General features: G+C 35.2%; 1 protein-coding gene across 2 annotated transcripts; it reads right to left on the bottom strand.

Moving 5' to 3' along the window:
• Nucleotides 1–15,295: 15,295 nt before the first annotated feature.
• LOC149773301 (uncharacterized) lies at nt 15,296–64,273 on the bottom strand. Of its 2 annotated transcripts, none has more exons than XM_089946496.1 (11): nt 63,624–64,273; nt 59,337–59,636; nt 49,117–49,416; nt 40,834–41,163; nt 33,638–33,961; nt 27,979–28,119; nt 23,603–23,639; nt 23,170–23,264; nt 19,803–19,839; nt 19,367–19,461; nt 15,296–18,339 (listed from the first exon to the last, which is right to left on the bottom strand). In XM_089946496.1, the coding sequence occupies exons 1-11, from the start codon at nt 64,042–64,044 to the stop codon at nt 18,311–18,313; spliced, it is 2,109 nt and encodes a 702-aa protein (XP_089802622.1). In that variant the 5' UTR covers nt 64,045–64,273; the 3' UTR covers nt 15,296–18,310. The 2 variants fall into 2 exon arrangements, with proteins under 2 accessions (XP_089802622.1, XP_089802621.1); XM_089946495.1 differs by having other exon boundaries at nt 15,296–18,329; nt 63,624–64,272.
• Nucleotides 64,274–121,896: the final 57,623 nt, after the last annotated feature.

Below are 121,896 nucleotides of genomic sequence, written 5' to 3'. Positions count from 1 at the left end.
GATTTATCGTTACATAAGTGTTTGTGTTTAATTATCTGATTTTTTGTAGTGATTATATTGCAGTCATATCAATAAATTTTATTGCGTACGGTTTGTATTACCTGGGGCTTATAGACAGGTATTATTTGTAAGATAAATAATAATAATAATAATAATAATAATAATAATAATAATAAAGACTTTATTTAGAGAAAGGTAACTCAGTTAGCTACGGAACTAATCTACCTTGAGGAATTCTACCTGTTATGTATAATATATATAGTATATACAACATGATGTGACATAATCTGTCCTGACACTAAATAATTAAGTGATTTAAAAAAAAAAACTATCAAGCCTGGAACATATGCACAGACCTCTGTGAACACATAAAATATAAAATATCATCCTACATTGAAAAATTCAACCGTGAAAATGATGCAAATTTACAGAAAAGCAGGCGGTAGTTATTGTACTAGAACTGTTCAATTGTCTAAAGATTTCATCCATTTGAAACATTGATTATGAAAAGAAGAAATTCTAGGAGCCTGCCTTATGTCAATGGGAATGTTATTTCATACCAGAGGACCAGTATATTGAAAACTGTTTTCGGCTTCTACATTCAATGGCCAATCCCGCCTGTAATCGTGATGAATGTGTGTTAGATACGTCTCTGATTGGTTACAAATATTGTTTTTTTTCTTCTCTTTTCTTCCAAGAACAAAACAACTATTAAACCAATCAGAAATGATTTTACTTTCATTTGAAATGAAAAGAAGAAATGATAGGAGCCTGCCTTATGTCACTGGGAAAGTTGTTCCATACCATAGGACCAGTATATTTAAAACCTTTTTTTAAACACAATTCCTTCTTTGGCCTTGGTATAATGTAATTTTTACTTTTTATGAACCTTAAATTTGGAGTACCATCAGCATCTCTTTGGTGAAAGATATTGCTTAGATAGACAGGAATGGCTTTTCTGGATATTTTATACATCAATTTGGCCTTTCTAATAAATATTCTTTCATGTATTGTTAAAAATTTTATATTATTCATTGCATCATGGAAATCGTCTTTAGGTTAATCTATAATTAAATGGCAAGCGCTCTTTTGGAGTCTTAAAAGTGTTGTTGTGTTTTAAATAGAGGTATTACACAAAATTACATTATAATAGTTCAGATATAACTTTCATTAAAAAAAATGGCACCATCTTGAAGAGGACAACCAGTACTTTGTAATGTAGAGAGAAAATATGCCATTCTTCATTACATCTATGACCTGATCATCATATTTCATTTCTTTTAAGAAAAAGCGAAATTCACCAGTGACAAAAATTGTTTTCGACGGTTAAACATGTATTTAACTCCTCAGAAATATTGCTCTCTCTCTCTCTCTCTCTCTCTCTCTCTCTCTCTTCAAAAGGTATACAATAACATTTATAATGCATAGTTTGCGATTATAATGCTGATCTTACAGAAAAATGCTAAATTAAAATTGTGTCATTTTGGCATTTGATATGCATTTCTTTTTCTAAAAAGAATAATCTGTTAGTGACAAAACATGCCCCATCATAGAAACTTTAGAATTTTGTGTCAATGTTGGAAATGATTGATTACTAATAATAACAATAATAATAATAATAATAATAATAATAAGAAGAAGAAGAAGAATACAGATATAGCATCATGATGAGTAACATTAATGATCCATCCATCCATCCATACATAATACATAATACATACATACATACATACATCAGGACGAGTAATAAGGATATATGCCGTTATATGGAGTATATCTGTCTGTCTGCCTGTCTCTCTCTCTCTCTTTATATATATATATATATATATATATATATATATATATATATATATATATATATATATATATATGAAAGAATTACGAGCGATCATAATAACGATACATGTATGATATATAATAATGAAACAAATATGAGAAATCGTCTACATATATTGCTCTAACACAATGGTATAATGGAGATAGCTAGCAGTTTTGTTTAAAATCATAATATTTCGGAACTGTGTCTGGATTCTCTTTTTCATGTTAGATCTGTAAAAGGTTTTCATGGTGTCGAGGAAAATCTGACGCCTCCAGCCCCCCCACCCCACCCCCGAAAAAGGAAAGGAAAAAGAAAGGTATCACACACCAAAGGAAATAAGACAGATCACGGCATAAAGTGTATGGAAATAGGACAGATCACGGGTACAGTGCATATAAATAAGACAGATCACGGCATCCAGCGCATGGAAATAAGACAGATCACGGCATAAAGTTTATGGAAATAAGACAGATCACGCGTGCAATATTTAGAAATATGACAGATCATGTGTACAGTTTATGAAAATAAGACAGATGATGCGTACACTGTAGTGAACTCACACCGTATTATGTACACTGATCACACAATTGTTACAGGTATATAAATTTCAATAGTCTAAATTCTTCGTTCATCACATTTCCTTCATTTGTTGTTGAAATTCCTTTTAAATAAAGATGCGCACAAATAACAAATATGTTTTTAATTTTACCTCCATCACCCCACAAAAAATGAATTCTATTTATCCTGTGTGGTACCATAATGTAACTTTCGTCAGACGTGCGGCTTTAGATTTAAATGAAAATTTCGACTGGATTAGTGTTGCAAATTTATAACAATAAAAGTTTTCACAATTGTTCTAAAAATTTTAACATGAGCAAATTCATAAACACGCAAGTAACGAAGGACAAGAAATAAGTAGCTATATAGACCATCATCGGTCTAAGGTAGATAACTCGAATATGTATACTTTCGTTAAACTGCAGTAGTATTCTGGCACCTATTTCAAGCGTAATTGCTGTTCAAATTAAGGACGTTTCTCACATTAATTTTTTTTTGCAACTAACAGTAACAGCTGGTCAGCTTCTAATCTCTATAAAGCAAACAGACATAAAGAAAAGAATAACAAATAGTAATTCTCATTAAATACAGTCGTTGGATAGCGACTATTCAAGAACTTGCCATGTATATCCTACTCTGTTTATATTAGTGAAACGCATATCTTCTGTCCTCTAGGATAAATTGATGAAGATACCCAGAACGACGCCAAAAAAATTCGTATACCCAAACAGGCTTTCTACAATTTACAAAAAGACACTGACTACAGCAGAAATGCGATCACATGGTGGATAACACAACACAGGCAGTCTATGCCGATAACACAACACAGGCAGTCTATGCTGAAGCATAGCAATGTGTGTTGCTAAAGCCAACAGCCACAACAAAAATTGTACGGTACGTTGAATAGAAACCAAATATACCTACTAATGAAGCACATAATAGGACTTTAGATATAAACACGAATATACACAGAAGCAAACAAAAGACTACTAAAACGTAGTTAGGATCCTGCATGTCACATAGAAGCGAATAAAAACTAATTCAGGTCTGTTTGCTGGGATGCATTGTTTTGTGCATCTCAGTGGCTTTTCTTTGCTCTCTCTTTGATTGTTTGGATCATTGTTGTTTGTTTGTTTAGCCCTTTGTGTTGCCTTCACTGTCAAGTCTCTGTCAAAGCCTTGGTTAGACAAAATGCTACACAACAAACCGCAATGACTACTAAAAGATACAAATAAAGAAAAGGTCGACCGGATACCATTTTATCCAGACAATCCTTAAAGACGTAAAATCATCAAGAAACACTGGTTCATCATGGAGAATGTTGTGACACGCTGAAGTGAATCCTCCCGAACAAACCAGTAGTAGCATGCCGCAGACCAAAAAAAATAAACCTCTCAAAGATATTCTAGTCACAGTTAAGCTAACGCCAATCACAAGCCAAGACCACCCTATTAAATCTGGTCCCTGTGGTAATAAAAGGTGCAAAACCTGTCAACATATGATTAAGACCAGTACACTGAACTTACATGGTCCAAAGAGAAAGTGCAAAACAGAGACTGTACTTTATCTCATAACATTGTAAGTCCCGTGGCCACCCAGTAGGTTGGAGAAGCTTAAAACCTACATAGATCTGATTGGATGACAAAGAAGCTTGACAGAAGTCCGATTGCAGAACACTTTTCTTTTCCCTGACCACACTTTCAGTGATGTAACACTTACTGCAATTGCTCACAACCCCAATATGGAGTTTCGAAACCAGGAAAGAAAAGGAATCTTACTGGGTACGCTGCCTTAAATCATTGAAACCAAGCGGCCGAAATCAAGCAAATTAGAAAAAGACAACCACGAGCAAATACAATCGTCATCGTTTACAACAAATAGGTTTACATTTAAATATTGGTTTTAAATTTTGCTAATTAGTCACTCACTCACCTATAATTACTATCATAACGATGAAATATAATGGATATAATTTACGGTTGCACGAATTTACTTTTAAACCCCAAAAAACAAACAAAAACAGATGATATGCATCCATTTGTAGGTCGAGATAAATAGACATACAGCATTTTCAGTCAACCTGAAGCCAGCTAGTGGAAACAAAACATTGTCAAGCTTTAATTCCAATAGAAACAGTTATGCAGACTTTAATAATTTCAACACGTTTTTGTGTTTATTATTTGTCTATTCTTGGTTTAGCCTCTGACGTTGACAAAGCCAGCTTCGACAGACTGGGAGGAAGAGATCAACTGAGTGATCCAACGGCCACGAAGGCGAATCTGCAAACGCTTTGTGGAGAACGCAGGGCATGACAAGGCACTACAGATGTGATTGCCATAAAATGCAGCCGAAGTAGTCCCCAGCCGTGAGGAATATTAGTACCAATGAGTTCCAACTACCAAGGCCGAGAGAGTGTGGCTGTCTCTCTGCAAAGGCTGTTTCACTTTAATCTCCTTCATGCACAGGTAATCTTGTGCAACTATCATTCGTCCTCATCATCACGCTCATCGTTCCTTACGTGCACCTACCAAAGTCCTACGGTGATGGCCTACTGGCGAAGCAATAGGTGGAGGTGACCACTGGGAGTTGTAGTCAGAGACCTGCACGTAGGAGGCCATTGCACAAGTTGTCGCTCTGCTCTGTACCCAGAGCAGAGGAACAGTTCGGCAGCATCCAGGGCGACTGAGCAGACCTTTTCAGGACAGCGCTGCTCACCATACATAGGGAGCGGCCTAGAAAAGGGGGCCAAAAATAACCTGCCCTTAAAAATCTGAACAGCTTTCCGCGGCTGGCAAGAACATCCATATCTGCGGTAGAAACTATAAAAGTAAAAACTTCTTCTTGGAGCATGATATAGCCGTATTCTCATGGACAAAAAGAACATAGCAAGAACTCACAGGAGAACAGCCCTAGTTGCTAAGGAGCTTTCACGCTGAAATATCGACATTGCAGCCTTGAGTGAAACCCGGTTCGCAGAGGATATTTTTCTGACTGAGGTAGCAAGCGGCTACACCTTCTTCTGGAAAGGAAAAGCCCAAAACGAGGACAGGATCCACGGAATCGGCGTGGCTATCAAATCAAGTCTTCTGAAGCAGCTTCCAGACCTGCCTGTTGGTATCAAGGAGAGGCTAATGAATTTGCGACTACCCATCAGCCACAAACACCACGTAACAATCACTAGCTCCTATGATGCCCAGGATGTCCTCATCACCAAGGCCATTCGAGGAGCTGATTGCTGCACATACCACAGCTTTGTCCAAACTCTCCTAATGCTGCGCATTCACCCACATCAACCAAGGCATCCTTAGCTTGTGTGCACAGCCTTCAACATTGTCAAAATTCAGCAGCCTTCCACCCAGCTCAATTTCCAGAAAAGCCAAGATGACAAGCTATCCACCAGTGGACCTATACGAGCAAATGCCTCAGAGAAATGGAACAGTCTCAGGTAAATCATAAGAGAAACAGCTATGGCGACTCTGGGCCACAAGAAGCGAACCCGCCAAAACTGGTTCGACGGAAAAAAACGGTGCCATTGAAGATCTGCTTGCCAGAAAGAACAAAGCAGTCATGGACTGGCCGAATGACACAAACTCCATCTCCCAGAAGACCGCTTCAATTCATATCAAGCTGAGGCTCAGAGAGAAATCCGCAAGATGCATGACCATTGGTGGAAAAGGAACATTGATGAAGTGCAACGCTATGCCGACACTAACAACTCCAAAGAATTCTACAATGTCATTAGGTCAATCTTCATCACTTCAAAGTCTGGCTCTGCACACTTGCTTGTTGCAGATGACAGTACACTAATAAAGGACAAGGCTGGCATTAAAGACAGATGGAAAGAACACGTTGGTCATCTCTTAAACCCGCCCTCATCGGTCAGCTAATCTGTTCTTGACCAAATACCCCAACAGCCAAGCACGACCAACTAGATGTTCCGCCAACGATAGAGGAGTTGAGGAGGGCCATTAAACAAATGAACTGTGGCAGGGCACCTGGAAAGGATGGTATCCCAGTGGAGGTGTACAAGGCTGTCAGTGAACAGACTCTGGAGGCATTCCACGATGTGCTAATCAGCATCTGGACGGAAGAGGAGATGCCATACGACCTCCGCGACGCATCAATTGTGACCCTCTGTTAGAATAATGGCACACATACGGACAGCAGTAACTACAGAGACATCTCGTTGCTCTCCATAGCTGGCAAAATACTTGCTCGCATCATTCTCAACAGGCTTATTGTCGCAGTGTCAGAAGATAACCTCCCCGAGTCTTAGTGTGGTTTTCGCCCAGACCGCATTACCGTTAACATGATCTTCGCAGTGAGACAAATAAAAGAAAAGTGCCTTCAACAGAACATGAATCTGTATTCCGTCTTCGTGGACTAGACAAAGGCTTTCGATACAATCAGCAGAGATTCACTGTGGGTCGTACTCAAAAAACTTGGTTGTCCTCAGAAGTTTACGAACCTCATCCGGCTCTTCCACGATGACATGACGGGAGAGATTCTCTCAGACGGTGAACCATCTGAGAAATTCCTCATATCTGTGTCAAACAGGGCTGTGTACTCGCTCCGGTACTCTTCAACCGCTTCTTCACACAGGTACTGCTCCATGCCATCCGTGACCTTGACCTTGGTATATACATTAGATATCGCCTGGATGGATCAGTGTTTGATCTCAGTCACCTAGCTGCAAAGACCAAGACGCAAGAAAGACTCATCACTGAAACACTCTTTGCGGATGACTGTGCCCTCATGGCCCATGAAGAGATTCACCTTCAGACAATTGTGGACAGGTCATTGGAAGCCTCCAACGTATTTTGGACTCCCATTTAGCCTAGGAAAGACATAAGTCCTCTTGCAACATATATATATATATGTAATGTATATTTGTAATTCCTGATACATGATTTTATCTAATTATTATTTTTATTTATGGTTGTAAAACTTGTTTCTGTTTATCTAAAGTTAGAATTTGCCTACGAGACCCAAGTATGTAAAGAGCATACAAATTACACAGATGCTTAGGTATATGTTGATGACGACTTTGGCTTAATATCTCATTGGCTGATGGGGTTCGAACGATTCTAAAAGAATTCAGTAACTTACCATTGGTTGGGTCAGGTCACAGAAATAGGCAGATTTCGTTAATGGATTAAATGATCTGTCACGAGGGGTATCTTGTGAGCATAGTCATAATAGAATTTTGATTCGTTCTTATTTCTTGTGTTATTGTTGAAAGTCTGCAGACGTGTTGTATGTTGTATTTGGGCATTATTCGAGAAGAAATACATATGTTTTGGACTGTTCAGTGGAAATAGAACGTGCTCATTGTTTGGATTATAATATTATTCTGGAACTATTGTGAAGTACTTGAAGGAGTTCTGGACAACGCCATTTTTACAGATTCACGATTCTTGGCGAACCAATACATTTCTGGTTTTGAAATTTATAGAAAACTTTTCATTTATTTAGGACTTTTATAGTACTTAATAAGAATTTTTTTTGGACTCACCTCATAATACTGTAAGTTCCTCTCATATTTTCATTTATAACTTTGATAATAAAATTCTTTATTAAGTTTACAAAACTTGTTGATATTGACGCTTACAGAACACAACGCTTTTTACATATAATCTGAAATCGCAATGGTTGTTATCATCAAGAGATGCACACGTCTAAATGAGTGTTACACAAGGAAATGTCTGCACATTCTTGTATCGGAAAACACTTTGCGCAGGTAATAACTCATTAGGAGTCACCTTTTACTATACAGTAAAACCTGTCTTGAAAGACCACTGCTATGCGAGACCACCTGTCTTGAGTGACCACATTCTCGGTGCACAAATGTATTGATTATATAGGATTGTGACATGTTATGGGAGACCACAATTCTTGATAGACCATAATTGTTTGGCAAAATAGGTGGTCTTTCAAGACAGGTTCTACTGTGCTACCATTTAGAGCTGTTTTTATTTGTGTTTGTATAAAGAGTATGACAATGAAGGGCAGATGATGAAAGATTATATAATGAACTTAAACAAATAATGGCAGATGATTAATGATTATGCAATGAATTTTGGCAAAATGATTGACAGCGTATACGAGTTAACTATTTTGCTTGCATTATATTTTATAATGACAAGAGCTATTTCCTTTGCTTGCATTTATTTTAAGGTGACACAAGTTACCTCCCTTGAATGCGTTCTTTGCACTCAAGATTTACTTTTCCAGCATGCATTCTAATTATAGCAAAACAAACTATGAAAAATTCGATAAACTTGGCTCTATAGTGTTACGACCCTATGGTCTTAAATTAAGTAATATAAACGAATGACTCAACAAATTCTGTAAAATGCAACAAATAATTTACTTCCCTAGAATACAAAGTGAAAAATTAAAAATAATTTAGTCCCAAAAGATCTATAACAAGCAAAAAATCTTTGAGTATTTCAAATGAATTCCAGTGGTATTCGAAATGACTTTTAATCTATTGTGATGATGTGCCAATAGTCTTGATATATCACAATGATATAATCCAAAATGTTTTTAAATGAATTCACAGTAATTTCAAAAGCTACTAAATTCTAAAGTCCGAGTCTGTGAATAATAGAAATAAGTTAAATCCCTCAACTGAATTGGATACAACTATTGGACTCCATTAAGACTGATGCTTATGCTAGGAATAACTAAAGTCCCAGGCAAGCATACTTTATAAGAAAATCTAAGACACAGTTTCAGAATCAGAAAGAGGTTCAAATAATCATTCTAACTGTAAACAAGGTAAGGTTCTTTAGCAGCTAACCAATCAGAACTTAGGTCAAATGTTTTCCAGTGGGTGGGGGAAATGAAATGATATTGTGCCATCAATTGTCAACAAAAAAAACTAAAACTTCCAAGGTCAAAAGGCCACAATAACATTTTTACCAAATGAAATGACCTAGTCTTAAAGTAGACATCCGCTATCTTGAAGCAATGTGCTGCATACTAAAAGACCCTCGCAATCTACAATCATGAATAAAACATGAAACACATAATATAGATATACATAACAATAGTATAGTACCTATTAATATATGACCTGAAATATCTGCATAGCTAGCTGTTGAAATGTATGGTGTCTCACGAAGTAGGTCACTCTAAATTGCATTTGTGCTTGAGTCCAGCTGGGATTCTGAAAGTTAGGGGGTATGGCCTGACTGACCAATGTGAACACAGCCCCAGTAGTCAATGTAGTTGGAAGGTTATAGGAAAACAATACATTTCAATTAAAGTTTGACATCTGTCTTCAAAACGTCATTCACAGTAGTGACTAGGTGCAGTACAATGGTGCCTTCTATTAAAAAATGTGTGGATATTAGCTTTCAGTTTGTCCCGAACTCCTAGTACAATATTTAATACCTATAAAGTCTTTGTTTACAGTATTTCAAGCTTAAAATCGGTGTCAATCACTTGTTGTTTTAGTTTCCAAGTTGGCTAGGGTCAGATGAAAGGTTCAACTTTAGTACAATACATAGTAGAAGGATGAATAAGAGAATTACATCATACAGATTGTAAAACAACCATACGGGTCAAACCATTAATTTTGGAGGATAATGGCCTGTTTTGGAGTTCTGAACTTCTGGTCATCGACCAGGGTTGCTTGCAGGATGGTATGTTGTCAATTGTCTGTTATTTGTCCATCTATTAGGACAGGTTCGTTATTGTTACTCTTACTAACCTACTCGGATGATTGTCATAAACGTTTACAAACACAATCTGTGATGTGTATGATTTTGATTTTTAACGTAGCTTTAACAATTTGTCAGTCATATCCCTACGATGTCTGCATTGTGGCAGTTTATAGTGATGTCTAGCATTGGAGCATCATGCCACATACATGTAGCATTACTCCTCCAAATCAAAATGGCATATCAACATGGCGTTTTCAGAAGACTTCCTACAATGTCATGTTGGTCCTAAATGATATTGTTGTTTCTGACGTTTACTATGGCAGTCATAACGGCCAACTTGAAAACCTTATTAAGGCCAAGCCTCTTAAACGGAAAGTCATTTTGACATGAGGTTTTCATCAGAAGAGTTCATACAGTGTCTAAAATAATGCAAACTGACTCTCAATTCCATCAACATGGTGGTTATCTGGAGAATATTGTCATCTTTATTCTTTCCAAATGCATGGCCATATCAACACAGGGGTTTCACCAAAAGAATTCTTATGATAACTGGTTGATACCTAATGACAATGGTGCCATTTGTACATCCAGTATGGCTGCCATGAAGGCCATCACCAACATCTCGACTTTTAATGATTTCTACTTAGTCCTAAATGAAAAGGTGTTAATTTGACATTTAATACAGTCATCACAGCAGGTAATTTTAAAATCTGGTATACTTCTTGAAGAATATGATACTTGCAACTAAAAATAAAAACCAAAAACAAAACTCAGCAGATAAAATTAAAAAAGAATCTCATCTTGAATTCCTGGAGATTCTTTTTGGCTACAGGTCTTTTGATTTAATCTTGCTTAAGATATCCCAGATGTGCTTGTTACCAAACCTTACTGTGATCAAATAAGCATTTTGACAGAAGCATAATTTACTTTAAAAATTACCTTTGTGCTAACTAACACACACAAAGCTAAATAGTTTAAAACCCTACTGGTCCTTAAGGGACCTACATGTACTTTTATTTAAGAAGGGAGAGTATTGTGTTAGGAAAGATGAATCAAAAGTTTGAATGTATGTGTGTCCCAGGAAGGGGAGGGTATAGAGATGATCACCAGAGAGTCAAGAACAAATGAACAATATTTAATGAATTGAAAGTTATAAACAAAAGCTGTAAATATTGTCCATAACTTTGTTTCATGTCATTCAGATACAGTCTGCTGGCAGGGAAGACGATGTATGGCTGCATCGTCTGTGTATTAATGCCTCACCGTAAGGCTAAATCTTCACATTGTGGAACATCTTTTCAGTGAGCAGCCTACTTAAAGGACTTGCACATCTTCAGCTGCAGAGGTATGTGATTTATTTATTAATTTCTTTGTGTATAACTATTGTACTACCATGTTTATTTTTGTATATTTTCTATGTTACTCTGGCTTGTGTAGCATAATGCAAATGTTTTCTATTCCTGTTTGTGACTTAGCAAAAAATTTATATTAGCAAAAAGATTGCATTTTATTAAGAAATGTTTAGTACCATAAGATTCTTGTTGGACACAGGTAGGTTCACTTGTGAACCTGTTTATTGCTTTGTTGTTGTTGTTGTTGTTGTATGGTTTAATGCCATTTTTCAGCACAAGATAGGCTATACATGGCGGCCAGTATTAATGGTGGAGGAAGAACCCAGGAAATCCCCAGAAAGAACCACCAACCCTTGAGAAGCTACTGGCAAGCTTTCTCACATACCCACATTGGCCGAATCTGAGACTCGATCCCATGCAGACAGAGGTGAGATGGCAGTGATCCGTAACGGAGAGCGCTTTAGACCACTCGGCCAGTCGGGGCCCCTTTTATTGCTTTGCAATGTCATGCTGATAATGTAATTTGTATAGCTTACCATATATAACATCATTATGTGTTAGCGTATCTGCCCATGTCATGCATAGTACACGGTGTTAGATTTAATTTCAGTTGATCAGAGTCAATGAGGTACCAGCAGTGGAGCTCACCATAGAAGTTGACAATAGCAGCTGTAAAGCTGATGGAACAGAGTGTTGCTTGTCATGTAACAGGTGATCCGTCATTGCTGACAGAATTGCTGATTGCTTCATAGGCTAAGGACTAATGGTGGTCGACACTACCTGAAATGCTGATTGTTTGATTGACAAGTGTGACTGGTAGCCAAGTGTGAATGTGACAGAGTGTTTTGTGTTACTCCATGGATGTAATCTTTGTAAGTGGGCTAATTTTGGGGTTAGTTATACCCTCTGTTTTGGAAGTGTAAAGATATTTTGTATGATATCTGTCCCTTTTGTTTTCACCATTTTACTATCTGAGTAAAATGCCTTATTTTTCACTATTTGAGTGAATACATTTTACTATGTAAGTAAAAGAACATAATATTTTACTATTTGAGTAAAACACATCCTTCTTTTCGTCGTGTGAAATTACTGTGAATCATTCATCTTAGTCCTTGTACTGTGTTTATTTGTATCTTCATTTGTTGCATTATTAGGTTCATGCAGATTGTGTTAATTTGTCTTATTATAAATTCACGTATTGATAACAATTCTTTTCTCATTCACGTAATTCATCATTGAACATTGTATTTGTATCACCATCAAAACTGTTCTGTTATAAATCCAAAATCCAGCCTGGTTATCTTGTTACACCATATTTATAACTTCCACATGAGACCACGTGATACAGATCAACCAATCACTGAAAGTATGGCAAACCATGTAATCAATCAGCACCCTGGTGATCTAAAGTGTATTGCATCATAAACAATAATATTGTATGACATACAATATCAACATTGTAAATACATAAAATACATAGGGTCAAACATAATACAGTGTCACTGTGCATATAGATCCACAAAAGTTTGAGTTTTAAAACAAATATTGGATTCAGAACCTTGCATGACTTCATGTAGTTCAAGTGTTCAAAATGGTACTATCTGCAGAACACAAGAGAAAAACACTGTGACAGCTACATTGTATAAAACAACGTCTTACATATACAGGGGCTGAACTGTTTCACATGGTTTGATGATATTATCTGTAAATGTGGACAGGATGAGAATACCCATGCTAAAGGCAGTTGTATGCTGACATCTACACCAGTAACTAGATGTAGTACCAAACATGAAACAGCTCCTAAAGTCTTTGACAGGTAATAACATTAACACCCCTCCAGAGTGTCAGACAATTACATGCTCCACAAATCATGACCATTACAGTGATGGCTTAAACCATAATGATTTCTTCATGTGTGTACATCAAAAAACAATTAGGAACTTGGAGGCCCACATTGAAAAACTAATTACATGCTATTAAGTCAGCTATTAAGTGTTTTCTCCTTCACATTTACAGGGGTTGTTTTTAAATAGTTTTTACATGTCTTCAATATAATTTTTAAGTAAAGTCTTGGAAAATAATGAAAAATAAATCATTTGTTCTAGTGGCACATTATTAAATTTTGTTACCTGCCATATTTCATGTAATTTTCCATACCTTTAAATTTTCATACACCGTCAACTCCTTACAATTTTCTGTTTATTAACAACTGGACAATGGCCTGTACAGTACACAATCCATAAACAATATCACTAACTGGACAATGGCCTGTACAGTACATAATCCCTAAACAATATTAACTGGACAATGACTTTTAGAGTACACAATCACTAAACAATATCATGAATGTGTGCTCTTTGCTGATTGGCCAATGTGACAATATTTTAAAAAGAGTTTAAAAGCCGTTTATGTTTTCTACTCCAGTATAAATTATATCTCTGTATATGCTAATGTGGAAACCATAGACCATTGGTCCAACTACAGACCAATGTTCAAACTAGAGACCACTGGTCCAACTACAGACCATTGGTCCAACTACAGACCATTGGTCGAACTACAGACCATTGGTCCAACTACAGACCATTGGCCCAACTACAGACCATTGGTTAAACTACAGACCATGGGTCAAATAGTCTTATTGTTTTAATATAGCAATGCAATAAAGGACTATACATTTATATCATAGATGCAGAAATCATTGACTCAGCAAATTAGATTCTATAATAACTTTTAACTGCTTTTACTGTTTTTTTGTTAAAGAAGCCTTCATTACTAAGATTTTTCAAAATGCTGCAAAGAGACCTTTGTTCTGCTGCCACCTACATGCACTAACCACCAAATATGGGGGCTGGGAAGTATAGAAAAGACAAGTGTAAACCCTCAATGGTCCATTCCTGCAGCTGCCAAAACTGCCATACATAAAGATGACTATGCTGAATGACATATGTGCAGTAAGTAAAGTCAATGTACCAAATACTGCTAACCAAACTAATCACATTTCATATTTAGACTGTTCCTGAGCCTGTAGTGAGTTTGCTGTACTACAGCAAAGATTTGAGATATTAACCAGTTACTGGAATTTCATTGCAATTAATAGCAAGCAGGACTACTGTATAAAAAAGTTCCACTGGAAAAGTCTCACAAAATGAAGCCAATAAATGGTTTGAGGGTTTTGAGCTGGGAGATTTGTAGAACTATTTAACAGTCAGAATAGTTCATGACATGGTTTATATACATAAATATATAAGTACTGACAGTCAAAAGCATTTACCATTCATATTTCATAATCATGTTTTTTCCATTTGTGGGCCTCTTACATCAAATCAGGGGCCCCAAGCGGCCTAAAGTGCTCACTGTTATGGATCACTGCCATCTCACCTCTGTCTGCATAGGTTAGAGTGTCAGGTTTGGCCAATGTGGGTATGTGAGAAAGTTTGCTAGTAGCTTCTTGTGGGTCAGTGGTTCTTTCCAGGGTTTTAATGGGTTCTTCCTCCACCATTTATACTGGCCACCTTTTATAGCTGAAAAATGGCATTAAACCCTATGACAACAAAAACAAGAACAACCCCAAATCAGCCTTAAATGTCATTATACAGACACTAAATGTTACAATAAAGTCCTTGATTTCAGCCCATAAACAATTTACAAGTGCCATTTACTAAGGATATCAAAGTTGCTGTTTACGAAAAGACCTCTTCAGAAACATTTTCAATGCCCATTTAGTAGCCTCATATCCCTACCAATAGCCTCTTGTGACAATGAATATCATGACAACAAGAAAAATGAGCTATTTATTAAGGTGTTAATTGACAATGTATGAATGTAAATAAGAAGACCACAGTCATCATGTGTTACGACTCGATGGTCGCAAACTTAAGTAATAGAAATGAAGGAAAACCAACAAGTTTTATAAAACTTAAGAAACAGTTTAATTATCAAAGTTATAAATGAAAAATGTGAGAGGGACTTACAGTATTATGAAGTCAATCCAAACTAGTCCTTACAAATGTTTATGAAAGTCCTAAATGAAAGAAAACTTCCTTGTAAGTTCCAATACCAGAAATGTACTGGTCCTCCAAGAACCATGACATTGTCAAGATGGCATTGTCCAGATTTCATTCAAACAATTTATAACAGTTCCAGAATAATATTATAGTCCAAATAATAAGCACTTTCTATTTCCACTGAACATGCCTAACATTATCATGTGAAATGCATGCTCAGCCCTTTAACAACATCACCATCAGCAAGGTGCAAAGCCTGCAGTCCACTGGGGAACTTTGTCAGTGGACAGTTGTTCACAACATGTGACATGGTCAGAAGAGTGTCACAGCAACAGGAAGAGTTACTGGCCTGGCCCCATTGGACAAGGTTGAGGAACACAATAAGTGAATGACTCCAAAAATCGGAATGAATCTGATTGCTTAATTTGCTTAGACCCCACCTAACAGTATACACTACTGATTTATCATCGAATTAATCATGTTCACATGATCTAGCACAACTGATGGGAAGCCACATAATTATTCCGGAAACATCAATATCCCATCAGTCACTGAGAAACTATGACATAAGCGCCATTTTAAATCGTATTATTAAGATTATTATTATTAACTGTCAACACATATGTAAACATCTATTTATAAATCCTCTGCAATATTGTACTCAAGTCACATCGGCCAGACTGAAGTAAAGACATTCTGTGTACATTACAGCAATGAATAAGAATTATAAAAATTAGATAAAATCATGTACCAGGATTTACAATAAAAGATATACACAACACTTGATAACCTCTCTCTCTCTCCAACAAATAAAAATGAAATATACACTGTCTTATAGACATAACACAATACCTGTTAACTTTTCAAAAGCCAAATGGGGAAACTGAATAAAAACATACAGAGATTGGGACCTAAAATAGGGAGGTTTTTATGCAGCATTTTTTAAGCACTGGTTTCATTAAATATTGACTAATCTTCCTAGTCCAATATGTGTGAAATTTTCCAAGGATGTGCCAGGAGCACCCTCAGAAACTTTTCTGGGAGTGTATGGGGCAAACATATGGTTGTCAGCCATTACATTTTACAGATATAGGCCTAAACATATTTAAGGTGAAATCGAGGGAGGGGACTAGTGTCCCCACCCTCTTGCCCCAATGTACAAGCTCATGGGACATTCTGTTTCTCCATGTGACATGCCTTACTTTCCCCCAGGACACTGCCCCTTTTCCTATTCTCATCAGCTGTGACTAAACTACACAATAGCTAAAGGTTAGAATTACGGACACAAGCAATAAAGCCAGTGTGACTAATTAACAGTTAATCCTTATCATTGCATTTATCTTGTGAAAAGGTCTGCCCTTTGGACATACTTTAAAGGAACCATGTTCGAGAGAGTGTGTATGTAAACACAAGCAATTGAGTGGCTAATAAATAATGTCCTACTATCGATGCCTATGACTTCATTTTAATAGTTTAAAACACCAATCACAAGTTACCATACATGTGACAGCTGTTTTTCCCATGTTTTATATCCATCCCTATTTCCTTAGGGTCAACTTGTAAGGCATGTAACACTGTTTACTATATAAAATATTTATTCTGAATTAGTGCCTTAGGGTCACATGTACTGCATGGTATATTTTTGTATTCCTTCTTTTTAATTTAATCACTGTAATTAAAGTTTATATATATGGTACAGGGATGCCAGGTGTTTACTGGTTAAGTTTTTTTGTGGGAATGCAGATATATGGCAATTAGGTTCAGAGACAAATATAAAAAAAAAATTATTTATTTTTTTACACTGTTATATTGCTGAGGATCATGCATCACAAAGACCTTGTTTGGTTCAAAAACCCAACATGCTTTGTACACCATAATTCAAAATAACAAAATAAATTTACATTTAATTCTTTGTACTCTGATATGAATTATGTTTTAAACATGGTATTATAAGAACTGCCATAATGTTATGTATCAATTAGAAATAATTACAATGTAATCTGGATCCTCTATCAGTCAGAAATAATTACAATGTATACTCTATCAGTCAGAAATAATTACAGAAATAATTACAATGTATACTCTATCAGTCAGAAATAATTACAATGTATACTCTATCAGTCAGAAATAATTACAATGTATACTCTATCAGTCAGAAATAATTACAATGTATACTCTATCAGTCAGAAATAATTACAATGTAGTCTAGATCTTCTATCAGTAAGAAATAATTACAATGTATACTCTATCAGTCAGAAATAATTATAATGTAATCCAGATCCTCTATCAGTCGGAAATATTTAAAATGTATTCCAGACCCCCTATTAGTTAAAAATAATTACCATGTAATCTTGATCCTCTATCAGTTAGAAATAATTACAATGTAGTCTAGATCCTCTATCAGTCAGAAATAATTACCATGTAGTCTAGGTCCTCTATCAGTTAGAAATAATTACAATTTAATTTAGATCCTCTTTCAGTTACAACAAATTACAATGCAATCTAGATCCTCTAGCAATTAGAAATAATTACAATGCAATCTAGATCCTCTAGCAGTTAGAAATAATTACAATGTATTCTAGATCCTCTGTCAGTTAGAAAAAATTACAATGTAGTCTACATCCTCTATCAGTCAGAAATAATTACAATGCAATCTACATCCTTTATCAGTTAGAAATAATTAAAATGTCATCTAGATCCTCTATCAGTCAGAAATAATTACAATGTAGTCTAGATCCTCTGTCAGAAATAATTACATTGTAATCTTGAATGGTACTGGTAAGGATCAGAAGTGTGTGGCTTGCAGTCCTGAATGGTACTGGAAAGGATCAGTTGTGTGTGTGGCTTGTAGTCCTGAATGGTCCTGGTAAGGATCAGCAGTATGTGGCTTGTAGTCATGTATTTTCATAATATTTTTGGTGATCTGTAAATAACTGAAAATGCTTAGAGACATACTTAAAAAAGGAAAACAAATTACAAAATGCTTTACATAAATACAATGCATGTTAATGATAATAAATAATTAAAAAGAAACTATCATAGCATCTCATTTTGAAAATGTATAAAAGAAAACAGATTGTTTGTTGTGAGATCTGTTAAAGTTCAAATCTGCCTGATTCAGTATAAATTTAAGTACTAAATATAATTTACTATGTAAGTTTATTCAAGGATCATGTAATTAACTCTGCCAGTCTATTTAAGGGACAAGTGATTTATTCTGTCAGTCTATTTAAGGGTCATGTATTTAACTTGGTCAGTCTATTCATGTAATTAACTTGGTCAGTCTATTTAAGGGACAAGTGATGTATTCTGTCAGTCTATTTAAGGGACAAGTGATGCATTCTGTCATTCTGTCAGTCTATTTAAGGGTCATGTAATTAATCTGGTCAGACTATTACAGGGACAAGTGATGTATTATGTCAGTCTATTTAAGGGTCATGTAATTAATTTTGTCAGTCTATTCATGTAATTAACTTGGTCAGTCTATTTAAGGGACAAGTGATATAATCTGTCAGTCTTTTTAAGGGACAAGTGATGCATTCTGTCAGTCTATTTAAGGGTCATGTAATTAACCTGGTTAGTCTATTTAAGGGTCATGTAATTTACTCTGTCAGTCCATTTAAGGGTCATGTAATTTACTGTCACTCTATTTAAGGGTCATGTAAAAGATCTGCAAATTCAAGACATGGACAAGATCACAATAAATATAAACTGGGATTGGCTTGTTTGATGGCACTTCCCAAAAATAATCCTCTATACATGGTTTCAAAAACAACATTGGATGATGATTTGGGATTACTTCCCATTAAAATGATCACATTAAGAGAAGAAAACAAGTGTATGATCGACAATCTTAATAAAGGATTAACACATTTATTTATTTATATATAATTAATAAAACATGTTAAATGTGAATCAAATGAAATATACTTTCATAAAATTGATCTAAACTGAGGCTACCTTTGGATGGTGTTTGTATGTTCAGTGAGTTATACATCTGGACATCACTGTTTGCATTGGAGTTCAATTTTTCATATAAATCACCATCTGTTGGCCTTAAAGTAGAAATTGAAATATTGTCATATATCATATCCAAATATTGTAAAATTTAACTGTTCAAAGCAAAAGTGTACATTTTCATTTAATTTTAACCATTTTCTGCATTAACATAGTCACGTTTAGAAAATGATTACTGTTTTCTTGTCAACAAATATTCCCATAGACCGTTATTTCATCTGGAACTAACAAGCAACGAAATAAAACAAAATAAACATCCTTAGTAGTTGCTTTGTGTTTTAACATCTTTTAGTTTTATAAAACTGTCTGTGGAGCAAAGTATATATATGTAAATGTAATATACGGGACTATATTCACTCTTCATATCAACTGCATTTACCTTACATTGGTATTTCTGTTGTTTTCCAATGTGATAACTGAAAAAAAGGAATAGTTTGTAGAGGAAGTGCTAACTTAGCTTATCATGATTTGAATTAAGTGTTAAAACACTTTGCTGTATATCATGGTTATAATAACTGTTGTATATCCTAGTTGTAATTAAGTATTAAAACACTTTGTTGTATATATTTATTTCAACAGCAAGAACAAACTTAAAGACCTAATAATGTTTCCTATCTGAAATATTCTCAGCATGGTTTCTTATTTTTTTAAATGTTTTTCTAATTTCATGTTGTTTGTTTTTGTAATAATATTATTGTTTCTTATCTTATAGGTGTTGTCTAAAGTTGCAAAGCACTTAGAGCTTCTTAAGATTAGGTGCGATACAAAGTCCTCATTATTATTATTATAATGATTGTAATTCTGTGTTAAAACACATTGCTGCACATACTTTTGGATGCTAAAACTAGATTTGTATATTTTTATAAATATCTATTTTCATATTAGTATATGGAACATGTATTAGAAATGTATCCCTGAATAGTTTAATTTATTATGATATACTTTTTTTTAATACAGTTGTAAATCCTGACATATAAACATAATAGTAATCTCAATGGTTGCAAAATCCTGGCACAAAATATAAACATAACAGTAATCTCACTGTTTGTAAGTCCAGGCATATAAACATAACAGTAATCTCACTGTTTGTAAATCCTGGCATATAAACATAACAATAATCTCAATGTTTGTTTGTAAATCCTGGCATATAAACATAACAGTAATTTCAACGTTTGTAAATCCTGGCATATAAACATAACAGTAATCTCAATGTTTGTAAATCCTGGCAAGAGTTCATACCTATCTAATCTAGTTGTAAGTATATGAAAATTCAAATTCTAATTGGGGCCAGCGGAGTTAAGAAATTGTAGTTAAATCATCCATGTTGTTATGGATTTAACATATAGTATCATTCCAAACAGCATATTCATCCTAATTGCTATATGTAAGTGTTACATAATTTTATATCAACAGCTTTTCTTATTAAACCAACAAAACAGCCTATGTCACTTATGTTTTCTAGGTTTCTAGGCTTCTTCACTGATTTGCTTGTACATGTCCAGCAGGCTGTTCTCATGCATGATGATCTACAGTGCATAATGGGAAGTCTCTATTAACCTTAAAGGTCTCCATGAACAGAGACCTGCATGTAATTTCTTGAAGGGCATCTAATGTCAGAACAGGGCCTCCTTTATAATGGGCTTTACACAGACTTAATACTAGTAACTGTAAAGGAAAGTTTTCTTGCAAGGAACTGTTATTCATTTGAACAAAGTACCTGATGTTCTACTGGTCAAAAAGAATTTCCAGGAATCCATGATAAGACCATTTCTTATAATGTTGGAGTACTATAACCGTATCTGATATTCTTCAGAAACTCCAACATACCCCCAAAATCTGGTAACAAAACTATTTTCTTATGTATGTTTTGACATATTCACATGACACCCATAAGTGCACCACAAAATTATTTATCTTAATAATAATGGTTATAAATAAATAAAAAATAATAAGAAACAATTATAGCATCTCATTTCAAAAATGTATTAAATAAGATACATGATTTATTGTGAGATCTGTTAAAATTCAAATCTGCCTGGATCAGTATAAATTCAAGCACTAAATAGAATTTACTATGTAAGCGTATTTAAGTGTCATGTAATTAATCTGGTCACTCAATTGAAGGGTCATGTAATTAACTTGGTCAGTCTATTTACGGGTCATGTAATTAACTTGGTCAGTCTATTTACGTGTCATGTAATTAATCTGGTCACTCAATTGAAGGGTCATGTAATTAACTTGGTCAGTCTATTTACGGGTCATGTAATTAACTTGGTCAGTCTATTTACGTGTCATGTAATTAATTTGGTCACTCAATTGAAGGGTCATGTAATTAACTTGGTCAGTCTATTTACGGGTCATGTAATTAACTTGGTCAGTCTATTTACGTGTCATGTAATTAATCTGGTCACTCAATTGAAGGGTCATGTAATTAACTTGGTCAGTCTATTTACGGGTCATGTAATTAACTTGGTCAGTCTATTTACGTGTCATGTAATTAATTTGGTCACTCAATTGAAGGGTCATGTAATTAACTTGGTCAGTCTATTTACGGGTCATGTAATTAACTTGGTCAGTCTATTTACGTGTCATGTAATTAATCTGGTCACTCAATTGAAGGGTCATGTAATTAACTTGGTCAGTCTATTTACGGGTCATGTAATTAACTTGGTCAGTCTATTTACATGTCATGTAATTAATTTGGTCACTCAATTGAAGGGTCATGTAATTAACTTGGTCAGTCTATTTACGGGTCATGTAATTAACTTGGTCAGTCTATTTACGTGTCATGTAATTAATCTGGTCACTCAATTGAAGGGTCATGTAATTAACTTGGTCAGTCTATTTACGGGTCATGTAATTAACTTGGTCAGTCTATTTACGTGTCATGTAATTAATTTGGTCACTCAATTGAAGGGTCATGTAATTAACTTGCTCAATCTATTTAAGGGTCATATACAAAGTTTGTAAATTCACGATAAGGACAGGATCACTAGAAATACAATTTGGGATAGGCTTGTTTGATGGCACATCCCAACAATAATCCTCTGCACATGAAAATGGTTTTCTAAAACACATTGGGTCATGCTTTTCGATTAGTTCCAATCAAAATGGTTTTCAAAGATACATAGGTTGATGCTTTGGGATTACTTCCCATCAAAATGGTTTTCGGAAACACATTGGGTCATGCTTTGGGATTATTTCCCATCAAAATGGTTTTCAGAAACACACTGGGTTCATGCTTTTTTATTAGTTGCAATCAAAATGGTTTTCAAAGATACATTGGGTGATGCTTTGGGATTACTTCCTATCAAAATGGTTTTCAGAGACACATTGGGTCATGCTTTGGAATTACTTCCCATCAAAATGGTTTTCAGAAACACATTGGGTCATGCTTTGGGATTACTTCCAATCATAATGGTTTTCAAAGATACATTGGGTCATGCTTTGAGATTATTTCTGATCAAAATGGTTTACAAAAATGATGTCTTGTGATTACTTCCTATCAAAATGATCACTTTAAGATAAGAAAACAAGCATCTGACTGACAATCTTTAGGACTCACAAAAAGTGACTAACACATTTATTTATTTATATATCATTAAATAAACCATGCTGGATGTGAGTCAAATGCTAAGATATAAAAGACAATCCTAGAAAATTTTGGCAATCAATAATTATGACGTAATAGTATCTTTAGCCTGTAGACAGTATAGTTTAATAAAATTGATCTAAACTGAGGATACCTTCGGATGGTGTTTGTAAGTTCAGTGAGCTATACATCTGGATATCACTGTTTGCATTGGAGTTCAATTTTTCATATAAATCACCATCTGTTGGTCTTAAAGTAGAAAAGGAAATATTATCATATATATATCCAAAATTTCTCAATTTTAACTTAAAAACAAAACATAAGTGAACATTTTCATTTAATCTTAACTGTTTGCTGCATTAAAAAATGTTTTGTTTAGCAACTGATTACTGTTGTCTTGTCAGCAATTGTTCCTCTCGACTGTTATTTCATCTGGGACTAAGAAGCAATGAAATAAAACAAAATAAACGTCCTTAATAGTTGTTAATATTTTAGATTTCCTATTTTTATAAAACTGCCCATACAGCAAAGTATACATATGTAAATATTCTTGAGTTTTATTCACTCTACATATCAACTAAATTTACCGTAAACTGGCATTTCTGTTGTTTTCCAATGTGATAACTGAAAAAAAAGGAATAGTTTGTACAGAAAGTGCTAGCTTTGCTTATCGTGATTTGAATTAAGTGTTAAAACACTTTCCTATATACACCTCTCCCTCGATAACTCACGCACAATGGGGTCCACAAACATAGACCACACTATAAGCGAGGCGCGAGTTACTGAGGGACCTCCAAAAATTGAGAAAAAAAATCGTTTTGACATTTAGAAAACCGGTTGGTGGGGGGCAGTGTTAGGGAACTGGGCTGTTTAATGACAAAATCCTCATTTTACAATAACGTCAATAATAATTTGTAATAATGCACTTTTTCTAATGAAGTTGTTCGTTATTCTGTTTAAATAACATTTTTTTTCCCTCAAAATATCCAACATATGAAAGATCATTCCAACTGGTTTGAACAACCATCATGTGTACGCGAAAAATCTGCATATTACGTTACTGCTTTTTGTTTTCTTGATGAGTCTGGTTCCCGTACTGATATTTAATGATATCTTGCCAAACCAGTAGTCCACAATTTGGGAACTAGGCTAATTGTTGATACACCACCAAATAAGATTCCTTTTTTTCTTCTTCAAAAACACGCGACATTTATTTTGTGACACATCAACATCGAAACTCAATTTTTATTGTTCAATTAGTACACTGTTAATGTCGTGATTTCATTGGAATTATTAATGAAACTTCTTATCATCCCTGAAGATATCTCTAATGAAAGTTCAAGAATTCTCTGAAACTCACTTGCCCACAATGGTCCGTATCTGTCAAATCAAGCTCTTTATTTTACAAAGTATTCATTTCGCTTTGCTGCCTTGTTATCTTTGATCACAGTTATGAAAGAGTCGGTTAATTTAAGGTAGTTTCTGTTACATACACAATAATGTTTATTACAGTGTTCGATTGATCAAATGAAGTGAGTTCACCCAACATATGACCGAGGCTGCTAGATTTTAAGTTAGTTTGAGTTTTTTGCTTTTAACTTTCTTTTATTCCACCTCCTTTCTTATTCAAAAGACATAATTAATGTGATAATATAAAAGAGGCCAGCTTTTAATTTAGTGCAACAATACAACAAATAATTCCACAAGTCAGTTATCAAAACACGGTTGGCAATTGATTAGGTTCTCAGAGAAATGCTCACGGACATAGCTGTTACGGTAGATTGACACATTTTACATTTAATTACAAGACGACACATTGCACTTATGATGATTACACTTAAAAGGAACTAAAAGATGGAACTAGAACACAAATTTCAACTGATAAAAAAATTATTCAATTTGTATTTATTTATTAAAGTACTACCTCCACTCGGCATAAGTGACATTTTCATTGATCGAAATTTCCTTACATATCATTAATTTTTATATTTGATGTTTCATAGTGTTGATTAAAATTTCCAGGTCCTATCTACCGTTTTCAACGATTAAACGAGCGATACATCAAAGTTTCCATTACCAATTGTGATTTTGATTTTCTTCAAGTTCAACAAATAGGGATACATTTTTTGGGGTATTTTTGGGTTTAACAAATGGGATCCATGCCTGACACTGCATTATATGCGGGTTTGCAAGTTATCAGGGCGTGAGTTATCGAGGGAGTGGTGTATCATGGTTGTAATTAAGTATTAAAACACTGCCATATATCATGTTGCAATTAAGTGTTAAACAATTTGCCATATATCACGGTTGTAATAATTGCCATATATCACGGTTGTAATAATTGCCATATATCATGGTGGTTGTCAAAGAATTAGGTAAAATAAAAATAACTTGGTTTTGCCTTAGAACTATCTGACTATTTCTCGTTGTACATGCGTACAACGTTACCTAGGGTGAATATGTGTTTTTTCAGGTAAGTGACTGTATTAACATGTAACTTGCCAGAAATTACTTGTGATGAAGGAACATTAATAACATGATATGCATGGGTGTTTTACCCTGACTTTTGCTCGCTCTCATATGGATTTAAGTAAGATCAATTTCTAAAACTGACACTGGTCATTTTGGATCATGTCAAGGAGTGTACGCTCTCCGTTGCTCTCCATCCATAGGGGTAAGTGTTAAATTTACATTTCATTTGATATGCGAAGCTTATTCAGTTTGTAATGTCTTATCGCGTAATAATGGATTTATTACAACATAGATGTGAACTTTGAATTACAAATCACTATTAGAGGTTAATGTATTAGCATATATCTAGAGATTTTACAGAAACTATTATTATGACAAGTTTGGTTTCATTGTAGCTGATTGTAACTGTCGCTGTGATTGTGACTGTGACTAAGACTAGAGCTGACTAGAGTTTACTAGAAATGTCTAGAGCTGTCTGAAGCTTTCTAAAGTTTTTAGAGATGTATGGGGTTTCCAGAGTATTTAAGGCTGCGTGCTGTTGATACGTATGTATGTATGTACGTATGTCTGTGCCATGGACGTAGACGTAGCAAATTCAAAAGGGTGCTGTATGCTGTCTATACATGTGTATACATACTGTACATGTGGTGGATCCATAACGGGTGCTAGCAGCCGATAAGAGTGTGGGCCAACCCAAGGAATCGTGCGACTGTACAAGGCGTCTAGAAGCATACGTGTGGTTCAATTATTGTTCCAATTGCATTTTTATGTTCATAAGATTATTTTGAATCTTAGTTGTGTTCATAAGATTATTTTGAATCTTAATAGAAGTTCATATTTGAGATTATGTGAATCTCTCTTGTAGTGTAGAATACTGTTTGAAACGTATTTGCAGTCCATGAAGTTTCTTGGATCTGTACTTCATATTAATTTAATATTTTTGGTTTATTTTCAATGAGTGAATGTTGTGTAGAGTGATTTGAGTCAATTGTATGTTGAGAGCATGAGAGAATCATTATATTTTTACATCATATATTTTTTTCTTTATTAATTTATTTCATAAATTTCCATCTTTCTCGCATTGTGTTTGTCTTATTCATTTAGTCCAAAAACCCACTCAGTTTCTATTCTGCGACAGTGGTAATTAGGCATTAAAACACTGTGCCATATATCATGTTGTAATTAAATGTTAAACACTGCCATATATCATTGTTGTAATAATTGCCATATATCATGGTTGTAATAACTGCCATATTGTCATGGTGGTAATTAGGCATTAAAACACTTTGCCATATATCATGGTTGTAATAATTGCCATATTGTCATGGTGGTAATCAGGCATTAAAACACTGTGCCAAATATCATGGTTGTAATGATTGCCATATATCATGGTGGTAATTAGGCATTAAAACACTATGCCACATATCATGGCTGTAATAATTGCCATATATCATGGTGGTAATTAAGTATTAATACACTGTGCCATATATCATGTTGTAATTAAGTGTTAAACACTTTGCCATATATCATGGTTGTAATAACTGCCATATATCATGGTGGTAATTAGGCATTAAAACACCCTGCCATATATCATTGTGGTAATTAGGCATTAAAACACTGTGCCATATATCATGGTTGTAACAACTGTCTTATATCATGGTGGTAATTCGGCATTAAAACACTTTGCCATATATCATGTTTATAATAATTGCCATATATCATGGTTGTAATTAGGCATTGAAACACTATGCCACATATCATGGCTGTAATAATTGCCATATATCATGGTGGTAATTAAGTATTAAAACACTGTGCCATATAGCATGTTGTAATTAAGTGTTAAACACTTTGCCATATATCATGTTTGTAAAAATTGCCATATTGTCATGGTGGTAATTTGGCATTAAAACACTTTGCTGTATATCATGGTTGTAATTCTGTTTTAAAATACCTTGCTGCACATACTTTTACATACTAAATCTAGATTTTATTATTTTTTATATTTTTTATAAATTCCATTTTCATATTATTATATGGAAAATGTATCTAAGTGCATCCCTGAACATTTTAATTTAGTTATGACATACTGTTTTGATACAGTTGAGCTGCAATTTTTTGATGCAATGAATGAGCATCAATGACTACCTTATGTTCTCTGGTATGTGGATATAGAACCAGAAAACTAAAGTCATAACAATTTTTGAGGCTTATAAAAGACACATTAAAAGGCAAACAGTGCTGGGCTGTGTTTTAGACCTTAGTATAAACTAACCTCTTCCATGGGATTAAATTTATTCTGCTTAGATTCAGTCCCAGCTTATAAAAAAGAAAGTAAAAGTAAGTTCAAATTTGGGATTCTTTGAGCGACAAAACTGAAAGGTTAGCACTTAAATAATTTTAAATATTAAAAAATGGTAATTAAAAAACTTTCTGTTTACTTTCCTCAACTTCTTTTAAAACTATATTTGCTATTCATCACAACACTTCTTACCTTGTTCTGTCACCTGTGGATGTCGATTTCTTTTCCAAAGAAATATTACTATGGTCACAATTAATATGACGACAAGTCCAGCACTTACACCTCCAGCAATTGCAGGAACTGGATTCATAATACTTTCATCAGTACTTTGTACTGCAAATATAATCATAACATTAATCTCAATGTTTGTAAATCCTGGCCTATAAATATAACAGTAATCTCAATGTTTGTAAATCCTGGCATATAAACATAACAGTAATCTCAATGTTTGTAAATCCTGGCATATAAACATAACAGTAATCTCAATGTTTGTAAATCCTGGCATATAAACATAACAGTAATCTCAATGTTTGTAAATCCTGGCATATAAACATAAACGTAATCTCAATGTTTGTAAATCCTGGCATATAAACATAACAGTAATCTCAATGTTTGTAAATCCTGGCATATAAACATAACAGCAATCTCAATGTTTGTAAATCCTGGCATATAAACATAACAGTAATCTCAATGTTTGTAAATCCTGGCATATAAACATAACAGTAATCTCAATGTTTGTAAATCCTGGCATATAAACATAACATTAATATCAGTGTTCGTAAATCATGGCCTATAAATATAACAGTAATCTCAATGTTTGTAAATCCTGGCATATAAACATAACAGTAATCTCAATGTTTGTAAATCCTGGCCTATAAACATAACAGTAATCTCAATGTTTGTAAATCCTGGCATATAAACATAACAGTAATCTCAATGTTTGTAAATCCTGGCATATAAACATAACAGTAATCTCAATGTTTGTAAATCCTGGCATATAAACATAACAGTAATCTCAATGTTTGTAAATCCTGGCATATAAACATAACAGTAATCCCACTGTTTGTAAGTCCAGGCATATAAACATAACAGTAATCCCACTGTTTGTAAGTCCAGGCATATAAACATAACAATAATCTCAATGTTTGTAAATCCTGGCATATAAACATAACAATAATCTCAATGTTTGTAAATCCTGGCATATAAACATAACAGTAATTTCAATGTTTGTAAATCCTGGCAACAGTTCATACATATCTAATCTAGTTGTAAGTATATGAAAATTCAAATTCTAATTGGGGCCAGCGAAGTTAAGAACTTGTAGCTAAATCATCCACTTGTTATGGATTTAATGTTTAGTAGAATTCCAAATAGCTTATTCATCCTAATTTCTACATGTAAGTGTTAGATAATTTTATATTAACAGCTATATTTATTAAACCAACAAAACAACAAATCTTGCTTATGTTTTCTAGGTTTCTTAACTGATTTTGTTTGTACATATTTTACAGGGTGGACTCATGGAGAATTTGATCTACAATGCCTCATGGGAAGTCTAGATTAACCTTTAAGGTCTCCGTGAACAGAGACTTGCATGTAATTTCTTGAATGGCATGTTATATCAGAACAGGGCCTCCTTTATAATGGATTTTGCACAGACTTAATACTAGTAACTGTAAAGGAAAGCTTTCTTGCAAGGAACTGTTATTTGTTTGAACAAAGGACCTGATGCTCTACTGGTCAAAAAGAATTTCCAGAAATCCATGATAAGACCATTTGCTTTAATGTCGGAGTACTATAACCATATCTGATATTCTTCAGAAACTCCAACATACCCCTACTTTGTGTGTAATTTCTGTTTATGACTGTAAATTGTAGTGATCATCAATAAACAAAGAATTACAATGCTAATTTTGCACATGGGTATGGATTTTATTTTAAGATATTTATAGTGCCTGTAGATTGCATAGGATCTGTAAATAGGTGTTCATGACCATTAATAATAACATTAGTAATAAACTGTTTACTAGTTTGGGGTTATTTTCCATTGGCTTGGTTCATTGGTTGGGGTCACAGAATACTATTGGATGGGTTGGTTAGATGAGTTACGGTCTGGGTAATGCGAAATGCCATGTAGTGAGTAGCAGGAATTACATTTTAGGACCTTGTACCTGTATTTGGCATTCATGGTACAGCCTTACTTTGGTTTTAGGACCTTGTGCATGTATATAAGGACCTTGTACATGTATATAATGAGATACACCTGAACAATTAATTTCATTCCTATTTTATATGTTATTGTTTTAACACAGTCTGAACAGGTGTTTAATGTTGTGTTTAGAGATAATTTGAGAGGAGAAATTTGTTTGGATAATTCATTGCAACTGCAAAGTGCTAATTTATTCTAAACTAAACAAGTTATTCTGGAACTGTAGAGAATTCATTTAAAAATGTTTTGGACTATGCAGTGTTAATAAATCAAGACTTGATATGTTTACACATTCGAGGACTTGTAATTCATTCAGAACATTCAATTCTTTTGGACTTGTGTAGAACTTGTTAGGATTATTTTGGAATTAATTCATAATACTGTAAGTTCCTCTTAAATCATCATTCTTACTTTAGATAATTAAATTATTTTTAAGTTTTACAAATCTGGTTGGTTATGTTATTTAGTAGGGCATACCATTTAAGAGAAGAAGCAATAACAAATTTTTTAAAATAGCTAATATGGTGGCCATATTAAATGTCAGATCAGCAACATTTTACTTCAGACAGAACTGGGTGTAATTAGTCTTTTAGTGAAAACGTTACTGATATGAACATACATTCATGAAAAGTAGCTATAACCAAGATTTGCAAGATGGCCACCAAACTGGATGCCATGGAAACATTTCATTCAGATTACCATCATTGTCATTCTAGACTAATTAGATGTCATCACAAATCCCATGCTAATGTACAGAGGAGTGCAAATTTTCATTAAAGACCAACTATAACTTCTGATGAATGTAAATGTTTATAGCAATCCTCTGAGTAGTTATGGATTAATATTAACTTGTGCTGTGGGATGTATTGATGATAGACAACAGGTCATCCAATATGCTTGTCTGGTGTAAGCCAAATAAACCATAAACTTATAATCTATTTCAACAAGCACACATTATATGCCCACCCTATGTTTAGATGGGTGGATGCAGAAAACAGGCCATCCCATAAGAACTTCTGATCTTAAAATAAACTTAATGTGCAGCATCCAATATTTTTCTACTAGAATTATCATGATCATGATATTTTACCTTAGACCTAAAACATTAGCCTAATTGCAATCCCTCACATATTTGTGTCAAGGTATGTGGTCTAGAAATAAAATTATTATTGAAAGCCCATTTGCTCATTTCAGCTAAAGGTAACATGAGTTTGACCTTTTGGCCATAAGATTAATAAACTTTTTACCCAATGTGTTGGTCACATACAAAACAGAGTGAAGGTACATGGTCGGTAATGAAATTATTGTGCAGAAGCATACAATTGTCTTATTTCAGTCACTGTAGCTTTGACCTTTAACCTTCTGACCCCAAATCAGTAGACCTGTTCCTTATACCAAGTACAAGTCATCCAAAACATTTATTACAGGTCTGTGATGTCAAACCAACATTATTGTGCAGCAAAATAATCTTTCAATGTGACCTTATCCTTTGACCTTTTGAAATCAAAATCAATAGGCTTTTCCTGGGCCACTTGTACAGGACATTCTCAAAGATTGTTAATTGCAGAAGGTGGTTGTTGGTGTTTTTATTGGTTTTACACCATTTCTCAGTATAAGGTAAGTTATACATAGCAGCCAGTAAGTGTATTAGGTGGAGAAAAAACCTAGAGAAAACCCTTGTAAGAACAACTGACCCAGCAACTGGCATCTTACTCAAATTCCCACATTAGCCAAGCCTAAGACTCGATTCCATGCAGACAGAGGTGAAATGACAATGATCTGTAAAGGCGAGAACTTTTGTGAATTTGGTCACCTGGAGCCCCTGTAGATGGTGGATACCTACAGGTATTGTAGTAATTCCATTTCTTATTTTAGTGACAGTCACTTTGTCCTTTGGATTCCAAATTTTATAGTGTTGTTCCTCACCCATGTGCAAGACAGCCACAACGCTTGGTAATTAAAGAGGGTGGATAAGACAAGCTATTGTGCAGAAATCATTTTTCTTCTTTCAGTTACAATGACCATGACCTTTGCCCTTTGAACACTAAAAGTGACAGGGTTCTTCCATTTCACCTCTAACAGAATCCCTGTAAAATGTGCATGCAATTAGGTTTGAAACTGAAACAAAATACACAGAATTGTCCTGTGTGACCAGCAACCATGACTTAGGCATACACAAAGCTTAAATACACAGAATCGTCCTGTGTGACCAGCAACCATGACTTAGGCATACACAAAGCTTAAATACGCAGAACTGTCCTGTGTGACCAACAACCATGACTTAGGCCTACACAAAGCTCAAATACACAGAATTGTCCTGTGTGACCAGCAACCATGACTTAGGCATACACAAAGCTTAAATACGCAGAACTGTCCTGTGTGACCAGCAACCATGACTTAGGCATACACAAAGCTTAAATACGCAGAACTGTCCTGTGTGACCAGCAACCATGACTTAGGCATACACAAAGCTTAAATATGCAGAACTGTCCTGTGTGACCAGCAACCATGACTTAGGCATACACAAAACTCAAATAGAACTGTTGTGTGTGACCAGCAGCCCTGACTTAGGCCTACACAAAGCTTAAATACGCAGAACTGTCCTGTGTGACCAGCAACCATGACTTAGGCCTACACAAAACTCAAATAGAACTGTTGTGTGTGACCAGCAGCCCTGACTTAGGCCTACACAAAGCTTAAATATGCAGAACTGTCCTGTGTGACCAGCAACCATGACTTAGGTCTACACAAAGCTCAAATGCACAGAACAGTCCTGTGTGACCAGCAACCATGACTTAGGTCTACACAAAGCTCAAATACACAGAATTGTCCTGTGTGACCAGCAACCATGACTTAGGTCTACACAAAGCTCAAATACACAGAACAGTCCTGTGTGACCAGCAACCATGACTTAGGCCTACACAAAACTCAAATAGAACTGTTGTGTGTGACCAGCAGCCCTGACTTAGGCCTACACAAAACTCAAATACACAGAACTGTCCTGTGTGGCCAGCAACCATGACTTAGGCCTAAACAAAACTCAAATACATGTACCCAGATTTGTCCCATGTGACCAGCATCTATGATTTAGGCCTACACAAAGCCTGACTTAAGTCCAACACAAAACATTAATTATGATTTCAAATAGTACTTTTTAAACTAATGAATAGTGTTTTATTTGTTAAAGTGAATTTGAGGAAAAGAATAACAGTAATAAATATTTACGAATGAGATTAAATATGCAAAAAATAAGGATTTCTCATTTGCAAACAGACAAATAATAACAAAGAGTTGGTACCAGACAGGATGAAAAAGAGAAGATCAATTTTTTTTCTGCAGCATAAAAAAAGAAGCTGCTCATAAGTTGGTCTATTTTCAGCAGCTTTTAAAAAATCATTTTTTGAGTACTTTGTCTATTTTTAATAAAGATGGTATCATTTGCAAACATAAAAATGGTTTCCAAGAGAGTATGCTCTCTTTAAAGTTGGCAAGTTGAAAATTACAATTTGTTTATGCTGATGTCTGATGCTAGACTCAAAAGATCTATTGTTCTAAATGAATTAATATACAGGAGTATACACACAAAAATATCATCTATTACTATACTTAGTTGTTGTTTAAATTTAAAATTCATACTATTACCTCTATGAATAATCACCATGATGCTGTCTGAAAATGGACTCCTGCCTTTCACATTCCATGAATACATCCTGTAAATGTAACTTCCAGGAGAAGGTGTTGTGACCTTGATAATAAAAGTTCCATTTGCAAGTCTGTACTGATTCTCTGTCTCCCTTATTTCTACAGCACTTGTGTTTTTCCAGACACTTCCCAAAGTGCCCTCTGACATGTATTCAATGACAAAAGTCTGCTCTGGACCGCCATTAAAACCTGCATCAAAGTGAAGCTCAATCAGGTCATCTATGAATCTGCTGAAGTAAAATCTTTGAACCTTGAGAGGAGGATCTGGAACGAAAGTAACTGATATGCATTGTATGGTATCATTCACATCAAACAGTATGAGTTTAGTGTGATTGATGGCAGTGACAGCTGACTTATTATATAATATTAAATTTAAAAAGCTTGTGTGCTAGAAGATATGTATTATGTATGTATATAATTTCATAGCACATCAACATAATTCTGGCAATATAATACCAATTACAAGAACTACCCTTGGTAAGTATTAAGTGTCCAAAATTCACCCACTGCCTGACATGCGACTAAAAATCAAATGTTGTTGTTGTTGTTGTTGTTGTAAGGTTTAATGCCATTTTGTTGCACAAGATAGGCTATACATGGCGGCCTGTATTAATGGTGGCGGAAGAACCCTTAAAGAACCACCGACCCATGAGAAGCTACTGGCAAGCTTTCTCACATACCCACATTGGCTGAATCCGAGACTCGAACCCACGCAGACAGAGGTGAGATGGCAGTGATCCGTAATGGAGAGCACTTTAGACCACTCGACACTCAGGGCCCCGAAAGCCAAATGTAAAGGTGCAGATGAAGTTTATTATGCTAATTTGTGCCTATGTGAACTTTTGTGATAACAAGTTCTTAGCAGGTTAACAATTTTAATTAGAAATGCATTTTCAAGTGGATTAAAACATTTACTAGGCTAAATGATTATTAAGTACAGTATCCCATGCATGCCTAAATGGAACAAAACATTGACCAGGATAAATGATTATTAAGTACAATATCCCATGCATGCCCAAATGGACTAAAACATTGACCAGGCTAAATGATTACTAAGTACAGTACCCCATGCATGCCTAGATGGACTAAAACATTGACCAGGCTAAATGATTATTAAGTACAGTATCCCATGCATGCCCAAATGGACTAAAACATTGACCAGGCTAAATGATTACTAAGTACAGTATCCCATGCATGCATAAATGGAACAAAACATTGACCAGGCTAAATGATTATTAAGTACAGTATCCCATGCATGCCCAAATGGACTAAAACATTGACCAGGCTAAATGATTACTAAGTACAGTATCCCATGCATGCATAAATGGAACAAAACATTGACCAGGCTAATGATTACTAAGTACAGTATCCCATGCATGCCTAAACGGAACAAAACATTGACCAGGCTAAACGATTATTAAGTACAGTATCCCATGCATGCCCAAATGGACTAAAACATTGACCAGGCTAAATGATTATTAAGTACAGTATCCCATGCATGCCCAAATGGACTAATGATAATAATAATAATAATAATAATAATAATAATGAGGACGTTGTATAGCGCCTAATCTTTCGAAGCTCTAAGCGCTTTACAACGTTAGACAACACCTATAAAATAAAAAACATATAATGATATGATTACAATATCAAACACCATGAAATTAGAAAACATAAAAAACCTGCTGAGAATATTTAATGTAGGAAACATTCTTAGGTCTTTAAGTTTGTTCTTGCTGTCAAAATAAGTGAGTTTTGAGAGCACTCTTGAATGTGATCACTGTGTCTTTGTGTCTAAGTTCAGTGGGCAATTTATTCCATGTTGCTGGGCCCTGGTATGCAAAAGAATGCTGTCCATATGACTTTGTTTTCATAGTTGGAATAATGAGTATACGATTGTCAGAAGAGGAGCGTAAGTATCTTACTAGTGTGTACACATGGGTGAGGTCGTATTGGTATGTTGGACTAGAGTCCGTCAGTGAAACATAACACAGAGAACAAATTTTGTGTTTGATTCTGGATCAAATGGATAGTCAGTGTAGGGTACAGAGCAGCGGGGAGGTGTGCTCTGATTGTGGTACTCTAAGTATGATCCGAGCAGCTGTGTTTTGAACTTTCTGAAGTTACTGGAGTAGATATCGAGATGAATCAGACAGAACTGAGTTACAGAAGTCCTGTCTTGAAAGTACTAATGAACACACAAGTGTTTTAGTGGCATCAACTGAAAGATATTTGCAAATGGAGCTGATGCATTTCAGCTCAAGATATGCAGCCTTGCATGTGTTCATGACATGTCGGTGCAATGTGAGAGTACTGTCCAGAGTAACACCTAGGTTTCATACTGATTGTATGAAATTAATGTTGGCGTTGCTTATATTTATTGTTTGAGGTAAAGGATGTAAATGAGAAAGTCTTTGTTTTGTGATCAGAATGGCCTCAGTTTTATCATCATTCATCTGCAGCTTGTTACATGTCCTCCATGATTTCACATCAGAAATGCACCTCTCTACACCTTGAATGGTAGCATCAACTTCAGCTGGGTAGCTAGATTTGTATATTTGGGTGTCATCAGCATACAACTGGTGAGACACTGGATGATGATCTATGACACCTGAGAGAGGCTGAGTGTATATAATGAAGAGAACAGGTCCAAGAACAGACCCCTGTAGAACACCACAACATAGATCAACTCGGCTGCTTGGCTGGAGTGTATTCCATCTGCATACACAATTTGTGTCCTGTTAACTAAGTAGGACTTGAACCACAGTAAGGCTGTATCATGAATGCCAAATACATGCTGGAGACGGTGAAGTAATATATCATGGTCTATTGTGTCAAATGCTGCAGACAACTCAAGGAGGGTGAGGACTGTAATCTTTCCGTTATCCAATGCAGAAAGAATGTCATTAACTACTTTTAGAAGAGTAGTTTCAGTACTGTGGCAAAGGCGATATGCAGATTGTACATTGCTAAAAAGACTGTTTGAATTCAGATGAGATACAAGCTGGAATAGAACAACCTTTTCTAAGATTTTTTATATGAATGGGAGATTAGAAACTGGGCAGTAGTTCTTTAAATCATTATGGTCTAGTGATGGTTTCTTCAGCAGAGGCTTTACAATAGCAGTTTTGAAAAATGATGGAAATTTCCCAGATGAGGGAGAGGTATTAATAACATCAGTTAGTGAAGGCAACACTGGATTTAAGCACTCAAGTAGCAGTGATGTTGGAATTGGATCAAGTTCACATGACTTTGGTGCACTCTTCATCAGGATTTTACATACGAAATCCATAGAGACAGGTACAAATGCTGCTAATAGTTGCTGCTCAAATTCTGTATCCCAACTGTATGGTGACAATGAATCAATTGAAATTGTGGTGTCAAGCTTATCTCTAATGGTTTGTACTTTGTCACGGAAGAAATTTGCAAATATGTCCGGAAGGTTGACTGGAGAGAAGGTAGTTGGAAGTGGTGTAGATTTGTTCCTTGACATTAGCTTGTTAGTAATCTTGAAGAGTTCTTTGCAGCTGGAACTTTATATGATCTTAGTAGTGTAGTGGGCTGATTTCGCTGCATGGACGATATTTGTGACATTCTTCTTAGCAGCTTCATAGATTTGCTTATGAATTGTGAGTCTGGTGGAAAGCCAAAGCCTCTCAACTTTACGGCAGTCTCTTTTAGCAGTGCAAAGCTGGACCCTAACACTGCTATACCATGGAGAACACTTCTGAATTGATACTCTGCACTTGGTAGCTGGGGCATGTTTGTTGTGCAATGAATGCAGGCAGTTATCAGGTTGTTCTGCTGTAGGAAACTGTTCCAAAAAGAGATTCAGTCAGCTTGTTTTTTCTACAAGGAGGAGGATGGTATAGGCAGAAAAAATGGACTGACCTTTGCACCAGTGTGAGTGTGGTTTGGACTAGTTGAAACAATGTGTGGTCGAAAATGAATGTTGTGGTGTGGTCAAGATATGGAGTTCTTTGTGATGACAACAATTCCACGTCCACGAGAGTTAGGGGGGAACGACTTGATGGAGTAACCAGTAGGTGTTAGATCCGCACACTTGGGCTCATTGCTTGATGTTTTTAGCCATGTTTCTATCAGGAAAAAGATGTCAATATTCTGGTCGTTGATAAAATTAAATATTTCTGTGTGATTTTCCGGTGGTTCTACTGATTGGGCATTGAATAAGGCAATACCCAGAGGTATCACTTGGAGAGTTGACACAAAGGTTGACAAATTAATAGAGATTTGAATTAGGTTATCTAAATTAACAGTCACATATTTACATTGCTGAGCCAGAAAGGGCATAAGGGAGATAACTGGAATTCTTATTCCTGTTCTACACCAGACAGCTTTGAAACAACATTGACCAGGCTAAATGATTATTAAGTACAGTATCCCATGCATGCCCAAATGGACTAAAACATTGACCAGGCTAAATGATTACTAAGTACAGTATCCCATGCATGCCTAAATGGAACAAAACATTGATCAGGCTAAATGATTACTAAGTACAGTATCCCATGCATGCCCAAATGGACAACAACATTAACAATAGTACAAGTTGACAATGGGAACCTGGGTACCATGATAACTGACCACTGATAATAACCAGGTAATAAAATGGGAAACCAGGTACCCTTTAAAAAAATTAAAAATTGCTTCCAAGTTCTGATCAAAGACATCAGGAGCTCGTGCTGTGTGACTATTGGCTGCTTCACATTTAATCATCGTTTGACCATCTAATTTCTTTATTTTCTATTTATAGTAACTGCACATGAAGCAGTTCCAAGAAAGCAGACAGGCTTATTGAATGTGAAGCCACGTGTCACAGATTCATTCTATTTTGATAATGTAGCGGATTAGTTTAAATATAAAAAATGGCACCAAATATCAAGAGAAACAGGCTTTATCGATGTGACTCATAGATGTTATATGACTGAAAATTGTTAGAGGAGAGGGATTTTGTTCAACTTAAAAGCACATTGCATCAGGAAAAGAACATATAAATAGCACTTTACAAATTTTAAAAGAGGAATTTAATGGTGATGTGATCCAGCATTTTTCATTGGTGGACTTAGGACCATTCAGCAAAAGTTAGACATTTATACTTGTTAAAGTGAGTTTGTTTTGTGTCTGTACTAATCCACACAGATTCAGCTGATTTATGACAAAATTTTAACAGCAGATCCATGTAGGTAGCAAATATAAATGTACATTTTTCATACAGTTTTTTTCCATAATTATGGTGTACAATATACAGATTGCTCATTTAAGGATCAGATTAAGCTTTTGCCACTTACATTAGTAATAATTACACTTATATCTCTCCTGCAGGTTGGCATGTATGAACCTACAACAAAGCAGTTAAAGTTCACATTTAATACAATTTTGATTTGAACAGGTACTTGGGTAACCAATTGTTAAGATTGAAGGGTATCAGGTAGAAGTTACCTAAATGTTTGACAGCTCTAACATTATAGGCTACATGATTAATAAGTACAGCACTCCTTAGGTCATCAATTAGGCAACCACCTTCATAGATATAACCAAAGGTCACCAATCTGGCTTGTGTTTATATAAACACTTGGGAACAGCAGCTATACTTGACAGTTGACTGGCATCATTGTATGAAAACTGGAAATGCTTTATACCAAATGGTTTGTCACATTTGGTCATGTTCTATGGAGTCAAATTTAATAAGTCATTTAAAGGCTTTTCTGTTTTTAGTAATGTTGAGCCTATTTGAAGACAGATAAACATCCTTTGTACAAAACTTGAAAAGCCTTTATGACAGTATGATGCTTTATGTCAAAATTGTTTATAATAATAGAAACTTGGCACCATTCTGCATCAAGTGGAAAGAAAATTAGCATCGTTTGTATCAAACAGAAAGACATTTATTCCAGGATGCATCAAATAGAATGACATTCATGCCAGTATGTTGTCAGCAAAATTCAGTACAATTCTGAGTTCTGTAGACAGTCTTTGCCAAGCTGTTAAAAGGTTTTTAATTTTTGTCTATATTTTGTGAGATGTCATTTCCTGCTTTTATTTTAATTTAGTAATTGGCCCATATTAGACTCCTAACTTGCATCATTGCATAATTTTAAACAATCTTCACGATAAATACTTTCTGTAAAGTTTGGTCAGATTCTATTCCATAATCATTTTGAGACTAGTTTTCTACTTTTTATAAAACTGCACGTTTAATAGCAGATCAGTGTCACTAATTCCATAGTCCAGGTTTCTACTAGCTAATGGACGATCAGTTTCATTTTTCACAGTCTGTTTTCTACTAGTTAATGCCAAATCAGTGTCATTTTGTATAGTCTGGTTTTCTACTATTTCAAGCCAGGTCAGTGCCATTTTCCACACTCTGTTTTCTACTAGTTAATGCCAAATCAGTGTCATTTTGTATGGTCTGGTTCTCTACTATTTCAAGCCAGGTCGTTGTCATTTTCCACAGTCTGTTTTCTACTAGTTAATGCCAAATCAGTGTAATTTTGTATAGTCTGGTTCTCTGCTATTTCAAGCCAGGTCAGTGTCATTTGAACAAATCTGAAAGTCTTCATACTAAAAAACACCCTCTCAAGTTTGGCTGAAATCTGTACAGTGGAATTTGTGATTAAATGGTTCAGAAATGAGCTTACAAAGTTATTAATAAGTGGATGTTTAAGTTAACATGCTTCTTCCATCATTAATATCTGCTGTTTGATAGATTCCAATTACATTATTAACACCTGCTGAAAGTACTGTATCCACCCAAACTATAATTCTGTCTTATATTCTTGGATTACCTTTACATATTTACAACTCTGTCCTCACTAGACAGTTTGCCTTGCAGTAGATATGAGATAGATATTAAACTAAAATAAAGAACTGACAACAGAAAGGAACAGACACTTACTATACATTTTTGTTTTCATATGATCCCCGCAATTACTGTATCCATACACATCTTAGATGCAAGCGAAAAGAAAGGATAAAGGGAAGATTAGGGTCATAAGGATGCTAGATGCATCTGTATCCTAACTGAGCAATTGTGCTCCTACCCTCATCAAATACATAATCATTATTATTAATATTATTATTATTCACATTAATAAAGATGTGTATCATACACAACTTACGAAATGGATCCAGATGGAACTGGAATGATGTGTTGCCAATTGAGTTTGAAAGCATAAGAGTAAAGTTGTCAAAATCTTCTCTTGTCACATTCAGAATCACACAATTTGCCTTCTGTGTATCCAGCTGGATTGTCTTGCCATAAAATTTATAATTTACACTGCCATTCGAAAGATAAGTCATGGTTCTGCTTGTGTTCATTACATTTCTTCCATTTGTCTGAATGATGAAGCTCTCGAGGGCGGGATCGCTATAGAATGGTATGGACATATTGACAGTGAGACCGATGTCTCCAAAAAATGTAGCATTATCAGCCAAAATAACTGCCTTTCCTGTAAAACAAAAGAAATATCTCTAAGACTGGAATTGTAGATTAAAAATTATCCAGGTTTAGATGGGATGAGTCTGGTGATAAGAAGTACTGATCAGAGCTGAGGACCAAAGTACCCCAAAAATGCCTCATTTAATTTTAAGAAAAACCAATATGCTACCACATACATAATAAAATATTTGAATTACAACATAAACCCAAGGTCAGTACCATATTTTGTTTCATCTTCTTAAACAAGAAACTACATAACACCACCATAATAAAATGTAAACTTGGTCTGAATGAATCCTAGCTTAAGCAACCACATTATATATAAAAAAATAAACACTAATACACCAGAACTAAGGTTGTAACACTTAGTGGGAGAAAAGTTATATTGCCACAGTGGTGATCACATTTGTAACCACTTTCTTTTTTCATTTAGGAAACATTTCTACCCTTATGTATGCTATTCGGATGCAATTTCCATAATTATGTCTTTTCCATTTTTTCTTCTTTTACTTCTCTCACCATCCCATCTTCTCTCCCTCCCATATCTTAAACTGTGTAAAGACTGTTGACCCTCTTGTATACATTCATATAATCAATCTGCAACCAAGAATCAGAATGTCTGAGACTGAAATATAATGTACGAAACTGAAATATAACTGCACAAGACTGAAATATAACTGTATAAGAATGAAATATAACTGCACAAGACTGAAATATAACTGTACAAGACTGAAATATAACTGAAGAAGAATGAAACAACTGTAAAAGAATGAAATATAACTGCACAAGACTGAAATATAACTGTACAAGACTGAAATATAACTGAAGAAGAATGAAACAACTGTAAAAGAATGAAATATAACTGTACAAGAATGAAAAATAACTGTACAAGACTGAAATATAGTTGTACAAGACTGAAATATAACTGTACAAGAATGAAATATAACTGTACAATAATGAAATATAACTGTACAAGAAGAATGCTGCACATCTATCTGCTTTATATAAACATTTAAATTATTTTATGTTTCAAAATATCTTGACAGTCTACATTACTTTTTGTATTTCATTTATCCATTTATCAGCCAGGTCAGTAATGATGTCTCTACACTACAAATGTACTCTCTAGATCGTATAATGCTGATCTGGCATGCATTAAAACGTTATGGCCTGTTTAGACCAAATTAAGCTTCTCTACATGAACTTGGCAATTTGACCTTGATTTATGAATGGAAATAGTACTACATAATACATGTACAATACTTCAGCCATTAATCACACTGACACAGAATGGACAAACAAATCCATGCAAACCTAATGCTTTTGCCTTAAAAACGTTTAATAAGGTGGAAATCTACATTTCTGAGTATCTATATATGGAAATATTTCACATGTGAAGTGGAAACATTTTGCATTGTCACTTGTGACAAAATGTTTCCATGTCACTCATTTAATATTTCCATATATCTGCTAATGAGATGTAGATTTCATCTATACATTACATTTACAATAACTCTTTTCCATGCAGGTCATTGCACATTTCTGATAAATACACTTTCAAATTTGACAATGATGATTCAGTGAACATATATAGAGCACACTGAAATTAATTTGTGGCAAAATGGAATAAACTTGGCATTATTCTTGGCAACATCAGCACATGGCATATCTTAATGGCAAGGCAGCATGACAGGCAACATCAGCACATGGCATATCTTAATGGCATGGCAGCATGATTGGCAACATCAGCATATGGCATATCTTAATGGCATGACAGCATGACTGGCAACATCTGAACAAGGCATACCTTAATGGCAAGGCAGCATGATTGGCAACATCTTAACAAGGCATACCTTAATGGCAAGGCAATATGATTGGCAACATCAGCACATGGCATATCTTAATGGCAAGGCATTATGACTGGTAACATCAGCACATGGCATATCTTAATGGCAAGGCAAAATGATTGGCAACATCTTAACAAGGCATACCTTAATGGCAAGGCAGCATGATTGGTAACATCCGAACAAGGCATATGGCATTTATCAGATAAAAAGGTGTGCCAGAATTAGTAAACATAATAAAATGGTTTTGCATTTATTTTCTGATATAAAATCTTTTGTGAGAATGCAAATAAAATTGCCTGATGCAAAAGATTTGAATCCAATAGACAATAATACCAAAGATAATAATAACATAGATCTAAAATGATTTGACATAATGCAATTAATTTTATATTTCTCCTATTACTAACTGGAGATATACAAATGAAAAACAATACTCAGTTGAAAGTGGTCCTAAAGAACATGATAATGTATATCACGGGTCCAGAAAACCAACACCGAAAATAATAGCAACACAAATATTTATAATTATGATGCTGGATTAACTGAATAGTTATGAAAATGTTCTGCTTTAGAAAGTAGTAAAAATGCTATTATTGGCAAACAAGTTTCATAAATTTAATGTTAAATCATTACTAGTTTGAGATTATGTTTATCAGTTTTTATTTTAATGGAAAGGTTAAGAGAAAGTGAAGAAATAATCAGGTTAATACTGGCTTAGATGCATTAATTGAATTAAAAACCAGTGCTATTAGAAAGCAGAATTTTGGGTTACAAATAATAATTCAAAGAGCAGCATTCCTTCCAAATCAATAGAACATTTGACACAGAAAACATAATTTTTCAACATTGATCTCTGTTGGAAATTCATGTGTGATAGCTGACTAAGGTTAGGTTAGATGAGTCATGTATATCAATTTTGATGAGAATATTCATAATGTTTTCACATAAAGGGTGTCAGCTCAACAACTAATCATTCCAGTTGTTGGATATTCATGTGATCACATGACTGGAAAAATTCTAAATTCAATGTATCCATGATTGTATGTTTGCATTAATTGATTTATGACAGTAGATGTAGACATACACATCAGAGTAGATGTAGACATACACATTACAGTAGATGTAGACATACACATTAGAGTAGATGTAGACGTACGCATTAGAGTAAATGTGGACATACACATTAGAGTAGATGTAAACATACAAATTAGAGTAGATGTGGACGTACACATTAGAGTAAATGTGGATGTACACATTAGAGTAATGTAGATGTACATATTAGAGGAGATGTAGACGTACACATTAGAGTAGATGTGGACGTACACATAGAGTAGATGTGGATGTACACATTAGAGTAGATGTGGATGTACACATTAGAGTAGATGTAGACATACACATTAGAGTAGATGTAAACATACAAATTAGAGTAGATGTGGACATAAACATTAGAGTAAATGTGGATGTACACATTAGAGTAATGTAGATGTACATATTAGAGTAGATGTAGACGTACACATTAGAGTAGATGTGGACGCACACATAGAGTAGATGTAGACGTACACATTAGAGTAGATGTGGACGTACACATAGAGTAGATGTGGACGTACACATAGAGTAGATGTGGATGTACACATTAGAGTAGATGTGGATGTACACATTAGAGTAGATGTAGATATACACATTAGAGTAGATGTGGACGTACACATTAGAGTAAATGTGGATGTACACATTAGAGCAATGTAGATGTACATATTAGAGTAGATGTAGACGTACACATTAGAGTAGATGTGGACGTACACATAGAGTAGATGTGGACGTACACATTAGAGAAGATGTGGATGTACACATTAGAGTAGATGTAGACATACACATTAGAGTAGATGTAGACATACACATTAGAGTAGATGTGGATGTACACATTAGAGTAGATGTAGACATACACATTAGAGTAGATTTAGATATACACATTAGAGTAGATGTGGATGTACACATTACAGTAGATGTAGACATACACATTAGAGTAAATGTGGACGTACACATTAGAGTAGATGTAGACATACACATTAGAGTAGATGTGGATGTACACATTAGAGTAGATGTAGACATACACATTAGAGTAGATGCAGATATACACATTAGAGTAGATGTGGATGTACACATTAGAGTAGATGTAGACATACACATTACAGTAGATGTAGACATACACATTAGAGTAAATGTGGACGTACACATTAGAGTAGATGTAGACATACACATTAGAGTAGATGGAGATATACACATTAGAGTAGATGTACACATACACATTAGAGTAGATGTAGATATACACATTAGAGTAGATGTAGACATATACATTACAGTAAATGTAGACATACACATTAGAGTAGATTTAGATATACACATTAGAGTAGATGTAGATATACACATTAGAGTAGATGTAGACGTACACATCAGAGTAGACATAGACATACAAATTAGAGTAGATGTAGGCATACACATTAGAGTAGATGTGGATGTACACATTAGAGTAGATGTAGACATACACATTAGAGTAGATGTGGATGTACACATTAGAGTAGATGTAGACATACACATTAGAGTAGATGTGGATGTACACATTAGAGTAGATGTAGACATACACATTAGAGTAGATGTAGGCATACACATTAGAGTAGATGTGGATGTACACATTAGAGTAGATGTAGACATACACATTACAGTAGATGTAGACATACACATTAGAGTAAATGTGGATGTACACATTAGAGTAGATGTTGACATACACATTAGAGTAGATGTAGATATACACATTAGAGTAGATGTACACATACACATTAGAGTAGATGTACACATACACATTAGAGTAGATGTAGATATACACATTAGAGTAGATGTAGACATATACATTACAGTAAATGTAGACATACACATTAGAGTAGATTTAGATATACACATTAGAGTAGATGTAGACATACACATTAGAGTAGATGTAGATATACACATTAGAGTAGATGTAGACATACACATCAGAGTAGACATAGACATACAAATTAGAGTAGATTTTAACATACACATTAGAGTAGACGTAGACATACACATTAAAGTAGATGTAGACATACACATTAGAGTCGATGTACACATACACATTAGAGTAGATGTGGACATACACATTAGATTAGATGTAGACATACACATTAGAGTAGATGTGGACATACACATTTGAGTAGATGTAGATATACACATTAGAGTAGATGTAGATATACACAGAGTAGATTTAGATATACACATTAGAGTAGATATAGACAAACATATTAGAGTAGATGTAGACGTACACATTAGAGTAGATGTAGACATACACATTAGAGTAGATGCAGACACATGTCAGATTAGATGTAGATATACACAGAGTAGATTTAGATATACACATTAGAGTAGATGTAGACATACATATTAGAGTAGATGTAGATATACACATTAGAGTAGATTTAGACATACACATTAGAGTATATGTAGACATACACATTAGAGTCAGACTTGCATCATATAATAAAAAACATTCAGAGACTTAACATTGCAAGCTGGCAGAACATAGAATCAATTATAACATCTTAAGTTCCAGAAACATCATTTATAATGGATATTATCATCCCCATTGTTATTGTTGTTAGTGACTTTGGCCATTAGTAGACATGATGGCCAATATAGATATATGTGAATGTGCAATAATGAGAATTACTTGATTTATTTTTCAATTTTTCCTGGTGAAAAAGCATGCCCAGGGTTGAAAAGTATTCCCAAGGGGCGTACATTTGTAAAGATATGGGGACACTGAACAGAAATAATTGAGGAAAACCTACAATCCCACTCTCAGGACACAGAATCAGGACTGCAAAGGGCACCGTAAATAGGAAGGACACTTACCTGAAACAGATGCAACCACACCCTGTAGGGAATACGATGGATCATACAGAAGGTGGGGTTAAAATCAGACCCCCTTCTCTAGCCTGGTGTGGGTGTACAGAGTAGCATGGTGAAAAGAGGGTCTTAATCTGAGCATTGTCCATGTACTGATGGGGCTCAAATGACATAGTGACTGGTACTCAAAGACCACTGCCCCAGTGTTTGATTACTGGTGACTGGGTGACTCAATGTTCTTGTCACCATGACAGGACCACAGGTATGGAGAGGTTATTGCTTCTCCCTCATGGTGAAAGGGTGTGTGATTCACTCTGCCCTAAAATTTACTCTCTTTTGAGGGACTCTGAAGTGAAGCGGCACTGGTAATGAAGTTGAATCAACTGTCTGGGGTCCAAAGCCTTATATTCCTCTGAAGATTCATCAGAACTATTGGTACATCAGTACGATTGTGAACATTATCCAGAATACTGCTGAAACTCATTTGGATTACTCTATACTTTTGGACATGGTAGAACAGTTTCAGATTCATTCACCATATTGTAAGCTTTTTTAGTTTTTCACTTTGTATTTTAGGGAAAGAAATGAAATTTACAATTTTGCAAAACTTGTTGGGTTTCAGACCATTTTGTTACTTAGTTTAAGTCATAACACAGGAAATGCAGATATGGTGTGCAACACAAGGAACTTCCCTATGCCTGCATTTACCCACATTCTCTCTGTACCCAAAAGTAAATTCCTAAACCTGCATTTAACTACACTCTGTATCGCAAAGGGATTTCCATTACCTGCATTTGCCTAAACTGTGTGTATCCCAAATGGCTCTCCTATGCCTGCAATTACCTACACTTTGTGTGTATCCCAAAAGGGCTCTCCTATGCAAACATTTACCTACACTTTGTGTGTATCCCAAAGGGCTCTCTTATGCAAACATTTACCTACACTCTGTGTGTATCCCAAAGGGTTCTCCTATGCCTGCAATTACCTACACTTTGTGTGTATCCCAAAGGGCTCTCCTATGCAAACATTTACCTACACTTTGTGTGTATCCCAAAGGGCTCTCCTATGCAAACATTTACCTACACTCTGTGTGTATCCCTATGGGCTTTCCTATGCCTGCATTTACCTACAATCTGTGTGTATCCCTATGGGCTTTCCTATGCCTGCATTTACCTACAATTTGTGTGTATCCCAAAGGGCTCCCCTATGCCTGCATTTACCTACAATTTGTGTGTATCCCAAAAGGGCTCTCCTATGCAAACATTTACCTACAATTTGTGTGTATCCCAAAAGGGCTCTCCTATGCAAACATTTACCTACACTCTGTGTGTATCCCTATGGGCTTTCCAATGCCTGCATTTACCTATACTGCTGCAGTTATTACTGCAAAAAAGGAACATTCTGAAACAAGAAAAAAAATCAAAATTGTTGAAAGAGGGATGAATGTTTTGAGACCTCAGTCAATTTACACTACCTGTCAATATTGTAGGGTGGGTGGGTGTTACATCAGCAAAGACACTCTAATGGTTAATAAAGATTGGTGTGCGACCACCAAAACTTACTATTAATGATAAAGACTGGTGTGCGACCACCAAAACTTACTATTAATGATAAAGACTGGTGTAAGAGATATATAATGATGATAATAAAAATGTCTTAAGTAACATTAGTCAGTGATCAAAGATACCAGTTATTTTCAAAATAAATGCAGACAAACAATGGATATCCTGAGAAAATCCAGATTTGAAGAGGAAAATGATTACTTATCCTAGAAGTCTAGAAACATCCAAAATTAGTGAATTAAAGATATAACCAGAATAGGATAGACTACCCTAACAATGAAGAAAAAGAATGAAAAGAGGGCACTGCTGATAAAAAGGAACAAAAACAAGAGTTTTTGATGGGACTAATGCTCTAATGGCTGGAAAAAATTTCCAGAAATTTAAAATAAGGTAATTTCTTCCTTTTTTCTGCTGAGTGTTGAGACCATCATCAAAATTATTCAGCAATAAGATTTTTTAGTTAGCTGCTGTCATATAAATACTAGATGTCAGCTCATTTGGGACCAGCAAGGCATCATGAGAAGTTTTCAGGTTAATATATAGCAAATAACAGTCCATCATGTAAGCTTTTAGTTCACCAAAGAATTGTGCAGTTCTAAATAATTTGAATTTCTGTCATTTGATTATGTTTTTTAATCTTACCTTTGACATGCAGGCTTCCTGAACCAGTCTGATTAAGTTTTCCACTGATTCCCATAATTCCATTGGAGGCAGTGCAGACATATGTCCCCATACTCTCCAGGGATAACCTGTCAAATATCAGTACACTGTGAGTGTAGTTATTCTTGCCCTGAAGACCCATTCTGATGAGTAAACCTTCCCATATGTGGACCCAAGGGTAAAATGTTGTCTCAGCTGGATCACCCCGTGCCTCACATGTCAGTATGGCTGTCTGATTCTGCATGGTAGAGCTGATCAGCATCACTATAATGTCAGGAGGATCTACAAGAAGAAAACAACCTCTAACAATGGCTATTCATTCTTTCTTTAAATATTTACTTTGGAAACAAAACTGCAATTTGTACTGTACAGCTCATATGCTTTTTGGGTTTTTTTTTCAATTGTATTGAATTGGGTGGAGTGAAACTGGAAGGAATTAAGATGAAACCCCTTTATTTATCTCCATAATGCCAACTCATCGAGTCATGATGTTTAAATAATGCACTGGTTTCAGAATGCCTGGAAAGGTGCAGATCACTACACATGCTCTAATAAAGTAGATTATTATTATTATTATTATTATTATTATTATAAAATATGCATATATGTTCTCTCTCATATTGATAATGCATTCTTATATCAATCCAATAAATTAAATCATCACTGACTTTAAATAATAACTGATCTAACTTTGTTTTGTGCACCATGACAAAACAATAATGACTGACAGCTTATATTTGACTGTAAAAGAGAGGAAAGACTCATTGGTCAACCAAACTGTACAAACTTTATTTAGAAACAGCTGTTCATCCTTTGAACATGCTATCTGGATAAGACAGCTGATCAACTCACCAAATATCAAAAGCCAATCAGTTTATGTGAAAAGCCTGTGATGAATTGGAAATCAAAAGAAGCTAGGTTACTGCTATTCTTTGATAAGCTGAAATAATAGGACTACCTTTTCCATCAATAAATTACTTTGACAGTCTGTCTTACACACTGACACTCTGTCTTACACACTGACACTCTGTCTAACACAATGACATGCTGTCTTACACACTGACACTCTGTCTTAGACAATGACATGCTGTATTACACACTGACACTCTGTCTTACACAATGACATGTTGTCTTACACACTGACACTGTCTTACACACTGACATTCTGTCTTGCACACTGACACTCTGTCTTACACAATGGCATGCTGTCATACACACTGCCACTCTGTCTTACACACTGACACTCTGTCTTACACAATGACATGCTGTCTTACACACTGATGCTGTCTTACACACTGACACAGCTGAGTTACATTCTGAACATGACTGGATTACTAGTATCACTGAGATAAGAAATGTTTGCACATTGACTCATATGATATTCCTATATCTAAACAATGTCTTCCTCATAAAGCAAATTTTAATTGTGTAGACTGACCAGTCAGTGTAGTTATGCTTTAGTGACTGCTTAAAGACAGGGAGAAATCATTGTTTGGTTAGGAAACACATGGGCATTGATGACAGAAAACAGGTGACATCATATACAAAATATTTATGCAGGAAGTTTACTTGGTGGTGCAGTGGGAATTAGAATGACTGTTGTAAACAGGTGACCCATGAGTAAAAGTGACCCTTTGGACAGGTTCAACAGATCACTGTAAGTGAAAGAATATTAATCCATGCTTCAAATACATTTGACTTTCATTTTCTGCTTTAATTTTTACTTCAAAATACAGTGTCAATGTTCAAGTCTTACCACAAAATACAGTCTTAATGTTCAAGGCTTACTGCAAAATACAGTCTTAATGTTTAAGTCTTACTACAAAATACAGTCTTAATGTTCAAGGCTTACTGCAAAATACAGTCTTAATGTTTAAGGCTCACTACAAAATACAGTCTTAATGTTTAAGGCTTACTGCAAAATACAGTCTTAATGTTTAAGGCTTACTACAAAATACAGTCTTAATGTTCAAGGCTTACTGCAAAATACAGTCTTAATGTTTAAGGCTTACTGCAAAATACAGTCTTAATGTTCAAGGCTTACTGCAAAATACAGTCTTAATGTTCAAAGCTTACTGCAAAATACAGTCTCAATGTTCAAGGCTTACCACAAGATACAGTCTTAATGTTTAAGGCTTACTACAAAATACAGTCTTAATGTTCAAGGCTTAATGCAAAATACAGTCTCAATGTTCAAGGCTTACCACAAAATACAGTCTTAATGTTCAAAGCTTACTGCATAATACAGTCTTAATGTTCAAGGCTTACCACAAAATACAGTCTCAATGTTCAAGGCTTACCACAAAATACAGTCTTAATGTTTAAGGCTTAATGCAAAATACAGTCTTAATGTTTAAGGCTTACTACAAAATACAGTCTTAATGTTTAAGGCTTAATGCAAAATACAGTCTTAATGTTCAAGGCTTATTGCAAAATACAGTCTTAATGTTTAAGGCTTAATGCAAAATACATACTGAATTTTTAAGGCTTACTATAAAATACAGTCTTAATGTTCAAGGCTTACTGCAAAATACAGTCTTAATGTTTAAGGCTTAATACACAATACAGTCTTAATGTTTAAGGCTTAATGCAAAATAAATGGAGATACTATGAATTTTTATAAAATACTGAAAACTTCATACCTGATTTATCAATTTAAATGAGTCATACTGGTATCAAAATAAAGATAATTTCAGCAATTGTGAATTTCAATTGCTTTAAGATTAAAAAGAACTTTGATGAACATCATTTGGTATTTTAATGAGAATAAAGCATCTTCTATGTGTAAACTGCAAAATGGGGAATGATATAACACACACATGTTGGGGACACTTTTTGAAATGGGGACATCCTTAATCTGTAGTAAAGACTAGCTGAACATGACTCTCTGGTCAACTTTACTATCATTGTTTTGTATTCTTACCTGTTTAGATGTTGTTTACAATTTGTCAATATTCTGATAAACTCATTTAAACATCTATCTCTTTCCAATTCAGTTGGAAAATGTTAATTTTCTGGAATGAGTCAACATTCAATTGCAAATACATTGCACAATTAAGATGTAAAGTTTGAAAACTCATCTGTCACACAGCAAATGAATTACAAATAGTTACACTGCATGTAAAGTTTGAAAACTCATCTGTCACACAGCAAATGAATTACAAATAGTTACACTGCATGTAAAGTTTGAAAACTCATCTGTCACACAGCAAATGAATTACAAATAGTTACACTGCATGTAAAGTTTGAAAACTCATCTGTCACACAGCAAATGAATTACAAATAGTTACACTGCATGTAAAGTTTGAAAACTCATCTGTCACACAGCAAATGAATTACAAATAGTTACACTGCATGTAAAGTTTGAAAACTCATCTGTCACACAGCAAATGGATTACAAATAGTTACATTGCATGTAAAGTTTGAAAACTCATCTGTCACACAGCAAATGAATTACAAATAGTTACACTGCATGTAAAGTTTGAAAACTCATCTGTCACACAGCAAATGAATTACAAATAGTTACACTGCATGTAAAGTTTGAAAACTCATCTGTCACACAGCAAATGAATTACAAATAGTTACACTGCATGTAAAGTTTGAAAACTCATCTGTCACACAGCAAATGGATTACAAATAGTTACATTGCATGTAAAGTTTGAAAACTCATCTGTCACACAGCAAATGGATTACAAATAGTTACACTGCATGAAAAGTTTTGAAAACTCATCTGTCACACAGCAAATGGATTACAAATAGTTACACTGCATGTAAAGTTTGAAAACTCATCTGTCACACAGCAAATGGATTACAAATAGTTACAAGGTAATGCAAAGTGTTTGAAAATATCACTTTAAGCAGATTCCTTTTTGCAATTTTGCTCAATTATTTTTCACACAGATACTTAGCCATTCAATATAATTCCATTTAAGTCAATTAGACTTAGCTATAGCAAACTAGCAAAGATTACTTAGCCATTCAATATAATTCCATTATTGCACACTAACAAACATTTGTGTTGGTTTACACTACAATCACTTTGAAAAGACCCACCCTGATATCAACATTCTGGATAGCATGCCATTATGAACCTTATGGCTACTCACTTTGATATCCACATTCATGGTAGTATGCCATTATGAACCTTATGGCTACTCACTTTGATATCCACATTCATGGTAGTATGCCATTATGAACCTTATGGCTACTCACTTTGATATCCACATTCATGGTAGTATGCCATTATGAACCATATGGCTACTCACTTTGATATCCACATTCATGGTAGTATGCCATTATGAACCATATGGCTACTCACTTTGATATCCACATTCATGGTAGTATGCCATTTTGAAACATATTGCCACCCAGACCTTTGTTAAAAATTCATCTTAGGACATATACCAAATATAAAATAATCTCCATCAATTTATTTAAACAAAAATATACCTTGCTTATTGCTAAACTAATTATGTAATAATTATCTGTAACAATTGCACTGTCTTTTTCCAGTTCACACTAATACACCCTCCTCCCATTAGTAATTGTAAGCCCTAAAATGAAAAGTACATGATACCAGTCTGATCCTTTGATTATACCCAACACAAATAGGAGGGAATCTTAGCAAGAGAAAATTATCCAAAGAAGACAGCAAGTGTGGGTGAATCATTTTCATAGCTGAACAGATAGTAATTTCATAATGCTGTGTGATATTCATTGTGCACATTTATGGATCTATTGTGTACCACTGAATATACAGTTCATTCATGAATGAAAAACAAATTATGTTGATGAATATATGCTTGTTAATCTCACTTCTTCTAGGTGCATAAAGTAGGATGATCCTTTTTGAAGTAAGATTCTCAAAAGAAATATCACTCTGGCTAAGATAATAAGGTATGAACACAAGGAATTAATGAGCAAGAAACTGGTTTTTCTCTGACAAGCAAGAGAAGACTATCTGCAACCATGTCAAAAAGAGGAATATCTGATGAAGACAATCCACAACTGAGATCAAAGTTAGGAATATCAGACCAAGACAATCCACAACTGAGATCAAAGCTAGGAATATCAGATGAAGACAATCCACAACTGAGATCAAAGTTAGGAATATCTGATGAAGACAATCCACAACTGAGATCAAAGTTAGGAATATCAGATGAAAATAATCCACAACTGAGGTCAATGAGAGGAATATCAGATCAATGCCATGATGGCTCCACCAACTACATAAGACTTTCCATTTAACATCATAAACTTTGGAAGTCAATGGCAGTCATGTGCCTACCTGTCTGAGAGATGCAGTCTGCAACCTTGCTTAAAAATTCACACTTGGCAGATAGATCATTTGATATAAGTCAGGCATGAAGATGGTGTATTTATGGAATACTGTACAGTAGGAAACCTTTCTGCTGAGACAGAAGATCCCTTCTCACTGACAAGTCCCTTGAGGTGTCCACTTGCTGGTCAAAATCATGAAACCACACTGTTGTTGCCAAAGGGATTATTAGGTGGAATCAAAACCACACTGTTGTTGCCAAAGGGATTATTAGGTGGAATCAAAACCACAAAGTCCTTATTGTGAAGAACCTGAGAGATGATTCTGATGGATGGAAACGCATGGTAATGAGAGATGATTCTGATGGATGGAAACGCATGGTAGTACAATTGATCACACTTCAACTCAAGGCATCCACAACCCATACTCTCTGATCTAGAGGTGAGGAGACATAATGTGATAGCTTGTTGTTTAACCTCCTTGCAAACAGGTCTACCAAGGGTTTTTCTGACACTTGAAACAAAGAATCTATAATGCCAGTTAGTACAAAAAGAAATGTAAATAACTGCCATGACAAACTATCCACTAGAATATTTAGCTTGCCAAGAATGTGACAGACACTGAGAGTGATCTTCTCCAAACCTGCCCATCCAAGGAATCTCCAGCCTTCTAGTCTAAGACAAGAGGCATAACTTCCTCACTACTGTCTCTGGTAAGCATCAACTGTTATGATGTCTGTGACAACCATAACACTGTTATGTCTTACAAGAATGATGCACCCCTATAATGTTAAAAAACATAATGCATTCATTTTCAAGGTTGTTGATATGCAGGGAAGAGTCCAGCACAGACCACTAGCCCCAAAGGACCACCCACTCTGCCTCTGTCTTTAAGTCAGCAAACCAGCCTGAATATGATGCATATGTGAACGCTTTGTACTAACCAATTTTCAAAATGCTGGATGACTGGAAGCCTTAACAATCTCAAGTAAGCTGCTTTGAGTTTCATCTCCATGGTAAAGATTCTCTACTGTCCCCTTCCTTAGAATGGCATAAGCCTCTTCAGAATCCCTTAAGGATTCCAGATTAGTTATGCATAAACATATGGAGAGTGCTTGAAAAGGGTTGAGGGTCAATGAAATAAAGCCTGTAACCCTCTTTTTTTATGGTTATATGTGCAGAAACAAGGCTGAAACAAACAGCCTGAAATTGGAATTCTCTTTCCCTTGACAAAAACACATGAATTTCATGTGAGCTGGGATGGGGTACCCCTTCTCTTCTCTAAGCAACAAAGGTAGAGGTGGTAGGGATAATCCATGGCATGTCCCATTACGTATGTGTGGAACCATGACAAAGTTATCCATAGTGTAATGATAAGGAAACGAAACATGGTCAACTCCATATACATCGATTTGGGGATGAACAGGAACATCAAGAAAGGAGGGATGTCAACCAGATCCTTTTTCCTAGATGGATAAATAATTCAAATCCCATTCCTAATAACTTCTGAACAGAAACAGAGAATGGGGGTGGGGTATTAGGGTTGTTAAACCAATATATTTCCCTTGGCCAGTGGTCAAAACCTAGTTCTAGTCTGAAAACTGGTCTCAATGACTGTCTCTTGGTGCTCAGTGACTAGAGACCAGAGATTGAAATCTCAAGATTAGTAATAATGTGTGGTGATCAGCATCAAGAGCACTGTGGATGGTATCATTGTTTAGATATAGGAATATCATGTGAATCAATGTGCAAACATTTCTTATCTCAGTGATACCAGTATCATGCGAAAAACACTTCAAGACTGTCAACTGGGACAATACCTGCCGGCCAGAACTAAATGCTCAGTGATGGACCACCTATGACACATTTTCTGGTGTAAGGTGCCATGTGTATGGTAATAGTGACTTGGTGCCCCATGCCCAGCAACAAACCCTGGATGAATATTACTTATGGTAACACTTTGCCCAGTGCCCAATACCCAAGCACATGGTACCAGTGACTGGTGAAAGACCCTCTTTGTCACTCAACACAAAACCTAGTGCTTGGTACCCTGGTCACCAAGCAATGACTAGCAAGTCAGAGGACTATACATGAACTGTCAGCACAGTGTAGTGAAATATCAAGTTCTATTATTGCTGACATGGAAAACATGCATTTAAAAAGTTCAGAAGTGTGATCTCATCCTGTAAAGGCAAACTATGTTTAATTAAAAACTTGTAAAGTATACTGTAACAACAATGACTTTCAATTCAATTTTAATGATTTGTTATGGAATTTTGAAATGATTTGAATAAAGCCCAGCTTTTGTGAACCTTGGCAAGCAAAACCTGGACTTTATTCAATGAGTTTCATAAATTTGATATTAAATCATTTGAAATTCTTATATATATAATCATTTGCAGACAGTATAATGAGGGTTTTACATTGATAATGAGTCCTGCCCTCTTTAAAGCAAAAGGAATTTTATTACATTTTAGGCTTAAGGTTAATAAGTCTGCTGGGAACTTGTGTATTGCATCAGCACTTCATTTTAACAATTTAGGATCTATACCATCTATCTCATTCCTGTGCATATTTGAGTATTATAATTACTATATGACTTCGCTGGTTATTTCCATTATTTCAAGTTATTTACAATGTAGTTCTGAACCCACATATTCCTGTTTTATACCCATGATCTTTGCATATACCATGTCTTTGCATATACCTGTTCTTTGTGTATACCTGTGTTCTTTGTGCATACCTGTGTTCTTTGTGTATACCTGTGTTCATTGTGTATACCTGTGTTCTTTATGTATACCTGTGTTCTTTGTGCATACCTGTGTTCATTGTGTATACCTGTGTTCTTTGTGTATACTTGTGTTCTTTGTGTATACTTGTGTTCTTTGTGTATACCTGTGTTCTTTGTGCATACCTGTTCATTGTGTATACCTGTGTTGTTTGTGTATACTTGTGTTGTTTGTGTATACTTGTGTTGTTTGTGTATACTTGTGTTGTTTGTGTATACCTGTGTTCTTTGTGTATACTTGTGTTCTTTGTGCATACCTGTGTTCATTGTGTATGCCTGTGTTTTTTGTGTATACTTGTGTTGTTTGTGTATACCTGTGTTCTTTATGTATACTTGTGTTCTTTGTGCATACCTGTGTTCATTGTGTATACCTGTGTTGTTTGTGTATACTTGTGTTGTTTGTGTATACCTGTGTTCTTTGTGTATACTTGTGTTCTTTGTGCATACCTGTGTTCTTTGTGCATACCTGTGTTCATTGTGTATACCTGTGTTGTTTGTGTATACTTATGTTGTTTGTGTATACCTGTGTTCTTTGTGTATACTTGTGTTGTTTGTGTATACTTGTATTCATTGTGTATACCTGTGTTCTTTGTGTATACTTGTGTTGTTTGTGCATACTTGTGTTGTTTGTGTATACTTGTGTTGTTTGTGTATACCTGTGTTCTTTGTGCATACCTGTGTTCTTTGTGCATACCTGTGTTCTTTGTGCATACTTGTGTTGTTTGTGTATACTTGTGTTGTTTGTGTATACCTGTGTTCTTTGTGTATACTTGTGTTCTTTGTGCATACCTGTGTTCTTTGTGCATGCCTGTGTTCATTGTGTATGCCTGTGTTTTTTGTGTATACTTGTGTTGTTTGTGTATACCTGTGTTCTTTGTGTATACTTGTGTTCTTTGTGCATACCTGTGTTCATTGTGTATACCTGTGTTGTTTGTGTATGCTTGTGTTGTTTGTGTATACCTGTGTTCTTTGTGTATACTTGTGTTCTTTGTGCATACCTGTGTTCATTGTGTATACCTGTGTTGTTTGTGTATACTTATGTTCTTTGTGTATACCTGTGTTCTTTGTGTATACTTGTGTTGTTTGTGTATACTTGTATTCATTGTGTATACCTGTGTTCTTTGTGTATACTTGTGTTGTTTGTGCATACTTGTGTTGTTTGTGTATACTTGTGTTGTTTGTGTATACCTGTGTTCTTTGTGCATACCTGTGTTCTTTGTGCATACCTGTGTTCATTGTGTATACCTGTGTTGTTTGTGTATACTTATGTTGTTTGTGTATACCTGTGTTCTTTGTGTATACTTGTGTTGTTTGTGTATACCTGTGTTCATTGTGTATACTTGTGTTCTTTCTGTATACTTGTGTTGTTTGTGTATACTTGTGTTGTTTGTGTATACCTGTGTTCTTTGTGTATACTTGTGTTGTTTGTGTATACCTGTGTTCATTGTGTATACTTGTGTTCTTTGTGTATACCTGTGTTCTTTGTGTATACCTGTGTTATTTGTGTATACTTGTATTCATTGTGTATACCTGTGTTCTTTGTGTATACTTGTGTTGTTTGTGTATACTTGTGTTCTTTGTGTATACCGGTGTACTTTGTGTATACTTGTGTTGTTTGTGTATACTTGTATTCATTGTGTATACCTGTGTTCTTTGTGTATACTTGTGTTGTTTGTGTATACTTGTGTTCTTTGTGTATACCGGTGTACTTTGTGTATACTTGTGTTCTTTGTGTATACTTGTATTCATTGTGTATACCTGTGTTCTTTGTGTATACTTGTGTTGTTTGTGTATACTTGTATTCATTGTGTATACCTGTGTTCTTTGTGTGTACCTGTGTTGTTTGTGTATACCTGTGTTGTTTGTGTATACTTGTGTTGTTTGTGTATACTTGTGTTGTTTGTGTATACCTGTGTTCTTTGTGTATACCTGTGTTCTTTGTGTATACTTGTGTTCTTTGTGTATACTTGTGTTCTTTGTGTATACTTGTGTTCTTTGTGTGTACCTGTCTTCTTTGATTGCTTCTAAAGCAAATGAAACATAAGTGGCATAAGGACTTCCATCAATTATGTTTGTGAAACTAACTTTAATTGATTTAGCATATTTGATACAGTTAACTGCAAGGTGATACACTTACACTGTACATTGAGATACAAGGGATTGGATGTTCCAGTGCCATATTCATTCCTGGCTGTACACCTGTACTCTCCAGCATCTGACTTCAGTACACTTGGAAGAATATAGGAAGAGGTCTGTCCTTGTATAATGGATGTACCGTGGAACCAGCTATAACTATTTGCCTGTGGCAGTGGGTTTGCCTCAATAATATTACAGATGAAAACAAAACTCTGCATGCCTTCTGTCACATTATATGTAGACTGGTATGCTGTCACATTATATATAGACTGGTATGTGGAAAGCTGAACAACTGGAGAATCTGAATAATAAAATAAAATTAATAAAATCATTCAAATCTACATCTCCCAGTTCAGTCATTTTAGTACATATTCCAGACATTCAAATCTACATGGCCCATATGAGTCATTTTAGTCTATGTTCCATTCATTCAATTCTATATGGCCCAGATGAGTCATTTTAGTATATAGTCCATGCATTCAAATCCACATGGCCCAGATGAGTCATTTTAGTGTATATTCCATGCATTCAATTCTATATGGCCCAGTTGAGTCATTTTAGTATATATTCCATGCATCAGTGCATCCCTTTATGCACATTTGTGCATCAGGGATGCACACTGGAGAAAACTGATGCACACATTTTGTTGCTGTGCGTTTTTTCGATGCAAGGGATTCGCATAATGAGATCAGGATTTTTTTAATATCCAATGCGTTGTATGAAGGGTGGCATCATATATACTTCAAGCATAGGCATTGACTGGTTCCCCGCTTTGTTTACTCCCTGTGTTGGGCTCCTCTATTTCTATAGCGGAGTGGAACGCAGGGAACATACGAAATAAGGAACCAGACTAGCATAGGCAATGTTATCATGGAGTAACTTCCCCTAATCTCGCGAGCTCTCACACGATTTCCATTGAGCTCAGCAAGATGTCATATTGATTTTTAACCTCAATACTTGTTGCACTAGAAAGTGATCTCCAGATTAAAAATTCGTGCACTAAAAATCATTAGCAAAGAAAGTGAAGGAAGCAGAACACAAAAGTAACGGTGGATCTAACTTTAATGCAAAATGGAGAAAATAATTCCCTTGACTGGAATATGGCACATCATTAGCGTGATTGCGAAGATGGCAAAAGTGAATAATCCTTTCATGACAGAGATCAAGAATTTTAACAAATCTGCCCTCTGTCGCCACAAGATATCTGGAGAACACACTATAACCCAAGACATTCTTTCACAACAAAGAAATTAGTAAACTTGCCGAGACAAATGCATTTATTTGGATTACACAGTCAGGGGGTCATTACAGATTTTGTTGGTTTTTAACTTTGCTGCAATAAAAGAAAGACCATAAAGTTCAAGTGTAACTTATTAGAAACAAGATGAATCATTAGCCTCCTTGATTTTTGCATAAATTTGTTCCAGGACAAAGTACAATGAAACCGATGATAGTACACATTTTATGACAGGCAGTAAAGTGACTGCCATCCAGTTAAAAATATTTATTAGGATTTTTGTATTGGCTTGTATGTAATATGTTGGTCTATAATACTGCTTCAAAAATATTATAAGGAGACTGTTAAAAGTACGATTTTAAAAGAAAAATGAACTAATAAAATTATTCTTTGAAGGGACAATACATTTGTTTGTTAATTGTGTATGTTGGTTTATTTGTATATTTAGAGAGAGAGAGTATGTTGTGCAAGTTGCAATATCCTATTTCAAGCTGAAAAAGTACGAGTCGGACGAAAATTTGTCAGTATATTTTTGACCCCCACATTTTTTATTTGACCCCCAGTTCTGACACCAAGAGTTTTTTTTAACCCTCAGTTTTACACCCCTGGGGGATACACTGATGCATTAAAATTTATATGGCTCAGTTGAGTCATTTTAGTGTATATTCCGTGCATTAAAATCTACATGGCCCAGTTGAGTCATTTTAGTGTATATTTCATGCATTCAAATCTATATGGCCCAAATGAGTCATTTTAGTGTATATTCCATGCATTCAAATATACATAGCCCAAATGAGTCATTTTAGTGTATATTCCATGCATTCAAATTTACATGGCCCAGATGAGTCATTTTAGTATATATTTCCATGCAAATGTGCTACACATCATGGTATCTTGGCAATAAACTGTTGATGTATGCATTAAAATCTACATGGCCCAGATGAGTCATTTTAGTGTTTATTCCATGCATTCAAATCTACATGGCCCAAATGAGTCATTTTAGTATATATTCCATGCAAATCTTGACAATAAACTGTTGATGAAGGTTCTTTATCATTGTGATTTTCTTCATCTAGTTATCTAGGAGAATTATTCCTAATATTTTAATAATTCCAAATATTTCAATAAAATAAATTCATATCACTTCATTTTAGATACTGAATTTTGCAAGAAGACGAATTATTCCAGTTAAAGTATGCATCAAATTTTGTAGCCATGTAGGTGCCTTAAAATATTAACTGTTGTTCTACAATTTCAAACTAATGTAATTTTAACAAAGTCTGTTCATTCCTATTTGTTGAGCAATCTGCACCTTATTTGTCATCACAAAATTTACAGACATTTTTAATTACTATGTTTAAATGATTATGGTCTTTAACAACAACAAACTGACAGCATGTTGGGTCTTTTACAACAGCAAACTGACAGCATGTTGGGTCTTTTACAACAGCAAACTGACAGCATGTTGGGTCTTTTACAATAGCAAACTGACAGCATGTTGGGTCTTTTACAATAGCAATCTGACAGCATGTTGGGTCTTTTACAATAGCAAACTGACAGCATGTTGGGTCTTTTACAATAGCAAACTGACAGCATGTTGAGTCTTTTACAACAGCAAACTGACAGCATGTTGGGTCTTTTACAATAGCAAACTGACAGCATGTTGGGTCTTTTACAATAGCAAACTGACAGCATGTTGGGTCTTTTACAATAGCAAACTGACAGCATGTTGGGTCTTTTACAATAGCAAACTGACAGCATGTTGGGTCAGAAAAATCAGAAATCTGGTCTAATTGTAAACTGGCAGCACAGAAAAGCAGACATCTGGTCTAGGGGCTTAACTGTAAACTGGCAGTAAAGAAAAGCACACATCTGGTCTAGGGGCTTAATTGTAAACTGGCAGTAAAGAAAAGCAGACATCTGGTCTAGGGGCTTAATTGTAAACTGGCAGTAAAGAAAAGCAGACATCTGGTCGAACAATGGGCTTTTACACTGGCAAACTGGCATTCTAGAAAAACAGACATTTAGTCTAAATATGGATTTTAACAACAGCAAACTGGCATTCTTGAAAAACAGACGTCTGGTCTAACTATGGGTTTTAACAATGGCAAACTGGCAGTGCTTTCAACAAAAGATGTCTAATAGTGTTGAGCTGGTCCTAAATGGAATTGGTATGATGTTGTCCAGTATGACCACCATGAGAGCCATCTTGAAAATCCCGTAAGAAACCTCTGAAATGGTCAACATGGAATTTTCACAAGAAGACTTGATATAATGTCTAGATTAAAAATGGCACTGATTTTACATCAAATGTTGCCACCATGGTGACCATCTTGAATGTTTCTGTATGGTGGTTTTGGTGGTCATAATGGACATCATTGTACCAATTCTATTTAGGACCAGCTAAACACTATAAGAAGCCTTTTGCTGAATGTTCAGTGTCAAATAACCAGCCATGCAGGAGAAATAAGGAGTTAATGAGATTTTCAGGTAGCCATATTGTATGTCTGAGCAGCAACATTTTCATTTCAGACCAACTTGACCAAAGGATAAATGTCGTGTAAAGTTTCATTGCAATCTTCAAAATAGTTTAGCAGGTACAGCAATAGCAGACTTATGCTAATGGACCAACAGATGACAGATGGATGATGGATGACAGACCATTCCATAGAAATGATACCTACTAATGAAACAGTAGGGACTAAATTCATGCACACCTGTGTGACTGATACATTAGGATTAAATAATATACTTCTTGATGCAACTTATCCAAACACAAGTGAATTGTAATGAACACACCATGCTGAGCCTTACCAGCTACAAGTAATTTCAGTCTTAGGTACTTATTAACAGAATATGAATACATTGATTTTAATGATACAGTGACAGTATAAATCAAAAGGATTATTGTTATTTCTACTAAAAGGATTATTGTTACTTCTACTGTCCTACTACTAAATTTATACTATTAAATTTATAACTGGCCATAATTACAAGTAATCTGTGTTTATTATGTCAACTACCAACACAATATTATAATTATGAACATACACACAATGTTGAGCTGTACTTCATCTGACTTTGTATAGTTCCCAGTGTTGGTCTCATCTTGAGCTTGACAGTATACATACACATCATGATATGATGCATTTCCTGTCAGTGTCCATGTACTGTAGGATATCAGCAAGTCTGACTCAGTCTGTCCCGGTACTGTTATTGGGTCTGGTGTTGTGGAAATAGACTGGTCCACAACTAGTACTGGGGACTGGTTTCCTTGCCTATAGTACCATTGGAATAATGCCCGAGGTCTGCTACCACTGGGAGCAGTGCTGCATCTGATACCAGTACTCTGTCCCCTGACAATATTTACTGATGAGGATAATGTTTGGCCTGAACCATTCATCAACCGAACAGTGGTTACAGGAACTGAAAAACAAAACTGGACAAAGCTAAGAAGGAGATAACAAAACATGGAATTATGGATTTGGACCTTTTCTATTAATGATTTAAAGATCTGTCATCCAAATTTGGAAGGGTGATTGTTAAAACTAGATTAGAATTTCAGACTATATGATAAACAGATTGTAAATACTAAAAATATAATCCTAAAGTATGATTAAATGCATCAATTATAAGACAACAAACTGTAAATGATGGATGATATACAATAACAAAGTAAACAGCATGTATTCAAGTATTTAAAATGAAAATTGCTTTTTTTTTAAATGGTCATATGATTTTCTTTTAAATACGTTCAGATCTTCTTCTGCTATAATGTTTAGTGGGATTTTATTCAAAGGAATAGCACCTGAGTAAGCAAATGATTTTTTTAAGAAGTCTTTGTTTTTTTAAATTGTGTTCTGCACTCGTCTTAATGTAGATCCATGACATTGTTCTTTTGACTTAAAGGTCACGGTCAGTCTATGTACAACTGATACTGTTTGAGCTCCTTGGCATGAAAATATTTTATTTTTCATTTGCCATTCTGGTGTAAGTGACTGTACAATAATACAATAAAATATTTCTACACAGTTCCTTGCCCACAGCTGAATCTGGAGTTTCCATTAAATTCTGTCTTGCTGAATATTTGTAATGTCAAAAGGTAATCTTTGACTGTGATCTGTTATTGCTATAATGAGCAAACTGTCAGCATATTCCTGTACATAGCATTGTATGTAGCACTGTATGTAGCATTGAATATAGCATTGTATGTAGCATTGAATATAGCATTGTATGTAGCATTGAATGTAGCATTGTATGTAGCATTGAATGTAGCATCGTATGTATCATTTTATGTAGCATTGTATGTTGCATCGTATGTAGCATTGTATGTAACATTGAATGTAGCATTGTATGTAGCATCGTATGTAGCATTGTATGTAGCACTGAATGTAGCATTGTATGTAGCATTGAATGTAGCATTGTAGGTAGCATTGTATGTAGCATTGAATGTAACATTGTATGTAGCATTGAATGTTGCATTGAATGTAGCAATGAATATAGCATTGTATGTAGCATTGAATGTAGCATTGTATGTAGCATTGAATGTAGCATTGTATGTAGCACTGAATGTAGCATTGTATGTAGCATTGTATGTAGCATTGAATGCAACATTATATGTAGCATTGTATGTAGCATTGAATGTCGCATTGAATGTAGCACTGTATATAGCATTGTATGTAGCATTGAATGTAGCATTGTATGTAGCATTGTATGTTGCATCGTATGTAGCATTGTATGTAGCATTGAATGTAGCATTGTATGTAGCATCGTATGTAGCATTGTATGTAGCACTGAATGTAGCATTGTATGTAGCATTGAATGTAGCATTGTAGGTAGCATTGTATGTAGCATTGAATGTAACATTGTATGTAGCATTGAATGTAGCATTGAATGTCGCATTGAATGTAGCACTGAATATAGCATTGTATGTAGTATTGAATGTAGCATTGTATGTAGCATCAAATGTAGCATTGAATGTAGCATTGTATGTAGCATTGAATGTAGCATTGTATGTAGCATCGAATGTAGCATTGTATGTAGCACTGAATGTAGCATCATATGTAGCATTGTATGTAGCATTGAATGTAGCATTGTATGTAGCACTGAATGTAGCATTAAATGTAGCTTTGTATGTAGCACTGAATATAGCATTGTATGTAGCACTGAATATAGCATCATATGTAGCATTGTATGTAGCACTGAATATAGCATTGTATGTAGCACTGAATGTAGCATTAAATGTAGCTTTGTATGTAGCACTGAATATAGCATTGTATGTAGCACTGAATATAGCATCATATGTAGCATTGTATGTAGCACTGAATATAGCATTGTATGTAGCACTGAATGTAACATTAAATGTAGCTTTGTATGTAGCACTGAATATAGCATTGTATGTAGCACTGAATGTAGCATCATATGTAGCATTGTATGTAGCACTGAATATAGCATTGTATGTAGCACTGAATGTAGCATTAAATGTAGCTTTGTATGTAGCACTGAATATAGCATTGTATGTAGCATTGTATGTAGCATTAAATGTAGCTTTGTATGTAGCACTGAATATAGCATTGCATGCAGCACTGTATGTAGCACTGAATATAGCATTGTATGTAGCACTGTAGCATTGAATTGTTCCAATTAACAAATAAAAGAGAGGCAAAAAGGTTTAGTCAGTGAAAGAGTGATATAATAAACTTGTAACTCAGTGATCAAAGTGATACCTGAACACTTAAAAAACATCATTTATGTTACTGCATATGTAATTTCTGTAAACTGCGGTGTGTTTTCAGTAAATGGACTATGAAAATATTAATCTTCATTTACAGCATACTAGGTTTACAATAACAACTATACAAAAATAAAATTTAAAAAAAAAATGAAATTATCAAGCAGTTATACTCCATTAAAACGTTTTGATTGCTTCCTCAAACATAAATCATTCTCAGGGAAAAATCTTTAGCTGTTAAAAGCCATTCCCAACTAATGAAAGAGAGAAGAACTGAGACAAGCTTCTATGTCATGTTCAAAATGGCAAATAAAGCATGGTTTGCAAGGAAATATACTGGAGAGAAAGAAAAGGAAGTATTAATTTAATTATCTCTACATACATTAATGTTTTCATGAAGACTTCTTTCATCTGATTGTAATTCATAATGCATCATGGATCCAATTAATTATATCTACTATTTACCTAGCATTCTTTACATAATATGAATTTAAAAAGTGAATCTACAAATAACTGAATAAACAGATGAACATTGGAGCAGAGCAATGTTGTTATCATTTTGGATTCTTCAGCACCTGATAGACCACACATGGCAGCCAGTATAGTTGTTGTTGTTGTTTGGTTTTAATGCCATTTTTCAGCACACAATAGATTATGCATGGTGGCCAGTATTAATTGTGGAGGAAGAACCCGGGAAAACCCTGGAAAGAATCACTGACCCACGGAAAGCTACTGGCAAGCTTTCTCAGGCAGCCAGTATAAATTGTTGAGGATGAACCCTGAAAAATCCTGGTAAGAACCATCAACCCATGGAAAGCTAATAGCAAACTTTCTCAGATTCCACATTGGCTGAGCTAGAGACTTGAACAGAGGTGAGATGGTAGTGATTGGTAAAGATGAGCTCTTTCAACCACTTGGTCACCCTTGACTTCAAGAACACAAATGAAGGAATAAGTAAATGACTGTAAAAGAAAAGAAATCAATAGGAGAATTATTAAAGATATCAGTGATCAAATAATGCTGTTGTTTGTTGTTGCTGTTGTTGTTTTGGGCTTAACACTATTTCTCAGCACATAATGGACTATATATGGCAGCCAGTATATCTGATGGAGAAAGAACCCAGGAAAACCAGGAAAGAAACACTGACCTACAGGAAGCTACTGACAATTGGAACAAAGAATGAATAAGATGAAAATATATACAGATGTTAGGTCCAAACTTCAAGAATGATGAATGTTACTTATGAATAATGGTTTAGTGTTGTCATCAGATGGAGAAATATACCAAATTGTGGCCTTAGAGTACACAGTATACTTTGAACATATTGTATAAGCTACTAATCTTTCATAACTGGAAGACATGACAAAATAAATTTAATCTATAATATCTGGTATTTATTTTTTAACTTGCAATTATCACCTGCACAATTATTAAAACAAACACTCAACATCAAAACTCCATTGATTCAAGAACAGCCACCACTTAAGTGTTCTGTCATTCCCTTGTAATGTTCATATGACAAATATAATTCTAAAGTTTTATATCAATATCTCCATGCAGGGTTTTAGTTATTTGTTGAAACACAACAATTTTCCACATAATATGATGCATATTAAGTGTTCATTAACATGCAGATGTCTTTATGGGAAGAGTGCCAATGACAGAGTAAGACATGGGCATTCATTATGCCATGCCAATGACAGAGTAAGACATGGGCATTCATTATGTCATGCCAATGACAGAGTAAGACATGGGCATTCATTATGTCATGCCAATGACAGAGTAAGACATGGGCATTCATTATGTCATGCCAATGACAGAGTAAGACATGGGCATTCATTATGTCATGCCAATGACAGAGTAAGACATGGACATTCATTATGTCATGCCAATGACAGAGTAAGACATGGACATTAATTATGTCATGCCAATGACAGAGTAAGACATGGGCATTCATTATGTCATGCCAATGACAGAGAAAGACATGGGCATTCATTATGTCATGCCAGAAAGTTGCCATATATACTAATTTATAAGTTGACTTGTTTGTATTTTCCTTTTCCATAAGTTAGATTTGTTATTCCCAGCTAATATTTTGTAAGTTTTCTGCCAGTGCAAATTACCTGAGAAGCTCTTGGCTTGTCAAGGAAGTACTCATTTGTTTAGGGATGGCAATCTTTTGATCCAGCCACGAATTTAGTACATGTACTTATCCAGTGCCAGTAGAGTTCTACATCTTCTAGTGAATGTTTGACCTTTACCCTTTAATCCCTTTTAGCTTGTAAAGGTAGCACTATCTTTATTTTCGCACAGGACAACCCTTTGGGCCATGAGTTTGACACCTGCTCAGTGCCAAGCAGCAGAGGGTGGTTGAGTTCCATGTGATCTTGCTGCACAATTAGCATGTGTTCAGTTGCAGCCTTTAACATTACAGAACTCAAGCTTAGTCTATACATAAGCACCAAATATGAGAGTGAAGAGGAGGAAATGGAGTCATATGATATTTATGAGTAGACAACAAGGTTTATAGATTATGGATTACTGTAGATGATGAAGGAGGATTTCAGAACTTTATCAGAGAGATGATGAATTCTTGGACTTTATACCGGATGACATTAGATATTGACATTTATCAGATACATTGAATCCCAAAAAATCTGGACATAACTTTGATTGTTTGCTTTTAAGATGCATGGAATCAACATATTTCTGGATATTGTGAATTGGATCATTTTTATACCGCTATTTGACCTATAAATGAATTCATGGATGTATCATATAAATGAATTTAAAATACCAAGCATTATAGATTCTAATGGATTTTAGGAGAAATTATAAGTTGTCAATTTATTTGTGACATTTTCCACTCAGCAATATAATCCTATTTAACATTAGTTCTGTCATTAATTTTCATATCTATCTAGCTGTATTTCTATCTGTCTGTCTGTGACTGTCCATCCATCCAGTTAGGCTTGTTAACTTTTCCAAAGTGCAATTTTAACTCACTGATTACAAATCACCTCTTCAGATGGATCTGACTTTAAAAATACACTGCAAGTCATAGGAGGTTCAAAGAGAAACTGGCTTCTTGTACCTATAAAAATGGTGTGTGTGTGTGACCTATAGTCAAATAAACTTATATTCAACTATATACATTAGGTAAGAGATAAAGTGGATTGCATTACAGTGGAACCTGTCTTAAAAGACCACCCCTTCTGCCAAAACATAATGGTCTCTCATGACAGGTGGTCTCTCATAACAGGTTATAACACTATATAATCTCTAAATCTGTACATGGAGAACCTGGTCTCTCAAGACAGGTGGTCTCTCATAGCAGTGGTCTCTCAAGACAGGTTTTACTGTATTTCATTTGATGTTCTAAATAAAGGAGAACATTTTCTTTTACCAACAAATACAAGCCATATTGAAAACATACATGTACACTAACTTAAACAGGACAATATGTGTATCTTGTTCTCTTTGATATGACCTACTATTCAAAGTAGTTAAAATAAATGGTGTGCAGATATTATCAAAATAGATTTAGTTGATTTATAATACAGTCTATTAAAATGGTAAGAATACCCTATTTTAATGTAATTCAGACAAGCTTTTGGTTACCACTACTACTATTAGTATCCCTAAAATAAGCCTATCCACCAGATAATCTCTCAGAAATGACCATTGGTTTGTTACATGAATGTTTTTCAAGTTTACTTAATCAACAAGGCATGACTCCATATTTCTGAAACAGTATATTCAGAAAATTAAAATAGAAAAAGAACAGAAGTAAAAGAAATGCCCAGATTTAAAAGTATATAAAATTGTAGTCCTTTATTTATAACTGATGTTCTTAAATTGACTTCTGGAGATATGGAGCAGCAATTGATATATGGAGAGTGGCACACTAAGAACTCTGACTTTACTAGTCTTTACTGAGACTCAGCTGCATTTTTCTCATGCAGTAGACAGTCATTATTTAAAGTTGTATTAAAACATTTATGTTTTTAATTGAACATGTTTCACAAGGTACTATTAATGAAATTGTATTGCAAAATTTGCTTCCTAACATTTGACCAAAAATTAAAAATATTTTAAAATATATTTGTAGTAGGCTAATATGTATTAAAATTTCAACCATTTAAATTCAAAGTTGAGAATATTGGATGGTGTATCAAATGATAAATTTAAAGCAATTCTTGATGTCTTTTTCAAGCATTTATGGATCCTTTGCTATCAAAACAGGAAGAATGAATGCACTGTAAAATAATTCACAATAGTTAAGGGGTAGATAACTCTGTATCTTCTGTAGAAGATTCCTTCTTGAGCTTACTATATAACAAACACAGTTCACTTGTTTAAACCAATCTACAAGTATATAAGCTATTGAGGCTGGGAATATAAAATGACTAATCTTTTGACAGGATGATTTCTGTCAAATATGGTTAAATTCTGCCAATACGAGTTTTTGATGACATAATGTAAAATTGAAAACAACCAAAATCAGAATGTCAAGCTTAGTCAAATTGTGTTATGCACTTTTTGGGAAGTCATTTAAAATTATTTTTATTTTTATCAATTTCACCATATCTGAGGTTGTGCATAACTTGTATAAAACTGAAACCATCTAAGCCAAGGTGCTTTCTGTCAAGTTTTGTCAACAGCTGAATCTGCTAACTGTCCCACTGCTTAAGAACTGCTAACTGTCCCACTGCTTAAGAACTGCCTCAACCACTGTATATTTTACAAATGTGCTGCACACCTTTGTGAAAAATGGATGAAGTCAAAATGGTACCAAGAGAGATTTTATCAGTTTTTACTCACTATCTTCTAAATTCAGGATATATGGCATAATTCACATGAAGTACAATGGATAAATTCATAATCAGTCATCTACAATGGAAAACACATTCATACAAGCACAAAAATGTTAAAAATAACTAAACACTGCAGACATAATGAAACATGTGGACATACTAGAACAAAAAATTTGAGGACATGAGAAAATGATATGTGGACATAATTGGAGTTAACAGTTGCACTTACAACCTTGGAAGAAACCTACATGTATTTGGTTATCATTTTTCATTTTCATGACCACTTTATGTCAGTATGTACACTTTATCTACTATTATCTTTGTGCAACAGCTAAACAGAGGCTTACAAAACAGGGTACAATCATTTTCGATGCAGTATGAGATATTTCCTTGTTGACTTTATCTTCTACTTTTCCTTACTGTTTTTCTTACATGTATGTTTACACAATAGTATTTCATGATGGTGTAGACTTACTACTACATCAATTACACAATGGTATTTCGTGATGGTGTAGACTAATATTATGTATATTTACACAATGGTATTTCGTGATGGTGTAGACTAATATTATGGATATTTACACACTGGTATTTGATGATGGCGTAGACTAATATTATGTATATTTACACAATGGTATTTCGTGATGGTGTGGACTAATATTATGTATATTTACACAATGGTATTTCGTGACGGTGTAGCCTAATATTATGTATATTTACACAATGGTATTTCGTTATGGTGTAGACTTACTACTACGTAAATTACACAATGGTATTTCATGATGGTGTAGACTAATATTATGTATATTTACACAATGGTATTTCGTGATGGTGTAGACTACTACTACGTAAATTACACAATGGTATTTCGTGATGGTGTAGACTAATATTACGTATATTTACACAATGGTATTTCCTGATGGTGTAGACTAATACTATGTATACTTACACACTGGTATTTCCTGACAGTGTAGACTAATATTATGTATACTTACACAATGGTATTTCCTGACAGTGTAGACTAATATTATGTATACTTACACAATGGTATTTCCAGACGGTGTAGACTAATATTACGTATACTTACACACTGGTATTTCCTCATGGTGTAGACTAATATTATGTAGTGTAGACTAATATTATGTATATTTACACAATGGTAATTCGTGATGGTGTAGACTAATATTATGTATATTTACACATTGGTATTTCGTGATGGTGTAGACTAATATTATGTATATTTACACAATGGTATTTCGTGATGGTGTAGACTAATATTATGTATATTTACACAATGGTATTTCATGATGGTGTAGACTAATATTATGGATATTTACACAATGGTATTTCGTGATGGTGTAGACTAATATTATGTATATTTACACAATGGTGTTTCGTGATGGTGTAGACTAATATTATGTATATTTACACAATGGTGTTTCGTGATGGTGTAGACTAATATTATGGATATTTACACACTGGTATTTGATGATGGCGTAGACTAATATTATGTATATTTACACAATGGTATTTCGTGATGGTGTAGACTAATATTATGTATATTTACACAATGGTGTTTCGTGATGGTGTAGACTAATATTATGTATATTTACACAATGGTATTTCGTGATGGTGTAGACTAATATTATGTATATTTACACAATGGTATTTCGTGATGGTGTAGACTAATATTATGTATATTTACACAATGGTATTTCGTGATGGTGTAGACTAATATTATGTATACTTACACAATGGTGTTTCCTGACGGTGTGGACTAATATTATGTATATTTACACAATGGTGTTTCCTGACGGTGTGGACTAATATTATGTATATTTACACAATGGTGTTTCATGATGGTGTAGACTAATATTATGGATATTTACACAATGGTATTTCGTTATGGTGTAGACTAATATTATGTATATTTACACAATGGTATTTCGTGATGGTGTAGACTAATATTATGTATATTTACACAATGGTATTTCATGATGGTGTAGACTAATATTATGGATATTTACACAATGGTACTTCGTGATGGTGTAGACTAATATTATGTATATTTACACAATGGTATTTAGTGACGGTGTAGACTAATATTATGTATATTTACACAATGGTATTTCGTGATGGTGTAGACTAATATTATGTATACTTACACAATGGTGTTTCCTGACGGTGTGGACTAATATTATGTATATTTACACAATGGTGTTTCATGACGGTGTGGACTAATATTATGGATATTTACACAATGGTATTTCGTTATGGTGTAGACTAATATTATGGATATTTACACAATGGTATTTCGTGATGGTGTAGACTAATATTATGTATATTTACACATTGGTATTTCGTGATGGTGCAGACTAATATTATGTATATTTACACAATGGTATTTCGTGATGGTGTAGACTAATATTATGTATATTTACACAATGGTATTTCATGATGGTGTAGACTAATATTATGGATATTTACACAATGGTATTTCGTGATGGTGTAGACTCATATTATGTATATTTACACAATGGTGTTTCGTGATGGTGTAGACTAATATTATGGATATTTACACACTGGTATTTGATGATGGTGTAGACTAATATTATGGATATTTACACACTGGTATTTGATGATGACGTAGACTAATATTATGTATATTTACACAATGGTATTTTCGTGATGGTGTAGACTAATATTATGTATATTTACACAATGGTGTTTCGTGATGGTGTAGACTAATATTATGTATATTTACACAATGGTATTTCGTGATGGTGTAGACTAATATTATGTATATTTACACAATGGTATTTCGTGATGGTGTAGACTAATATTATGTATATTTACACAATGGTGTTTCGTGATGGTGTAGAGCAGCAGAGGGGGCGAATCGGACATTTTGTCCAATCGTTATTTTGCTTAATTATTACTTTCTGCACTCAACGATCTAGTGTCGTCAGCGCCTGGTAAAAAAAAACGACGACGTCGTTGGGGGATCGTCCAATCGTCATTTGGTTTAATTAACACCTTCTGCGCGCCGATCCCCAGCGTCGTCAGCGTCCGGTAAGCACATCGACGACCGCGTCGATGTCATCGCCCCCTCTGCTGCTAAGAAGTTATTTACAATGATCTTACAAACAGAGTGATCACTAACTCCTCCTCCTGTAGATCAATTAGGTTATTTGACTGATCGGTGAGTTTAAAATTAATTCTCGTTAAAAACCGATCATGGCATCGCATATAGACCGGATTAATCGGATTCTCAACGATTAAAAATCCCGGAGGGGCTGTTGGTGAAAATGAATAAAGGATATATCCCTGTTGAGCTTGATTTGATTGATTGGTATCTACCTGGTAACTCCCTTCGATAACATCACACACTAGATTGATTGCTATCACCGATGCGATATTTACGTTGTATGGAGCAATATGCATACCATCATCCCCGTTATCGTGTCTGAGGATATAAGTTGATGGACTGAGAAAATCATTAAGAGACTTTCTTAGTTCTGGCGCGTTGTATCCTGGAAACTTGAAATCGGGTAAATCGGCTTCTGTGATATTATACCCGGTTAGGAATTTTTGTTTATTATCATCGCTGCTATCGGATATTGTCTTAACGATTCGCTCATTAATATATTCCATGTCTGATATAAGTTGATTTAACACCTCAACGTGTTTTCGTGCTTTTGTTTTCCGTAGCTGTTCTAGTTGTGATTGGTAATTACGATTAATCTCGGCAAACGCACCAGTGATATCATCTAAGCGAACTGTGACCTTGGCTGACAATTCAGGAGTTTTCTTATACGGAAAAAACCATTGCATGGTATTCCTGTCTTGAAATATAAACTCGCTGGGTAATAACGTGTTTCTTATAATAGACAAATCATTCAGATAACTGGGATTAATCTCATGATACGATTGCACATTTGTGTGCAAATCCGCGGGTGGATTCTTAGGCCATCCTAGTATGGTTCTTATTGAACTGTTATAAATATCAACCATATACCCCGGTGTGCTTATTTCAATCGTCGATGATAACGTCGGTTCATGAACCGTAATAGCGATTTTTGATTCCTTTCCTGTGATCGATTTTATTCTGCGTTGAAATTCTTTATTGATTTGCTCTATTTGGTATGACCCAGTTGGTATTGTAACCTCCTCCCAGTCTGGGGTTCCATCGGGTTTATTTTTCCGTGCAAAAACCAGCGAGTTATTAGGTTGTTGTCCGTTAAATGCGTCCGCTCGAATATTAGGCCAACTGTGATATACTCGCAATTTTGCCAGTGCTATTTCCTTCACTGGAACCGGCGACGGGAAGTTCACACTGAATTCGGGTTTCGTTGACGTTATTGATATCATATTTGTTTGTACCGGAGTGGTGTTCTCCGCGATCCGCTGAAGTAATTGAAACCCTTCGGGGTTCAGCGACATTATTATTATTTGTTGTCTTTAGTGTCTAATTTCAACAACCAGGTGGTTCCGGCTTCCAGTTGAAAATCCTCGATTTTTGACATCGCGGAGCTATACAACTGGACCATCGTGGAGAATTCAACATCGGATACGAACAAATTATCAATTGACAACGAGATCAACCCGGATAATTTCGAGTACGCGTCGGATACTATTTGATGTTTTACTGTATACTCGTTGAGTTTTTTCTGAAAACACGATGATATCTTCCTAGTGATTGCGTTGGCGACTCCAGCAACTGTTGTCATCGCGGAGACAGCGATTGGAACAGCGATCGGGGCTATCGTGGTCACCGTGGATAAAATAACACCGGTACCGGCCACTATACCCGACACCGAGTACACGACCGCGTCGATGGCGGTTATTTTTCGGCGGTATTTTTTTATTTTTGCACGGTATTGTTCGGAAAGCGTTTTCAAGTTCGCGGAGAATTCTTTTGCGGTATCGAATCGATATTGATGTGACGTCGGTGATACCTCTGATTCAATTTCCTTGGTGGTCATTTTTATTTTAAAAGAACTAGTGTTTTTAATTACTTAGATTCGCTACAAATTCCACATACCATGTAATGTTTGCCCCGGCTAGATTTCTATCAACGGCATAAATTGTAAACTTTTCAGTTGCGTTCTTGTCTATAATTGTTGATATTGTATTGTTAAACCCGGATGAACTCGACGATAATATATTAAACTGCATCATTGAAATCAGTGTCAATCGATAAATGCCCTTAACAGTTGCGGTGATATTTACTGTATTCTGTGTAGGAGTCCAATCGAATGATCCATGCCGAATTGTGTATACTGTGTTGATGATGTTCTCATGAGGGATTTTTATTTTTTCAAATTGCTCTGCTACTCTCGGTAGCCCGTCTTTAATCGCTTCAACATCAGTTCTGATTATTCCTACTTCCTGCCAATGCGCGTCTATATTATTCTTGTTCGCTGCAACATTAGTTTTGATTGTTTCTATTTCCCGTGTATTCTCGGTCATACTTTTTTTGTTTGCTGCAACATCAAGTTTGATTGTTCCTATTTCATATGTATGCACGTCTATACCTTTTTTGTTCGCTGCAACATCAGTTTTGATTAATCCTATTCCCCGCCAATACGCGTCTACATTTTTTTTTGTTCGCTTCGACATCAGTTTTGATTGTTCCTATTTCCTGTGTATGCGCGTCCACACCCTTTTTGTTCGCTTCAATATCAGTTTTGATTGTTCCTATTTCCTGTGTATGCGCGTCGATATTATTTATGATCGTTGTAACATCAGTTTTGATTGTTTCTATTTTCCGTCCATGCGAGTCTACATTATTTATGATCGTTGCAACATTAGCGCCGATTATTTCTATTTCCCGTTCATGCGCGTCTACACTCCTTTTGTTTGTTGCAACATCAGTTTTGATTGTTTTTATTTCCTGTCCATACGCAGTGATATCATTTATAGTTATTGTAATCTCATCCGGCTTGGTATTTTTTTTACCAAAGAATTTATCAAAGTTGTCATCGATCCTGTTAACATTTTTTCGCAACGGGGGTAAATTGGCCGACATCTCCATAAGATCCGAAATAGCATTTTTTATTATTACAAGATTTGGTTCGTCTGCCGTCGGGGGTCCCCGAAAAAAACTATTGACAATGTCTCGCATTTCGCTGACGTGCGTTATCATCGACCTGAACTGTTCTCCATGAAAGTTAAATTCACCACGTAAACCCTTTAACGAATTTGACATGGTTATATAATTGTCGCCAAGTGTACTTATTTTTCCATTTATTGTCAAGATGGATTCACCCGGTTTGAGTCGTCCGTCGCCGGTATACAACGCGATAGTGCCCTCGGCGGCATCACGCTGTCGTATTAAAACGTCATTCAGCGACACATTACTGGATTTCAATTTACCCTGGCGGTCTTGAAATACAACTATTTCATCTGGGTCAACACTGGTTAAGTTCATTGTGTATACCTGTGTTCTTTGTGTATACTTGTGTTGTTTGTGTATACTTGTGTTCTTTGTGTATACCGGTGTACTTTGTGTATACTTGTGTTCTTTGTGTATACTTGTATTCATTGTGTATACCTGTGTTCTTTGTGTATACTTGTGTTGTTTGTGTATACTTGTATTCATTGTGTATACCTGTGTTCTTTGTGTGTACCTGTGTTGTTTGTGTATACCTGTGTTGTTTGTGTATACTTGTGTTGTTTGTGTATACTTGTGTTGTTTGTGTATACCTGTGTTCTTTGTGTATACCTGTGTTCTTTGTGTATACTTGTGTTCTTTGTGTATACTTGTGTTCTTTGTGTATACTTGTGTTCTTTGTGTGTACCTGTCTTCTTTGATTGCTTCTAAAGCAAATGAAACATAAGTGGCATAAGGACTTCCATCAATTATGTTTGTGAAACTAACTTTAATTGATTTAGCATATTTGATACAGTTAACTGCAAGGTGATACACTTACACTGTACATTGAGATACAAGGGATTGGATGTTCCAGTGCCATATTCATTCCTGGCTGTACACCTGTACTCTCCAGCATCTGACTTCAGTACACTTGGAAGAATATAGGAAGAGGTCTGTCCTTGTATAATGGATGTACCGTGGAACCAGCTATAACTATTTGCCTGTGGCAGTGGGTTTGCCTCAATAATATTACAGATGAAAACAAAACTCTGCATGCCTTCTGTCACATTATATGTAGACTGGTATGCTGTCACATTATATATAGACTGGTATGTGGAAAGCTGAACAACTGGAGAATCTGAATAATAAAATAAAATTAATAAAATCATTCAAATCTACATCTCCCAGTTCAGTCATTTTAGTACATATTCCAGACATTCAAATCTACATGGCCCATATGAGTCATTTTAGTCTATGTTCCATTCATTCAATTCTATATGGCCCAGATGAGTCATTTTAGTATATAGTCCATGCATTCAAATCCACATGGCCCAGATGAGTCATTTTAGTGTATATTCCATGCATTCAATTCTATATGGCCCAGTTGAGTCATTTTAGTATATATTCCATGCATCAGTGCATCCCTTTATGCACATTTGTGCATCAGGGATGCACACTGGAGAAAACTGATGCACACATTTTGTTGCTGTGCGTTTTTTCGATGCAAGGGATTCGCATAATGAGATCAGGATTTTTTTAATATCCAATGCGTTGTATGAAGGGTGGCATCATATATACTTCAAGCATAGGCATTGACTGGTTCCCCGCTTTGTTTACTCCCTGTGTTGGGCTCCTCTATTTCTATAGCGGAGTGGAACGCAGGGAACATACGAAATAAGGAACCAGACTAGCATAGGCAATGTTATCATGGAGTAACTTCCCCTAATCTCGCGAGCTCTCACACGATTTCCATTGAGCTCAGCAAGATGTCATATTGATTTTTAACCTCAATACTTGTTGCACTAGAAAGTGATCTCCAGATTAAAAATTCGTGCACTAAAAATCATTAGCAAAGAAAGTGAAGGAAGCAGAACACAAAAGTAACGGTGGATCTAACTTTAATGCAAAATGGAGAAAATAATTCCCTTGACTGGAATATGGCACATCATTAGCGTGATTGCGAAGATGGCAAAAGTGAATAATCCTTTCATGACAGAGATCAAGAATTTTAACAAATCTGCCCTCTGTCGCCACAAGATATCTGGAGAACACACTATAACCCAAGACATTCTTTCACAACAAAGAAATTAGTAAACTTGCCGAGACAAATGCATTTATTTGGATTACACAGTCAGGGGGTCATTACAGATTTTGTTGGTTTTTAACTTTGCTGCAATAAAAGAAAGACCATAAAGTTCAAGTGTAACTTATTAGAAACAAGATGAATCATTAGCCTCCTTGATTTTTGCATAAATTTGTTCCAGGACAAAGTACAATGAAACCGATGATAGTACACATTTTATGACAGGCAGTAAAGTGACTGCCATCCAGTTAAAAATATTTATTAGGATTTTTGTATTGGCTTGTATGTAATATGTTGGTCTATAATACTGCTTCAAAAATATTATAAGGAGACTGTTAAAAGTACGATTTTAAAAGAAAAATGAACTAATAAAATTATTCTTTGAAGGGACAATACATTTGTTTGTTAATTGTGTATGTTGGTTTATTTGTATATTTAGAGAGAGAGAGTATGTTGTGCAAGTTGCAATATCCTATTTCAAGCTGAAAAAGTACGAGTCGGACGAAAATTTGTCAGTATATTTTTGACCCCCACATTTTTTATTTGACCCCCAGTTCTGACACCAAGAGTTTTTTTTAACCCTCAGTTTTACACCCCTGGGGGATACACTGATGCATTAAAATTTATATGGCTCAGTTGAGTCATTTTAGTGTATATTCCGTGCATTAAAATCTACATGGCCCAGTTGAGTCATTTTAGTGTATATTTCATGCATTCAAATCTATATGGCCCAAATGAGTCATTTTAGTGTATATTCCATGCATTCAAATATACATAGCCCAAATGAGTCATTTTAGTGTATATTCCATGCATTCAAATTTACATGGCCCAGATGAGTCATTTTAGTATATATTTCCATGCAAATGTGCTACACATCATGGTATCTTGGCAATAAACTGTTGATGTATGCATTAAAATCTACATGGCCCAGATGAGTCATTTTAGTGTTTATTCCATGCATTCAAATCTACATGGCCCAAATGAGTCATTTTAGTATATATTCCATGCAAATCTTGACAATAAACTGTTGATGAAGGTTCTTTATCATTGTGATTTTCTTCATCTAGTTATCTAGGAGAATTATTCCTAATATTTTAATAATTCCAAATATTTCAATAAAATAAATTCATATCACTTCATTTTAGATACTGAATTTTGCAAGAAGACGAATTATTCCAGTTAAAGTATGCATCAAATTTTGTAGCCATGTAGGTGCCTTAAAATATTAACTGTTGTTCTACAATTTCAAACTAATGTAATTTTAACAAAGTCTGTTCATTCCTATTTGTTGAGCAATCTGCACCTTATTTGTCATCACAAAATTTACAGACATTTTTAATTACTATGTTTAAATGATTATGGTCTTTAACAACAACAAACTGACAGCATGTTGGGTCTTTTACAACAGCAAACAGACAGCATGTTGGGTCTTTTACAACAGCAAACTGACAGCATGTTGGGTCTTTTACAATAGCAAACTGACAGCATGTTGGGTCTTTTACAATAGCAATCTGACAGCATGTTGGGTCTTTTACAATAGCAAACTGACAGCATGTTGGGTCTTTTACAATAGCAAACTGACAGCATGTTGAGTCTTTTACAACAGCAAACTGACAGCATGTTGGGTCTTTTACAATAGCAAACTGACAGCATGTTGGGTCTTTTACAATAGCAAACTGACAGCATGTTGGGTCTTTTACAATAGCAAACTGACAGCATGTTGGGTCTTTTACAATAGCAAACTGACAGCATGTTGGGTCAGAAAAATCAGAAATCTGGTCTAATTGTAAACTGGCAGCACAGAAAAGCAGACATCTGGTCTAGGGGCTTAACTGTAAACTGGCAGTAAAGAAAAGCACACATCTGGTCTAGGGGCTTAATTGTAAACTGGCAGTAAAGAAAAGCAGACATCTGGTCTAGGGGCTTAATTGTAAACTGGCAGTAAAGAAAAGCAGACATCTGGTCGAACAATGGGCTTTTACACTGGCAAACTGGCATTCTAGAAAAACAGACATTTAGTCTAAATATGGATTTTAACAACAGCAAACTGGCATTCTTGAAAAACAGACGTCTGGTCTAACTATGGGTTTTAACAATGGCAAACTGGCAGTGCTTTCAACAAAAGATGTCTAATAGTGTTGAGCTGGTCCTAAATGGAATTGGTATGATGTTGTCCAGTATGACCACCATGAGAGCCATCTTGAAAATCCCGTAAGAAACCTCTGAAATGGTCAACATGGAATTTTCACAAGAAGACTTGATATAATGTCTAGATTAAAAATGGCACTGATTTTACATCAAATGTTGCCACCATGGTGACCATCTTGAATGTTTCTGTATGGTGGTTTTGGTGGTCATAATGGACATCATTGTACCAATTCTATTTAGGACCAGCTAAACACTATAAGAAGCCTTTTGCTGAATGTTCAGTGTCAAATAACCAGCCATGCAGGAGAAATAAGGAGTTAATGAGATTTTCAGGTAGCCATATTGTATGTCTGAGCAGCAACATTTTCATTTCAGACCAACTTGACCAAAGGATAAATGTCGTGTAAAGTTTCATTGCAATCTTCAAAATAGTTTAGCAGGTACAGCAATAGCAGACTTATGCTAATGGACCAACAGATGACAGATGGATGATGGATGACAGACCATTCCATAGAAATGATACCTACTAATGAAACAGTAGGGACTAAATTCATGCACACCTGTGTGACTGATACATTAGGATTAAATAATATACTTCTTGATGCAACTTATCCAAACACAAGTGAATTGTAATGAACACACCATGCTGAGCCTTACCAGCTACAAGTAATTTCAGTCTTAGGTACTTATTAACAGAATATGAATACATTGATTTTAATGATACAGTGACAGTATAAATCAAAAGGATTATTGTTATTTCTACTAAAAGGATTATTGTTACTTCTACTGTCCTACTACTAAATTTATACTATTAAATTTATAACTGGCCATAATTACAAGTAATCTGTGTTTATTATGTCAACTACCAACACAATATTATAATTATGAACATACACACAATGTTGAGCTGTACTTCATCTGACTTTGTATAGTTCCCAGTGTTGGTCTCATCTTGAGCTTGACAGTATACATACACATCATGATATGATGCATTTCCTGTCAGTGTCCATGTACTGTAGGATATCAGCAAGTCTGACTCAGTCTGTCCCGGTACTGTTATTGGGTCTGGTGTTGTGGAAATAGACTGGTCCACAACTAGTACTGGGGACTGGTTTCCTTGCCTATAGTACCATTGGAATAATGCCCGAGGTCTGCTACCACTGGGAGCAGTGCTGCATCTGATACCAGTACTCTGTCCCCTGACAATATTTACTGATGAGGATAATGTTTGGCCTGAACCATTCATCAACCGAACAGTGGTTACAGGAACTGAAAAACAAAACTGGACAAAGCTAAGAAGGAGATAACAAAACATGGAATTATGGATTTGGACCTTTTCTATTAATGATTTAAAGATCTGTCATCCAAATTTGGAAGGGTGATTGTTAAAACTAGATTAGAATTTCAGACTATATGATAAACAGATTGTAAATACTAAAAATATAATCCTAAAGTATGATTAAATGCATCAATTATAAGACAACAAACTGTAAATGATGGATGATATACAATAACAAAGTAAACAGCATGTATTCAAGTATTTAAAATGAAAATTGCTTTTTTTTTAAATGGTCATATGATTTTCTTTTAAATACGTTCAGATCTTCTTCTGCTATAATGTTTAGTGGGATTTTATTCAAAGGAATAGCACCTGAGTAAGCAAATGATTTTTTTAAGAAGTCTTTGTTTTTTTAAATTGTGTTCTGCACTCGTCTTAATGTAGATCCATGACATTGTTCTTTTGACTTAAAGGTCACGGTCAGTCTATGTACAACTGATACTGTTTGAGCTCCTTGGCATGAAAATATTTTATTTTTCATTTGCCATTCTGGTGTAAGTGACTGTACAATAATACAATAAAATATTTCTACACAGTTCCTTGCCCACAGCTGAATCTGGAGTTTCCATTAAATTCTGTCTTGCTGAATATTTGTAATGTCAAAAGGTAATCTTTGACTGTGATCTGTTATTGCTATAATGAGCAAACTGTCAGCATATTCCTGTACATAGCATTGTATGTAGCACTGTATGTAGCATTGAATATAGCATTGTATGTAGCATTGAATATAGCATTGTATGTAGCATTGAATGTAGCATTGTATGTAGCATTGAATGTAGCATCGTATGTATCATTTTATGTAGCATTGTATGTTGCATCGTATGTAGCATTGTATGTAACATTGAATGTAGCATTGTATGTAGCATCGTATGTAGCATTGTATGTAGCACTGAATGTAGCATTGTATGTAGCATTGAATGTAGCATTGTAGGTAGCATTGTATGTAGCATTGAATGTAACATTGTATGTAGCATTGAATGTTGCATTGAATGTAGCAATGAATATAGCATTGTATGTAGCATTGAATGTAGCATTGTATGTAGCATTGAATGTAGCATTGTATGTAGCACTGAATGTAGCATTGTATGTAGCATTGTATGTAGCATTGAATGCAACATTATATGTAGCATTGTATGTAGCATTGAATGTCGCATTGAATGTAGCACTGTATATAGCATTGTATGTAGCATTGAATGTAGCATTGTATGTAGCATTGTATGTTGCATCGTATGTAGCATTGTATGTAGCATTGAATGTAGCATTGTATGTAGCATCGTATGTAGCATTGTATGTAGCACTGAATGTAGCATTGTATGTAGCATTGAATGTAGCATTGTAGGTAGCATTGTATGTAGCATTGAATGTAACATTGTATGTAGCATTGAATGTAGCATTGAATGTCGCATTGAATGTAGCACTGAATATAGCATTGTATGTAGTATTGAATGTAGCATTGTATGTAGCATCAAATGTAGCATTGAATGTAGCATTGTATGTAGCATTGAATGTAGCATTGTATGTAGCATCGAATGTAGCATTGTATGTAGCACTGAATGTAGCATCATATGTAGCATTGTATGTAGCATTGAATGTAGCATTGTATGTAGCACTGAATGTAGCATTAAATGTAGCTTTGTATGTAGCACTGAATATAGCATTGTATGTAGCACTGAATATAGCATCATATGTAGCATTGTATGTAGCACTGAATATAGCATTGTATGTAGCACTGAATGTAGCATTAAATGTAGCTTTGTATGTAGCACTGAATATAGCATTGTATGTAGCACTGAATATAGCATCATATGTAGCATTGTATGTAGCACTGAATATAGCATTGTATGTAGCACTGAATGTAGCATTAAATGTAGCTTTGTATGTAGCACTGAATATAGCATTGTATGTAGCACTGAATGTAGCATCATATGTAGCATTGTATGTAGCACTGAATATAGCATTGTATGTAGCACTGAATGTAGCATTAAATGTAGCTTTGTATGTAGCACTGAATATAGCATTGTATGTAGCATTGTATGTAGCATTAAATGTAGCTTTGTATGTAGCACTGAATATAGCATTGCATGCAGCACTGTATGTAGCACTGAATATAGCATTGTATGTAGCACTGTAGCATTGAATTGTTCCAATTAACAAATAAAAGAGAGGCAAAAAGGTTTAGTCAGTGAAAGAGTGATATAATAAACTTGTAACTCAGTGATCAAAGTGATACCTGAACACTTAAAAAACATCATTTATGTTACTGCATATGTAATTTCTGTAAACTGCGGTGTGTTTTCAGTAAATGGACTATGAAAATATTAATCTTCATTTACAGCATACTAGGTTTACAATAACAACTATACAAAAATAAAATTTAAAAAAAAAATGAAATTATCAAGCAGTTATACTCCATTAAAACGTTTTGATTGCTTCCTCAAACATAAATCATTCTCAGGGAAAAATCTTTAGCTGTTAAAAGCCATTCCCAACTAATGAAAGAGAGAAGAACTGAGACAAGCTTCTATGTCATGTTCAAAATGGCAAATAAAGCATGGTTTGCAAGGAAATATACTGGAGAGAAAGAAAAGGAAGTATTAATTTAATTATCTCTACATACATTAATGTTTTCATGAAGACTTCTTTCATCTGATTGTAATTCATAATGCATCATGGATCCAATTAATTATATCTACTATTTACCTAGCATTCTTTACATAATATGAATTTAAAAAGTGAATCTACAAATAACTGAATAAACAGATGAACATTGGAGCAGAGCAATGTTGTTATCATTTTGGATTCTTCAGCACCTGATAGACCACACATGGCAGCCAGTATAGTTGTTGTTGTTGTTTGGTTTTAATGCCATTTTTCAGCACACAATAGATTATGCATGGTGGCCAGTATTAATTGTGGAGGAAGAACCCGGGAAAACCCTGGAAAGAATCACTGACCCACGGAAAGCTACTGGCAAGCTTTCTCAGGCAGCCAGTATAAATTGTTGAGGATGAACCCTGAAAAATCCTGGTAAGAACCATCAACCCATGGAAAGCTAATAGCAAACTTTCTCAGATTCCACATTGGCTGAGCTAGAGACTTGAACAGAGGTGAGATGGTAGTGATTGGTAAAGATGAGCTCTTTCAACCACTTGGTCACCCTTGACTTCAAGAACACAAATGAAGGAATAAGTAAATGACTGTAAAAGAAAAGAAATCAATAGGAGAATTATTAAAGATATCAGTGATCAAATAATGCTGTTGTTTGTTGTTGCTGTTGTTGTTTTGGGCTTAACACTATTTCTCAGCACATAATGGACTATATATGGCAGCCAGTATATCTGATGGAGAAAGAACCCAGGAAAACCAGGAAAGAAACACTGACCTACAGGAAGCTACTGACAATTGGAACAAAGAATGAATAAGATGAAAATATATACAGATGTTAGGTCCAAACTTCAAGAATGATGAATGTTACTTATGAATAATGGTTTAGTGTTGTCATCAGATGGAGAAATATACCAAATTGTGGCCTTAGAGTACACAGTATACTTTGAACATATTGTATAAGCTACTAATCTTTCATAACTGGAAGACATGACAAAATAAATTTAATCTATAATATCTGGTATTTATTTTTTAACTTGCAATTATCACCTGCACAATTATTAAAACAAACACTCAACATCAAAACTCCATTGATTCAAGAACAGCCACCACTTAAGTGTTCTGTCATTCCCTTGTAATGTTCATATGACAAATATAATTCTAAAGTTTTATATCAATATCTCCATGCAGGGTTTTAGTTATTTGTTGAAACACAACAATTTTCCACATAATATGATGCATATTAAGTGTTCATTAACATGCAGATGTCTTTATGGGAAGAGTGCCAATGACAGAGTAAGACATGGGCATTCATTATGCCATGCCAATGACAGAGTAAGACATGGGCATTCATTATGTCATGCCAATGACAGAGTAAGACATGGGCATTCATTATGTCATGCCAATGACAGAGTAAGACATGGGCATTCATTATGTCATGCCAATGACAGAGTAAGACATGGGCATTCATTATGTCATGCCAATGACAGAGTAAGACATGGACATTCATTATGTCATGCCAATGACAGAGTAAGACATGGACATTAATTATGTCATGCCAATGACAGAGTAAGACATGGGCATTCATTATGTCATGCCAATGACAGAGAAAGACATGGGCATTCATTATGTCATGCCAGAAAGTTGCCATATATACTAATTTATAAGTTGACTTGTTTGTATTTTCCTTTTCCATAAGTTAGATTTGTTATTCCCAGCTAATATTTTGTAAGTTTTCTGCCAGTGCAAATTACCTGAGAAGCTCTTGGCTTGTCAAGGAAGTACTCATTTGTTTAGGGATGGCAATCTTTTGATCCAGCCACGAATTTAGTACATGTACTTATCCAGTGCCAGTAGAGTTCTACATCTTCTAGTGAATGTTTGACCTTTACCCTTTAATCCCTTTTAGCTTGTAAAGGTAGCACTATCTTTATTTTCGCACAGGACAACCCTTTGGGCCATGAGTTTGACACCTGCTCAGTGCCAAGCAGCAGAGGGTGGTTGAGTTCCATGTGATCTTGCTGCACAATTAGCATGTGTTCAGTTGCAGCCTTTAACATTACAGAACTCAAGCTTAGTCTATACATAAGCACCAAATATGAGAGTGAAGAGGAGGAAATGGAGTCATATGATATTTATGAGTAGACAACAAGGTTTATAGATTATGGATTACTGTAGATGATGAAGGAGGATTTCAGAACTTTATCAGAGAGATGATGAATTCTTGGACTTTATACCGGATGACATTAGATATTGACATTTATCAGATACATTGAATCCCAAAAAATCTGGACATAACTTTGATTGTTTGCTTTTAAGATGCATGGAATCAACATATTTCTGGATATTGTGAATTGGATCATTTTTATACCGCTATTTGACCTATAAATGAATTCATGGATGTATCATATAAATGAATTTAAAATACCAAGCATTATAGATTCTAATGGATTTTAGGAGAAATTATAAGTTGTCAATTTATTTGTGACATTTTCCACTCAGCAATATAATCCTATTTAACATTAGTTCTGTCATTAATTTTCATATCTATCTAGCTGTATTTCTATCTGTCTGTCTGTGACTGTCCATCCATCCAGTTAGGCTTGTTAACTTTTCCAAAGTGCAATTTTAACTCACTGATTACAAATCACCTCTTCAGATGGATCTGACTTTAAAAATACACTGCAAGTCATAGGAGGTTCAAAGAGAAACTGGCTTCTTGTACCTATAAAAATGGTGTGTGTGTGTGACCTATAGTCAAATAAACTTATATTCAACTATATACATTAGGTAAGAGATAAAGTGGATTGCATTACAGTGGAACCTGTCTTAAAAGACCACCCCTTCTGCCAAAACATAATGGTCTCTCATGACAGGTGGTCTCTCATAACAGGTTATAACACTATATAATCTCTAAATCTGTACATGGAGAACCTGGTCTCTCAAGACAGGTGGTCTCTCATAGCAGTGGTCTCTCAAGACAGGTTTTACTGTATTTCATTTGATGTTCTAAATAAAGGAGAACATTTTCTTTTACCAACAAATACAAGCCATATTGAAAACATACATGTACACTAACTTAAACAGGACAATATGTGTATCTTGTTCTCTTTGATATGACCTACTATTCAAAGTAGTTAAAATAAATGGTGTGCAGATATTATCAAAATAGATTTAGTTGATTTATAATACAGTCTATTAAAATGGTAAGAATACCCTATTTTAATGTAATTCAGACAAGCTTTTGGTTACCACTACTACTATTAGTATCCCTAAAATAAGCCTATCCACCAGATAATCTCTCAGAAATGACCATTGGTTTGTTACATGAATGTTTTTCAAGTTTACTTAATCAACAAGGCATGACTCCATATTTCTGAAACAGTATATTCAGAAAATTAAAATAGAAAAAGAACAGAAGTAAAAGAAATGCCCAGATTTAAAAGTATATAAAATTGTAGTCCTTTATTTATAACTGATGTTCTTAAATTGACTTCTGGAGATATGGAGCAGCAATTGATATATGGAGAGTGGCACACTAAGAACTCTGACTTTACTAGTCTTTACTGAGACTCAGCTGCATTTTTCTCATGCAGTAGACAGTCATTATTTAAAGTTGTATTAAAACATTTATGTTTTTAATTGAACATGTTTCACAAGGTACTATTAATGAAATTGTATTGCAAAATTTGCTTCCTAACATTTGACCAAAAATTAAAAATATTTTAAAATATATTTGTAGTAGGCTAATATGTATTAAAATTTCAACCATTTAAATTCAAAGTTGAGAATATTGGATGGTGTATCAAATGATAAATTTAAAGCAATTCTTGATGTCTTTTTCAAGCATTTATGGATCCTTTGCTATCAAAACAGGAAGAATGAATGCACTGTAAAATAATTCACAATAGTTAAGGGGTAGATAACTCTGTATCTTCTGTAGAAGATTCCTTCTTGAGCTTACTATATAACAAACACAGTTCACTTGTTTAAACCAATCTACAAGTATATAAGCTATTGAGGCTGGGAATATAAAATGACTAATCTTTTGACAGGATGATTTCTGTCAAATATGGTTAAATTCTGCCAATACGAGTTTTTGATGACATAATGTAAAATTGAAAACAACCAAAATCAGAATGTCAAGCTTAGTCAAATTGTGTTATGCACTTTTTGGGAAGTCATTTAAAATTATTTTTATTTTTATCAATTTCACCATATCTGAGGTTGTGCATAACTTGTATAAAACTGAAACCATCTAAGCCAAGGTGCTTTCTGTCAAGTTTTGTCAACAGCTGAATCTGCTAACTGTCCCACTGCTTAAGAACTGCTAACTGTCCCACTGCTTAAGAACTGCCTCAACCACTGTATATTTTACAAATGTGCTGCACACCTTTGTGAAAAATGGATGAAGTCAAAATGGTACCAAGAGAGATTTTATCAGTTTTTACTCACTATCTTCTAAATTCAGGATATATGGCATAATTCACATGAAGTACAATGGATAAATTCATAATCAGTCATCTACAATGGAAAACACATTCATACAAGCACAAAAATGTTAAAAATAACTAAACACTGCAGACATAATGAAACATGTGGACATACTAGAACAAAAAATTTGAGGACATGAGAAAATGATATGTGGACATAATTGGAGTTAACAGTTGCACTTACAACCTTGGAAGAAACCTACATGTATTTGGTTATCATTTTTCATTTTCATGACCACTTTATGTCAGTATGTACACTTTATCTACTATTATCTTTGTGCAACAGCTAAACAGAGGCTTACAAAACAGGGTACAATCATTTTCGATGCAGTATGAGATATTTCCTTGTTGACTTTATCTTCTACTTTTCCTTACTGTTTTTCTTACATGTATGTTTACACAATAGTATTTCATGATGGTGTAGACTTACTACTACATCAATTACACAATGGTATTTCGTGATGGTGTAGACTAATATTATGTATATTTACACAATGGTATTTCGTGATGGTGTAGACTAATATTATGGATATTTACACACTGGTATTTGATGATGGCGTAGACTAATATTATGTATATTTACACAATGGTATTTCGTGATGGTGTGGACTAATATTATGTATATTTACACAATGGTATTTCGTGACGGTGTAGCCTAATATTATGTATATTTACACAATGGTATTTCGTTATGGTGTAGACTTACTACTACGTAAATTACACAATGGTATTTCATGATGGTGTAGACTAATATTATGTATATTTACACAATGGTATTTCGTGATGGTGTAGACTACTACTACGTAAATTACACAATGGTATTTCGTGATGGTGTAGACTAATATTACGTATATTTACACAATGGTATTTCCTGATGGTGTAGACTAATACTATGTATACTTACACACTGGTATTTCCTGACAGTGTAGACTAATATTATGTATACTTACACAATGGTATTTCCTGACAGTGTAGACTAATATTATGTATACTTACACAATGGTATTTCCAGACGGTGTAGACTAATATTACGTATACTTACACACTGGTATTTCCTCATGGTGTAGACTAATATTATGTAGTGTAGACTAATATTATGTATATTTACACAATGGTAATTCGTGATGGTGTAGACTAATATTATGTATATTTACACATTGGTATTTCGTGATGGTGTAGACTAATATTATGTATATTTACACAATGGTATTTCGTGATGGTGTAGACTAATATTATGTATATTTACACAATGGTATTTCATGATGGTGTAGACTAATATTATGGATATTTACACAATGGTATTTCGTGATGGTGTAGACTAATATTATGTATATTTACACAATGGTGTTTCGTGATGGTGTAGACTAATATTATGTATATTTACACAATGGTGTTTCGTGATGGTGTAGACTAATATTATGGATATTTACACACTGGTATTTGATGATGGCGTAGACTAATATTATGTATATTTACACAATGGTATTTCGTGATGGTGTAGACTAATATTATGTATATTTACACAATGGTGTTTCGTGATGGTGTAGACTAATATTATGTATATTTACACAATGGTATTTCGTGATGGTGTAGACTAATATTATGTATATTTACACAATGGTATTTCGTGATGGTGTAGACTAATATTATGTATATTTACACAATGGTATTTCGTGATGGTGTAGACTAATATTATGTATACTTACACAATGGTGTTTCCTGACGGTGTGGACTAATATTATGTATATTTACACAATGGTGTTTCCTGACGGTGTGGACTAATATTATGTATATTTACACAATGGTGTTTCATGATGGTGTAGACTAATATTATGGATATTTACACAATGGTATTTCGTTATGGTGTAGACTAATATTATGTATATTTACACAATGGTATTTCGTGATGGTGTAGACTAATATTATGTATATTTACACAATGGTATTTCATGATGGTGTAGACTAATATTATGGATATTTACACAATGGTACTTCGTGATGGTGTAGACTAATATTATGTATATTTACACAATGGTATTTAGTGACGGTGTAGACTAATATTATGTATATTTACACAATGGTATTTCGTGATGGTGTAGACTAATATTATGTATACTTACACAATGGTGTTTCCTGACGGTGTGGACTAATATTATGTATATTTACACAATGGTGTTTCATGACGGTGTGGACTAATATTATGGATATTTACACAATGGTATTTCGTTATGGTGTAGACTAATATTATGGATATTTACACAATGGTATTTCGTGATGGTGTAGACTAATATTATGTATATTTACACATTGGTATTTCGTGATGGTGCAGACTAATATTATGTATATTTACACAATGGTATTTCGTGATGGTGTAGACTAATATTATGTATATTTACACAATGGTATTTCATGATGGTGTAGACTAATATTATGGATATTTACACAATGGTATTTCGTGATGGTGTAGACTCATATTATGTATATTTACACAATGGTGTTTCGTGATGGTGTAGACTAATATTATGGATATTTACACACTGGTATTTGATGATGGTGTAGACTAATATTATGGATATTTACACACTGGTATTTGATGATGACGTAGACTAATATTATGTATATTTACACAATGGTATTTTCGTGATGGTGTAGACTAATATTATGTATATTTACACAATGGTGTTTCGTGATGGTGTAGACTAATATTATGTATATTTACACAATGGTATTTCGTGATGGTGTAGACTAATATTATGTATATTTACACAATGGTATTTCGTGATGGTGTAGACTAATATTATGTATATTTACACAATGGTGTTTCGTGATGGTGTAGAGCAGCAGAGGGGGCGAATCGGACATTTTGTCCAATCGTTATTTTGCTTAATTATTACTTTCTGCACTCAACGATCTAGTGTCGTCAGCGCCTGGTAAAAAAAAACGACGACGTCGTTGGGGGATCGTCCAATCGTCATTTGGTTTAATTAACACCTTCTGCGCGCCGATCCCCAGCGTCGTCAGCGTCCGGTAAGCACATCGACGACCGCGTCGATGTCATCGCCCCCTCTGCTGCTAAGAAGTTATTTACAATGATCTTACAAACAGAGTGATCACTAACTCCTCCTCCTGTAGATCAATTAGGTTATTTGACTGATCGGTGAGTTTAAAATTAATTCTCGTTAAAAACCGATCATGGCATCGCATATAGACCGGATTAATCGGATTCTCAACGATTAAAAATCCCGGAGGGGCTGTTGGTGAAAATGAATAAAGGATATATCCCTGTTGAGCTTGATTTGATTGATTGGTATCTACCTGGTAACTCCCTTCGATAACATCACACACTAGATTGATTGCTATCACCGATGCGATATTTACGTTGTATGGAGCAATATGCATACCATCATCCCCGTTATCGTGTCTGAGGATATAAGTTGATGGACTGAGAAAATCATTAAGAGACTTTCTTAGTTCTGGCGCGTTGTATCCTGGAAACTTGAAATCGGGTAAATCGGCTTCTGTGATATTATACCCGGTTAGGAATTTTTGTTTATTATCATCGCTGCTATCGGATATTGTCTTAACGATTCGCTCATTAATATATTCCATGTCTGATATAAGTTGATTTAACACCTCAACGTGTTTTCGTGCTTTTGTTTTCCGTAGCTGTTCTAGTTGTGATTGGTAATTACGATTAATCTCGGCAAACGCACCAGTGATATCATCTAAGCGAACTGTGACCTTGGCTGACAATTCAGGAGTTTTCTTATACGGAAAAAACCATTGCATGGTATTCCTGTCTTGAAATATAAACTCGCTGGGTAATAACGTGTTTCTTATAATAGACAAATCATTCAGATAACTGGGATTAATCTCATGATACGATTGCACATTTGTGTGCAAATCCGCGGGTGGATTCTTAGGCCATCCTAGTATGGTTCTTATTGAACTGTTATAAATATCAACCATATACCCCGGTGTGCTTATTTCAATCGTCGATGATAACGTCGGTTCATGAACCGTAATAGCGATTTTTGATTCCTTTCCTGTGATCGATTTTATTCTGCGTTGAAATTCTTTATTGATTTGCTCTATTTGGTATGACCCAGTTGGTATTGTAACCTCCTCCCAGTCTGGGGTTCCATCGGGTTTATTTTTCCGTGCAAAAACCAGCGAGTTATTAGGTTGTTGTCCGTTAAATGCGTCCGCTCGAATATTAGGCCAACTGTGATATACTCGCAATTTTGCCAGTGCTATTTCCTTCACTGGAACCGGCGACGGGAAGTTCACACTGAATTCGGGTTTCGTTGACGTTATTGATATCATATTTGTTTGTACCGGAGTGGTGTTCTCCGCGATCCGCTGAAGTAATTGAAACCCTTCGGGGTTCAGCGACATTATTATTATTTGTTGTCTTTAGTGTCTAATTTCAACAACCAGGTGGTTCCGGCTTCCAGTTGAAAATCCTCGATTTTTGACATCGCGGAGCTATACAACTGGACCATCGTGGAGAATTCAACATCGGATACGAACAAATTATCAATTGACAACGAGATCAACCCGGATAATTTCGAGTACGCGTCGGATACTATTTGATGTTTTACTGTATACTCGTTGAGTTTTTTCTGAAAACACGATGATATCTTCCTAGTGATTGCGTTGGCGACTCCAGCAACTGTTGTCATCGCGGAGACAGCGATTGGAACAGCGATCGGGGCTATCGTGGTCACCGTGGATAAAATAACACCGGTACCGGCCACTATACCCGACACCGAGTACACGACCGCGTCGATGGCGGTTATTTTTCGGCGGTATTTTTTTATTTTTGCACGGTATTGTTCGGAAAGCGTTTTCAAGTTCGCGGAGAATTCTTTTGCGGTATCGAATCGATATTGATGTGACGTCGGTGATACCTCTGATTCAATTTCCTTGGTGGTCATTTTTATTTTAAAAGAACTAGTGTTTTTAATTACTTAGATTCGCTACAAATTCCACATACCATGTAATGTTTGCCCCGGCTAGATTTCTATCAACGGCATAAATTGTAAACTTTTCAGTTGCGTTCTTGTCTATAATTGTTGATATTGTATTGTTAAACCCGGATGAACTCGACGATAATATATTAAACTGCATCATTGAAATCAGTGTCAATCGATAAATGCCCTTAACAGTTGCGGTGATATTTACTGTATTCTGTGTAGGAGTCCAATCGAATGATCCATGCCGAATTGTGTATACTGTGTTGATGATGTTCTCATGAGGGATTTTTATTTTTTCAAATTGCTCTGCTACTCTCGGTAGCCCGTCTTTAATCGCTTCAACATCAGTTCTGATTATTCCTACTTCCTGCCAATGCGCGTCTATATTATTCTTGTTCGCTGCAACATTAGTTTTGATTGTTTCTATTTCCCGTGTATTCTCGGTCATACTTTTTTTGTTTGCTGCAACATCAAGTTTGATTGTTCCTATTTCATATGTATGCACGTCTATACCTTTTTTGTTCGCTGCAACATCAGTTTTGATTAATCCTATTCCCCGCCAATACGCGTCTACATTTTTTTTTGTTCGCTTCGACATCAGTTTTGATTGTTCCTATTTCCTGTGTATGCGCGTCCACACCCTTTTTGTTCGCTTCAATATCAGTTTTGATTGTTCCTATTTCCTGTGTATGCGCGTCGATATTATTTATGATCGTTGTAACATCAGTTTTGATTGTTTCTATTTTCCGTCCATGCGAGTCTACATTATTTATGATCGTTGCAACATTAGCGCCGATTATTTCTATTTCCCGTTCATGCGCGTCTACACTCCTTTTGTTTGTTGCAACATCAGTTTTGATTGTTTTTATTTCCTGTCCATACGCAGTGATATCATTTATAGTTATTGTAATCTCATCCGGCTTGGTATTTTTTTTACCAAAGAATTTATCAAAGTTGTCATCGATCCTGTTAACATTTTTTCGCAACGGGGGTAAATTGGCCGACATCTCCATAAGATCCGAAATAGCATTTTTTATTATTACAAGATTTGGTTCGTCTGCCGTCGGGGGTCCCCGAAAAAAACTATTGACAATGTCTCGCATTTCGCTGACGTGCGTTATCATCGACCTGAACTGTTCTCCATGAAAGTTAAATTCACCACGTAAACCCTTTAACGAATTTGACATGGTTATATAATTGTCGCCAAGTGTACTTATTTTTCCATTTATTGTCAAGATGGATTCACCCGGTTTGAGTCGTCCGTCGCCGGTATACAACGCGATAGTGCCCTCGGCGGCATCACGCTGTCGTATTAAAACGTCATTCAGCGACACATTACTGGATTTCAATTTACCCTGGCGGTCTTGAAATACAACTATTTCATCTGGGTCAACACTGGTTAAGTTCAACGTATCAGCGATTTCATCCTCAATTAGTTTTTTTATGTCATCGGTGGCGGGCGTTTCCGTGGGCTTTTTCAGCGCCGAAACCGGTCGTCCCCAGATATCAATCATCGTTATTGTAAAAAAAACCAGCGTTTCTAATTAACCCGCCGGGCCTCTACGACCCCACTAGTATATTCGTTTACAACCATATGAGGTGGTTTTCGCGATGATGAAATCGCCGCGAGTACGTTCAATACCTCACGGCCACATATCGGCGGGTCACTCAATTGCTGTGTTGGCAGCGTGGAATAAAAAACCCGGGCTGAACACGCCCGGGCTGAACACGCCCGGATATACCGCATAAACTCTTTCGGCGGAGCTAACCCGTATGAATCAAAATAGACGATCGCACGCGGATCAATCGCGTATGCAACCCAATGAGTTCCCGCTCCGGAGGACCCATCGAGGTTAATTATACCGGTTTCAATATTCCTTGGTTTTGTCGGTAATTGATCCCTCATAAAAACACCTCTGAAGTTTTTTATCGCTAACGCGTTTGCGGCGTCTATTAAATCAAAATTAGACATGGGAGTCATTGACTCCTGCGTTAATAAACGGTTCCCGGTAGTCTTAGACCCTTTCCCGAGTACCATGAATACGGGGTTCCCGGTAGTCTTAGACCCTTTCCGGCCACGGGTCGTTTTTTTTTGTAGCCTTTCCCGGTTGCCTTCTTCAATGCCATCCCCGCCGCGGTACCAACGGCTCCTAACGCCGCCACCTTAGCCACTGCTGGTGCGGCCGCGGCAATCAATGCCGGAATCGCAGCTAACAGCGGAAATATCCCACCGGTCTTTTCCATGTTTTTAATTGCTGCGGCTGAAAAATCTATTTGAACACCCTTTTTATTCTTCATCGCATCATTGAAATGTTTTATTTGACGCGCCGTCAACGATATCTTATGATTACCACCCGCCATCTGTGACGGCTTCAGCGTTATTGTGATCCCGCATTGTTTAGCCGACTTTGATCGTGATTTCTTGACTTGACCATCAGTCAACTCTACATTGACGACACTATACGACATTTTATTGTAAACGCGTTTTGTGCTTTCAATTACATGTTTTCCACTGGCGCATCAACGATTCTCATTCGTCCACCAACACCTTCTAGCAGCATTGATTTATCGCTGAGAATGACAGCGACCGCTCTGTAATTAACACCATCTGGGGCTATACGAGCTCGGAAGTGTATATCAACGACGGATTGTCTCGTTAAATCAAGATGTTCCAACGAAAAGTAATAAATCGGATACAGGTTTTTAAAATCAAGTTGTGATATTTGCAAACCAGTGTCGACGTTTTGATCACGACCCATATATGACAGCAATCGATGATACACACGTGCGACATGGTTGTCACCGTAATTAAGCTGTATATCCTCGGATGGTTCCTGTTGTCCGTTTATTCTCAGCGAAACCTCCATGACTCCTAATCGATCAAATATCATATGGCTGCGTTCTTGATTACCCAATCGTTCCCTATTCTGTAGCGCTATGAATATATGACGCGGGGCTGAAACACCCTGTTTTGATGCTAGGTGCCATGTAAACGTATCGGCGACGTTATCCTCTTTAGCATCAGTTGTTACCGCTAGCCAACTCAACAACGATTTCCCTCCCTGTTCCATAAATGCTAACAATCGTGCTTCCGTGGTAACTGATGGAGTCAGCACCGGCATCCACAATGCCATTTTAGTTAAAATGACTTTACCGGCAGCGACGCCAGCAGCATGCCATATTGCATTGTTATCATCGCCCCTTCGCGTCAGCGCGATTGTATGCTTAGCCCCATAGACAACTTTTCTAACATTTCTGCAGAATCCAAATATGTGATGGAGTGGAATCGCGCATGAAAACTTTCGGCGTGGTCCTTGCAACATTCCTATTCGTGTTGCAAACCCTAGATTAAAATTATCGTTAGTACTTTTTATGATATTGAACTCAGCACCCGGTCTTGTTCTGCGGTCTGGGTTGGCTGCTTCAGCTTGATTAGGAACTGAAGTATCTCTTTCCACCAGCACGTTAATGTACTGAATATGATCAGCGTTATCGGTGGAGTCCTTTGCGAACATTATAGATGGGCCCGCCGATCTTGTATAATCATCCGAGTATCTCGCCAACCCAATTATCGTCGTTGCAACATCAACCTCGCGTTCTATTGATTCAATTTCTCGCTCGTCAATAAGATATCTGGCGCTCTCAAATAACGCCATGATACCGTTGTTGACGAAGCCAACTCGAACACGATGGTCATCTGCGTATGGTGCATTATCGGCGGCATTTGTCACGAGTTCTCCCTCGATTTCGATAAACGCTTCACACGGCAAAAAATATTTACTGGTATCTTGGACTTGAAGTTCAATTCGCGATCGTAGGTCAGGTTGCGCTGCATAATAAGAATAATATTGATAATCACGGACAGAATCATCCCTGCGTACTGGGGCGTCCATATCAAACGCGGGATCAGCGGTACGCGCAAACATTCTATTATTTATCATGTTGATGTTTTCAATTGCGATTTTTTCGTCGTAAATTCTTTGAATTTAAACCACTCCCCGCTATCGCGTTCATGAGCGCGTTGGTTGCCGCATCGGCGGATGGCGAAGTCGTCGCCAACGACTCTAATTTTTCTTCCACGGCGTTATTTATTACTTTACTGACATTTGCAGGCATCACTGTCGTTGATGGCATTACCGGTGGTTTCTGTTTTTTTCTCCTGAATTTCACCAATGACATTAGTTTGTCCCGCGCGGCTGAAAACGCCCTTCCAGCAACATCTCCAATGGCACTAATACCCTTATCACGAATAACATCAATAGCCTTCATTCCTAATTGTTTGGCTAACGGCGCTACTTTTGGAGCCATTCTTGTAAATAACCCCGCAATGGTGCTACCGAGACCATCTCCATAGTACGCGCGGTAAACAGGCAATCGCGAGTTTACCACGTAGACGAGTACTGGTTTATCATGGTTGTAGTGTATGATCATCCTTATTAAAACACCAGTTTTCCAATTAATCATCCACGAGTTCGTCTATGAGCGTTCGATATGCATTAATGTCCATAATACCGCCTGCAAATAACCGCTTGCAAATATCAGCGGCCTCATTGATTATTTCCGTAGAGTTATTTCCGGCTCGTTTTCCTCCAATTAGTACTTCCAGCCGTGATATATCACTGAGAACACTATTAGGGCAGGTAACGCCGTAGGATTCTTTACCAACAGGGTATCCTTTTCCTTTTTTTGGTGTTCTACTCTTAACTTTCTCGAGGAATTTATCGTAATCGGGATCACCACGATGTGGTAATGCTTCTCTATGTTTACTCGCTAAATACACTATTCTTGCCCAGTTCTCCGTCGAGGTTATTTTTTTCTTGTAACCTTCATTGATATACTCATCTCGAATGCTCTTAGTTGATGTTGTAGCAACAAAATTAACTAATTCTTCATCGTCGTCGATGTCTCTAATTTGATCTATTGCGGACTTTTTAAGAACATTACGGGGTATATTTCCCTCTTTCTTTTTTTCTTTCGATGTTTCTTCGGGTATTTCTTCTTCTGGTTCTTTCGCAGTAGCACCTAATTCTTCCTCGTCGGCCATTGTAACATAAGGTTCTTGTGGTTCGGTTATAGCGAGTGGTGGTGGCCTCCGTGTTGTAGCAGCCGCTATTTTTGCAGGGAGTGTTTCTAAAGACCTTTCTGTTTGTTTTGTCTCTGCCGCTATCTTTTCAAGCGCACCAAGAACGGGTACAGTTGCCGCTGTAACATCCTTAGTCGCTTTAGTTACCGGGGCAAAGAGTTGTTCGCTTCCAACAGTAAAATCGGTTTGCATTTGTTGTCGCGTTTGAAGTTTCTCTCTCACCCTGTCTCGTAACGGTATAAACTTTTTAAGCGCTGCTAGCCGCTCTCTGGCTAGCCGAGTAGTAAGTGATTCACCTACCATTATTGTAAATTGATCCGCAATTTTCTAATTTTCCGCCGAGTGTACCATCGGGGGCTCCACGGAGTTTTCGTCTATAATCCTTCTAATGTTTTTGATCTTACTAGAAATCTCCCGGCGTCGTTCATAAACACGTCCGAGTTTTTTTCGTATTATTTCAACGGCAGTGAATAGTCCAATGAATGCATTTGCGTCATTGTGGTACAGGTTCTCATTAATCGTATGTTGTAATCGTTTTATAAAAAAGTACTCGCGGGCCAGGGTAAAACGCCCCCGTTTCGACTGTTCGTTAATAATCTCATAATCGGATAATATTTTTTCACTGTCGAGACCAGATAATTCAATTCCTTGATTTTTTAATTTTGAAATCTCAGTTAATATATTATTGATGTCTTCGATATTCATTATTCTTATAAAACATCTTATTTCTAATATCAAAAATTTTAATAAAATTTAATAAAATTATTGGGGGTCATTTTTGACCCCGTTTTTTGTATGGACAGTACAATGCCGTAAATCTCCACTCGAGTGTTGTGGCAGATTACAGGCATACATGGACGGTACAATGCCGTAAATCTCCACTCGAGTGTTGTGGCAGATTACAGGCATACACATATACTTAATTAAGGACATTCACATCTTGGAACCCTAAACATACATCTCCGGGAGGGGAGGCCTAGGGTGACAAACGTCATCGTAGACCTCCCAGAAGATATGCTTAGGGACATCACTACATGGATGAATATATTTACAATGAAATGATTGATGGATGATGGGACGGCACAAACATAAAACGGCGGGGCGGAACTCTACGGCCAATTCAACCAATCAAAAGCAACCCAATTAAATTAACCCGGTTGCATGATTGTGAACAAAAGACAACCACACGCCCGGGTCAAGAGCGTGGGTTAGTTTTGATTAGTTGAATTGGCTTTCTAAAAAGCCCCAGGCTTATAACGAGTCATCTTGTATATAAAGTGACTAATACAGCGGCGTCAGTCACAAGGTGTGTGTTAATTTGAATTCCCTTGAATCGTTAAATCCTTAAATACTTATTAATGGTGTTTCACGGCATTTAAATGAAACCAAATATTTGAATAAAACATTAAAAAAAAGAATACAGCTGTTAGATAATAGCGTGTATTTCATTAGTTTTCATCGTAAAATGATTAATTAATCGCAACATTAATTGGACTTCAAGGGACATAACTCTTGTCATGCGACGCTATCACAAAACGAGTTATCTCCCTTTGATGTTATATATGAAAATCGAATTCTGTGTCCGGTCCTTTTTGAGATCGCTGTTTGATATACTCGTTCTGCTACTCTTCGTATTGAGGCGATACAAATGTCAAAATATTTTCCTGCCTCATTCATCGACTGAAATATTTTTTCCTCGTGAGTTGTTGTATCAAATGACTTTACGGGTTTTGCTTTCTTTGAGTATTTACCAGTTTGGCCTTTTTTACTATTTTCACTCTGAGAGATGGCTTGCAGATTACACAGTCTGTTATTTTGATAATTAGAATCAATGTGATCAATAACGAGACTATCTTTTATCAATCTGTGGAAACATTCATAGATGATTCTGTGACAGAGATATTTTTTCCCTCCAGCAGTAAACATTAAATACCCGTGATTGTTTTTCCATCCAACCGGCTTCTTCAGTCTGCGGTTTCTAACAATACCGTCGCGAGATGCCTCGTAATTGACGAGCAGGGGGTGCGGCTGAAATTCTTGGTCCATTTGTATAATAATACTACTTGTCTAATTTATTATTTGGTTTAATTATGAATCTTTCAACGTAGTCTTGGGGGGTTTTGATGACGAAGTCGGCGGTGGGGTCAATGACGGCGTTTTTAATTCGCTTGTCATAATAGCGTTTTAGTTCCCTGTATCGCTTTCCGCCACAATTGATACACAACTGCGATTTTCCTCTTACACCGACGTGGCAAACCAAGCACGGTAGGGGGCCAAGAGAACCATTACGAACGCTTTGTAAATGATACCCGCAGAATTCACCTCTACATGATTTATTGCACGGGGTTGTCGACCCAATCATCAACCATTTGCATTTATTCATTATACTATATTCTTTTATTTAAATACTTGTTTTAATTATATGGATGAGTTTGAGAGATTAGCAGTAATTAAGCCCTGGAAAAATATTAAGTTCAATCTCGATAGAGTCCTCAAGGACACACCAAAAGCGTTAATAAACGATAAAACCCTGTTGAATAAAATACGCGATTGTATCAATGAATTCAAACGTGATGGTGCATCTCATAGTTGGTCAACATTTCGAATTGATGGTGTTGTTGATGCTACCATGAACGACAACCGCGCAGCAATGATAATATCACAACTTGACGGTAAAAGGTATTTCTTCAGAGTAAAATTCATTGTCCGGGTGGAATCAGGCGATTGGATCATACGTGATAAATTTGAACCAGTTTTCAGCGACAAGAAAACAGTCACTGTCAGCCGCGACTCCAAGCCGGGGTTGTTAACCGGAATTGACAGACCATACTATGAACGAGCGTATCCTGAAACAGCAGTTGTTTATGGAATATACCCGTTAAATAAGAAACCTGATATCGGAAAACTGAAACCGATGAAACAGTCAACGGGGATAAATTGTGTAGCAGAACGAATAATAGAGCATTTTACAAATGCATGTCGAGGAAACAAATTGACTGATTTACGACGTAACAAAATCAACCAGTGGGAACTAACCGTAAAAGAGCGTGGAGCAACCATCAGCGACATAGCGAGATTAGAAACGTCGTTGAGATTTCCAATAACCGTTACAACGATAACCGGTGAAGTATTATACGAATCGAAGTATAAATCGAAGGGAGCCCCAATCAAAATTATTGATCATAACGAACACGCATGGACGTCCGCGATCACAATATTTCCACGGGATAGAACAGTAAAGTATATACCCGAAGAATTTTTAGGAGAAGAATTCTCCCGGGATGGTTTTCTCGCGGAGAGGAAACTATTTGATGCTATTGCCTACTTGTGTAAAAACGACCCTGTATCAGTGTGGTTACTTCGCAGCGCTGAAAACGATGCGGATACCTTTGATCAGTTTGTAAGACCAAACGGCGAATTATATCGCACTGAAGCATTTCACAACAGGATGAAAAAAACCGCCATAGAATTTGAGGAGCATGATGAACAACTGCTAACAAATTGTTTTACGATTCCATCGGTTGTAGCTCATGTTGCAGCAAGGAAAAATGCGTGGAGACCAACGCGCAAGGAATTTCTGCCGGATGTACAATCCAGTTGTTTGGAGTATTATCACGGTGGACTATGGAACACTGAATACAACCGCGACGCTATGATCTCGGTTGATATGGTTGCCTGTTATCCAGCGAGTTTTCTCGGGTATGGATCCGCCGCCGAGTACTTTAGACGATTTGGACACCCCAGTCATGAAATGACTCGTGTTGCTATTAATGGACCACTGCCTGATTTTGATTTAACCGGATTCGCTCGCATAGTATCATTTGAATTCGCGGCAGGACTCCATCGCTGTTGCTATATTTGGATCGGTAGACACATGGCTGAAAAGAAGTGGCTGCCAATAGCGCTGCTACGGTATATGATTGATTGTAGCATGCTAGTTTCGTTGATTGTCAGTGACGCGATTATATCATACCGGGCACAGACTGAAGTCTGGTTACCAGAACCGGAGCGTCTAGATAGCATAATTGACGAGTCCAGAAAAAATATTGATGCCGACGAGGAATATATCATCGAATGGTCCAGGAGGATATTTAACCAACGAAACCGCGAGGCAAAAGATCTCGGTAGAAGAATAATCGGTAAGTTCACACAAGGTGGAAAAAACTGCGACTACAAACGATATTGCTCACGGCTGATTATAGATGACGCAGAATATGATTTCGTAATCAAGGACGCAGTGGCAAAAAATAGATACGTGAACTGCAAAACAGCTTTCTTGTCCAATGGAACGAGGTTGGGTACAGTTGTTACCTACAGCGATGGAGACAGCCCGGCGTATCCACATTTGAGGGCGTCTATGCTGGGTTACGCCGCTATTAATTTATTCTCGATGATAAATAGATTCCCCGATACCGCGGTTAGAGTAGCCGTTGATTCGTTTTATGTTGACGTAGCGTATAAGGAAAACGTAGCCGGGTTTACTAATCCGGACGAGAGTTGGGGTACATGGAGAATTAAAAATGAAATACGACGCGATTATTCCCCGTCAGCGGATGTCACCGTTGAGAACGACTACTTACGCGGTGATAATCTATCAGAATGGTCTAATGCACCACCGTGTTCTGATCCAATTTGTAGACACAAAACAGTTTATTTAAGCGGCTGTGGCGGGTCAGGAAAGACGACTCGGGCAATTGAATTATTTCGAACGCGGGCAAGTATAATCGTGCTTACACCGACCCATAGACTAGCGCGAGAGATAAAACAACGAAATGTTGACGCCGTTACTTATCACAGCTTTTTTCGATACAGCGGCGGTGAGTGGACTCCTGATCGAATGGGTGAAAAATTTATTCCCGACATTATCATCTGGGATGAGATATGTACTGTTTCGTTAGATACTTTACAAATGTTTCTTGAGTGGTTGCTGCGCGCGAATACAGCGGTGATCATGTGTGGCGACCATGGCCAACCACCACCATTTGTCGGCGAGGGTCCACATGATTGGTTAAGGGGTTTTGTGGACTATTATGAAGAAACCGATACTGATTACCGAGCACTTGATGAACAACTGCGCGAGGTTAAAAAACTAATCAGATTACAGCCGGATAAAATTCAATGTGAAATAATTCGCGAGGTGATTCCGGAAACGCCGTTAAATGAATTCTGGGAAACATGGAGACCAAACAATTTGATTGTAGTGAGTAGAAAGATAGTCAGAGACACACTTCAGCGGAAGTTGTTTGCGTTGCATAAGGAAAAGTTTCCAACGCGTCCAGTGCCGTTATGTTATAGACCCGCGGACACACGGCGGCAAAACATTGAAGTTGAAATCCCGGCCCCGACAGCGTCAGGGACAAAAAAACAAATTCTCGTGCTGAATGATATCGTGCTCGTTGATATCAGCGTCGTCGAGGACGCGCTACGTGCTGATAAATCCCCGTGGACGCTAGGATACGCAACAACAATACATTCCTCGCAGGGACTAACTATCACGGACACAATTGTTTGGATGGTTGATAATCGCATCGAATGGTCGAATCTAGTCTATCTTGCAGTGTCCCGAGTACGGAGAATAAATCAGCTTCGAAGAATTGTTGTTGACGAAGTCAGTGACGGAGTCACCAACGACAACGACATTATCGATGCAAGCGTCATTGATAGAAAACTCTCGGGTTACCGCCAACAGGATAAAAAAAAACAGCAGCGTTTTGATATTGATGCCGAATTAATAATTGCGTTACGACAACAACAGAATAATCACTGCGCGAGTTGTAATTGTGTAATGCGCTGGCGTTATTCGGATAAAGACGCTCGCCAATTTACCGTGGACAGAATCGATAACAGTCTCGGTCATGTTAAAAACAATGTGAGGTTGACATGTCTTGAGTGCAATAGACGCAACGGCGCTAGTTAAGACCACGCGGGGGTAATTGAGTATCGTCAGGTATCACTTGTAGTTGCTCGCGTGCAAATCCGCGCTGAGGAGCAGTTGAATCCAGTCTGTAGATCGGTGGTCTACCAGTTGATCGTGTTATCGTTGATATGTTATGTGTGGTAACACTCCAAATAGGATCAGTAGCTCTTTTTTTACCGCCTTCAAGCTCTCCTGGTTCATACAGATATCTAACAGTGACATCGCCAAGAATCGGCTTGGAAACGCTATTTATTTTTGATTTTCCGGGTATATACTCGTATTTAATCGCGTCGCTGGGCTTCATGTTGATTGCTCGGGTAATCTCGTTATTTAACGCTGCAATTACACCTGGCAACCTTTTAACCCATTCACGAGATCGTTTTTCTTGGATGAATTCCTTCGCGTATTGATATCCAAATAACCGTTCAGCAAGAGTCCGATTGAATCGTTCAACAATTGCCTGATCACGATGTAGCGCAGTATGACCTCGTCGTATCGCGACGCTATGATGTTTCAGCGTTGATAGAACAGCGCCGCGAAATTCACTGCCAGGATCAACTTGTAATAGATTTGGCCAGCGCAGAGGGCCTCTTCGATAAATTCTTTCAAACGCAGCGGCTACTTCAGTTGCCGACTTTGTTTTTAGCGGCTCCGCTTGTTTGTATCGACTCGCAACATCAACTACGGTTAGCGCGTATTTGTAACCGTTGTCATGCGGCAAAAATAGTATATCAGCCTGATGAACTTCATTAGGTACGCTGACATCAAAGCGCGAGAAGTTGATTTGTTTAGGCGGTGGTAGATAGATTTGCCATATAGCCTGTTTGGATAACCAATTAGCCGCAGTGGTCTTTGTTACCTTTGCAGCGCTTGCAAGCTTACCAATTGCGGCCTTCCCCTTCCAGTATCCTGGATTCCATGTTGTTATTAATTACCAGCGCCCATCATTAATTTACCTTTCATAGCCGATTTTACCAACCATGAGGCCAATTTTTCTTTGACGGATTTATCAGGAATAGCATTTAATGCGTGAATTAATTTTACATCCGCGATATGACGCTGTTGCAGATCGCTACTTTTGTAAGCAACATCATGAGCATGACACGCCTTATCGATAGCGTTTATTGGATACTCACCGGGTTTGGGCTGATTTTGATCATCGAGTCTAATATCTAATCGTGTTCCGGGGCCACAGTAGTTATATCCTGGGAGGTGTTTTTCTCCTGGATACTTTGCCCACGGTGTTCCGGGGAGTTTTGCCAATTTGGCTGCGATGTCACCTCCTCGCTTTTTTTTAAAACATCTCCGGGTCTAATAGAAATAAATCTAAATTTCTTTGTACCGCATTGTACACACTTACCAGTAAGCGCCGATCTGTTATTTCTTGTTGTAGCGGTTGTCATATCATTTGTGCCAGTACGTACTCTACACTTCACACAATATAGATCCATAATTTATGTATAGAAATATGAATATAATTGATTTTTCGGCGACTAAAACAAGAGAACCAGTTAAGCATGTTGCAGCGTTACCAAACTCGATCCGGATGATTATCATCGGACCATCTGGATCCGGCAAGACGCAATTGTTACTTAATTTAATAATGAGATGGATGAAGTGGGATAAGTTGTATTTAATCGCCCCTAGCGTAGATGATCAACGATGCTACGAGGTGTTGAAAGATTTCAACGAGAATGCATCAGCGATCGCTAAAAAAAATGTTATTGAGTTTATTACAGATATCAATGATGCACCAGGTATCGATGATATTGATGGCGACGTCAACAATCTAGTCGTGTACGATGATGTTATGTTAGACAATCAAAAAAACCCAGCTAGGATATTTTCCAGAGGCAGGCATAAAAACACTGACGTGATATATGTCACTCAACGATACACTCAGATTCCAAAAGTAATTAGAGACAACTGTAATATTCTTGCTGTGTTCAACGGCGTTGATACACACACGCTACGAAATATTTGGCAGACATGGTGCGGCGGTGACATGGACTTTAATGTTTTTCGAAACTTTTTTAGTCATGCTCAGTCGACCCCACATGGATTCGTAACGATAAATTTACATGATCCTCGGACACGATATCGTATCGGACTTGACCAAATATTCGGTTAGTTGTAAATAATTTTCATTGTAAATAACCACTTAGCAGCAGAGGGGGCGATGACATCGACGCGGTCGTCGATGTGCTTACCGGACGCTGACGACGCTGGGGATCGGCGCGCAGGTGTTAATTAAACCAAATGACGATTGGACGATCCCCCAACGACGTCGTCGTTTTTTTTTACCAGGCGCTGACGACACTAGATCGTTGAGTGCAGAAAGTAATAATTAAGCAAAATAACGATTGGACAAAATGTCCGATTCGCCCCCTCTGCTGCTTGTAGACTAATATTATGTATACTTACACAATGGTGTTTCCTGACGGTGTGGACTAATATTAGGTATATTTACATAATGGTGTTTCCTGACGGTGTGGACTAATATTATGTATATTTACACAATGGTGTTTCATGATGGTGTAGACTAATATTATGGATATTTACACAATGGTATTTCGTTATGGTGTAGACTAATATTATGTATATTTACACAATGGTATTTCGTGATGGTGTAGACTAATATTATGTATATTTACACAATGGTATTTGATGATGGTGTAGACTAATATTATGGATATTTACACAATGGTATTTCGTGATGGTGTAGACTAATATTATGTATATTTACACAATGGTATTTCGTGATGGTGTAGACTATTCGTGATGGTGTAGACTAATATTATGTATATTTACACAATGGTGTTTCGTGATGGTGTAGACTAATATTATGGATATTTACACACTGGTATTTGATGATGGCGTAGACTAATATCATGTATACTTACACAATGGTATTTCCTGACAGTGTAGACTAATATTATGTATACTTACACAATGGTACTTCCAGACGGTGTAGACTAATATAACGTATACTTACACACTGGTATTTCCTCATGGTGTAGACTAATATTATGTAGTGTAGACTAATATTATGTATATTTCCACAATGGTGTTTCCTGACGGTGTGGACTAATATTATGTATATTTGCACAATGGTGTTTCCTGACGGTGTGGACTAATATCATGTATATTTACACAATGGTGTTTCATGATGGTGTAGACTAATATTATGGATATTTACACAATGGTATTTCGTTATGGTGTAGACTAATATTATGTATATTTGCACAATGGTGTTTCCTGACGGTGTGGACTAATATTATGTATATTTGCACAATGGTGTTTCCTGATGGTGTGGACTAATATTATGTATATTTACACAATGGTGTTTCCTGACGGTGTGGACTAATATTATGTATATTTACACAATGGTGTTTCCTGACGGTGTGGACTAATATTATGTATATTTACACAATGGTGTTTCCTGACGGTGTGGACTAATATTATGTATATTTACACAATGGTGTTTCCTGATGGTGTGGACTAATATTATGTATATTTACACAATGGTGTTTCCTGACGGTGTGGACTAATATTATGTATATTTACACAATGGTGTTTCCTGACGGTGTGGACTAATATTATGTATATTTACACAATGGTATTTCGTGATGCTGTAGACTAATATTATATATATTTACACATTGGTATTTCATGATGGTGTAGACTAATATTATGGATATTTACACATTGGTATTTCGTGATGGTGTAGACTAATATTATGTATATTTACACAATGGTATTTCGTGATGGTGTAGACTAATATTATGTATATTTACACAATGGTATTTCGTGATGGTGTAGACTAATATTATGTAGTGTAGACTAATATTATGTATATTTACACAATGGTATTTCGTGATGGTGTAGACTAATATTATGTATATTTACACATTGGTATTTCGTGATGGTGTAGACTAATATTATGTATATTTACACAATGGTATTTCGTGATGGTGTAGACTAATATTATGTATATTTACACAATGGTATTTCGTGATGGTGTAGACTAATATTATGGATATTTACACAATGGTATTTCGTGATGGTGTAGACTAATATTATGTATATTTACACAATGGTGTTTCGTGATGGTGTAGACTAATATTATGGATATTTACACAATGGTATTTGATGATGGCGTAGACTAATATTATGTATATTTACACAATGGTATTTCGTGATGGTATAGACTAATATTATGTATATTTACACAATGGTGTTTCGTGATGGTGTAGACTAATATTATGTATATTTACACAATGGTATTTCGTGATGGTGTAGACTAATATTATGTATATTTACACAATGGTGTTTCGTGATGGTGTAGACTAATATTATGTATATTTACACAATGGTATTTCGTGATGGTGTAGACTAATATTATGTATATTTACACAATGGTATTTCGTGATGGTGTAGACTAATATTATGTATATTTACACAATGGTATTTCGTGATGGTGTAGACTAATATTATGTATATTTACACAATGGTGTTTCGTGATGGTGTAGACTAATATTATGTATACTTACACAATGGTGTTTCCTGACGGTGTGGACTAATATTATGTATATTTACATAATGGTGTTTCCTGACGGTGTGGACTAATATTATGTATATTTACATAATGGTGTTTCATGACGGTGTGGACTAATATTATGTATATTTACACAATGGTGTTTCATGATGGTGTAGACTAATATTATGGATATTTACACAATGGTATTTCGTTATGGTGTAGACTAATATTATGTATATTTACACAATGGTATTTCGTGATGGTGTAGACTAATATTATGTATATTTACACAATGGTATTTCATGATGGTGTAGACTAATATTATGGATATTTACACAATGGTATTTCGTGATGGTGTAGACTAATATTATGTATATTTACACAATGGTATTTCGTGATGGTGTAGACTAATATTATGTATATTTACACAATGGTATTTAATGATGGTGTAGACTAATATTATGTATACTTACACAATGGTGTTTCCTGACGGTGTGGACTAATATTATGTATATTTACACAATGGTGTTTCCTGACGGTGTGGACTAATATTATGTATATTTACACAATGGTGTTTCATGATGGTGTAGACTAATATTATGGATAATTACACAATGGTATTTCGTTATGGTGTAGACTAATATTATGTATATTTACACAATGGTATTTCGTGATGGTGTAGACTAATATTGTGTATATTTACACAATGGTATTTCGTGATGGTGTAGACTAATATTATGTATATTTACACATTGGTATTTCGTGATGGTGTAGACTAATATTATGTATATTTACACAATGGTATTTTGTGATGGTGTAGACTAATATTATGTATATTTACACAATGGTATTTCATGATGGTGTAGACTAATATTATGGATATTTACACAATGGTATTTCGTGATGGTGTAGACTAATATTATGTATATTTACACAATGGTGTTTCGTGATGGTGTAGACTAATATTATGGATATTTACACACTGGTATTTGATGATGGTGTAGACTAATATTATGGATATTTACACACTGGTATTTGATGATGGCGTAGACTAATATTATGTATATTTACACAATGGTATTTCGTGATGGCGAAGACTAATATTATGTATATTTACACAATGGTGTTTCGTGATGGTGTAGACTAATATTATGTATATTTACACAATGGTATTTCGTGATGGTGTAGACTAATATTATGTATATTTACACAATGGTATTTCATGTTGGTGTAGACTAATATTATGTATATTTACACAATGGTATTTCGTGATGGTGTAGACTAATATTATGTATATTTGCACAATGGTATTTCGTGATGGTGTAGACTAATATTATGGATATTTACACAATGGTATTTCATGATGGTGTAGACTAATATTATGTATACTTACACAATGGTGTTTCCTGACGGTGTGGACTAATATTATGTATATTTACACAATGGTGTTTCATGACGGTGTAGACTAATATTATGGATATTTACACAATGGTATTTCGTTATGGTGTAGACTAATATTATGTATATTTACACAATGGTATTTTATGATGGTGTAGACTAATATTATGTATATTTACACAATGGTATTTCATGATGGTGTAGACTAATATTATGGATATTTACACAATAGTATTTCGTGATGGTGTAGACTAATATTATGTATATTTACACAATGGTATTTCGTGATGGTGTAGACTAATATGTATATTTACACAATGGTGTTTCGTGATGGTGTAGACTAATATTATGGATATTTACACACTGGTATTTGATGATGGCGTAGACTAATATTATGTATACTTACACAATGGTATTTCCTGACAGTGTAGACTAATATTATGTATACTTACACAATGGTATTTCCAGACGGTGTAGACTAATATTACGTATACTTACACACTGGTATTTCCTTATGGTGTAGACAAATATTATGTAGTGTAGACTAATATTATGTATATTTCCACAATGGTGTTTCCTGACGGTGTAGACTAATATTATGTATATTTGCACAATGGTGTTTCCTGACGGTGTGGACTAATATTATGTATATTTACACAATGGTGTTTCCTGACGGTGTGGACTAATATTATGTATATTTACACAATGGTGTTTCCTGACGGTGTGGACTAATATTATGTATATTTACACAATGGTGTTTCCTGACGGTGTGGACTAATATTATGTATATTTACACAATGGTGTTTCCTGACGGTGTGGACTAATATTATGTATATTTACACAATGGTGTTTCCTGACGGTGTGGACTAATATTATGTATATTTACACAATGGTATTTCATGATGCTGTAGACTGATATTATATATATTTACACATTGGTACTTCATGATGGTGTAGACTAATATTATGGATATTTACACATTGGTATTTCGTGATGGTGTAGACTAATATTATGTATATTTACACAATGGTATTTCGTGATGGTGTAGACTAATATTATGTATATTTACACAATGGTATTTCGTGATGGTGTAGACTAATATTATGTATATTTACACAATGGTATTTCGTGATGGTGTAGACTAATATTATGTAGTGTAGACTAATATTATGTATATTTACACAATGGTATTTCCTGATGGTGTAGACTAATATTATGTATATTTACACATTGGTATTTCGTGATGGTGTAGACTAATATTATGTATATTTACACAATGGTATTTCGTGATGGTGTAGACTAATATTATGCATATTTACACAATGGTATTTCATGATGGTGTAGACTAATATTATGGATATTTACACAATGGTATTTCGTGATGGTGTAGACTAATATTATGTATATTTACACAATGGTGTTTCGTGATGGTGTAGACTAATATTATGGATATTTACACACTGGTATTTGATGATGGCGTAGACTAATATTATGTATATTTACACAATGATATTCCGTGATGGTGTAGACTAATATTATGTATATTTACACAATGGTATTTCGTGATGGTGTAGACTAATATTATGTATATTTACACAATGGTATTTCGTGATGGTGTAGACTAATATTATGTATATTTACACAATGGTGTTTCGTGATGGTGTAGACTAATATTATGTATATTTACACAATGGTGTTTCGTGATGGTGTAGACTAATATTATGTATATTTACACAATGGTATTTCGTGATGGTGTAGACTAATATTATGTATACTTACACAATGGTGTTTCCTGACGGTGTGGACTAATATTATGTATACTTACACAATGGTGTTTCCTGACGGTGTGGACTAATATTATGTATATTTACACAATGGTGTTTCCTGATGGTGTAGACTAATATTATGGATATTTACACAATGGTATTTCGTTATGGTGTAGACTAATATTATGTATATTTACACAATGGTATTTCGTGATGGTGTAGACTAATATTATGTATATTTACACAATGGTATTTCGTGATGGTGTAGACTAATATTATGGATATTTACACAATGGTATTTCGTGATGGTGTAGACTAATATTATGTATATTTACACAATGGTATTTCGTGATGGTGTAGACTAATATTATGTATACTTACACAATGGTGTTTCCTGATGGTGTGGACTAATATTATGTATATTTACACAATGGTGATTCATGACGGTGTGGACTAATATTATGTATATTTACACAATGGTGTTTCATGATGGTGTAGACTAATATTATGGATATTTACACAATGGTATTTCGTTATGGTGTAGACTAATATTATGTATATTTACACAATGGTATTTCGTGATGGTGTAGACTAATATTATGTATATTTACACAATGGTATTTCGTGATGGTGTAGACTAATATTATGTATATTTACACATTGGTATTTCGTGATGGTGTAGACTAATATAATGTATATTTAGACAATGGTATTTCGTGATGGTGTAGACTAATATTATGTATATTTACACAATGGTATTTCATGATGGTGTAGACTAATATTATGGATATTTACACAATGGTATTTCGTGATGGTGTAGACTAATATTATGTATATTTACACAATGGTGTTTCGTGATGGTGTAGACTAATATTATGGATATTTACACACTGGTATTTGATGATGGTGTAGACTAATATTATGGATATTTACACACTGGTATTTGATGATGGCGTAGACTAATATTATGTATATTTACACAATGGTATTTCGTGATGGTGTAGACTAATATTATGTATATTTACACAATGGTGTTTCGTGATGGTGTAGACTAATATTATGTATATTTACACAATGGTATTTCGTGATGGTGTAGACTAATATTATGTATATTTACACAATGGTATTTCGTGATGGTGTAGACTAATATTATGTATATTTACACAATGGTGTTTCGTGATGGTGTAGACTAATATTATGTATACTTACACAATGGTGTTTCCTGACGGTGTGGACTAATATTATGTATATTTACACAATGGTGTTTCCTGACGGTGTGGACTAATATTATGTATATTTACACAATGGTGTTTCATGACGGTGTGGACTAATATTATGTATATTTACACAATGGTGTTTCATGATGGTGTAGACTAATATTATGGATATTTACACAATGGTATTTCGTTATGGTGTAGACTAATACTATGTATATTTACACAATGGTATTTTGTGATGGTGTAGACTAATATTATGTATATTTACACAATGGTATTTCATGATGGTGTAGACTAATATTATAGATATTTACACAATGGTATTTCGTGATGGTGTAGACTAATATTATGTATATTTACACAATGGTATTTCGTGATGGTGTAGACTAATATTATGGATATTTACACAATGGTATTTCGTGATGGTGTAGACTAATATTATGTATACTTACACAATGGCGTTTCCTGACGGTGTGGACTAATATTATGTATATTTACACAATGGTGTTTCCTGACGGTGTGGACTAATATTATGTATATTTACACAATGGTGTTTCATGATGGTGTAGACTAATATTATGGATATTACACAATGGTATTTTGTTATGGTGTAGACTAATATTATGTATATTTACACAGTGGTATTTCGTGATGGTGTAGACTAATATTATGGATATTTACACAATGGTATTTCGTGATGGTGTAGACTAATATTATGTATATTTACACAATGGTATTTCGTGATGGTGTAGACTAATATTATGTATATTTACACAATGGTGTTTCGTGATGGTGTAGACTAATATTATGGATATTTACACACTGGTATTTGATGATGGTGTAGACTAATATTATGGATATTTACACACTGGTATTTGATGATGGCGTAGACTAATATTATGTATATTTACACAATGGTATTTCGTGATGGTGTAGACTAATATTATGTATATTTACACAATGGTGTTTCGTGATGGTGTAGACTAATATTATGTATATTTACACAATGGTATTTCGTGATGGTGTAGACTAATATTATGTATATTTACACAATGGTATTTCGTGATGGTGTAGACTAATATTATGTATATTTACACAATGGTGTTTCGTGATGGTGTAGACTAATATTATGTATACTTACACAATGGTGTTTCCTGACGGTGTGGACTAATATTATGTATATTTACACAATGTTGTTTCATGACGGTGTGGACTAATATTATGTATATTTACACAATGGTGTTTCATGATGGTGTAGACTAATATTATGGATATTTACACAATGGTATTTAGTTATGGTGTAGACTAATATTATGTATATTTACACAATGGTATTTCGTGATGGTGTAGACTAATATTATGTATATTTACACAATGTTATTTGATGATGGTGTAGACTAATATTATGGATATTTACACAATGGTATTTCGTGATGGTGTAGACTAATATTATGTATATTTACACAATGGTGTTTCGTGATGGTGTAGACTAATATTATGTATATTTACACAATGGTATTTCGTGATGGTGTAGACTAATATTATGTATATTTACACAATGGTATTTCGTGATGGTGTAGACTAATATTATGTATATTTACACAATGGTATTTCGTGATGGTGTAGACTAATATTATGTATATTTACACAATGGTGTTTCGTGATGGTGTAGACTAATATTATGTATACTTACACAATGGTGTTTCCTGACGGTGTGGACTAATATTATGTATATTTACATAATGGTGTTTCCTGACGGTGTGGACTAATATTATGTATATTTACACAATGGTGTTTCATGATGGTGTAGACTAATATTATGGATATTTACACAATGGTATTTCGTTATGGTGTAGACTAATATTATGTATATTTACACAATGGTATTTCGTGATGGTGTAGACTAATATTATGTATATTTACACAATGGTATTTCATGATGGTGTAGACTAATATTATGGATATTTACACAATGGTATTTCGTGATGGTGTAGACTAATATTATGTATATTTACACAATGGTATTTCGTGATGGTGTAGACTAATATTATGTATATTTACACAATGGTATTTCATGATGGTGTAGACTAATATTATGTATACTTACACAATGGTGTTTCCTGACGGTGTGGACTAATATTATGTATATTTACACAATGGTGTTTCGTGACGGTGTAGACTAATATTATGTATATTTACACAATGGTGTTTCATGACGGTGTAGACTAATATTATGGATATTTACACAATGGTATTTCATGATGGTGTAGACTAATATTATGTATATTTACACAATGGTATTTCGTGATGGTGTAGACTAATATTATGTATATTTACACATTGGTATTTCCTGATGGTGTAGACTAATATTATGTATATTTACACAATGGTATTTTGTGATGGTGTAGACTAATATTATGTATATTTACACAATGGTATTTCATGATGGTGTAGACTAATATTATGGATATTTACACAATGGTATTTCGTGATGGTGTAGACTAATATTATGTATATTTACACAATGGTGTTTTGTGATGGTGTAGACTAATATTATGGATATTTACACACTGGTATTTGATGATGGTGTAGACTAATATTATGGATATTTACACACTGGTATTTGATGATGGCGTAGACTAATATTATGTATATTTACACAATGGTATTTCATGATGGTGTAGACTAATATTATGTATATTTACACAATGGTATTTCATGATGGTGTAGACTAATATTATGTATATTTACACAATGGTATTTCGTGATGGTGTAGACTAATATTATGTATATTTGCACAATGGTATTTCGTGATGGTGTAGACTAATATTATGGATATTTACACAATGGTATTTCATGATGGTGTAGACTAATATTATGTATACTTACACAATGCTGTTTCCTGACGGTGTGGACTAATATTATGTATATTTACACAATGGTGTTTCCTGACGGTGTGGACTAATATTATGTATATTTACACAATGGTGTTTCATGATGGTGTAGACTAATATTATGGATATTTACGCAATGGTATTTCGTTATGGTGTAGACTAATATTATGTATATTTACACAATGGTATTTCGTGATGGTGTAGACTAATATTATGTATATTTACACAATGGTATTTCATGATGGTGTAGACTAATATTATGGATATTTACACAATGGTATTTCGTGATGGTGTAGACTAATATTATGTATATTTACACAATGGTATTTCGTGATGGTGTAGACTAATATGTATATTTACACAATGGTGTTTCGTGATGGTGTAGACTAATATTATGGATATTTACACACTGGTATTTGATGATGGCGTAGACTAATATTATGTATACTTACACAATGGTATTTCCTGACAGTGTAGACTAATATTATGTATACTTACACAATGGTATTTCCAGACGGTGTAGACTAATATTACGTATACTTACACACTGGTATTTCCTCATGGTGTAGACTAATATTATGTAGTGTAGACTAATATTATGTATATTTCCACAATGGTGTTTCCTGATGGTGTAGACTAATATTATGTATATTTGCACAATGGTGTTTCCTGACGGTGTGGACTAATATTATGTATATTTACACAATGGTGTTTCCTGACGGTGTGGACTAATATTATGTATATTTACACAATTTTGTTTCCTGACGGTGTGGACTAATATTATGTATATTTACACAATGGTGTTTCCTGACGGTGTGGACTAATATTATGTATATTTACACAATGGTGTTTCCTGACGGTGTGGACTAATATTATGTATATTTACACAATGGTATTTCATGATGCTGTAGACTAATATTATATATATTTACACATTGGTACTTCATGATGGTGTAGACTAATATTATGGATATTTACACATTGGTATTTCGTGATGGTGTAGACTAACATTATGTATATTTACACAATGGTATTTCGTGATGGTGTAGACTAATATTATGTATATTTACACAATGGTATTTCGTGATGGTGTAGACTAATATTATGTATATTTACACAATGGTATTTCGTGATGGTGTAGACTAATATTATGTATATTTACACAATGGTATTTCGTGATGGTGTAGACTAATATTATGTAGTGTAGACTAATATTATGTATATTTACACAATGGTATTTCGTGATGGTGTAGACTAATATTATGTATATTTACACATTGGTATTTCGTGATGGTGTAGACTAATATTATGTATATTTACACAATGGTATTTCGTGATAGTGTAGACTAATATTATGCATATTTACACAATGGTATTTCATGATGGTGTAGACTAATATTATGGATATTTACACAATGGTATTTCGTGATGGTGTAGACTAATATTATGTATATTTACACAATGGTGTTTCGTGATGGTGTAGACTAATATTATGGATATTTACACACTGGTATTTGATGATGGCGTAGACTAATATTATGTATATTTACACAATGATATTTCGTGATGGTGTAGACTAATATTATGTATATTTACACAATGGTATTTCATGATGGTGTAGACTAATATTATGTATATTTACACAATGGTATTTCGTGATGGTGTAGACTAATATTATGTATATTTACACAATGGTGTTTCGTGATGGTGTAGACTAATATTATGTATATTTACACAATGGTATTTCGTGATGGTGTAGACTAATATTATGTATATTTACACAATGGTATTTCGTGATGGTGTAGACTAATATTATGTATACTTACACAATGGTGTTTCCTGACGGTGTGGACTAATATTATGTATATTTACATAATGGTGTTTCCTGACGGTGTGGACTAATATTATGTATATTTACACAATGGTGTTTCCTGATGGTGTAGACTAATATTATGGATATTTACACAATGGTATTTCGTTATGGTGTAGACTAATATTATGTATATTTACACAATGGTATTTCGTGATGGTGTAGACTAATATTATGTATATTTACACAATGGTATTTCATGATGGTGTAGACTAATATTATGGATATTTACACAATGGTATTTCGTGATGGTGTAGACTAATATTATGTATATTTACACAATGGTATTTCGTGATGGTGTAGACTAATATTATGTATATTTACACAATGGTATTTCGTGATGGTGTAGACTAATATTATGTATATTTACACAATGGTATTTCGTGATGGTGTAGACTAATATTATGTATACTTACACAATGGTGTTTCCTGATGGTGTGGACTAATATTATGTATATTTACACAATGGTGTTTCATGACGGTGTGGACTAATATTATGTATATTTACACAATGGTGTTTCATGATGGTGTGGACTAATATTATGGATATTTACACAATGGTATTTCGTTATGGTGTAGACTAATATTATGTATATTTACACAATGGTATTTCGTGATGGTGTAGACTAATATTATGTATATTTACACAATGGTATTTCGTGATGGTGTAGACTAATATTATGTATATTTACACATTGGTATTTCGTGATGGTGTAGACTAATATTATGTATATTTACACAATGGTATTTCGTGATGGTGTAGACTAATATTATGTATATTTACACAATGGTATTTCCTGATGGTGTAGACTAATATTATGGATATTTACACAATGGTATTTCGTGATGGTGTAGACTAATATTATGTATATTTACACAATGGTGTTTCGTGATGGTGTAGACTAATATTATGGATATTTACACACTGGTATTTGATGATGGTGTAGACTAATATTATGGATATTTACACACTGGTATTTGATGATGGCGTAGACTAATATTATGTATATTTACACAATGGTATTTCGTGATGGTGTAGACTAATATTATGTATATTTACACAATGGTATTTCGTGATGGTGTAGACTAATATTATGTATATTTACACAATGGTGTTTCGTGATGGTGTAGACTAATATTATGTATATTTACACAATGGTGTTTCGTGATGGTGTAGACTAATATTATGTATATTTACACAATGGTATTTCGTGATGGTGTAGACTAATATTATGTATATTTACACAATGGTATTTCGTGATGGTGTAGACTAATATTATGTATATTTACACAATGGTGTTTCGTGATGGTGTGGACTAATATTATGTATACTTACACAATGGTGTTTCCTGACGGTGTGGACTAATATTATGTATATTTACACAATGGTGTTTCCTGACGGTGTGGACTAATATTATGTATATTTACACAATGGTGTTTCCTGATGGTGTGGACTAATATTATGTATATTTACACAATGGTGTTTGATGATGGTGTAGACTAATATTATGGATATTTACACAATGGTATTTCGTTATGGTGTAGACTAATATTATGTATATTTACACAATGGTATTTCGTGATGGTGTAGACTAATATTATGTATATTTACACAATGGTATTTCATGATGGTGTAGACTAATATTATGGATATTTACACAATGGTATTTCGTGATGGTGTAGACTAATATTATGTATATTTACACAATGGTATTTCGTGATGGTGTAGACTAATATTATGGATATTTACACAATGGTATTTCGTGATGGTGTAGACTAATATTATGTATACTTACACAATGGTGTTTCCTGACGGTGTGGACTAATATTATGTATATTTACACAATGGTGTTTCCTGACGGTGTGGACTAATATTATGTATATTTACACAATGGTGTTTCATAATGGTGTAGACTAATATTATGGATATTTACACAATGGTATTTCGTTATGGTGTAGACTAATATTATGTATATTTACACAGTGGTATTTCGTGATGGTGTAGACTAATATTATGGATATTTACACAATGGTATTTCGTGATGGTGTAGACTAATATTATGTATATTTACACAATGGTATTTCGTGATGGTGTAGACTAATATTATGTATATTTACACAATGGTATTTCGTGATGGTGTAGACTAATATTATGTATATTTACACAATGGTATTTCGTGATGGTGTAGACTAATATTATGTATATTTACACAATGGTATTTCGTGATGGTGTAGACTAATATTATGTATACTTACACAATGGTGTTTCCTGACGGTGTGGACTAATATTATGTATATTTACATAATGGTGTTTCCTGACGGTGTGGACTAATATTATGTATATTTA

This window comes from Sinohyriopsis cumingii, unplaced genomic scaffold (assembly GCF_028554795.1).
Source record: "Sinohyriopsis cumingii isolate HCF-2022 unplaced genomic scaffold, ASM2855479v2 utg000695l, whole genome shotgun sequence".
NCBI lineage: Eukaryota > Metazoa > Mollusca > Bivalvia > Unionida > Unionidae > Sinohyriopsis > Sinohyriopsis cumingii.
This window is presented reverse-complemented; position numbering and strand designations above follow the sequence as displayed.

Excerpts from the sequence above, each read along its gene's own strand:
- LOC149773301 (XM_089946496.1), bottom strand. The coding sequence starts at position 64,044 with ATGTTTTGTTATCTCCTTCTTAGCTTTGTCCAGTTTTGTTTTTCAGTT. Across the intron at positions 41,164-49,116 it reads AGGAAGCCTGCATGTCAAAG|GAAAGGCAGTTATTTTGGCT; the intron begins GTAAGATTAAAA and ends TTTGTTTTACAG. Across the intron at positions 19,840-23,169 it reads CTTACAAACACCATCCGAAG|TTATCACATTGGAAAACAAC; the intron begins GTATCCTCAGTT and ends CCTTTTTTTCAG.